This window comes from Coregonus lavaretus (genome assembly GCF_964263955.1).
Source record: "Coregonus lavaretus genome assembly, chromosome: 17".
NCBI classification, from domain to species: domain Eukaryota; kingdom Metazoa; phylum Chordata; class Actinopteri; order Salmoniformes; family Salmonidae; genus Coregonus; species Coregonus lavaretus.
This window is the reverse complement of record NC_140004.1, coordinates 28,598,414-28,721,659: the sequence shown is the minus strand read 5'-3', so window position 1 is coordinate 28,721,659 and position 123,246 is coordinate 28,598,414. Positions and strand designations below refer to the sequence as shown.

General features: G+C 43.2%; 4 protein-coding genes and 1 long non-coding RNA gene across 9 annotated transcripts; all 5 read left to right on the top strand.

Annotated features, from left to right (window-relative positions):
• Nucleotides 1-1,797: 1,797 nt before the first annotated feature.
• Nucleotides 1,798-27,134, top strand: LOC311144363 (calsenilin-like; the record flags this gene model as incomplete). The annotated part of the gene is made up of 7 exons (XM_084180389.1): nt 1,798-1,909; nt 14,058-14,305; nt 14,547-14,616; nt 14,836-15,014; nt 15,124-15,228; nt 15,396-15,458; nt 25,608-27,134. The coding sequence occupies 7 exons, from the start codon at nt 1,798-1,800 to the stop codon at nt 25,653-25,655; spliced, it is 825 nt and encodes a 274-aa protein (XP_084036515.1). The 3' UTR covers nt 25,656-27,134.
• A 4,937-nt stretch (nt 27,135-32,071) lies between these two features.
• LOC311144555 (solute carrier family 23 member 2-like) lies at nt 32,072-87,632 on the top strand. 4 transcript variants are annotated; one of them, XM_084180588.1, is made up of 16 exons: nt 32,072-32,362; nt 51,821-51,963; nt 55,369-55,592; nt 58,173-58,271; nt 62,459-62,575; nt 67,774-67,931; nt 73,652-73,740; nt 75,383-75,453; nt 76,330-76,511; nt 82,417-82,537; nt 83,330-83,486; nt 83,616-83,763; nt 83,949-84,054; nt 84,574-84,841; nt 85,045-85,140; nt 85,374-87,632. In XM_084180588.1, exons 2-16 carry the CDS (start codon nt 51,915-51,917, stop codon nt 85,643-85,645), a joined length of 2,157 nt encoding a protein of 718 aa, XP_084036714.1. In that variant the 5' UTR covers nt 32,072-32,362; nt 51,821-51,914; the 3' UTR covers nt 85,646-87,632. The 4 variants fall into 4 exon arrangements, with proteins under 4 accessions (XP_084036714.1, XP_084036715.1, XP_084036717.1 ...); XM_084180589.1 differs by lacking the exon at nt 51,821-51,963; XM_084180591.1 differs by lacking the exon at nt 51,821-51,963 and having other exon boundaries at nt 32,283-32,362; nt 55,372-55,592.
• Nucleotides 64,458-64,984, top strand: LOC311144556. Its single transcript, XR_014614507.1, has 2 exons — nt 64,458-64,648; nt 64,773-64,984. It is a non-coding gene; the product is annotated as an uncharacterized lncRNA (long non-coding RNA).
• A 13,768-nt stretch (nt 87,633-101,400) lies between the features above and the next one.
• LOC311144607 (ras association domain-containing protein 2-like) lies at nt 101,401-110,883 on the top strand. Of its 2 annotated transcripts, none has more exons than XM_084180645.1 (10): nt 101,401-101,643; nt 103,635-103,708; nt 103,833-103,908; nt 104,232-104,383; nt 105,441-105,535; nt 107,297-107,439; nt 107,601-107,754; nt 107,972-108,093; nt 108,543-108,640; nt 108,820-110,883. In XM_084180645.1, exons 2-10 carry the CDS (start codon nt 103,656-103,658, stop codon nt 108,887-108,889), a joined length of 963 nt encoding a protein of 320 aa, XP_084036771.1. In that variant the 5' UTR covers nt 101,401-101,643; nt 103,635-103,655; the 3' UTR covers nt 108,890-110,883. The 2 variants fall into 2 exon arrangements, with proteins under 2 accessions (XP_084036771.1, XP_084036770.1); XM_084180644.1 differs by having other exon boundaries at nt 101,559-101,643; nt 105,438-105,535; nt 108,820-108,960.
• A 3,507-nt stretch (nt 110,884-114,390) lies between these two features.
• Nucleotides 114,391-114,957, top strand: LOC311144362 (uncharacterized protein; the record flags this gene model as incomplete). The annotated part of the gene is made up of 1 exon (XM_084180388.1): nt 114,391-114,957. The coding sequence occupies one exon, from the start codon at nt 114,391-114,393 to the stop codon at nt 114,955-114,957; it is 567 nt and encodes a 188-aa protein (XP_084036514.1).
• Between the last annotated feature and the right edge of the window lie 8,289 nt (nt 114,958-123,246).

Here is a 123,246-nt window from a genome sequence, read left to right as displayed (position 1 = left end):
ATATGTGGGATGGAGGGTGGCTGGAAAGAGAGAAAGAGAGAGAGAGAGAGGGTTAAGAGGAATTATATGGACAGAGGGAGGAGAGGGGGAGAGGACCGGCAATATGGACAGAAAGAGAGGAGGGGTGGACTGGATGGAGGGATTCACCGGACTGCCCATTGTAACTTCATCATCTGTGGTTTCTTACAGGAAAGTGGGAAAGAGGAGAGAGAGAGACGGAAGGAGAGTAGGGGGAACAAGTTGAAAGCGATAGCAGCCCCCAGTACTGACATTGGAAAGAAAAAGTGTGAGAGAGAGAGAGAGAGAGAGAGAGAGAGAGAGAGAGAGAGAGAGAGAGAGAGAGAGAGAGAGAGAGAGAGAGAGAGAGAGAGAGAGAGAGAGAGAGAGAGAGAGAGAGAAAGAAAGAGCGAGAAAGAGAGAGCAGAAGAGGAGAGAAGGGAAGACGACTGGCGGTAAGGGAAGGGCTGTGCTCATTCTTCAGTCCATCGGATCTCTCTCAGCCCTACACGGACCCAATCCTTTGGACCGCTCTGTGGTCACTACCTGGACTAAACTGGACTGGATTAGATTGAACTGGACTGGACCATCTGTTACTGAGAGAAAGAGGGAGGAATGGTTGGAAAAAATAGAAATAAGTGCGAAGATTGTTCGTAGTGCCTAGAAAGTGGTGTTTGGTGAATTATCAGGGACTTGACTACAGATCTGTCAGTTATAGTATTGATTATATGGTGGATTGATTGATCAATTAATTGATTTGCTGACAGATCTACACATATTTTTATTGTATTTTTTATTTTTCATCCCAGCCCCCGTCCCCGCAGGAGGCCTTTTGCCTTTTGGTAGGCCGTCATTGTAAATAAGAATTTGTTCTTAACTGACTTGCCTAGTTAAACAAAGGTTAAATAAAAATAAAATAAATAAATATACTATGACAAGATCTAAAATAAGGAAGGGCAAGGCCTCTATTTAGGCACGTTGGTATTATGTTTCATTTCACAGAGTGGGAATAGTTTAAGTTCAGAGAATCCGTGTCTTTATGTTGTGGTTGTTCTTATATTTCTGTTGATATCGTGGGAAAGTTGAGATGATCACAGTGAAGTGTAGGATTTCACTCTCACCACTTGCCATCTACACACTTTCCTGAGTCAGCAAGTCAGTAATCGGATTCACTTCAATGATTCAGAGTTTTAAGACACATCATGAACCGGATATCACATGGTATACAGATGATTGATGGGAATTGTCTAATTCCTAAATGTGTTTTTATCCAGAGATCATTCGATCATTCAGCCCCACAAATGACAACTCCTAAGATGATTGATGTTTACTCTTTGGACTGTAAAGGTGTGTAGTGATGCTCTATCAATGGCTATCTATCTGGATCTTTGAGAACGACTCTGGAGGAATTACTTCAACGTTAACTTTATATCCCTCCTCACCACCAAAATAAGTGACCTTTGACTAACCCTCTATTTTCCCACGCAACAGATGTGAAGAGAGCTTTTTTCAGTGTCTACCCACTTTTGGATATTTTCCATTCCATAATCGTTTACATTTAATATCCATTTTGTTGGCCAGTCTCTCATGCTGCTCAGTGCCTTATGTTAGCACAACCTGACAAGCTTAGCCAAGCCTCCAAGTACCTAGCCTAACTGACTGACTGCTGCAGAGCTTAGCATCTGTTGTTCAACAACAGCGACTATTACCATCACAAACCTTGCACCTGCTGGAGTCTCCCACGTCAGGCCTCTGTGTGTGGGCTTTCCCTAAGCAGGCTCCCCCTGCCCTCTCCCAGCCATGGGGATCCAGATCCAGGGTATGGAGCTGTTTGCCATTGGCGTGGTCATGATAATGTTTGTGGCAGTGCTCAAGGGCTTTGGCATCCTGGAGCCTATGTCCTCCTTCGAAGGTAAGAGCCCTGAGGGGATTCCAGCTGAGGCTGGGGCTGAAGCTGGAAATCCAGTGAAAGGCTGGGGGGCAAAATGCTGGTGGTCTGTATCTTTTTATTACATGTTCAAAAAGGTGGACATGGCATTTAGGTCGACGTTTCAGCATGAACTATCTGCTATCTGAGATAGGGTGTTCAGTCTGTATCTGGTATTTGGGAGGCAAAGTGGGTATGTGGTACCTAGGGGGTTATACAGTAGATATTCCGGGATCATATCTGGGTATCTAGTATCTGGGATGGGGTATTTGGTGTGTGATGTCTTGGCATTGGGTATATTCTAAGATAGTATAAAAAAGTCACACACTCTACACTCTTAGAAAAAAAGGGGTTCCAAAAGGGTTCTGTGGCTGTCCCCAGACAGTAGGAGAACCATTTTTGATTCCAGGTAGAACCCTCTTTGTTCCAGGTAGAACTATTTTGGGTTCCATGTAGAATCATCTGTGGAAAGTGTTCTACATGGAACCCAAAAGGGTTCTACCTGGAAGCAAAAGGGGTTCTTCAAAGGGTTCTCCTATGGGGACAGGCGAAGAACCCTTTTTGGTTCTAGATAGCACCTTTTTTTCTAAGATGTATGCACTGTATGCACTCTTGAATGTGTAAACCTAACCAAACCTAAAGATCCCCTCTTCTGAGGCTGGGGTAGGGCAGTGTGCATCTTGTCACTGGGCATTCTGAGATAGGGCATTTTGGTATTTATTAGAAAATCTTTTTCAAGAGAAAACACTATATGTTTTAGTGGGCATTAAAGTAAAGTGTACACTAAAGGTAAAGTGTAGATTCAGGGCTGTAAAGAATCCCATCAGCAATCGGATGATATACTGTTCCCTGAAGGATATATAGTTTTAGGCCAAAGGCCAGTCAAAGTGCCCTGTAGTCACTGTGCCAAAGCACTTACAGTTAAAAGAACTTCAATCTCACAGTGAAGTGCTTTAGTTCTGACTTATCACAGGCATCATAAGCATTAGAGAGCATTATACTGTAATGTTAATAGCTATGTGTGCCTTTTACATTCTTATCTAGGAATCAGGTAAATAATTATGTAGTATTTGACACATTTGGTGCTCCTGTGGATAGTTGATTGTGAAGGAGTGGCTCATCCATGAATCATTGCATTCGCTCATTCAATTTTTCTCTCACTCAATCCCTCCATCTGAACTCAAACTTCTGTCCTCTCTTCTCACTCTCAATTCCTCTACAGTGCATCTCTCTTCTTCTCCCTCCCTCCCCCACTCTCCCCCACTCTCTCTCTCTCTCCCTCTCTCTCTCTCTCTCTCTCTCTCTCTCTCTCTCTCTCCCTCAGTCCTTCCACAGTGCATTTTTATCTCTCCTTCTCCTCTCTATTCCTCCCTCTCTCCCTCTCTCACATCTTCAGATAGGCAGGGCCCACACCCAGGTCTAGCATTACCTAGCATTAATTATACATGCAGTATCGAACAGGCTTTCTCTGAGACCGCCTAAATATGGAGCCTGCAGTCCTTCGCCAGGACCCTGAAGGACACTGGCTGTCCAGCAATGGCCGCCAAAATCCTCCCCCACTGTTCAGTAGTGTCCCATAACAGCTTTTCCTCTCCTATTTTTTTTTGCTCTCTCTCAATCTCTCTCACTTTCTCTCTTTTAAGTGACTCTCTGACATACACTCAGTCCCAGCAGAAATATACATAGAGAAATACATAGTTTCAAAGCCATAATAATAGTTACATAACCATAAGTATAGTTATATAGCCATAATAATACACTGAACAAAATTATAAACGCAACATGTAAAGTGTTGGTCCCATGTTTCATGAAATAAAAGATCCCAGAAATGTTCCATACTTTTCAAGTTTTTTTCTCTCAAATTTTGTGCACAAATGTGTTTACATCCCAGTTAGTGAGCATTTCTCATTTGCCAAGGTAATCCATCCACATGACAGGTGTGGCATATCAAGAAGCTGATTAAACAGCATGATCATTACCAAGGTGCACCTTGTGCTGGGGACAATAAAAGGCCACTCTAAAATGTGCAGTTTTGTCACACGAGCAATTGGCATGCTGACAGGAGAAATGTCCACCAGAACTGTTGCCAGAGATTTTTAATGTTAATTTCTCTACCATAAGCCACCTCCAACGTTGTTTTAGAGAATTTAGCAGTAAGTCCAACTGGACTCACAACCGCAGACCATTTTTTTACCACGCCGCTCAAGACCTCCACATCGGGCTTCTTCACCTGCGGGATCGTCTGAGACCAGCCACCCAGACAGCTGATGAAACTGTGCAGTTTGGCATCGTAACCGACTTCAGTGGGCAAATGCTCACCTTCGATGGCCACTGGCACGCTGGAGAAGTGTGCTCTTCACGGATGAAACCCAGTTTCAATTGTACTGGACACATGGCAGACAGTGTGTATGGGGTCGTGTGGGCCAGTGATTTGCTGATGTCAACGTTGTGAACAGAGTGCCCCATGGTGGCGGTGGGGTTATGGTATGCGCAGGCATAAGCTAACGCAATTGCATTTTATCGATGGCAATTTGAATGCACAGAGATACCGTGACGTGATCCTGAGGCCCATTGTCGTGCCATTCATCCGCTGCCTTCACCTCATGTTTTAGTGTGATAATGCACGGCCCCATGTTGCAAGGATCTGTAAACAATTCCTGGAAGCTGAAAATGTCCCAGTTTGATACCCACTGAGTATGTTTGGGATGCTCTGAATTGATGTGTACGACAGCGTGTTCCAGTTCCCATCAATATCCAGCAACTTCGCACAGCCATTGAAAAGGAGTGGGACAACATTCCACAGGCCACAATCACCAGCCTGATCAACCCTATGCGAATGAGATATGTCGTGCTGCATGAGGCAAATGGTGGCCACATCAGATACTGACTGGTTTTCTGATCCATGCCCCTACCTTTCTTTTAAGGTATCTGTGACCAACAGATGCATATCTCTATTCCCAATCATGTGAAATCCATAGATTAGGGCAGCGGTTCCCAAACTAGCGGTCGCAACTGATATGAAAATTGGGTTGTGGGAGAATTTCCAAAATCCTGAAAAACAAATACATATACCAAAATATATATATTTTAATATCGTCTTTGTATCTCATGTGGTTAACCTTAAAAATCTAAATCAAAGTTATTCAAAGCTAAAAGATACAATTCAACTAGAGAGCGCCCTTAGATCATGGGAAAAGGCCGCACTTGACCGTTGCACTTGAATCATTCCCACGGTGAATGGATAGGCCCGCTACATTTACATTTAAGTCATTTAGCAGACTCTCTTATCCAGAGCGACTTACAAATTGGTGCATTCAACTTAGGATAGCCAGTGGGACAACCACTCCTTTTTTAAAATGTTTTTATGGGGGGGTGGGGGAGGGGGAGGTAGAAGGATTACTGTTATACTATTCCGGGTATTCCTTCAAGTGTGTCCGGAAGGTGGTCAGTGACTCCGCTGTTCTGGCGTCGTGGGGTAGCTTGCTACGATATGAAACCACACACTATTGCAGAGACTTTTATATTACCGGCCGCAATTGATATGGAGAAAACAATGTGTGGGGAGGCAGAGGAAGTGTTGTGTTCAAGACCACCTAAAGCAAGACCGATTCAATACCAAGACCGGAGCAAATCGAGTCCGAGTCAAGACCGAGACTTGGAGGGGGACGAGGGGTCCGAGACCGAGTCAAGACCGAGACCAGAAAAATGCGAGTCCAATTCAAGACCATGATTGTAATTTGGTCAAATTGGCACCATAATAATAGTTCAAAATGTCCAGTATTTCTGTGTTCATATTTCAGAAGAACATATGAATTCTTTAGACATTCAGAATGTTGAAAAAATGTATGCTGAGGACAAATAGAGCTACTCTACAAATGATTACTAACCCAAACACAGTGGGGAACAATGAGGGCCTTTTACGCCTTCAAAGAAGGGCTAAGGATTTATACAATAATTATAATAATAATAATTCTAATTACATTATTATTTTCAATGATGTTCTGATTGAATCTCTTCAGTTTTAGTTAGTAAGGAAAGGGTTAACACTAAAGAAAAAAAATATCTAATCAGGATTTTTCTTTGGTGGTCTCTGGGGAGATTAATCTAGCTAGCCAAGTGAGCCATTGGTTAGGCCATCAGAAACTAGATAGAAGGCATCTACCATTCAACTGTATTACGGCAACATTTTGGAGTGACAGTGGAATCATCCAATCACCTTTTGACTTGTAATGGGTGGGACCGTTTTTACGAAAACGTATGGAAACTTCTGCAATCTCGAAGGCCAACAGGTCACTGTGCAATAGAGCAGTAAATTTTCCCAAGGTCTAGTTAGCTAGCTTTTGTTGTAGGCTAGTTTGCAGCGGCTGCAGAGGTGTTATCGAAGAGGATGTTCCTAATTTGTTAGCTTCTCCCTTTTCAAGAATAACTTCCACCTGAAGTTACATTTCAAATTGTCATCATCTGGTGAGTGGAACTGTGTTTTTTATTGCAGCTCGCTTGCTGTTGTTAGCCATCTCTTTAAAATGACTTATGTGTGTGAAACATTGTTGCATTTAAAGTTTAGATCGCCGGTTACTTTGTGTGCTAAACGTGAAATGTTTTTTGTAATGGGAAGTAATAGTTGTACATTTCGATTAGGAAATGCTTAGCCTATTGGTTGTGTTTTTGTATTCTTATGATTGGGACCTACTGGCTTATTATGTCCGAGTTTATGGACTGCTTATCCTTTAACATCATGCTGTGTGTGACTGCTGTCTTTCCATCAGCCCTATGCAGTGGTGTAGTGGTGCCTGGATAAGTGGGTATACTCCAATTTTGCCCAAATTTTCCAAAACGGCCCACCCAGCGAAGGAAATGCGCCCTGTGTGAAAAGTCCTACGTTTTCCTATGTTTTTTATGAGTTTTCCTATAGATATTTTAGATTTTCTATATAGAAAAACGACAAAAATCTGATGTTCGAAGTACACAACAATGCTTAAACCACATCAGGAGATCATTTTTTAGGTCTGGGAAAAATCTAAAAATATATTTTTGGAGGGTGCAGTTGCCCTTTAATTCAATTGAGCAAAACAAATGCCCTCCCTATGTATACAAATCAGCATGACATCATTATGACAGGTAGGCCTACTTTGCTGTCAACATTTAATTGGGAAGGTTTTTTGGGAACGCCTTTAGAAATGTTCATGTAAACAGCGCATGATGACTGAATTGTGCATTGCAAATAGCCTACTAACCAAGATTTCGGACCGTTTTCAATACCTGTTTTGCATACCCATTGTTTGCCGATTTAGCATTCACTGGTAGATATCATAAATTGAAACATCTTTCCTACCGACCCTAGGGCTCACCGAAGGCTATTCTTCTGTGAGCTGCTCTTGCTGGCTGCAGATTATATTCAGCTGAAACTAGGCTGTGTGCAGCACACATGTGAATATATTTCACTTGCTTTGTGATTGTGTAGGCTACTTTGTGCATGATTTCTCTATTGTACTAAGTAATTGATAAGACGTATACCTCCACTACACTACTTTGATACACATCAGTGGGGATTAAGTAGTGAGTATATGCAATACCCACAGAAAAAAAAGTGGGTACACGGGGTATACCCAGTGGTGTAAAGTACTTAAGTAAACATAATTGAAAGTACTGCTTAAGTAGTTTTTTAGGGTATCTGTACTTTACTATTTATATTTTTGACTACATTTACTTTTACTTCACTACATTCCTAAAGAAAATAATGTACTTTTTACTCCATATATTTTCCCTAACACCCAAAAGTATTTTGAATGCTTAGCAGGACTGGAAAATGGTCCAATTCACGCTCTTATCAAGAGAACATCCCTGGTCATCTCTACTGCCTCTGATCTGGCTGACTCACTAAACTCAATAAACACACATGTTTCGTTTGTAAATGATGTCCAAGTGTTGGAGCCTGCCCCTGGCTATCCGTAAATTAAAAAAAACAAGTAAAATTGTGCCGTGTGGTTTGCTTAATATGAGGAATTTTGTATTATTTATACTTTTACTTTTGATACTTAAGTATATTTGAAACCAAATACTTTTAGACTTTTACTCAAGGAGTATTTTACTGGGTTACATTCACTTTTACTTGAGTCATTTTCTACTAAGGTATCTTTACTTTTACTCAAGTATGATAATTGGGTACTTTTTACACCACTGGGTATACCTGCGTATAGCCTCCACAACACCACTGGCCGTCCGTGTTTTACAAAAAGTGCACTCACGAGAGGCTACTGTTGCTGTCCTTTCAGCATCACGAGCCTGTCACACACTGAAGGCCAAGGTCCAATAGGTTCGCCACTATGCAAACATGTCTATAATAGATATAAAGACTGTTACAATTTCCCCCGGTCTCCCCTTACTAATAAGGAGCACTCAACTTTCCAACCATTTCCGCCACTCTTCCCTACCAGTGAGTCAAGGAAATTCGGACAAAAGTTTGAGGATATTTTTCAACAAAAGGAAAGGACAGTAATGTTACGAGTAAAGTAGAAAGACCACTTTTCAATAGGCGATAACATTAATGTTTCAAGAAAGGAGCGTATGTATTTGGCCTGGCGAAGCGGTTTTATACGCTGACTGAATGGAAGTTGATAATGAGTTTTTTTACTCCGCTGGTCTCGGGAAGAAATTACGAGTTCTCACTGTCCTAGACCAAGTCAAGACCTAGAAAACATTTATCCGACACCGACACCGAGACAAGACCGAGACACTCAATAAGTGGTCTGGACCGGTCTGGAGTAGCCCACTACAGCACTGGGCAGAGGCAAAGAAACTCACATCAATACCTTTGTCATATAACACTTTTAAACGAATAAGTTATGCTATTCCTAGTAATCAAGAGGAAACTCTCGCATTCACGGATCACTACGGAGGAGTTTTGGTTCCTGACTCAAAGGGAATAAATACCCTGCCGTCTCCCTATGAGCATTATGCGGCGTTCAAAACAACTGGGAACTCAGAACTGGGAACTCTGAAATCTCCGACTTCCGACTTCAGTGCCTTCAAAACAACCTGGAACTCGGGGGAAAACAAGCTCATCCAACTCGGAATTCCAAATCGGGAACTCGGGGCTCTTTCTAGAAGATCACTGACGTCATGATTTTACCTAGTATTTTTCCGAGTTCCCAGTTGTTTTGAACGTGGCATCAGTGCTCTCGTCTGCATTAAAACCAAATATCGATCCAGGTTGGATGTGACAGCAGAGATGAGGTGCGAAATGTCTACACCACTCGCCCGGACTTTGAGAACTCTGACGCTCCATGCATCAAACACACCCATCTCATTAGTGGTGGTGAGATAAGAGACATAATGTCAGACTAATTTGCAACTGACTGTCATAGCCTCACATTAAAAGTATGTGATGGTGAGTTGAGAAGACAATCAGAAATAATGTTAGAATGTTTTTCAATTGACTGCCATAGCCCCAAATAAAAAAGTAAACATTTGCTGTTAATTACATAATATTTTTTCACATGGTTGGGTTGCGAGAATTTTCAGATATCAAAATGGGGTTGTGGACCAAACAAGTTTGGGAACCCCTGGATTAGGGCGTAATGAATTTCTTTAAATTGACTGGTTTCCTTATATGAACTGTAACTCAGTAAAATCTTTGAAATTGTTGCATGTTGCATTCATATTTTTGTTCAGTGTAGTTACATAGCCATAATAATAGTTACATAGCAATAATAATAGTTACATAGCCATAATAATAGTTACATAGCCATAATAATAGTTACATAGCAATAATAATAGTTACATAGCCATAATAATAGTTACATAGCCATAATAATAGTTACATAGCCATAATAATAGTTACATAGCCATAATAATAGTTACATAGCCATAATAATAGTTACATAGCCATAATAATAGTTACATAGCCATAATAATAGTTACATAGCCATAATAATAGTTACATAACCATAATAATAGTTACATAGCCATAATAATAGTTACATAGCAATAATAATAGTTACATAGCCATAATAATAGTTACATAGCCATAATAATAGTTACATAGCAATAATAATAGTTACATAGCCATAATAATAGTTACATAGCCATAATAATAGTTACATAGCCATAATAATAGTTACATAGCCATAATAATAGTTACATAGCCATAATAATAGTTACATAGCCATAATAATAGTTACATAGCCATAATAATAGTTACATAACCATAATAATAGTTACATAGCCATAATAATAGTTACATAGCAATAATAATAGTTACATAGCCATAATAATAGTTACATAGCCATAATACATAGTTACATAGCCATAATAATAGTTACATAACCATAATAATAGTTACATAGCCATAATAATAGTTACATAGCCATAATAATAGTTACATAGCCATAATAATAGTTACATAACCATAATAATAGTCCTCTGTAGCTCAGCTGGTAGAGCACGGCGCTTGTAACGCCAAGGTAGTGGGTTCGATCCCCGGGACCACCCATACACAAAAATGTATGCACGCACGACTGTAAGTCGCTTTGGATAAAAGCGTCTGCTAAATGGCATATTATTATATTATTATTACATAACCATAATAATAGTTACATAACCATAAAAATAGTTACATAGCCATAATAATAGTTACATAGCCATAATAATAGTTACATAGCCATAATAATAGTTACATAGCCATAATAATAGTTACATAGCCATAATAATAGTTACATAACCATAATAATAGTCCTCTGTAGCTCAGCTGGTAGAGCACGGCGCTTGTAACGCCAAGGTAGTGGGTTCAATCCCCGGGACCACCCATACACAAAAATGTATGCACGCACGACTGTAAGTCGCTTTGGATAAAAGCGTCTGCTAAATGTCATATTATTATATTATTATTACATAACCATAATAATAGTTACATAACCATAAAAATAGTTACATAGCCATAATTATAGTTACATAGCCATAATAATAGCTACATAGCCATACATCCATAGTATGGCCCTGAGTCCCAGGTCCTTCAAATCAATCAGCAGTCAAACAAGGCCATCTGTTTTACCAGCTACATTATTTATAGCCACCTAGTACTCAGCAACAGGTCCATTAACCACCACTATCCAATACTGTGTATGGGTGTCTGTTTGTGCGTGTTTGTGTATGTTTGTGTGTTTGTGTGTGTTGGTGTATGTGTGTGTCACACAAATCCCTAGTTGTTGCTTTAGATTTGAGACGTTTTATCAGTCCTAATGTGTGTTGTATTTTGGGTCTGTTTGGTGTATTTCTGGTATGTGTGGTGGTGCTGTGTATTTTGGGTTATGTGTGGCTTCAGTGAGATGAGTCTGGCCTTAGATGTTATAATGGCCGTGGACTGATCAATACAGTCTGGACTTCTGCCAACGACTTCCTTACTACTGCCACTAGAGGACAGTAATGATCACTTCATGTCTCTATTTCAAGGGAGTCATGCTGTCTTTCTCTGTGTGTGTGTGTGTGTGTGTGTGTGTGTGTGCATGTGTGTGTGCTTGTGTGTGTTTGGGAGTTGCAGAGCAGTAGTATGAGGGCCTTGAAATAACGAGATGGGTTTTTGGCAAGTGTCACAGGCCTCGAGGGAACTATCGAATTACTGCATCTGCTCTATCTGACTGTGTCTGACTATGGGTACGTCCCAAATGGCACCATATTCCCTATATAGTGCACTACTTTTGACCAGGGCCCACAGGGCTCTTGTCAAAAGTAGTGCCCGATATAGGGTGTGGGCCCTAGTCAAAAGTAGTGCACTATATAGGGAATATGGTGCCATTTGGGACTAGTCCTGTGTGAAGCCTCTGCCTGCTGAGAGCTGTGTTAATGAACTCTGGAGAAACAAGAACAATTAGACTTGAACTGGATCACAGAGCCTGCTGGGGACATGGGATTTAGGACAGATGGGCTGGGTCTCATTACAATAAACTAAAGAGTCTTCTTTTCCATGTCTCCTCTCCATCATCTGCACTAATCTGAAAACATAGGCTTGGTGAAAGCAATATGGCGGATTTCTATTGGGTATCAGCTTCCACCTGTCTTTTTCTATCAGATCAGAGCAGATGAAGGAAAGGAGATGAGGAGAGGAAGCCACTTTAAACTGTTGAGAAGCAGCCATATACACTGACTCCTTAAAGGCAAATGGGTATACTGACAAGCACTCCATCAATGTTGTGGAAATATCTCGTTAAACATCTTCATAATGAAGGCAGACATCTTGTTACAGATTTGTCTTGTAAACAGGGGGTACGGAGGGATTTATTTTGTTGCTGGAACTGTCCCTAAATTTAGTTGATTTTTCACGATTATTTGAAAGAAATGTGTTAGGTTCCTTCTGTATCTGTGGATAGTTTTCACAGGAGTTCACAGGTTAATGGGATGAAGAGAATGAGAGGAGGAGGGGAAGCCAAGGAAAGAAGGAGGGATGGAAGAGTGTAAATGCTCATGGTTAAGTGATGTATGTCTGTTCGCTCATCAGAGTTTTGATTCAGTGGGATGATATCAGTAACATCTAACCTTGCTGTCCCAGGACTTGGGAGTTAAAGGACGGGACAATAAGTAAACAATTGGAATAATTTTTTGGGAATACAAACAGCGTGGGAATTGTCATGGAAAGAAGGATTGTATTTGTTCCCAGTAGTTTCAGTTTTATTTGAGAGGCTGTTTTCTGTCCTTTTGAATATCATTGAGCGTGAGTCTGGTCCAATCGCTTTTCATGGCTTCAACTTAAATCTCTTTGCATCACAGTTGGAACTATTCTCTCTAGAACTGTAGAACTATATGAACCTTATAGCATCCCAAGGATCTAAAGCAAGATCTGTCTTTAGTTTGAGAGACAGCTGGTATTTTATTGAAAGACTGACAGAGAGAAAGAAAGAGAGAACGGAGGGAGAGAGAACTGAGGGAGAGAGGACAGAGAGACATAATTTTCACCCTGGGGGAACAAAAAGACGGAAAGACGGAGGAAGAAGGGGAGATGAGTGTCAGGTGGGAGTCGGAGGGGCTACAGACTGTTGGGATCGTCTGCCTTGTATTAATGTTCCTCAAACTGATGCACCTACTGGGACTCATCGACATCACAGAGACCGGTGAGAGAGAGGGGGATGGAGGGAGAGAGAGAGAAAGGGAGAGAGGGCAAGAGAGAGGGAGATTGAGGGAGAGAGGAGAGGGAGAGGTTGGATGAGGGAGAGGGAGAGAGAGAGGTTGGATGGATGGAGAGGGAGGGAGAGCGGGAGAGAGAGAGGTTGGATGGAGGGAGAGGGAGGGAGAGAGGTTGGAGGGAGGATAGAGGGAGAGAGGGCAACAAACTGCATTTATGAAGATTCTGTCTATTCCTCTCTTGTTCTCCCTAGCCAGTATCTGTGTTCCACAATGTCTGACTTGACTTGACCATGTTCTCTGTTTTTTCCCTCCCTTTTCTCATTGTCTCTCTATACCTCTCTTTACTTCATTTACTGTCTTTACATCTCTCTATATCGTTCTTTCTCACACACACTCTCTCTGTTTTGTGTGTTAAAAGATGGTAAGTATGGAAACAGTAGAAATCTCTTGGTTTTTAGAAACTGCACCTCCTTTTTGATCTATGTCTTGCTTTTCTTTCTCCCAGTCTTAGTGCTTTCTCTTACAGTGTTTGAAGGAGTAGGACTAATACACCTCAAACAGTGTTATAGTCAACAGTCTTAGTCATGGCTATAGTTGGATTGATTTTTTCACTATTACTAATCTGGCACCTGTTCACTCAAATCGAATCAGTGAATACTAACATATAAATGAGTTTCTTTGCAAAGATCACACTATAAAAGAAGGTACCTCCCTCTCTTCATTTTTATCTTGCTCTTTTGCACTTTTTTGCTAACTCTTTCTTGATCTCACCCCTTAAATGTGTTATCCCTCCCTCTCCTCTCTTACCCTGCTTGCCATGCACTCATCCTCTACACATCCCTCTCCCTCTATTTATCTGTCTTCCCATTCCTCTCTCCTACTTTCCCTCCTCTCTCCCTCTTTCCCTCTCCTTCTCTCTATCCCCTTCTCTCTCTCTCTCTCTCTCTCTCTCTCTCTCTCTCTCTCTCTCTCTCTCTCTCTCTCTCTCTCTCTCTCTCTCTCTCTCTCTCTCTCTCTCTCTCTCTCTCTCTCTCTCTCTCTCTCTCTCTCTCTCTCTCTCTCTCTCTCTCTCTCTCTCTCTCTCTCTCTCTCTCTCTCTCTCTTTCTCTCTCTTTCCCTCTCTCCCTCTCTCTCTTGTTTACAGACAGTAGTGAGAGTGATTTGGAGCTATCAACGGTTCGTCACCAGCCAGAAGGCTTGGACCAGCTGCAGGTTCAGACCAAGTTCACCAAGAAGGAGCTCCAGTCTCTATACAGGGGCTACAAGAACGTACGTAGTGGAACAGAGAGAATGGGGTGGGGATGCTGCAGGACTGGGACTGTAGAGGTTGAGCTTGGATCATTATTTGTGGGCAGTTTGGAGTTTTACATGAGAATGTTGAATAAATGTGATGGAGTAGATTTGAGTATATGTACTTTAACAATAATAGACACATGGCTTTACCCTGTACACCCCTCCTTCCCTCCCTCCCTCCCTCCCTCGTTCTCCCCCCTCTCTCTCTCTCTGGTAGGAGTGTCCCAGTGGTTTGGTTGATGAAGAGACGTTCAAGACCATCTATTCTCAGTTCTTTCCCCAAGGAGGTGAGAGGAGAGAGCTACTTTATCTCCATTGACTCTCTGTCTCATTGTGCCTGGAATATGATAATAGTACACCTGACACTGACAGATTTATATTAAGAATACCAGGAAAAGCTTATAGTTGCCGATAATTTTAATGTCTTCCTACCCCCAACACTCTCCCCCTTCCCTCTCCCTCGTCTCCTCACCCCTCTCTCTTCCCTCTCTCCTTCTATCCTACAGACGCCACCACCTATGCACATTTCCTGTTCAATGCATTTGATATGGACAGAAACGGCTCCATTCGTTTTGAGGACTTTGTGATCGGCCTGTCTGTTCTTCTGAGAGGGTCAGTCACAGAGAAACTCAACTGGGCCTTCAACTTGTACGACATCAACAAGGACGGATACATCACTAAAGAGGTAATCTGTGATTGGCTACTATAGAAACATTGCATATCTAAATGATTGGCTAGCTTTAGATACATCACGGAAAACTACGACTCTCACTCTCTCTATCGATCTCTCTCAGGAGATGCTGGCTATTATGAAGTCCATCTATGATATGATGGGCAGGTACACCTACCCCAGTGTACGGGACGAGGCACCCTCTGAACACGTGGATAAGTTCTTCCAGGTGCATGCTGCGCTGTGCGCACAAACACACACACACACTTAAACACTGTTTACACACACACACCAAAAAAAAGCTGTTGTTCCCACTACACTTGCTCTCTTCCTCTTTCCTTACTTCCTTCCTTTCTGCCTCTCCCTTACCCCTACCTCCCTTTCTCCTTTCTTCAGAAAATGGACAGAAACCGAGATGGAGTGGTGACCATTGAGGAGTTCATTGAGACCTGTCAGAAGGTACCAAAGTTACAAAACATACATCAACATTTCAGCACATCTGTATACCAGCTCAATTTTGAAATAAATAATAAAAGACAGATGTTGTTAACAGTACTTGTAGTGGCTATACTTAAGGCCTCCATAACACCTTTATGATACCAGTTACCTTTATGAGGTTTGCAGCATCATCAGTTACAAACCTTTTCACATTTAACAAATTTATTCAACATCATTCATAAGAAGTTTTCAAAATAAAAGTCCCTTGAAATGTATCTTTTTTTAAATCATTGGATTATTTAACAGTGGACATTTTTATTTATAATGCCACAGTACCCAACCCTCTGACACACTGGTCACGTAACAGGCTGGAAGCAGGATTAGCAGTTAGTGACTGTGTGCATTGACTGTTTTGTATCCTCTCTCGTGATCTTTCAATACGACAGGATGCCACCTTGGAATTAACCAATATTATCTTATTAAATTATACATTTTCTGTTAGTGGGGTGACTAAGCATAATAATCGTTGAGTTTGTGATAAAAGCACAAATTTGGCACATATTTATATTAAATTGCCAGAAAATACCGACCCTACTTTTACACTTCTTTACAGAGAGCTGCACTGGGGTCAGAACGCAATCATGGTTACATTAAGACACCATGGAGCTGGCGTGAGATATGGGTCGGAAAACATACCTCAATGCAGGGATGGGATATGCTACTGTACTCCAAATGTTAATTCTATCCACATTGCTCCATCGAGAAGATTGAAATACTGATAGTTTTCCTGGAAAACTGCCCTTTTCATCCTCATGCTAGCTAGCCGTAGCCACCACAGCCATTTTGGAATGGCAGTGTCAGCCATTCAGCTCCTTTGTTGTTCAACGCGACGTGCCATTCCATAATGGCTGCTGTGGCTACTGCTAGCTAGTATGAGGACGAAAAGGACAGTATTTCAATCTTCTCGATGGAGCAGTGTGGATAACTCTTTAGTATTATCCCAGTTTACCTATTTGCTTATGGTCTTGCCTAAGCCTAGCGAACAGTTTTTTAAATTATATGAGAAAAAAATATTCCATTTTATTTTGAACGGCAAGCCAGACAAAATTAAACGGGCCTATTTATATAATGAATATGAATGAGGACAGAAATTATTAAATATTAAAGTATTAGACCTATCACTAAAAGCTTCAGTCATACAAAAGTTATACTTAAATCCGAACTGGTTCTCTAGCAAATTAGTAAGATTGTGTCACCCAATGTTCAAGAATGGCCTTTTTCCCTTTATTCAGATTACAACCTCTCACTTTCAGTTATTTGAAAAGGAAATCATCTCCCAAATACCACTATTTCTAAAACAAGCCATAGAAAGTTGGTTGCAATTTCAATTTAATCCTCCAGAAACGACAGAGCAAATAATGCAACAAATATTGTGGTTAAACTCAAATATTCTAATTGACCAAAAACCTTTTTTTTTGACAAAATGTTTTTAAAAGGTATAATCTTCGTAAATGATATCATCGGTAGAACTGGTGGAGTTATGTCGCACATGCAGCTAACAAAAACATATGGAAATGTCTGCTCTACCCAAAATTACAACCAAATAATTGCAGCCTTACCGCAAAAATGGAAGAGGAAAGTGGAAGGGGGAGAAAGTAAGGAGCTTGTCTGTCGGCCTTGCATTAAAGAACATAATTGGAAGGAAAACTGTGATAAATAAAAAAGTATACCAGTTTCATTTAAGGACCATGTCACGATTCTCTAAAGCAGAACCCAGAAGCAGACCAGGACAAGGTGAGTAGACAGAAGGGGAGTATTTATTTAACGACTCAAATGTGGAAGCAGGATAATTCAGGAGACGGAGCGGGCAGCGGAGGTGAGTTGGTGGAAGTGAATAGGCAGAACCAATGATGTTACAGAACCCACCGACGACCAGGCAAGGGTGGAGTGAATGTTCCGGGAGAATAACTGTAGACAGAGTAAACGGAGGTAAGTACACGGCAAGCAAAAAGTACAAAACTAACTCTAGAAAACTTGAGGCTGATACGCTGACACAACATACTGTTCATGGCTAACGATCCGGCAGGGAATGGATGTCAGGTCAGAGCTTATGAAGTGAAGAGGTGATGATCAGGACCAGGTGTGCAGATAGCTGAAGAGATGCAGGTGCGGGTAATCGAGAGATCTCCCGCCTAGCTTCGTCGCCCGGCAACCAGACAGGGTGCGTTCAGGAACCTTCAGGAAACAGACTCCAAGACAGAAAACAGGCAACTCAGGCAGAAACAGACTCAGGAAGCAGGATTCATGACAGACCAAAGGATTGACAGCCATCCCATATAGATTGCAAAATAGTTGGGAAGAGATTTTTGACGTACCGATCCCATGGCATAGTGTTTATGAACTGATACGCAAAACGACACCGGATTCAAAACTTAGAATCTTTCAATTTAAATTATTATATAAAATTCTTGCTACCAATAGAATGTTATTTATATGGGGGATACAATCTTCCCAGCTCTGCAGATTTTGCTGCGAAGAGACAGAATCATTAGATCATTTGTTTTGGTACTGTCCATTTGTAGCTTGTTTTTGGACACAGGTCCAGGAATGGCTAAAGGATTGCAATATTTACCTGGAGCTAACCTTGCAGATATCATTACTGCGTGATCTGAAAAGTCATAGTAAATCGATCAATAATATAATAATACTTTTAGCAAAAATGTTTATTTTCAATTCACAATCTGTAGAAACAATGAGAAAAGAAAGGTTCAGAATTTTTGTAAAATATCACAGTACAGTTGAAAAATATATGGCAAATAGAAATCCTACAGTATATGGATGGTGTTAAGAGATAGATGGGAGGTGTTGAATGGAGTTGAAGGATGGGACTAATAACAACTAACAACAAATAATAACAAGATAACTAATAATGTAAGCATACTGTGTCCATAATAAATAATAAGTATATAGGTTGTAGGTTGGGAGCTTTTGTGAAATAGCACAGTTAGAAAGATATGCATATGTAGATATTAAGTATAAGCTGGAAGTAGAGGCCTAAGCATTGTTGTTCACTAGTTTACTCCAAGTAGGGAAAGGGTGGTGGGGTTGGAAAGTAATAAAGGGGAATATATATTTTTAAAAGATATGTACAGTGAGGGAAAAATGTATTTGATCCCCTGCTGATTTTGTACGTTTGCCCACTGACAAAGAAATTATCAGTCTATAATTTTAATGGTAGGTTTATTTGAACAGTGAGAGACAGAATAACAACAAAAAAATCCAGAAAAACGCATGTCAAATATGTTATAAATTGATTTGCATTTTAATGAGGGAAATAAGTATTTGACCCCTCTGCAAAACATGACTTAGTACTTGGTGGCAAAACCCTTGTTGGCAATCACAGAGGTCAGACGTTTCTTGTAGTTGGCCACCAGGTTTGCGCACATCTCAGGAGGGATTTTGTCCCACTCCTCTTTGCAGATCTTCTCCAAGTCATTAAGGTTTTGAGGCTGACGTTTGGCAACTCGAACCTTCAGCTCCCTCCACACATTTTCTATGGGATTAAGGTCTGGAGTCTGGCTAGGCCACTCCAGGACCTTAATGTGCTGCTTCTTGATCCACTCCTTTGTTGCCTTGGCCGTGTGTTTTGGGTCATTATCATGCTGGAATACCCATCCACGACCCATTTTCAATGCCCTGGCTGAGGGAAGGAGGTTCTCACCCAAGATTTGACGGTACTTGGCCCCGTCCATCGTCCCTTTGATGCGATGAAGTTGTCCTGTCCCCTTAGCAGAAAAACACCCCCAAAGCATAATGTTTCCACCTCCATGTTTGACGGTGGGGATGGTGTTCTTGGGGTCATAGGCAGCATTCCTCCTCCTCCAAACACGGCGAGTTGAGTTGATGCCAAAGAGCTTGATTTTGGTCTCATCTGACCACAACACTTTCACCCAGTTCTCCTCTGAATCATTCAGATGTTCATTGGCATACTTCAGACGGGCATGTATATGTGCTTTCTTGAGCAGGGGGACCTTGCGGGCGCTGCAGCATTTCAGTCCTTCACGGCGTAGTGTGTTACCAATTGTTTTCTTGGTGACTATGGTCCCAGCTGCCTTGAGATCATTGACAAGATCCTCCCGTGTAGTTCTGGGCTGATTCCTCACCGTTCTCATGATCATTGCAACTCTACGAGGTGAGATCTTGCATGGAGCCCCAGGCCGAGGGAGATTGACAGTTATTTTGTGTTTCTTCCATTTGCGAATAATTGCACCAACTGTTGTCACCTTCTCACCAAGCTGCTTGGCGATGGTCTTGTAGCCCATTCCAGCCTTGTGTAGGTCTACAATCTTGTCCCTGACATCCTTGGAGAGCTCTTTGGTCTTGGCCATGGTGGAGAGTTTGGAATCTGATTGATTGATTGCTTCTGTGGACAGGTGTCTTTTATACAGGTAACAAGCTGAGATTAGGAGCACTCCCTTTAAGAGTGTGCTCCTAATCTCAGCTCGTTACCTGTATAAAAGACACATGGAAGCCAGAAATCTTATTGATTGAGAGGGGCTCAAATACCTATTTCCCTCATTAAAATGCAAATCAATTTATAACATTTATGACATGCGTTTTTTGGATTTTTTTGTTGTTATTCTGTCTCTCACTGTTCAAATAAACCTACCATTAAAAGTATAGACTGATCATTTCTTTGTCAGTGGGCAAACGTACAAAATCAGCAAGGGATCAAATACTTTTTTCCCTCACTGTATGTGTATGTATGTATGTATGTGTGTATATGTGTATGTGTATGTATATATATATATATTTCCTACTTACAAAGCATGTAGAGGTCTGTAATTTTTATCATAGGTACACTTCAACTGTGAGAGACAACAAAAATCCAGAAAATCACATTGTATGATTTTTAAGTAATTAATTTGCATTTTCTTGCATGACATAAGTATTTGATCACCTACCAACCAGTAAGAATTCCGGCTCTCACCGACCTGTTAGTTTTTCTTTAAGAAGCCCTCCTGTTCTCCATTCATTACCTGTATTAACTGCACCTGTTTGAACTCGTTACCTGTATAAAAGACACCTGTCCACACACTCAATCAAACAGACTTGTCACGGATTCAGCCGAGGCTGCTCCTCCTCCTTGCTCGGGCAGGCTTCGGCGTTCGTCGTCCCAGGAGTACTAGCTGCTGCCGATCGATGTTTCGGTGTTTGTCTTGTTTGGTCTTTATTGTTTACACCTGTTTCCCATTATGTTTTATTGTGTTCCCTTTATAACCCTCTGTTTCTCATTGTGTATTGTGCGTTATTGTTTTGGTCTTTGCGGCAGTTGCCATTGTGTGCGGGTCTTGTTATTTCCCTCGCTGTTTGAGGTTGCCAGTGTACTTTGTATTTTTGCACTGAATCCAGTAAAGTTTCTGCCAGTAGCTCGGTGTCCTGCTCTTGACTTCGCCTACCGCATACACGTCGCTGTGACAAGACTCCAACCTCTCCTCAATGGCCAAGACCAGAGAGCTGTGTAAGGACATCAGGGATAAAATTGTAGACTTGCACAAGGCTGGGATGGGCTACAGGACAATAGGCAAGCAGCTTGGTGAGAAGGCAACAACTGTTGGCGCAATTATGAGAAAATGGAAGAAGTTCAAGATGACGGTCAATCACCCTCGGTCTGGGGCTCCATGCAAGATCTCACCTTGTGAGGCATCAATGATCATGAGGAAGGTGAGGGATCAGCCCAGAACTACACGGCAGGACCTGGTCAATGACCTGAAGAGAGCTGTGACCACAGTCTCAAAGAAAACCATTAGTAACACACTATGCCGTCATGGATTAAAATCCTGCAGCGCACGCAAGGTCCCCCTGCTCAAGCCAGCGCATGTCCAGGCCCATCTGAAGTTTGCCAATGACCATCTGGATGATCCAGAGGAGGAATGGGAGAAGGTCATGTGGTCTGATGAGACAAAAATAGAGCTTTTTGGTCTAAACTCCACTCGCCGTGTTTGGAGGAAGAAGAAGGATGAGTACAACCCCAAGAACACTATCCCAACCGTGAAGCATGGAGGTGGAAACATCATTCTTTGGGGATGCTTTTCTGCAAAGGGGACAGGACGACTGCACCGTATTGAGGGGAGGATGGATGGGGCCATGTATCGCGAGATCTTGGCCAACAACCTCCTTCCCTCAGTAAGAGCATTGAAGATGGGTTGTGGCTGGGTCTTCCAGCATGACAACGACCCGAAACACACAGCCAGGGCAACTAAGGAGTGGCTCCGTAAGAAGCATCTCAAGGTCCTGGAGTGGCCTAGCCAGTCTCCAGACCTGAACCCAATAGAAAATCTTTGGAGGGAGCTGAAAGTCCGTATTGCCCAGCGACAGCCCTGAAACCTGAAGGATCTGGAGAAGGTCTGTATGGAGGAGTGGGCCAAAATCCCTGCTGCAGTGTGTGCAAACCTGGTCAAGACCTACAGGAAACGTATGATCTCTGTAATTGCAAACAAAGGTTTCTGTACCAAATATTAAGTTCTGCTTTTCTGATGTATCAAATACTTATGTCATGCAATAAATTGCAAATTAATTACTTAAAAATCATACAATGTGATTTTCTGGATTTTTGTTTTAGATTCCGTCTCCCACAGTTGAAGTGTACCTATGATAAAAATTACAGACCTCTACATGCTTTGTAAGTAGGAAAACCTGCAAAATCGGCAGTGTATCAAATACTTGTTCTCCCCACTGTATATATATATATATTAGGGCTGTCAAAAATAGCGCGTTAACGACGTTAATTAGTTGTTTGCTGTTAATTACGTCAATTTTTTTAACGCATTTCACGCATGCGCAGTGTGACAAATTATTCAGGTCAGGAAAGTGGTTGGGAGCTAGAGGCGAGATGGAGCAAGGTGAGCAAAGTGGGCCTATTGACGGATTCAAATATAAAAAGAATGATGATGGTACAGTTAACAAGTACAAGGTTATTTGCAAGATTTGTAAGAAGGAGTTTCAATTTCACCGGAGCTGTTCAAGCTTGAAGTACCATGTCAACGCCAAACATGCGTTTGCTGGGCCGTCAGATTCAGCAAGTGGTTTGCGCCAGACCACGCTGAATGTTTGCAGGCAATTAACAAAATCAACCTCAGATAATTTGACCAACACAATAGCAAAATGGATTGCAAAGGATTGTAGACCCATTAGCATTGTAGAAGACTCAGGTTTCCTTGATGTTTTGCAAGTGGCGTCTCAAGACTCATTCTATAAGCCACCGTCAAGAGCCACAGTTATGAAGAAAATCCACGAGCTCTATGAAAACGAAAAAGAAAAAAGGAAAGAGGTCTTGGCTCAAGTAAATCATATCTTTATTTATCTTTTGGTATGCATTTCAGAAAAAAAATGGTTAGGATTCAGGTGTAATTGCAAATAGTGATTAATCATTATTAATCCACTGAAAATTCTGATTAATTTGATTAAAAATTTTAATCATTTGACAGCCCTAATATATATATATATATATATATATATATATATATATATATATATATATATATATAAACATGGTGGATTGGAAGTGATGCAGACAATTACATTGATGGAAGTTACAATCTATCTGCAATATTAAGCTGATCTACCCCCTTAAAAAAAAAAAAAAAAAAAAAAATTGTGGAGTACAGTTACATATCCAATCCCTGCATTGAGGTACGTTTTCCAACCCACATCTTGCGCCGGCTCCACGGTGTCTTAATGTAACCATGATTACATTCCAACCCCAGTGCAGCTCAGTGTAAGAACAATGAATCTTAGACCCTTTTATAAGCATCTGAGTTGTTTGGATTCAAAACCTAAGTTAACTGTGAACATTAACTCTGTAACCCATGAAAGTTACAACAGATGTGGTTACTAAAACAGAAGGTATTTCTGTTCCGATTTCAGATTTGAATAGCAGAGAAGCAGAATAATATTTCACATGATCTAAGTTTTTGTCTAACTTGTTGAGAAAGTAGTGAAAGTAGCTGATTTATGTCAAAAGTGGTTTACTGTGAATAGAATGTTGGAAGTCTGTGAGTTTTTAACAATGGGACCTTTAGAATGTTGAAGAAATAGCATTAAAGTGGATGAGATTTTTTGGGGGGAGGACAAAAAACGTAATAGTTTATAAGTATTATTGTTATCAAAAAGTTGACTAGTCTACACATTTTAAAGTTTCAATGGCGTTTCTAGCTTAAACGGTGTACGAAAAATAGCATTTAAAAGAATAATAAAAATACAATATTTTACAATATTTCAAGTATATTTACAATATTTAAAGTGAGACTTTTGCTGTCGCAAGTCACATTATTACAATATTCTACAAACTCCCAGATTAAAAAAAAAAAAGTGTTTTCCAGGGTTGTGATCAATTCCATTTTAATTCCAGGAAGTACCCTGTCATTCCAATTTAAATTCTCTTCAATGCTTTTCAATTAGGAACATTTGGAATTTGGAATTGGAATTTGGTTTACTTTCTAAATTGACTTGAATTTAAATGGAATTGACCCCAACTCTGTTATTTTCTAAATGTCAGATTGTTTTGATAAGATGTCACTAGGGTCAGACTGGGACCCTGGAGAACCATGTTAACAAGAGAAAGCAGTAGGGGTGACACTGTTTTTTCTTGTCATCTCTCTCTGGGAACCCAGAGGGGAATCTAATCAAATCTTAGTGGAATCAGTAGTGGTAAGAAAATATGTGGCTAAACACTGGTCGCCATTCGCTGTGAATAAACTAACGCTCCCTTCCTCTCAATGCATTTTTCCGCAATAGGTGGGTAAATGCTTGCACAAATAAAACAGGTGTGTGAACGGTGTTTATGTGGGTTTACCCTCCACTACACCACTGATCAGAACATCCCCTCCCTTGATTTGGGCCCACATAATTATTTTATTTTTTACCAATCCTGGAAGGTGCAGCTTGGCATGAACCTTGATTCAGGAGTTAACAACACACAACTGACAGGAACGACTCCTGGGTCACAGATTTTAACCCAGGAGTCATACTGGAAGCAATGACTTGACCCAGGAGTTGGACTGGAAGCAATGACTTGACCCAGGAGTCATTATTGTCAGTCATGTGCTGTTTACTCCTGTTGTTGGTAATGCCAAGCTACTCTTTCCTGGATGTGTTTATTTGTTTATTTTATTCACCCTTTAATTTGTAAGATGAGTGCCATGACCCCGAGGGGCAATATCTGTGATGGCCCGATATCTAAATATTTTCAGGACACATAAATATACCTCTCTGCCAAATGTTGTGCTTTTATCACAAAATGAACGATCATTATGGAAATGTCAGCTTAGCCACCCTATTATATGTAATAATAAATAATATATATGTGACGATATCCAAGAGATGCATCCAAGGGGGCTGTAGGAAGCCCAGCAGCTAAGGAGTTGGACCTGTAACCGAAAGGTCACCAGTTTGATTTTTTTATTTTATTATTATTGTCACATACACCGGGAGCTGGAATAAGGGGGGAACTGATCTGGTAACTGTTCAGTTCCTGACAACAATTCCCTTCCGTTGGGCCCTTGAGCAAGGCCCTTAAACCCACAACATACTCTCCATCCAAGGGCGCTGCACTACGTGTGTGTGTGCGGGATGTGTGCTATCTGGGAGAGTTGAGGAATGAGAGCAGAAGACACATTTATGTTGTTCTCTGTAACATGGACAATAAAGGCCTGGAACCAATGTCAAGTTAGGCCTACAGTGTGTTTTCTGTCAAGATACGCCCAAAACATGTATTCTTAGGATAACACTTAGGGGGTTGGGTACTGTGGCTGTGAACATACACATTTGTGTTGTACAATGGATAAATAAATAACTATTTCAGTGTTACTGATAACTTTTAGTTATGTAATGAAAATGAACTTTTATTTTGAAAACTCCTTATGAATGATATTGAATAATGTGTTATGAAGGTTGTTATGAATCATACTGCAATACTCATGAAGGTGTTATTACTGGTTTCATAAAGGTGTTGTGAATGTCTTATGAATAACACCTCCAAGTAAAGTGTTATGTAGATGTAAGTGGGAGATTTGCTGGAGGTTTTAGTTTATAGACTAATAATCCAAGTGAGAAAAAGAAACAGCCTCATGACTTTCGCGCAATGTTCTTTTCTGTATGTTTATTTTCCAGGATGAGAACATAATGAACTCCATGCAGCTTTTTGAGAACGTGCTCTAGAGCCCAGCAGAACGTTCTACGCCATTCCACCAACGTCCGATCCTGTACTTCTGTCTAGACACAACCCCTGTCCAATCCCAAGACACCCACTTACACACACACACACACACCCTAAATCTAGTGCAGTATGTATAGGATTAGCTAATCCACAGATATGTACATGTGTAGAAACTAGTTCCTTTACTGCTGCACTAGTCTCAACCTGCCACTGCTTCTGGACTAAAGAGAACACTAGAGAAAGAGAAGAGAAGAGAAGAGAAGAGAAGAGAAGAGAAGAGACGAGACGAGACGAGACGAGACGAGACGAGAACTACTGGGACCTCTGCTACTTTAAAGCTTCTCAGCCTCCCAAAGAAAAGAGAAAGAAGGACCAAACTGCTCAACACTGCTGATCCTATGAGCTTCTAGTACTCTGCCTCCTCATTGGACCCAAAGGACAAATTACCAATCAAATGATGGAGAGAGAGTGTAAGAGTGGAAATAGAGGAGAGAAACTCATCACAATGTTGCTGACCTCCAGATGAGGATGCCGTAGCTATAGCACACAATGTCTCTGCACTTACACATTCTGTACACACACACACACACTATCTGTCTGCACTCAAACATACTATACACACACACACACCCACAATCTCTCCACACTCACACATGCTGTACAAACACACACACGCACACACACCCTCCCCACCCAGCAGAGGCTCGCCAGGAAAGGATATCTGTGGACACACTGACACACTTCTCTGAAGAGTGTTTGAGACAGTTGATGTAGCGTACAGAAAGCTGGACTGATCCCGAGCAGGGACACTGGCACCAAACACCACAGAGACACTAAAAAGAAAAGAACTGAAGCATGTTTGTCAGATGTGATGTGTGATTTGCTAGCACTAAGAATCGTTCATATTGTACAATATGCACCAGAAGAGAATGCATTGATTGTAAATGTAGAGTGCCACTGTAGACCACTAAAGGAAGACTCAGTGTGTATGTAGATATGTATAGACAGTAATATATAATAATAGCATCCTAAAGCCAGGTGTCAAGCTCTCACCTGTACTCCACTATGGGTAACAGGTGTTAAAGTTAAGGCCAGACAAAATCTGTGTGGTTGTTTTCTTACCACTTACAGAACACTAATTGATAGAATCGTAGCCTTACATGTTTAGTATAAGTATTATTGGATCATTTGATCCTACAGGTATTTTGTTTAATTCCAAGTCAGTTCTAGAGTGTAGAGGTACCCCTACGGTCGGTGGGTTCTACCCCTACTGGTTGCGTCTGGTCATAGTTCTAAGTGACACAGGGAGGGTCACTGGTTCTGCTCTGTCACCAATGGACCAGCGAGTCAGAATAAGCTTTAGATGTACAGTATGTCAGTGCCACCTTATAATATGTGTAATAATAATAAGACAGATATACTAAGATGTATATGTGTTGTAAACTAAAGCCATCCTCAGAGGAATACAGAGTATACTACTATGGCTTGATCCCTCTTCTTAATCCCTCATCAGAGTTTTTGTTTTGTTAATGTCCCAAATGGCACCCTATTCCCTTTCAAAAGTAGTGCACTATAAAGGGAAAAGAGTGCCATGGCCCTGGTCAAATGTAGTGCACTATAAAGGGAATAGGGTGCCATAGCTCTGGTCAAATGTAGTGCACTATAAAGGGAATAGAGTGCCATGGCCCTGGTCAAATGTAGTGCACTATAAAGGGAATAGGGTGCCATTTGGGACATCTATGATGTCATCATCTGAGGTATGAGCACGGGCCACTAGTGATCCTAAACCCTGATAAGGTATGTGTTTGTTGTTGTTGTTGTTGTTGTTGTACTACATATATATACAGTAGTGAATAAGGGAACAGTGTTCCTGTGGCATAAAGTATCATTACATCTTCTCATTGAAACCAGGGACAATTCTGGGACAGCAAAACTATACCATAACTATACCATAATCCTGATATGGTAATACCACCCTTTATACCTGTAACATATTGACAGCTCAGACTGCAGAAAACACAACCCCATACCCAGCCCCACCTCATACACCCATACCCCATCCATCATACCCCCATACCCCTACACTTAAGCACTAACCATAGCCCCTATCCCTAGGCCCTATACTGTCCCCAGTGATCCTGTTCTAGCAAATCACATGTTGTCTCAGAAGTAAAGTGTTGGAACAGAGATTTTCTCTGTCTCTGTCATAACAACATAGCTCATGTGACCTAGCTTGGAGCAGATTAGTTATGTTTGTGTGTGTGTGTGTGTGTGTGTGTGTGTGTGTGTGTGTGTGTGTGTGTGTGTGTGTGTGTGTGTGTGTGTGTGTGTGTGTGTGTGTGTTTGTGTTTGTGTGTGTGTGTGTGTGCGCGTGCGCGTGCGTGTGCGCGTGCGTGTGCGTGTGCGTGTGTGTGTGTGTGCGTATGCGTGCGGTGTGGCATGAATGAATGAAACAGACTAGAGACCAGACCATGGAACTAAAGCATACACAGACAGCATGGCCTGGCCTAGAGCTCTCTCTCTCTCTCTCTCACGCACACACACACACATAAAGTCATGCAGTATAGAAAAATTGAACTATTAGGAAACTGTGGTTATTTCCCCAGTCCACATTGCAACAGTAAGAGGATTGCACAATATTAGACCTAACATAGTAAACATAAATCCGGGACACTCCAATTACTATGATATGTGACGTTTCCTATGGTATGGTATGTATTAATTTGTGGAATTCCATCATCCATTTCATATGATATGTTACGAATTACAATTCGTATTAAATGTAAATCTGAAATGTATAGGCTACAAATTGCAAAACAGATCACTCTGGAGTCAATGTTTTCTATTTTCTGTTGTATTTTTGACTTTATGTTTTGTTTTACCCCATATGTAACTCTGTGTTGTTGTTTTTATCGCACTGCTTTGCTTTATCTTGGCCAGGTCGCAGTTGTAAATGAGAACTTGTTCTCAACTGGCTTACCTGGTTAAATAAAGGTTAAATAAAAAAATAAAAATAAATGTTTTAACATAATGTGTAATTTATCCTATTAAACACAAAAACGATGTTTCAATTGAGAATTGAGAATCACAGTCTTGGGGGATTTCAACCTCCCCACGTCTACATTTGACTCATTTCTCTCTGCCTCCTTCTTTCCACTCCTCTCCTCTTTTGACCTCACCCTCTCACCATCCCCCCCCACTCACAAGGCAGGCAATACGCTTGACTTCATCTTTACTAGATGTTGCTCTTCTACTAATCTCACTGCAACTCCCCTCCATGTCTCCGACCACTACTTTGTATCCTTCTCTCTCTCGCTCTCCTCCAACACTACTCACTCTGCCCCTACACAGATGGTAACGCGCCGCCGCAACCTTCGCTCTCTCTCTCCCACTACTCTCTCCTCTTCCATCCTATCATCTCTTCCCTCTGCTCAATCCTTCTCCCTCCAATCTCCTGATTCTGCCTCCTCAACCCTCCTCTCCTCCCTTTCTGCATCCTTTGACTCTCTGTGTCCCCTATCCTCCCGGCCGGCTCGGTCCTCCCCTCCAGCTCTGTGGCTTGATGACTCATTGCGAGCTCACAGAACAGAGCTCCGGGCAGCTGAGCGGAAATGGAAGAAAACTAAACTCCCTGCCGACCTGGCATCTTTTCACTCCCTCCTCTCTACATTTTCTTCATCTGTTTCTGCTGCTAAGGCCACTTTCTACCACTCTAAATTCCAAGCATCTGCCTCTAACCCTAGGAAGCTCTTTGCCACATTCTCCTCACTGCTGAATCCTCCCCCCCCCCCCCCCCTCCTCCCTCTCTGTGGATGACTTTGTCAACCACTTTGAAAAGAAGGTTGACGACATCCGATCCTCGTTTGTTAAGTCTAATGACACTGCTGGTCCTGCTCACACTGCCCTACCCTATGCTTTGACTTCTTTCTCCCCTCTCTCTCCAGATAAAATCTTGCGACTAGTGACTGCAGGCCGCCCAACAACCTGCCCGCTTGACCCCATCCCCTCCTCTCTTCTCCAGACCATCTCCGGTGACCTTCTCCCCTACCTCACCTCGCTGATCAACTCATCCTTGACCGCTGGCCATGTCCCTTCCGTCTTCAAGAGAGCGAGAGTTGCACCCCTTCTCAAAAAACCAACACTCGATCCCACTGATGTCAACAACTACAGACCAGTATCCCTTCTTTCTTTTCTTTCCAAAACTATTGAGCGTGCCGTCTTTAGCCAACTCTCTTGCTATCTCTCTCAGAATGACCTTCTTGATCCAAACCAGTCAGGTTTCAGGACTGGTCATTCAACTGAGACTGCTCTTCTCTGTGTCACGGAGGCTCTCCGCACTGCTAAAGCTAACTCTCTCTCCTCTGCTCTTGTCCTTCTAGACCTGTCTGCTGCCTTTGATACAGTGAACCATCAGATCCTCCTCTCCACCCTCTCCGAGCTGGGCATCTCCGGCGCGGCTCACTCCTGGATTGCGTCCTACCTGACCGGTCGTTCCTACCAAGTGGCGTGGCGAGAAGCTGTCTCCGCACCACGTGCTCTCACCACTGGTGTCCCCCAGGGCTCAGTTCTAGGCCCTCTCCTTTTCTCCCTATACACCAAGTCACTTGGCTCTGTCATATCCTCACATGGCCTCTCCTATCATTGCTACGCTGACGATACACAACTAATCTTCTCCTTTCCCCCTTCTGATAACCAGGTGGCGAATCGCATCTCTGCATGTCTGGCCGACATATCAGTATGGATGACGGATCACCACCTCAAGCTGAACCCTGGCAAGACGGAGCTGCTCTTCCTCCCGGGGAAGGACTGCCCGTTCCATGATCTCGCCATCACGGTTGACAACTCCGTTGTGTCCTCCTCCCAGAGTGCGAAGAGCCTTGGCGTGACCCTGGACAACACCCTGTCGTTCTCCGCCAACATCAAGGCGGTGACCCGATCCTGCAGGTTCATGCTCTACAACATTCGGAGAGTACGACCCTGCCTTACACAGGAAGCGGCACAGGTCCTAATCCAGGCACTTGTCATCTCCCGTCTGGATTACTGCAACTCGCTGTTGGCTGGGCTCCCTGCCTGTGCCATTAAACCCCTACAACTCATCCAGAATGCCGCAGCCCGTCTGGTGTTCAACCTTCCCAAGTTCTCTCACGTCACCCCCCTCCTCCGCACACTCCACTGGCTTCCAGTTGAAGCTCGCATCCGTTACAAGACCATGGTGCTTGCCTATGGAGCAGTGAGGGGAACGGCACCTCCGTACCTTCAGGCTCTGATCAGTCCCTACACCCAGGCGAGGGCATTGCGTTCATCCACCTCTGGCCTGCTGGCTCCCCTTCCTCTGCGGAAGCATAGTTCCCGCTCAGCCCAGTCAAAGCTGTTCGCTGCTCTGGCACCCCAATGGTGGAACAAGCTCCCTCACGACGCCAGGACAGCGGAGTCACTCACCACCTTCCGGAGACATTTGAAACCCCACCTCTTTAAGGAACACCTGGGATAGGATAAAGTAATCCTTCTACCCCCCCCCCCCCCCCCCCCAAAAAAAAAAAAAAAAGTATAATTGTAAAGTGGTTATCCCACTGGCTATAGGGTGAATGCACCAATTTGTAGTCGCTCTGGATAAGAGCGTCTGCTAAATGACCTAAATGTGCCCTTGAGCAAGGCACTTAACCCTAATTGCTCCTGTAAGTCGCTCTGGATAAGAGCGTCTGCTAAATGACTAAAATGTAAATGTAAAATGTAATTAGGCAGGTCTCATGCCGAAAAAGAAAGGAAATTATTGCCAACTTTACCCATATTTTCTTTTCTTTTTGCAAAAAAAGTAGTGTGTAGTTCCAGTAGTTAGCTACACCACTACATGACAAAAAAGTAATTAACTAGTGAAAACACTACCAAGATTTGAATTTAGTTAAACTACCACCAAGCTACAGCAAAATGTAATTCAAATAGGCCTACTAGTTGAACTACATGTAGTTAACTACTCCCCATCACTGCATTTTTGGGCAGCATGCCTATGTTTGTGGCGCATGCTTCCTGAAGAATGGTCCTTGCTATCAGGGATCCTTGGGACGTCCATAGCAATAGGTAAATTAAGTAATGTTGCTGCGATTCGCCTAGAAGACCACTAGATGGCACTATAGAACGTCACAAATATACACAGACCAAGGAGAAAGTGGAAGACGCCATTTTTTTTCATAACAATGACAGCAGAGATAAACTTAGCGAAACGGAGAGTACTGCGAAAGCGAGATAGAAGGAAGAGGAGAGAACGGGAGGGAAGAAGGAGGAGGATGAGTAGGCTAGGTTTATAAAATCACCGAATGACAGTCCGGATGCATCACAGGTACGGACGCCTCCGATTGGTTGAAGCACGGTTCTGAAGGAGGGGACAGAGGAAAGACATCAAGGGCCTAGCTGAGCATGCGCTATTGTGTCTCCAGTCAAGCCCGTGTGCGTGTCTATCTGTACATATGTAAGACAAAATCCTTCTGTAGCTATAGACATTGCTGTCTGACGTCCACTGGCGTGGTACACTACAAGAGTAGGAATTTTCTACTAAGAACTGGACCTACACACATCTAGCGCTCCTTTCGGTTTCATTTGAAGGTTCTTGTTCGGGTTTAGCTTTGGCTGTAGCCTATCAACCCTAACCTCACCGACACGGGGACTCTAACCCTGAAAAGAAACGGGTCCTGCCGGTTCTCCTTCCACAGGGCAGGTGAGTCTTTACATCAGTATGAAAATGTATGCACTCACTAACTGTAAGTCGCTCTGGATAAGAGCGTCTGCTAAAATAAAATAAATAAAAAGCTAGTGTAGTACAGGGTTTCCGAAACCCCCCCTGGGTGCACGTTTTGTTTTTTGCCCTATCACTACGCAGCTGATTGAAATAACCAACTTATCAAGCTTTGATTATTTGTATCAGCTGTGTAGTGGTAGGACAAAAAACAAAATGTGCACCCAGTTGGGGCCCCAGGACCGAGTTTGGGAAACCCTGGCGTAGTAGACAGGCAAAGGGAGACCATCCGAGGATGGACCAATAGCAAACGCCGAAGGATCATGTCTATAGCGATGCATGCGCCTAATCAGACGGCCTCATCATTTAATGATAAGAGATGCGCAGTGGAATAGTAGGACGCCTTGCTTTCTATTTATTGTCCTAGACTCTTTGACCTAGATAGTTTGTGTGTCTGTATTGATATGTTGGCTACGTGTGCCATTTTTTAAATTGATATAGTTCTGTCCTTGAGCTGTTGTCTATTAATGTTCTGTATTATGTTTTGTGTGGACCCCAGGAAGAGAAGTTGCTGCTTTCGCAACAGCTAATGGGGATCCTAATAAAATACCTATCGCCACTCTGCCTTTCCTTCATTTTATAACAAGTGTGTGTAGCAGTGGAGGCTCAACTGATTAAAACACACTGTTTTACAATGAAGGTCTACAGTAGCCTCAACAGCACCTTCTATGGGGAAAGGGGATACCTAGTCAGTTGCACAACTGAATGCATTCATCTGAAATGTGTCTTCCGCATTTAACCCAAGACTGCTGAATCAGAGAAGTGCAGTTGAGCTGCCTTAATCGACGTCCGGGGAGGAGTTGTTGTTGGGGGTTAACTGCCTCGCACAAGGGCAGAATTTTTCCACCTTGCCAGCTCTGGGATTCGAATCAGCGCTCTTAACCGCTAGGCTACCTGCCGCGATGCTCAGTGGTTCCCAAACTGGGAAGGGGATATTTTTAAGGAACTCAGTCCGGCTTTCAGTTTACTCCTGACAGTTGTAATAGTTGAATGTACAAGGTGCAATTTCGAAAATGGGTAGTGCATCAGCAGTTTTACTCTTGTCATTGCAGATCTTAGAGAGCTATTTATAACTTGTCCAGATCAACTAGCCCATGTCAGCTAACGTTTTGTAGCTAGGTTTTTTTAGCCCATTGATTTTGTTGTAATGTTTGTGTCACTCAAAGATAACATGAACACACACAAGACATGGCAAAATGTGTAGAATAGCAGGAAATTAGCTTTAAAATGACACAAAAAAGTGCAGTGGCGATTTTAGCATGTAAATCTTGCTGGGGCAAACAGATTTTTTTTGGGGGGGATGCATGCAAGCAAAGCCACAACACTAAACAATACATTAATTGCACTATATAACGGTGACAAACGGTGCCCACAAACTGTTAGGGCCTACATAAAGCGTTCCCAACAGCAGAGCTTTCTTTTCAGCACCATGTAGTGAATCCTTACCACTGCTACACCCGGCTATCAGTGGAGCCTTGTCTGGCAGCGAAACAGTTAATTCAGCTTAATTTACTGCAGTTTAAAAAAACATAGCTGATATGGCTGACTTGCTTAAACAAATGTGGTTTCTACTGAAAATTGAGATGTACAAACTATGGCATAAGGGGACGATGAGCGCATAAGAGGCAATACGTAATTTGGATTAAGACAATGAGCGAGCTAGGACGGACGTAGTCAATATAACTATTTGTTCAGCTCTTTTGAAATGTACAGCGACATAATTCAGAACATGGGCCGTTCTTAGTATTCTCCCTGTACACCAAGTCAGAACCGTAGGATAAAGATAGGGGGTATATAAGCAGACAATGAAAGCTCTTACAATATTCAATGATTACATAGGCTACATTTGCACCACCAAGTCAGAACAGTAGGCTAAATTATGAGGGGGAAAGGGACCACATTATAAGGGTGAGGCACATGGGCTACTAACAGCTTACTACACAACATACACTAAGTATTACTTTCTTAGCTACAGGATCTCCCTGGCATATTACATAATTTATGCAGCATCATACAATACATTTTTGGACTCACCTTGTTGTGCTGTGCTCACTTGAACAAGAAGGTGGCGCGGCGGTCCTTCTTGTTAGCTCTAGAAAGAGGCCCGAAATCCCAACGGATGACCGTTCAAAATCATTTTCCATATTTTCCCAGTCAGAGCTAGTTTTATCAGAGTTCCCAGTTGTCTTGAACTTACTGAAGTCTGAGATTTCCCAGTTCTGAGTTTCCAGTTGTTTTGAACGCGGCAGAAGTCATGCTGGATTGACAGCATGGCCAATGTATTCAAACTTTTCTGGCCCATGGTGTTACCCCCTTTTTCGTGATATCCAATTGGTAGTTAAGATCTTGTCTCATCACTGCAACTCCCCTTACGGACTCGGCGAAGGTCGAGAGCCAAGCCACACTGCTTCTTGACACACTGCTCGCTTAACCCGGAAGCCAGCCGCACCAATGTGTTGGAGGAAACACTGTCAAACTGACGACCGAAGTCAGCTTGCGTGTGCCCGGCCTGCAACAAGGAGTCACTAGAGCACGATAAGACAAGGACATCCAGGCCGGCCAAACCCTCCCCTAACCCGGACGACGATGGGCCAATTGTGCGCCACCTCATGGGTCTCCCGGTCACAGCCGGCTGTGTCACAGCCTGGGATTGAACCTGGGGCTGCAGTGGTGCCTTAGCACTCATTGTTGAATTTGCAATTTCCAACTTGTTGTGTAATGTTTATGACCAATGGCACCCATACGTTTTATCTATAATTTCTCTTCATATGACAAGGATTGAAAAGGATTTGCCAGTACATTGCAGAGTTGATACATGATGATGACTGCTTGTCTAGCTTGCTAGCTAAGATTTTGAAAGTATGATGTTGACATGATCAGTCCAATCAAAGCTACGGTAGATATAATTTGACGTCATTTCATCTGTGGCCAATGACCTTGAGCCTTCTTGGATGGGCACTTTTAATGTAAGTCTATGGCAGCACCCAAGGGGCTTGAATTTTCGAGCTCTACCCATAGATTTTGCGGTGACATGTGTCCCCATGAGTGACAGAACACTGAGCCAATTACGGAGCAACTAGAGAACATTACCAACCCCTACGCTCAGTATTTACAGCTGGCTGCCCCACCACCAAAGAAAGCACTGAGCTAGGCTGAAACACCTACAATTTGAACTGCCTTACTCAAGAAAGCAGAAAAGAGACCATGTTTGTATGCAGCTTTATTAACTAGATCTTTTTTTGGACATTGTTTGAAAACTGATATGTGACACACATTAATGCCAGAATAACATGCAAAACAGGTGGGGCTCAAAACAGTTGGGGCTCTGCCCCACATGCCCTGAATGACGCATCGCCACTGATCCCATGGCAAAATGTATAGATTTGCAGGAAATAAGCTTTAAACCTGCAAAATGTTCTCTCTGCCAACAAAAGTGGTATGAACAGTTTGTCATGAACAGTGCTTGTGCCCATAGAAATAGACGTGGCATGCGCAGTTTGTTCCCCAATGCTGGAAGGGGGGCCTGAGTGAAAGTTTGGGAACCCCTACTCTAGGGTAACACCATGGTGTAACCGGAGGACAGCTATTTTCCGTCCTCAAGGTAAATTTACTTCAATACAAAACCTAGGAGGCTCATGGTTCTCTCACCCCCTTCCATAGACTTACACACAGTAATTATGACGACTTCCGAGGACGTCCTCCAACCTATTAGAGCTTGAATCTAGAATCAGTCGGTGGTTGTATTTGATTTAACGCTTTATTAAAAAGTATGGATTTCAGGGCTTGACATTAACGCTTGTCCTCTTGTCCGGGATAAGAAGAATATAGATTTAAGTTGTCCGAATGGACAAATAAAGAAAGTCACACACAAATCACAATATCAAACAATTACTCAGATCATAATTGGATAATATTCAAATCTGTTGTTCATGTACATAAACAAGAAAAGCCTACATGTCAAAGTGTATGTGAAATGCATATTGGCTACAGCTTCATGTCCAAATCGATGCTGAGAGACTTTTAATTACATAACTATAGGCTTAACGGCAGTCATGTTTGACACATGTAATAAAGGATAGTTAACATTAACATCTAAAGGCTTGATTTTGTCAACATAGGCCCACTCGATGCACAGTTCGTTCAGATCAAATGGTCACAAGACCAGAGAGTGAAGGACAGTGCCTGTTGCGCACCGCACCCACCTTGAATCTGAGCGGAGGTGGTGAGCATTTTGAAACTTTTTAACCATAAACTTAATTGTTTAAAACCTAGACATTTTGTCATTTTATGAAGCATGTCTTACCTTGTTTCAAAGTAGCCTAGCCTAGCCGAAATACGATCATAGAAATGTTGAGGGAATTATTTTATAAACACTTAATTGCTGGTTTCAATGGCATATTGTCTCATGTTCTAATTGGTTTTCAAATGAACTTTATTTTATTGTCCAGCAGCCAAAGGCATAATCCTATTCATATTAGTAAAATATCCCATGCTAGTTGATGCATCTTTAGATCTCCCTCTTTCTTAATTTCTAAGAGATATTTTAATCTGTCACATGAAACCGCTCGCGTGTGCGGTGCGCTTTTGAGAACGGTGTTTTCCCGCTAATTGCATTTTGGAACATTTGCGTGTAGCCTACAGCTATATGCGCATTGTTGAGCTTATAATATGAAGTAATGGGCCTCCCGAGTGGCGCAGCGGTCTAAGGCGTCACTCCAGACCTGGGTTCAATCCCAGGCTGTATCACAACCGGCCGTGATCTGGAGTCCCATAGGGCGGTGCACAATTGGCCCGGCGTCATCCGTGTTAGGGGAGGGTTTTTGCTGTATCGACACATAGTTACTCGAAGGAGTCATTTTAAAAAATGCTAGTCTGCGCTCAACTCCATGGAGGAGTTAAGGTACTTGACTATAAGCAGGTAGGACTATTAATCTATCCATCAGTCACCATATAGGGATCGCATCTGATCTTAAGGACAAGCTTTATTACTCCCTGTATGGTTGTCCTGGAAACAGAGCTTGGAGGAACAGGTTTGTATGTGTGCATACGTCTGTGAGCCCACATGAGGAAGGAAGATTTTTTTTGGTCCTCACCAGTTACGTTCGTAGCCTATAATCTCTGGCGCTTTCTACACAATGACAGGCTGCAGCAGAACCTTTGGTTTGTAGGCTAGGCTGCACAAATTGGGCTATATGATTATGTAGCCTTCATTACTTTCATAATTCACACGTGGGTCGTTTTTCTTATCTGGGGCCGATACAGAGAAGCGTGAATGTGAGCGATCATGTACCAAGTCGTGTTTTTATGCGTTATCTACAGTGCATTCGGAAAGTATTCAGACCCCTTGCCTTTTTCCACATTTTGTTAGGTTACAGCCTTATTCTAAAATGGATTAAATACATTTTGTCCTCATCAATCTACACACAATACCCCATAATGACAAAGCGAAAACAGGTTTTTACAAATGTATAGAAAATAAAAACCAGAAAATACCTTAATTACATAAGTACTCAGACCCTTTGCTATGAGACTCGAAATTGAGCTCAGGTGCATCCTGTTTCCATTGATTATCCTGGGGATTTTTCTACAACTTGATTGGAGTCCACCTGTGGTAAATTCAATTGATTGGACATGATTTGGAAAGGCCCACACCTGTCTATAAAAGGTCCCACAGTTGACAGTGCATGTCATAGCAATAAATAAATAAAGTTTTTTTTTTGGGGGGGGGACATAGAAAATTGTATAAAAACTAGCAAATCATGATTTTAATTTTGGAAATCTGTTCCAAAGTATTCTCACGTATAATAGAGATTTGTGATCATATACAAATGTGAGCAAGGGTTGAAAATATTGTTTTAGTCAGATATTATATCTTGCTGTCAATTTGCAGTCCACAAATTATTTGTAATTATGTTCCGGCCCTCTGACCATCCGCTCAAGAAACAATCAGCCCGCGGTTGAATCTAGTTCATGATCCCTGGATTAGGCTATTAAGCCTAGCCTACTGTTATTTAATTAATATTACTATGGTGAGTGTGAAGTGGGTTTCAGACGTGGATTGTGGTGTGTTTGCCCACCGTAGTTAGCATGTGACTGAGATTACCCTGCTGTGCTGGGTCACTGTGCTCGTGTCTCTGTGTACCTCAGAGAGAGTGTGGAGGTATAACCTAATAATAATTTTGAGGGTGCTTATATTTGTCCTGTTACACACAAGTGTGTAATGGAGATATTTCTTGTATATCCCAACTTCCCCTGAGACACCCGCAGGGAGTGGGGTCACCATTGTACAGTGCCCCTGGAGCAATTAGGGTTAAGTGCCTTGCTCAAGGGCACAGTGACAGATTATGATTTTTTTTTTACCTTGTCGGTTACGTTATTTGAACCAGCGACCGTTCAAACCTCGAGGCTACCTCCTGCCGGCCACTTCTGTGGCTCAGAGTGCGATCACAGATAATAAGTCATAATAATCTCACGTGCATGTTCCGTTTATCTCTGACATTCAGCTTTTTATGGTTTGAGTGCGAGATCCCATTGAACTCTACCATTTTTCTGAATGACATTCCGGCGTGGGGTGCAGGTAAGTAAGCAGGCTTCAATGCATTCAAGTCTCCAGCAGCATCCTTTAGAAACAGAATACAATGTTTAGAAATGAATGAACCAGACATTTCAGCTGAATATATTTATCATCTCTAGGCCTATTGCCAAAATTGCTAATGTTAGCAACAACTAATTGGAATTTGTAAGAAAATTGTGTAATGTACATGAATGCGCTATGAAGAAAATTGTGTACTGTACACGATAACATGGACTTTTTCGCGTGCCTGTCACGAATTTTGAATAAGTAATTTATCTATTTCACAATAAGCTGTGATGGTGTGTTGCGTGAACAGCAGGATATCTGACAAATTGGCCCTTTTTTGCCAGAATGACACTGTCAAGGATTTAGCCTGTCTAAATGACAGAAGTAATTGATGGGCTTTAATAATATAATAATAATAATAATAATAATATGCCATTTAGCAGATGCTTTTATCCAAAGCGACTTACAGTCATGTGTGCATACATTTTTACGTATGGATATTTATTGCTCACTGACTGACTGACTTGCTGTGTGTCTGACTTTTCCGTATACACACTCAGGTACACACGCAGACAACCATACTCATATCCACCCCTTCAGTCACTCTCACACAATCACACACACACTGACACTCAGCCTAAGGCATATGACAGTCAAAACAGAGTCACCGTTAGATGACTCAGACTTACAAATGTTCTTATGATGTGTATCTATGGGACTAAATGTATTAATATCCATAGACCAGTCTGGCAGATCTGGCAACCTGTATTCGTTAGGTAGATGTAAGGCGCATATGGACATTTCCATTTAAAAGGACCCATGAGCACCAACAGTTCATAGGAGCATATCAAATTGGGTGTCAAATGAAAGCTACAAGTCTATTTTTGTTGTTGTTGAAATTAAGGCTTTGATTTCTGGTCAAACCGATGGAAAAGGTGTCTTAGAAAACATCTACCTGAAAAAGTCTTAAAAGGTATTAGAAATACATCAAAACATAATGTTGACGTAAAGACCCCTGCTAACTAATATCAACATTTACTGTATATTTCGTTTTGGAGAAATGTTTCTGCCTTCTGTAAGTTTAAGAAACATTGCCTTGTGCCTTGAAATTTCCAAAAACCCACATATCTTTAAGATATTTTCTAATTTCTCTCCCTCATGAGGAGGGAGGATAATGAAACTTAACATAATTCACAAGTAAAGGTAGACCTATCAATTAGTTAGTGTTTTTACTGATATCAATTTTGTTTATGAATTATTAAGTGATTAAAACTAAATTCCGTTACCTATTTGGTAACGGAATTTCTGAAATTGCGTTGGCTACAACGGGAAATCGTAGTAGTCACAAACCGCAGTCGGGTTAACAAGCTTGGACAGCATAGTACAGCACAGTAAAGAAAAGTAGAGTACGCTATAATGTACTTTACTGAACTCTACTCTACCGTGCTGTACTCTACTGAGCTCTACTGTGCTGAAACATAGACGTCTAACTATGATTGGTTCAGATTTGGTCCGGTCTGGACCAACCAAATGTGGACTTGTTTTGGGGCAGTGCTCATTAAAATAATAGCCAGTAACCATGTTTTTATGCAAGTAAAGTCATAACGTATTAAAAAAAAAACACGACAGCTGTGATGGAAACAAAGTTTCGGAACAATTTTATAAATGCCGACAGATCATTTGTTCGTTCGACATGGTGTGATCTTTTTGTCTGTAAATTGTTAAAAGTAGTCCTTGTGCATAGAGTTGTATGGTTTGTTAAACTTTGAAATCAATGGTTTTTGTTTGGCATACATTTTAAGTGAAAAATCTGAGTCTCAGCTCAATTCCATTAGACCAACTCCAGCACAGCGGTAATCTTGATGCTTCCAACAATTTCATGTATCCTATTGACCAAAGTTTCCATCTGATACGACCTTCAGGTAGGTGTAAGCAGTAGGGCTGTGATGATTATGGAGTTTTGGGTAACGATTAATTTTCATGCAAATGACAACAGTTTATTGTCATTTTTGTTGAAAAATGTTTTGCGCTTGTAATGCATCATAATGCTTATTTGAAAATGTGCTACAAAATATCTAATGAATACAACACAGCTTTGGTGACACCTCAGTTTAGAAAATGAATGAATGGTTTTTTACCACTTGGAACTTTTATACGTTTTTGGGACGTTTTTTCTACCAATCACGATGTTCTGCTCGCAAAATAGTTAGCAACTTTGCCTTCTTCATGTAAAAATGAAAAACTGCTATTCAGTAAACTATATCTAGTCCTACTTGAAAATAAAGTTGCCCCCCCCCCCCCCCCCCCCCCCCCCCCCTCCTAAAATTAATGCATTAAACGGATACTTCCTGCTAGCAAATACCCACAGACTTCCAGTCATTGTGTTGACGATGGTTAGCATTCGCTCTCGAAACTTCCTTCATACTGGACACAGAGACATCCACAAGTTCATCTGACTCTGTGGAAGTAGATAAAGGGCCTCATTGCCAAAATCCTAAAGTATCCCATTAAGAAGATTATGATGATTTATTTATTTTACTTCATGTTTATAATCCATAATTGTTTATTACCTGATTATTACACAATTATTAATTGTTGTGCCAGCCCTAGGAAGCAGTCAGCCTATGGGCTTAGGGAAGCTCCATTTCTATGTAGGATGGTTTCATAGTGTTTATAGGATTCTCACTTGAGTAGAGGGTATGGAAACTGTCTGTTGGTGGAAGACTTAAGGAGATAACTATTTGCTATCCTATCTCTTACCCCTCTGCTTCTTCTGTCTTATCTCCCTCTCCCTTTTGTTTTTCTGCCACTCCCCCCCCCCACCCCCCCCCACACACACACACACACACACACACAAACTACTAGACATTTTGATCAGAAATATTCCTTGACTTCCTCTAATACACCTATAACAACATATGTCGAAGGACAGGTGCTCTAAGCTCCATTCCTTTACAGAAGTGCAGTAACTGTAGCCCTTAAATGCAGTTAGCAGCACATATTTTGTTAATGTAGTTTGGTCATTCTATAAAGCAGCAGAGTAGAAGTCAATGCAGTTACACATGACTGTGGTAATAGGAGCCCACACAGAGAGCAGAGGCGTGGGTCTGGCTTTGAAGATTTACTTCAGACTATGATTACTGCTTTCACATAGGAATTACGGTATTTTGCCTGTAAAAAAATGTGGGCCAATCTTTATATGCCCCCCTTACAAGCAGGCCCATTTTCACCACATTCTTGCCTGCATATGCGTTTTTATACCTCCCGTGTGCATGCCAGCATGCTGGGGATGAGTGGTTGTAATGGTGTGCAGATGTGGGTGGGTGTCTACTTTTATAAATCCATTGAGAATATACACCATCCAAAAGAAATCCATTATTAATTTGTTTAGGCAGATCCTGAGAAACATAAGACTAATAAAATATATTTTCAAAAGAATAGCATATTTTGAGTTTAATTAGGCCTATGTTACGTGTCTGTGCAGCCATGGCTGTGCCATCCAAATGAAGTCAATAGTTTGCTATTTTGTTCATTAAACAGACAAGACAAACCTACCCGATCACAGTCAACACGCATATATATATATATTTGATAGTAAGAAGAATATAACAGAATAAAATACAAAATATTTTTCCCACACAACTTGTCATGGGAATGTGTAGAACCGCTGTCATATATAAAAAAAAAAAGTTATATTTTGAAACCCAAGCCCATGCGTTTTTGATCCACGTTTAATCTCTTTCCTACCCAATAATAGCAATCCTATTTTCAAAAGCATGTGAGTCTCGTGTTCATATTTCACAACGTAGGCAGACTTTTGGAGCTGTCTATACGCGATTGAGCAAAATAATGGGCCTGCTCTTGATTTAGGCTACATTATTGCATGCTAAATGTTTTTGATCAGTGATAGATGAGCAAACGAATAGATGAGCTATACCACCTCCACTTATTTTTCCAGCCAGAAACCAACTAACCAAATAGCCTATACAGACAGAGAGTTAGTGAAACAAAATCACATTGATTATAAGACAAGCCAGTGAAGTCAGAGGCTTTTGGTCGGGAGTAGGCTACTAAGTGACTGCGAGTGAAGACCACTAGATGCCTGACCGTTGTGTCACAACATAATTCAGAGAACAAAGCCTAACTACTGTGTTACAAACCTAACCTTTCCTTACTACAGTACAGTAGTTACTTGCTGTAATGGCTTCTAATGAGTTACAATAAGTCCTCTTTGTTGTAATGGTCTGTGTCTGTCTGTTTCTCCTGGTGTTTGATGTATCCCTCTGTAATACCCAGGGCCCTACAGTAGAATAAAATACAGTGAACTACAATTGCAACACAGGGGGTATTCATATTAACTCAAACCCATTCTTTCCTGTAGTTGTTGTTGTGCAGCAAGAATGCATGTTTGGATTCTTTACGTTGATAGAACCATGTTTACCATGTGACTATAGTGTTTCGTCAACTCAACTCTGTTAGTGTTTGGAGTGAGCAGTGCGGGGGGCTTAGTGTGTGTGTGTACTGTACTATATTGGCTTGGATTCCATGGATAGCTGCTCTGTCACAGTACACCACACACACACACACACACACACCCTTTCTGCCCGCTGTCTATCTTTAGTATTTAAGCCCTTTTGTTGCAGGTGTACTGTATAGATGGTTTAAACATAATCATGTTTTATTAGTATTTAAGCTCTTTGTGTTTGGCGGTGGAGCGTTAACATAGTTTAATAGACCTTCCTGGGGTGTCAGCATTCTTTCATCCCCCCCACAGAGTCAACTAATGAAACAACAACAGCAACACCAGCTACTGTAATGGAAAGGACCATAGTGATTTACAGTCAATAGCTCTTATCCCCTGTAAGGATGGTGGCGGCACAATGCCACTCTGCCACGCTGCTATTCTTTACAACCACTTTCATGTAGATTTGTCCGAATTTTCAACAAAGGAGAGTTGGCCGTCTTGCCTCTGTTCTGTATCTCAGGATAAGAGCATTGAGTGTTTTAACAAATCTGTCTCCACCAGCAGTACGTACAAGTGTTGTAGTCTTGACTTTTGTTTAATTCAAACTGTGTGTTTCTGTTGCTAAAACTAGTGAGCATTACAGATTATTCCTAAGAAGGAGGAGAAGAGTGCCCACGCTTTTCTGGAGCAAGTGGCAGTGTCTTCTATTGTCTGACTCTTGTTGCTGGTGAAGCCTGCCACAGCAAAATCCACAATCGCACACACCCAGGTCCAAAGCTGTCATCTCAACACATACATACACACCCCAGCATGGTTCCGTGGCCTCTGACCTCTCTAGGCCAATGCCCTATTGACCCTTGACCCTTATAAATAAAAGGCTCTGCCTTTCGTAGGTGACTTCACATGCCCTGTCTGCAACAGACGATGCGGAGTTCCATAATCTAAGTAAGTGTGTGTGTGGGGCAGTGGTTCCCAAACTGTGGGGCTAGTGCGCAAGGGGGGGTGCCAAAAGTTTGGGAACTCAGTCCAGCTTTAAACTTACTCTTGAAAGTTGTAATAGTAGAATGCACAAGGTGCAATGGGTAGTGCCTCATCAGTTCATCTTGTCATGTAAGTCATATCTTAGAGAGCTATTTATAACTTGTCAGAAATGTCCAGATCAACTAGCCCATGTCAGCTACCGTTTTTTTTATTTAGGTTTTTTAGCCTGTAGATATTGTTGTAATTTTTTTGTCACTCAAATATCACATGGATACACATTAGACGTAGCAAAATGTATGGAATTGCAAGAAAATTTGCTTTAAAACTGCAACATTTTATTTGTGCCCCATGACAAAATGTGTAGAATTGCAGGAAATAAACTTTAAACCTGCAAAATTCTCTCCACCAACAAGAGGTGTGTGAACAGTTTGTCTCATGAACAATGCTTTACCCATAGAAATAGACGTGGTGCACGCAGGGGGGGGGCGCGGGATGTTCCCCAATGCTGGATGGGGGACCTGAGTGAAAAAGTTTGGGAACCCCTGGTGTAGGGGTTAACGGAAGCGTGAAGTCTTGTCTGTCAGTGTAAGCAAGCAAGCAAAAGGGCAGATTGGAGTCGGCATTATGTATTTCTGGCCTAGACAATAACACAGCCAGGACTAGGGCTGTTGCGGTGACCGTATTACCGCCACACCGGCGGTCACGAGTCATGAAGGCAGTCAAATTCCACGTGACCGTTTAGTCACGGTAATTAGGCTTCTCCAAGCTCTGATGCTGCTGATGGTCATTAGTAGCCTACCAAACTTGCTAACTGCCTAATCAAACACTTCATGAGAGCCCATCAGCTCATGTTGCGCAACATTTCAATAGGCTATGCAATTGCGCAAGAAAACAGTGATGGCCTCTACTGAAAAGAGGAGGATCAGCTTTCTATAGGCTAGGCCTACTATATTTATTTTTCAACTTTCCTAATATTAAGCACATTGCTTATATTTACAACAGAAGGATAGCCTACCTGGCTGGCATGAAAATAAACCACGGGGGAAAGCGTCCTCCATTCGCTATTTAAGTGCATAGATGGCATGTCTTTTTTTCCCGCTTCCCCTGTTTCGATACAAGTGCATGATAATGGTCCATTCTAATTCTAAACAAATTTCACATATATATATATAATTTAGTATATGTAAAGACAAGATTAAATCAAGAATAGTCTGATGGGTGACAATATTAGCCTATCACTTGTGAATTATATGTTATCACTTGTGAATGATGCCCAGTATAAGAAACAATGCCTTTTTTTTGCGAGCTTTTTTTAATCATAGTCGCACACCTCGTAGCCTAGCCGATAGGCCTAATATTTTAATAAGGTTTGTATCACAACTAAAGTGGCCAATTAACATTAATATGCGTTACAAGAGGTGTAGAGCCTAACTGGCATACATAAGCAGCGTGTGAGTTTCAAGTTTGGGGAAGATAATTTTCACTATAAAAATTCACCTTTTTTATAATAAAAGCATTACATGCATAATCCCATTTGTGGTCACTTTTGATAGTGGTGTTTTCCCGCTAATGGAACATTTGCGCTTAAAGCCTACTGCCATGTGCGCATTGCTGTGCTTATAATGTGAAGAAATAGCCTAATAGTTTATCAACATTTTAAGTTAAACGTTCTGATCTGTTGCGTTAACCTCATTGCGTAAAAACGTTTTTGGGACGCTAGTGATTGTATTAATTTGGGATCTATCGCATCCCACAACTGTCCCAGACTATGTTTGGAATATTAATTTCTCGCACAGAATAGAATAGATCAACTTTTGTACTATGGAGGATAGTAGATTGACATAGGCTAGTGCTTTTGCTGTTCGTTAGGCCTACTCATCTTGTTGGCTGACGAAAAGTACATCTGGACAGTTCTTCCAATATCTTCAACATGCACCTCGGAATTGGATAAGGACGCGTGCAGTTGCGTCCCCGATGTGTTTGTCTTCACTTGTAGCCTGTGAGAAAGACCCGATCACGTGATGGAGAGGCTTCAGAGCGGGCAGCATTTAGGGAGAAGGGCTGCAAAAGGCATGGATTTTTTTAGGGTGCATTATGGCCACACAAAGGGGAAGCCACCGGGAAATTCAAGGCTTCTCAAATTGTGAATGAGAGACTGACGAAGTGTGTACAGCCTGCGCAAAAAAAAACAAAGCAGAGCTCATGCCTTTTCAAGCGACTTTTTTCCAATCATCATTAGAGTTGCATCATGCAGCCTTACAATGTATTGAAAATCAAAACCTATAGCCCAACATTTGTAGAACAACTAAAGTTACATGAATAACTCTAAATTAAGCTTATAAGAGTACCTATTTATTTGTTAACCGCTCAACACAGAATAGCCGCAGTGCGCACTTATTCAGCTTTGTTCAATTGTATTCTTCATAATATAAAATAATGCCACGGAATTCTAAGCAAATCTTGTCTGCTAAATGAACTAGTGTAGCCCACAGCCATTTGGCATAGCCAGATCAGGATCTAACATAAGGACAACTCAGAGTATGCTATTCTGTTCTTCTGAAATAGACTACATTTTCTTCATATCATGCTTCTTTAGACCTGTCTAAAATAAATAATGGATTTATTGTAAAGGTGTAGGCTATATTACATGGATTTATTAGACTTTTTTAAATGTAGATGTTCCAATGGTCAGCATCAGTGGCTTGTAGGCTATGTGTGGAAGCCAGGAGATGCTAAATGTGTTTATGTTAATTAACGATCAATTACCGTGAGATCGACAGTTATTTGCTTGACAATCACCGGCTGACAAAATGTCATGACTGCCCTAGCCAGGACCTATTTGTGTCTGTATGTGAGGGATGGGTGTGTGTGCGTGCCTGCATGCCTGTGTGAGAGAGACATAAGGAGATTTAAACCTGTTTAAGTGGAGACGCTGGATGAAATTTTAGTCCTCTCCATTCCCTGAGTTCTCATGCCAAAGTTAATAATAATCAAATATATGTTGAGGGACTCAGGAGTGCATGGCTGCTTCCCAGTCTTTCACTGTGTAGATTATCATGACACCAGATTATCACCAGATTATGAGGTCATGACAGATTAAATCCCATAGAGACATCTTTGAGACCTTTCAGCTGATAGGATAGAAATCCCTCCGTCTCTCTTTCCATATAAGAAAGTTTTCCAATCCATCTTAACAAAACCCCAGCCAGTCCTTGCATATTTTTGCTCACCTGATTCAACTAATCACCTAATTACTAAGCCCTTGATTAGTATTTGAAGCTATTCGATACCAAATGTGATCTATCTCTGAATTTGCCATGATAAAACAGAGTATCAGCTGCCTGTACTACAATCTCTCTGGCTAACTTCAGTAATAAAGTATTGATACCAGGCGGTGTGTACAGATGTATCTTTCTTGCGAAGACCTGGCCATGCTTAGCTGTGGACAAACATCTGGTGGACTTGGATACACACACACACACACTAGAGCTGGGACGATAAACCGAAAATTATCGACACCGACCATACCGATCACTTATTGCAGGCATTTTGCTGATATCGTTCATTACAATAAGAAGCCTATACTAAAGAAATGTAAAGTTTGAAATGAATTAAGTTTGCTAATATGGGTGATTGTTAATGGGACAATTGATGGCTACAACAATCAAACTAGTAGTAGTAGTTTAAAGGATAATAAATAAATAAAAACCTGTGGTGCACATTAATGTTATAAACTTATTGTTCTATTTATTGTTATTGCATCAATTCAGGAAATGTATCGCGATAGGAATTTTTCTCCATATCGCCCAGCTCTAACACACGCACACATATCTGGTTGGCAGGGATTGTTTTCCTCCTCCAGTGGAATCTTACATCACAGTGGAACACAGCTCAGGTTACCATGGTGATGGAGCCATCACTGTCAACCCGGGGTATTCTGGGTATGGTTACAGTTAGTGATGCACGTGTCTCTCTTCAAAATCAAATCAAATTTTATTGGTCACATACAGTGGGGGGAAAAAGTATTTAGTCAGCCACCAATTGTGCAAGTTCTCCCACTTAAAAGGATGAGAGAGGCCTGTAATTTTCATCATAGGTACGCGTCAACTATGACAGACAAATTGAGAGAGAAAAAATCCAGAAAATCAAATTGTAGGATTTTTTATGAATTTATTTGCAAATTATGGTGGAAAATAAGTATTTGGTCACCTACAAACAAGCAAGATTTCTGGCTCTCACAGACCTGTAACTTCTTCTTTAAGAGGATCCTCTGTCCTCCACTCGTTACCTGTATTAATGGCACCTGTTTGAACTTGTTATCAGTATAAAAGACACCTGTCCACAACCTCAAACAGTCACACTCCAAACTCCACTATGGCCAAGACCAAAGAGCTGTCAAAGGACACCAGAAACAAAATTGTAGACCTACACCAGGCTGGGAAGACTGAATCTGCAATAGGTAAGCAGCTTGGTTTGAAGAAATCAACTGTGGGAGCAATTATTAGGAAATGGAAGACATACAAGACCACTGATAATCTCCCTCGATCTGGGGCTCCACGCAGGATCTCACCCCGTGGGGTCAAAATGATCACAAGAACGGTGAGCAAAAATCCCAGAACCACACGGGGGGACCTAGTGAATGACCTGCAGAGAGCTGGGACCAAAGTAACAAAGCCTACCATCAGTAACACACTACGCCGCCAGGGACTCAAATCCTGCAGTGCAAGACGTGTCCCCCTGCTTAAGCCAGTACATGTCCAGGCCCGTCTGAAGTTTGCTAGAGTGCATTTGGATGATCCAGAAGAGGATTGGGAGAATGTCATATGGTCAGATGAAACCAAAATAGAACTTTTTGGTAAAAACTCAACTCGTCGTGTTTGGAGGACAAAGAATGCTGAGTTGCATCCAAAGAACGCCATACCTACTGTGAAGCATGGGGGTGGAAACATCATGCTTTGGGGCTGTTTTTCTGCAAAGGGACCAGGACGACTGATCCGTGTAAAGGAAAGAATGAATGGGGCCATGTATCGTGAGATTTTGAGTGAAAACCTCCTTCCATCAGCAAGGGCATTGAAGATGAAACGTGGCTGGGTCTTTCAGCATGACAATGATCCCAAACACACCGCCCAGGCAACGAAGGAGTGGCTTTGTAAGAAGCATTTCAAGGTCCTGGAGTGGCCTAGCCAGTCTCCAGATCTCAATCCCATAGAAAATCTTTGGAGGGAGTTGAAAGTCCGTGTTGCCCAGCGACAGCCCCAAAACATCACTGCTCTAGAGGAGATCTGCATGGAGGAATGGGCCAAAATACCAGCAACAGTGTGTGAAAACCTTGTGAAGACTTACAGAAAACGTTTGACCTGTGTCATTGCCAACAAAGGGTATATAACAAAGTATTGACAAACTTTTGTTACTGACCAAATACTTATTTTCCACCATAATTTGCAAATAAATTCATAAAAAATCCTACAATGTGATTTTCTGGATATTTTTTTTCTCATTTTGTCTGTCATAGTTGACGTGTACCTATGATGAAAATTACAGGCCTCTCATCTTTTTAAGTGGGAGAACTTGCACAATTGGTGGCCGACTAAATACTTTTTTTCCCCACTATACACATATTTACACATATTTAGCAGATGTTATTGCGGGTGTAGCAAAATGCTTATGTTCCTAGCGCCAACAGTGCAGTAGTATCTAACAATTCGCAACAATACACACAAATCTAAAAGTAAAAGAATGGAATTAAGAAATATATAAATATTAGGACGAGCAATGTCGGAGTGGCATTGACTAAAATCTAGTAGAATAGAATACAGTATATACATATAAAATGAGTAAAGCAGTATGTAAACATTATTAAAGTGACTAGTGTTCCATTATTAAAGTGACCAGAGATTTCATGTCTATGTATATAGGGCAGCAGCCTCTAAGGTGCAGGGATGAGTAACCGGGTGGTAGCCGGCTAGTGTATACGTCAATGTTATTCTCAGAGGCTACCTGGAACATATCCCAGTCCGCGTGATCAAAACAATCTTTACGCATGTTTTCCAATTGGTCAGACCAGCGTTGAATAGACCTTAGCACAGGTACTTCCTGTTTGAGTTTCTTACTCCTCCCCCTCTGTTTCTCTCTCTCTCTTTCTGTCTCTTTCTATTTCTGTCTATCCCCCTCTCTCTACACATTCTAATCCTCAGAGTATGTACTTCTGTTTATAAAGAGGTTGTCTTTTGGTTGTTTCAGGGCTGTGGTAATATTTTTCCTTCCTATTAAATGTAGTCATATGACTATCACTCTGGGTGAACAATAAACAGATGTGGTTATTCTAGGAGCTTTTGTAAAGTTTTGATTTCCTATTCTTGTACATTTCACTTCTGTTTCTCTAGAACTGCAATGGCCGAGGAGTCTTATAACTGACTGTAAACACACACACACACACACACACACACATTTGACACAACGTGTAACTATTGACACAACGTGCTTTTGTCACACCTATAAGATGACATGAACAAAGATTATCTATTATATTGACAAGATAACCGAGTGACCGCTCCAATCATTGAGGACATGCATTTCCGTTGTTAAAGGCAGGCGGATCAGGTGAGACCATTCTAGTCAATGAGAGGGCAGATACGCATGTGAACAACAGGCACAACTAAGTTTTTCTCAAAGTTGCCGGAATGCCACGTGCATCCACTTATATCAGTACTTTTGTAACAGTCTAAACATTACGAAACTTCTATTTGATAATATAAGCCTCATGTAATTCTACACTCTCCATAGACCTCCATACAAAAAAGGGCTTATCTCAAGCGGACAGATTTTGGGCAGAGTAAATCCTCTCGCTTCGCCTCTTCCTCTCTGACATGAATGAACACTGAAGTAACTCTCTCCACACAACCCCCCCAACACACACACACACACTGAAACGTGTACCCTTCAGCATTCAGGGTTGGAGTTAGGGAGTGATGTGTTACCACACAGAGGAGCAGGCGGATGGAATGATGTCAACACTGGGGCTCTCCTCAAGCTCGCGCATGCACACACACACACGGGGGAACAGAGCTGTGTTAGCCTCTCACAAATACCACTGTGGCCTATGGGACATACTACACACACACCACTGTAGTTTACTATGGGACAGAGTGCCACTGTAGGACAGCCTGTTAGGGCATATTATTTCCATGTCACAAAAAGGTGTGCGTGTGTGTGATAGGTCTATAGCTGGAGAGGGAGAGACAGAGGATAGAAACCAATCGATTATCAATCTCATTAATTACCTGACTGATGAACGGTTAATGAATGTTGGCTGTCACATTAACCACTATCTCTCCCCCCCCTCCCCCCCCCTCAGCTCTCTCCTCTCTCTCTCCATCTCTTTCTCCCACTCTCTCTCGCTTCTCCCACCTACCCCCTCCTCCTCTCCCTCTTTCACCCCTCCCACACAGATGCACCCCGCTGCCCAGCTCGACAGGAGCGATGGGATGTGTCAACTAGGTACTTCACTTACCAACATTTAACACTGACTAAGGGGGGGAAGGTGTGAGACGGGGAGGGGGTTAGAAGAGGGTAGGGGGAGACGGGGGGATGGGGGAGGGGGTTAGAAAAGGGTAGAAAGGGAAAGGGGTGGGGTGGTTGGGGTTACGAGTGATGGGGGAGACCAGGATGGAGGGTGATGTCAACTAGGTACTTCACACATTGTCCAACACTCCACATGAAGATGGATGAGAAGGAGGGGAGGATGGGAGAAGGGAGTTGGGGCATGTGGGGTATAATAAGGGTGGGAGGTTGGGGCATGTGGGGTATAATAAGGGTGGGAGGTTGGGGCATGTGGGGTATAATAAGGGTGGGGGAGTTGGGGCATGTGGGGTATAATAAGGGTGGGAGGTTGGGGCATGTGGGGTATAATAAGGGTGGGGGAGTTGGGGCATGTGGGGTATAATAAGGGTTGGGGCATGTGGGGTATAATAAGGGTGGGAGGTTGGGGCATGTGGGGTATAATAAGGGTTGGGGCATGTGGGGTATAATAAGGGTGGGAGGTTGGGGCATGTGGGGTATAGTAAGGGTGGGAGGTTGGGGTATAGTAAGGGTGGGAGGTTGGTGCATGTGGGGTATAATAAGGGTGGGAGGTTGGGGCATGTGGGGTATAATAAGGGTTGGGGCATGTGGGGTATAATAAGGGTGGGAGGTTGGGGCATGTGGGGTATAGTAAGGGTGGGAGGTTGGGGTATAGTAAGGGTGGGAGGTTGGTGCATGTGGGGTATAATAAGGGTGGGAGGTTGGGGCATGTGGGGTATAGTAAGGGTGGGAGGTTGGTGCATGTGGGGTATAGTAAGGGTGGGAGATTGGGGCATGTGGGGTATAGTAAGGGTGGGAGGTTGGGGTATAGTAAGGGTGGGAGGTTGGTGCATGTGGGGTATAATAAGGGTGGGAGGTTGGGGCATGTGGGGTATAGTAAGGGTGGGAGGTTGGTGCATGTGGGGTATAGTAAGGGTGGGAGGTTGGGGCATGTGGGGTATAATAAGGGTGGGAGGTTGGGGCATGTGGGGTATAGTAAGGGTGGGAGGTTGGGGTATAGTAAGGGTGGGAGGTTGGTGCATGTGGGGTATAATAAGGGTGGGAGGTTGGGGCATGTGGGGTATAGTAAGGGTGGGAGGTTGGTGCATGTGGGGTATAATAAGGGTGGGGGAGTTGGGGCATGTGGGGTATAGTAAGGGTGGGAGGTTGGGGCATGTGGGGTATAATAAGGGTGGGAGGTTGGGGCATGTGGGGTATAATAAGGGTTGGGGCATGTGGGGTATAATAAGGGTGGGGAAGTTGGGGCATAATAAGGGTGGGAGGTTGGTGCATGTGGGGTATAATAAGGGTGGGAGGTTGGGGCATGTGGGGTATAATAAGGGTGGGGAAGTTGGGGCATAATAAGGGTGGGAGGTTGGTGCATGTGGGGTATAATAAGGGTGGGAGGTTGGGGCATGTGGGGTATAATAAGGGTTGGGGCATGTGGGGTATAATAAGGGTGGGAGGTTGGGGCATGTGGGGTATAATAAGGGTGGGGAAGGGGGGAGTTGGGGCATGTGGGGTATAATAAGGGTGGGAGGTTGGGGCATGTGGGGTATAATAAGGGTGGGAGGTTGGGGCATGTGTGGTATAGTAAGGGTGGGAGGTTGGGGCATGTGGGGTATAATAAGGGTGGGGAAGGGGGGAGTTGGGGCATGTGGGGTATATTAAGGTTGGGGAAAGGAGCAAGCGCAGCGCTGGTTTCTCAGAACTAGATTGAAGACTCACTCCAGCTATAAAAAAAAAAAGCTTTTCCTGTTGAAAAACAATATCCCCAGTATAAATACAGTAATGTACACACACTTAAGGGTAAAACATGTGTTTTGAGCAAAATAGTGTTTTTTTAGACATAAGTACAAACTTCATGGAGTAGGCCATTCAAAGAGTTGGTGTCTGATGGTGCCCTCTGATGTCATCGGCCTCCCGCCTTGGTTGAGGAACAATTGAGAACAAAAGAGGAAAGGCCCATCCCCCCTCCCTCCCCCCCATTTGTGCAATGTCAGAGGACACCTGGGCCACCTATTGAGATGTGCCTTTTGTTAAGTAATTCAAGTGATAAACTGAAAAGGAGACTGGATGGACTTTGCTCCTGGACTAAAATGTTCTCTGGAGAGTAGGCTTAAGCTGTCGTTTTTAAAGCAGGGGGGAGGGTGTTGAGAGGAAGGTTAAGTCTGACAGAAGGCCTTGTACGAGTTTAGAAAGATGACGGGGGTGAGACAGTGGAAGATAATCTACAGATAAACATGCAGGGATAGACACAGCCAAAGGTATTGTGTTAGAGTATAGAGTAGGGGGAGGGGAGGGGTGAGACCGGGACATGGATAGTCACAGGGCTAGACTGAGCCCAAGGACTTGTTTTACGTAAAATGGAGTTGACATGAAACCAGAAATAACACAACACCGCCTGAGACCAACAAACGTATTATTATTATTAACAAACTGACCTCCCTCTCACACCACCTCCTCCTTCCTCTCTCCGCTTTTATCCCTTTCTCGCCCTCTTACCCTCCTCCTCAGTCTATCCCTCACTCTCCTCCCCCTCTATCCTTGCCTCTGACTCTCTGCTCTCCTCTTGTACCTGTTCTCCTTTCCACCCTATCTGCCCCTCCCCAATACACTGTCTTTATCCCTCTCGCGCGCTCCTCCTTCATCCCCTACCCTGTTTCTAATCGATCCCTCACAGTATACTGAATGAGTGTATACATCTGGGTCTGCGTCCCAAATTGCACCCTATTCTCTTTATAGTGCGCTACTTTTGACCGGAGCCCATAGAGCTCTGGTCAAAAGTAGTGCAGTGTATATGGAATAGGATGCCATTTGGGACTCATTCTGGGTCTCCCAGGCCCATCCCAGTATCAGGTCTCTCCACAGTCCTGGATCACATCTGACCTCTGCTCATGATCCAGTCTGGGGTGAAGAGACGGTGACTGTGCAGATACTGATGCCTCAGGTCTGGGGCTCTGGAACCGGGACCAGACAGGTGTCTATCTGTAAACTCAGCTTTAAGCCCAACTCTGTACACTTAGGTTTAAGCCCAACTCTGTAAACTCAGGTTTAAGCCCAACTCTGTAAACTCAGGTTTAAGCCCAACTCTGTAAACTCAGGTTTAGGCCCAACCCTGTAAACGTAGCTTTCGGCCCAACCCTGTAAACTTAGGTTTAGGCCCAACCCTGATCCCCATCCACACACACCCGTGGAGCTTTTGGCCCAGTGGGCAAAAGGCCCAGTTTCTAGCATATTCTACCTAATACAGTACCTACTATAATACTCTAGTCTAGATGACCTCAAGGGCAGACTCAGGAAAGTTGTGTAGTAAATGATCCATCTTTTATCTCTCTCTCTCAGTAGATGACACAGTCCTGGACCATGTAAGGGAGTTGAAGGAGCAATCTGCAGTGTTTCTACCGGAGGGAGAGAGCGGAGAGACTGGGAGAGCGAGGGAAGAGGAAGAGGAGGAGGATACAGGAATGGGCGTGGGGAAGAATACCACCGCTAAGTCGATGGAGGGAGGAGAAGGGGGGAAGTATGAGGAGGAGAACAAACACAGCGCAGACTTCTACCCCATTCCGGTACGCTGTGTGTGTGTGTTCTGTCTGTATGCATGCATCTGTGTGTGTGTGTCTGCTTGCACTGGGGATTTAGTCAGTTAAAGTGTCAATCTGCTGTTACTACATCAATTTTTTGACTTATAAATGAATGATATATATACCCATTGATTCTTGAAGAATATAACTTATAAATACCTCATAAGCCTAGTTCAACTGTCATACCTCATCAGAACCCAAAAATATAAGCTTATTTTACTCCAATGTTTGTAGACATGGCCTTAAAACATGCTTAAAACTATCATTTTAATATCATGGATAGTCAGTCCTGGCATCCATAGCTCTGTCTATGAATTTGAGAGTGGTTACTTTTATCCAGGCCCATCCATCAGCTTTTTACCAAAACAGAGGTGGGGTGCCCACTATGTTATTGTTTCATCCACAGATTGGCCCTTTAAAGGTCATCAAGTTGACACACACTGACAGAGGAGTGATGGTATAGACGGGGTTAGGCCACCATACATAGAGACCTGTCATTAGGATCACTTAACACTCGTCAGGGTCACGCGCTGACGAACATCCACACATGCACTGCCAGTCTCCATGTCATGCCAGTTTTGTTCTGGCCATTTGCTCTTGGCTGGAACACAGTCCCCTCATGTAGGTCACACCACAAATCAACAAAATGGTTTCCCTACACACACAAACACACGCAGACATGATACTGTCCTGAGGAGCCCAAACACAAAGCCTGTCCAGGTTTTGAGTCCATCAGAGATTTACGACTATATATCCTGTTTATTATAAGTATCCCATTCACATCCTCCTGTCTGCTGTTACTGAATGGCTGAATAGGACAGAGGTGGATAAAGGGACACAATGGCTATCCTCAATGACCTGTACAGCCATAGTCTCCCTCCCTTCTGTCTTGTTCGTTCTTTCGTTCTTTCTTTCTTTCTTTCGTTCGTTCTGCATGACTACCCCAAGGGTGCTAATTTTGTCATGTCTAGTTCTGTGATTTCTGGGCAGCAGGTAGCCTAGCGGTTAGAGCGTTGGGCCAGTAACTGAAAGGTTGCTTGTTCGAATACCAGAGCCTACAAGGTGAAAAATCTGTAGATAGAACAACACATTTCACTGCACCTATCCGGTATATGTGACAATAAAACACATTTTATATTAGACAAAGAAAGACTGATCTTCAGTTCATTCTAAGGTCTCTCATCTGATGACTGCTCTGTCAGCAGTGATCTTTCCCAACTAGTGAAAGATGAGCAGTAGGATAGAATATGATGTGTCCCCAGGAACGGTTCTCTCTCTCTCTCTCTCTCTCTCTCTCGCGCTCTCTCTCTCTCTCTCTCTCTCACACACTCTCACAAACACACACACACACACTTGAATGACGATAACATTTGAGTCTGAACAAGAGTAAATTGTTGTTTTCCATGCCTGGCAGACGAGATGCAAAGATGGATGAAAGTATGCAAAGACGCATCCTCAAATCAAATTTAGACAAATGCCACTGTGTGTGTGTGTGTGTGAGACTGAACACTGTCCTTCTATACAGTGATCTTCATCTGTGATTTGCTAACCAAGCCACAGACGGAGAACACACATCCACAAACAGGACACAACACACACGCACAGTGATGTCATGACCTTGGATCCCTACAGTGTATGTGTGCATCAGTGTGATAATTAGACCAATATAAAAATAAATAAATAAAGTCACATACACAGGATAGGTGCAGTGAAATGTGTTTTTTACAGGGTCAGCCATAGTAGTATGGCAGCCCTGGAGGGTTAAGTACCCTGCGACAAACCTTTTTCTCCACCTCGTCGGCTCGGGTATTCAACTAATGAAGGAACTGATGTACTTATGGCCCAGTGTTCCCAGAGATCATTTTCCAGGCAAAGTGCAAAGCAACACCCAGGCTGTCCTTATTATGTCTGTTAGTTGTGTTAACCTTACCCAATCAGCATCAATGTCCTTGCTTTGCTGTGCTTTCCTTGAAATATACTCCCTGTTACAGATACACACTTGTCAGTGTATGTTAGTTGTGCTACTTTGTATAATGCAGTGTGTGAAATGTTTGTAAAATACTAGGGTGATGTTTTTGCGGTGCAAAAAAGTGTCACTGTTGTCAAAACACTCTATCACTGCAAAGGCACAGCGCATCAGCCTAACACTTTGGAAGTTTGGAATTTCTCTACCTCTACCCCTACATTGACTTTATAAAGTTACATTTCTGAAATAAATGCTGTTACAATAATACAGTGATAATGGCATATGGGTCCTTGGTACTCCAATTGTTTCATAGTTAGTTAACCCAGATCAAGGATTGACATGTGTCTGTCTATGTCTGTCTGTGTATGTACTGTAGAGGAGGTGGTTAAAGTATTTTACATTTACATTTTTTAGTCATTTAGCAGACATTCTTATCCAGAGCGACTTACAGTTAATGAGTGCATACATTTTTTATATATTTTTATATATTTAGTATTGACATGCATCTGTCTGTGTAGGTGGATGAAGTATTGACATGCATCTGTCTGTGTATCTAGGATAGGTGGATAAGGTATTGACATGCATGTACTGTACTGTAGGTGGTGGTGAACGGAGTGGAACAGGCCGCTGGAGAGCAGGACACTGAAAACACTGAGCTGATGGCCATCTACACTAAAGAGAACCAGGAAGGAGAGAAGGTACGAGACACACAGACACACACACACACACGCATAGTTTAAACTCCTAACTCTCCCTTCTCCTCTCACACCACCTCACTCCCCCTGTCCCTCCCACTGTCCCACCCCCTGTCTCTCCACCTATCCCACCCCCTGTCCCTCCCCCTATCCCTCCACTACATCCTTTGTTTATCTCTGCTCTTTTGATCGTCCCCTCTTCTCTCTGTCACTGTGACTCTGCACTTTTCCCGTTGTGTGAGAACGAGAGAAAGGGAGAGAAAGAGACAGTCACAGAGGCAAGAGGAATTTCTTGTCGGTGTCTGCTTGAATCTCTCCCTTTTTTCTCTCTCTCCCTTTCTGAATCTCTCCCTTTTTGTTTCTTTATGACTAAACTATTTTGCTGAATCATTCAGCCTTTCCCTCTTCAATTATGAATATTCTACTCTCATTTCCTCCCCCTCTGTCTTTGTCTGGTTATGCTGCTGTGACATCATCAGCCTGTGACTGTTCTCTCTAGTCTGTCTGTTGCACCCTATTTCCTATATCAGGGGTCTCCAACAGTTCGATCGTGAGCTACCAGTAGCTCGCATCCCACCTCTGAGTAGCTCGCCAAACAATTCTGAAAGTACATGCAGTTTACACGTGTTCCACCGCAAACAGTCATAAACAAATCTCACAAGTATCAGACACCAGGAAGCTCCTAGCTACTATCTATTCAACGCAACATTTTCATTATCCCACCCCTGGTTAGCCACTATTGGCTTAAAAAGCCAAACCTAACACAATATCTGCCAATTAACTTCCAGCAATATTGGCCCTGTCTGTCTTTGGGGCATGCGCTCATTTGTTTATCACTCCGTGTGTAGCCAGTTGATGTGATAACCATCTTGTGAGTTGACAGAAATATTTTCCCCAAAACCTTTTCAATTAAATGTTAACTGCAAAGTAGGCTTACCTGGCAGAAGTACACTACCAGTCAAAAGTTTGGACACACTTACTCATTCAAGGGTTTTTCTTTATTTTTACTATTTTTTACATGTAGAATAATAGTGAAGACATCAAAACTATGAAATAACACATATGGAATAATGTAGTAACCAAAAAAGTGTTAAACAAATCAAAATATATGTTATATTTGAGATTCTTCAAATAGCCACCCTTTGCCTTGATGACAGCATTGCACACTCTTGGGATTCTCTTAACCAGTTTCACCTGGAATGCCTTTCCAGCAGTCTTCCCACATATGCTGAGCACTTGTTGGCTTCTTTTCCTTCACTCTGCGGTCTGAATCATCCCAAACCATCTCAATTGTGTTGAGGCCAGGTCATCTGATGCAGCACTCCACTCTCCTTCTTGGTAAAATAGCCCTTATACAGCCTGGAGGTGTGTTGGGTCATTGTCCTGTTGAAAAACAAATGATAGTCCCACTAAGCCGAAACCAGATGGGATGGCGTATCGCTGCAGAATGCTGTGGTAGCCATGCTGGTTAAGTGTGCCTTGAATTCTAAATAAATCACTGACAGTGTCAGCAGCATAGCACCCCCACACCAGAACACCTCCTCCTTCATGCTTTACGGTGGGAACTACACATGCGGAGATCATCTGCTCACCCATACCGCGTCTCACAAAGATACGGCGGTTGGAACCAAAAATCTCAAATTTGGACTCCAGACCAAAGGACACATTTCCACTGGTCTAATGTCCATTGCTCGTGTTTCTTGGCCCAAGCAAGTCTCTTCTTCTTATTGGTGTCCTTTAGTAGTGGTTTCTTTGCAGCAATTCGACCATGGAGGCCTGATTCACACAGTCTCTTCTGAACAGTTGATGTTGAGATGTGTCTGTTACTTGAACTCTGTGAAGCATTTGTTTGGGCTGCAATTTCTGAGGCTGGTAACTCTAATGAACTTATCCTCTGCAGCAGAGGTAACTCTGGGTCTTCCATTCCTGTGGCGGTCCTCATGAGAGCCAGTTTCATCATAGCGCTTGATGGTTTTTGCGACTGCACTTGAAGAAACTTTCAAAGTTCTTGAAATGTGCCGTATTGACTGACCTTCATGTTTTAAAGTAATGATGGACTGTCGTTTCTCTTTGCTTATTTGAGCTGTTCTTACCATAATATGGACTTGGTCTTTTACCAAATAGGGCTATCTTCTGTATACCCCCTACCATGTCACAACACAACTGATTAGCTCAAACGCGTTAAGAAGGAAATACATTCCACAAAATAACTTTTAAGGAGGCACACCTGTTAATTTAAATGCATTCCAGGTAACTATCTCATGAAGCTGGTTGAGAGAATGCCAAGAGTGTGCAAAGCTGTCATCAAGGCAGAGGGTGGCTATTTGAAGAATCTCAAATATAAAATATATTTTGATTTGTTTAACACTTTTTGGGTTACTACATGATTCCATATGTGTTATTTGATAGTTTTGATGTCTTCACTATTATTCTACAATGTAGAAAATAGTTTTAAAAAATAAAGAAAAACCCTTGAATGAGTAGGTGTGTCCAAACTTTTGACTGGTACTGTATATCATTTGTATCTATTATTTGTTGTTTGCTAACTTTGCCATGAAGTGAGCAGCAGCAGTACAGAACCATCACTGGACCGGCACATTAGATGACACATTCCTCACTCGCTAGATGCTCAATTAAAGGGCCAGATGCGCAATTAAAGGGGAATTACATTCCCCAAAAAATATTTCTTCGTTTTCAACCAGACCAATAATGTTTTGTCTTCTGATGTGATTTAAGCATTAACATGGACTCAGAACATCCAATTTCGTTGTTTCTCTATTGATAATTGTAATTTTAAGAGTGAAAAATAAAACAGAATTTGGGGGGGGGGGGGATCACATATTTTATAGGGCCCCCCTTAGTTGTTTATTAACCATTATTTTACCAGGTATATTTACAGAACTTTATCATGTACACTAAGGACCCGGGTAAGAGTTGCAGGGGACAGGAGAAGAGAAGAATGTGCCTAATTTGAAAGCTATAAAAACCTGAAGCCAACCACACCCATAGGGCTCTGGTCAAAAGTAGTGCACTATATCCTCCCGACATGTTACATTTTTTAAAGGTAGCTCTCATGCTAGAAATGGTTGGAGACCCCTGCCGTATATAGTGCACTACTTTTGACCAGAGCCCTATGGGTGTGGTTGGCTTCAGGTTTTGACCTCTCTAAGGCACACACACACTCACATAGATTACTACCTGTAGGCTTAAATACACTTAAGCTGTGTTCGAATACCCATACTAACATACTGTATACTACATACTTAATGAGTATATACTATTAGTTCATTTTAGTATACTGTAAACGAACGGTGTCCTTTCAGTTGAGTGTACTAGCGCTTCGCCTGTCTACCGGAAGTTGATGCTGTTGCTATGCAACTTCTTGTTAGTATAACAAATTACTAGTTAAACATCTTACGACTTCATTAACAATGTCCATTAAGAACGCACAACGACTATACCACTTAGCTAAGCTAAGAATGACATGAATAATCAAGTCAATAGGTTGCATTCGTAAATTCATTCTGGCGATCTACTCTGATTTCAGAGCACTCTCTACTGTGTGCCAGAGCGCAGAATAACTGACAAATTTATGAACGCTCAACACCCGTTGAATATGGCCGGTGTCAGTAAACATCGGCAAAAAAAAGTTATTAAATTGTTGCCAGCAGCACAGTTGCAGTCACCAATGCTCTAGATAACATGAAAACAGCCTAACCAGCTCTGCTAGGGCGAGTAAAATGGTCAGTGAGGTGTTCTCTCATTTGTGTCTGGAAGTAGATAGCCAACGTTAACCAGTTAGCTTGGGTGCTTGACTGCCGTTGTGAGGTCAGAACGCTCAACCCTACTCCTTGGCCAGAGCGTCCAGTCTGCGCTCTGAACGCTACAAGAGTGAAATGCAATTTACGAACACACAGTTGGGTAGTTAGCATATAGTTAATATACTGACCAGTTCAATGTACTAGTAGCCAACTAACAGTAGGTAGCTAGCTAACATACCGGTACATAGTGATGTAATTTACTTCAATTTACTTCACAAATAGTATGGTTAGTGCGGTTAGTATGAGTATTCGAACACAGCTAATGTCTAATACTTAGACTTAGGTCTTAAAACCCTTTGGTCCAGAGATTGTATACCCTGTGGTGTGCGGGTGTACAGTAGGCTTACATCTATAGAACTCTGTGTGTAGAGTTCCATGTCGGAGACGTTGGACAGTGCAGACAGTATGGACGCCAGGAGAATGGACATGATCTACACCATCGAAGACACACCTCCCTGGTACCTGTGTATATTCCTGGGCTTACAGGTGAGACACACACACACACACACACACACACACACACACAGCTCTGGTACCTCTGTTGTTTTGCAAGTACCAGATAAGCATGTGTTATGTGTTTGACTGACTGAAATATGTATAAATGTTATCTGAATAATGTGGCTTCCTCCTTGTCTCCTCTCCTTCATCTGCACTGATATGAAATAATTTATCAGTGCTGATGAACAAGAAGAGATAAGGAGAGGAAGCCACTTACAGTGGCTTGTGAAAGTATTCACCCCCTTGGCATTTTTCCTATTTTGTTGCCTTACAACCTGGAATTAAAATGGATTTTTGGGGGGGTTTGTATAATTTGATTTACACAATATGCCTACCACTTTGAAGATGCAAAATATGTTTTATTGTGAAACAAACAAGAAATAAGACAAAAAAAACAGAACTTGAGCGTGCATAACTATTCACCCCCCCCAAAGTCAGTACTTTGTAGAGCCACCTTTTGCAGCTGCAAATCTCTTGGGGTATGTCTCTATAAGCTTGGCACATCTAGCCACTGGGATTTTTGCTCATTCTTCAAGGCAAAACTGCTCCAGCTCCTTCAAGTTGGATGGCTTCCGCTGGTGTACAGCAATCTTTAAGTCATACCACAGATTCTCAATTGGATTGAGGTCTGGGCTTTGACTAGGCCATTCCAAGACATTTAAATGTTTCCCCTTAAACCACTCAAGTGTTGCTTTAGCAGTATGCTTAGGGTCATTGGGCCTCATTCACCAACCGTTCTTACAAGGTAATGTGTTCTTAAACCCCACTTACGCACTTTTTACGAAGATTCTGACATTCACTAATGTTTTCTCATTTTGGATTTGTTCTTAGCTAAGAACAAAATCCACGCACACTCAAGAGCATTCTTACGCACATTTGAGTGATGACAGTTTGCTCCAAATAATTGGTTACTGCATTTCATTTAATTCTACAGTCATTTACAATGATAGTATTTTACTGTAATGTATTTCTGATCATCTGTCGAAAAAAAAATCATAGTATGTAAAGAAACACTAACACTGCAATTTACATCAGCAATTAAGCTGATTAAATCCTGCATTATGTGGTGATTGATCACGCTATTTATAGGACCAAACTGGGCCTGTTTCTGCACATCAGGCATGCTATCAAAATGGCACATCTATTGCTGCTTGACGACATTGCCGAGCGTGCTCTGAGAAGGGAACGCATCTTTGAGGATCACGTTGATTTATTTGCAGAGACTGACGAGTACTTGATAGGACAGTTTAGGCTTCCAAGACACGTTTTAATGGAGCTGTGTGATACTTTGGAGCAAGCGCTGCGAAGCCATACCCAACGGTCCAATCCCGTACCACCTCATGTGCAGGTACTCTCCACCTTGGGATTTTTAGCCACTGGGACATTTCAGCGGGAGTTAGCAGACCGGGTGGCATCCATCAGCCACGCTCTCCCACGAGTTGTGGATGGAATAAATCAACTGGCCACACAATATATTTTCTTCCCCTACACAGCCCAACAACAGCTGCCGGTCAAGAGAGGGTTCTACTCTATTGCGGGTCTGCACAACGTAATCGGGGCAATAGACTGCACTCACGTGCGCATTAAGGCATCCTCACCAGACCCATTCCCATACCTCAACCGCAAGTAATATCACTCAATCAATGTACAAGTCATCTGCGACTCCGACAACCATCTCTTGAACATGGTCTCCCGCTTCCCAGGAGGTGCACATGACGCTTATATTTTGCAGAACAGTTCTGTGGGAATGCGCCTGGAGCAAGGAGCTGCTGGAGACGCATGGCTCATTGGCAAGCATTGTTCAGTCATTTCAAATTCCAATTGTTGGTTTCAAAAAGTGGGTTTCTTCATTAATGACTTGTTTCATTAGGAGATCGGGGGTATGCCCTTGCGCCCTGGCTAATGACGCCACTAACAAACCCTCAGACGCACCAAGAGGCCTCTTATAACCAGAGGCAGGCACACACCCGCTCCACCATTGAGCGAACCACTGGTATTCTGAAGGGACGCTGGATGTGTTTGGACACAGCAGGTGGTAAGCTGCTTTACAAGCCAGAGAAGGTGAGTAGGACTACTTGTTTTATTCAGGTTTGAAAAATGGAGAACATGTTGTAGAATAATCTAATTCCAACAATTCATTTTATTTAGTTTTTCTAGCTTTTGATCATCTTTACACCGTTTTTAGGTTTGCAGAATAATCATGGCCTGTTGTGTTACACAACATCGCTATGAAGCGTGGTGTTCCACTTCCACTTCAGCCACCACACCAGGATGTGCGTCCTGACCCATTGCTGGGACCAGACAACCGACTTGGCGTGGAAGTCAGACAACAAATCATTTCTCGATTTTGATTTGTTTTGTCCTTTAAATACCACAAATTAAACACATGAAATGACACAGGTTTCAGTGCGCGTTCTTTATATTTTTTAATGTGTGTTTATGTCTTTGAGTGTTTCTGATATTGTGGCCAGAGTAGTAGCGATTTCACAGAAACTTTGCGCAATCCGCTCCTGGTTATCCAAGACCGCATCGGAGATGACACGTGCAGTTGGACGGGACCTGGGGGCACGTACAGAGGCAGGCCTACTGCAGGAAGGCCGAATGGTGTCAGGTTCCTCTTCACAGAGGGGTTGCCTGGATTGGAGATCTGTAAATAACAAAAGCGATACTGAAAGTAAAACAGTCACAGCGCACTGATTTTTTTATTTTTTATTTTTATGTTTCAGTTTGTTCAATATAGGCCTACTGCAAAAGCAATAGGATTTCAAACTGAATAAACTAGGAATTCAGGTGAGGACTCATTCACAGTCACATAGGCCCACATTTGGTTTGACAAACTGGTGTAAAATTCCTTTCCAATGGTTTCACTGTTGCTTTCAGTTAAATGATGGCATGAAATTGTATAAATTCAGAAAGACTTGCTTACCGTCTGATTCACTGGTGGGAGATGGCCTTGGAGGATATGAAGCTGTTGATATAGGGCCCTGGTCAGTGTCCAGTTGCTCCGCTGATGGCACACCTGAGAGTGCCGTCTCACCAATAATGGCCCTGATGCGCTGGTCAATCTCAGATAACTCAGGGCCTGCATGCCCCCCTCCAGTGGTCAGCATATGTTTGGCAATGGATTTTTTAGTCTCTGATTTTAAGTCAAACCATTTCTTTTTTACATCTTCAATTGAGCGACATTGTCCAGAAACAGAGTTCACGGAATCCGTGATCTCCTTCCATTCCTCAGTTTTGTTGGTGGCTTTAAAACCACTGGAAACACTACTAAATATTATGCCTCGTTTGGCATTTACCTGTTGCAGTAGAATTTCTATTTCAGAATTACTGAAGTTCCTTTTTCGTTTGGTGATCGGTGGACCACCACCGTTAGTGCGTTTTTTGGACATTCTCCAACTTTTCTTGCACACGGCCCTGAAGTGTCATGTCCTTATATGGGAATTTGCAGGGCGTTTTCTTATGCTAATTAGGAACAACTGGCACACACTTTCAATTACGAATACGTGGGATTCATCAAACCTAAGAACACAGGTGCGAACAATTCTGTTGTTTAAGAACATGTCATGAATCCGACGTAAACTTTTCTTAGGGAGTTTATTAAGAACAAAGTTTAGAAAATTATTAGGTAGATATTGGTGAATGAGGCCCATTGTCCTACTGGAAGCTGAACCTCCATCCCAGTCTCTAATCTCTGGAAGACTGAAACAGGTTTCCCTCAAGAATTTCCCTGTATTTAACGCCATCCATCATTCCTTCAATTCTGACCAGTTTCCCAGTCCCTGCCTATGAAAAACATCCCCACAGCATGATACTGTGCTGCCACCACCATGCTTTACTGTGGGGATGGTGTTCTCGGGGTGATGAGAGGTGTTGGGTTTGCGCCAGACATGGCGTTTTCCTTGATGGCCAAAAAGCTAAATTTTTGTCTCATCTGACCAGAGTACCTTGTTCCATATGTTTGGGGAGTCTCCCACATGGCTTTTGGCGAACACCAAACGTGTTTGCTTATTTTTTTCTTTAAGCAATGGCTTTTTTCTGGCCACTCTTCCATAAAGCCCAGCTCTGTGGAGTGTACGGCTTAAAGTGGTCCTATGGACACATACTCCAATCTCCGCTGTGGAGCTTTGCAGCTCCTTCAGGGTTATCTTTGGTCTCTTTGTTGCCTCTGATTAATGCCCTCCTTGCCTGGTCCGTGAGTTTTGGTGGGCGGCTCTCTCTTGGCAGGTTTGTTGTGGTGCCATATTCTAATAATAGATTTAATGGTGCTCTGTGGGATGTTCAAAGTTTCTGAATTTTTTATAACCCAACCCTGATCTGTACTTCTCCACAACTTTGTCCCTGACCTGTTTGGAGAGCTCCTTGGTCTTCATGGTGCTGCTTGCTTGGTGGTGCCCCTTGCTTAGTGGTGTTGCAGACTCTGGGACCTTTCAGAACAGGTGTATATATACTGAGATCATGTGACAGATCATGTGACACTTAGATTGCACACAGGTGGACTTTATTTAACTAATTATGTGACTTCTGAAGGTAATTGGTTGCACCATATCTTATTTAGGGGCTTCATAGCAAAGGGGGTGAATACATATATGCACGCACCACTTTTCCGTTATTTATTTTTTAAGAGTTTTTTTAAACAAGTTATTTTTTATTTTTTTTCACCAATTTGGACTATTTTGTGTATGTCCATTACATGAAATCCAAATAAAAATTAATTTAAATTACAGGTTGTAATGCAACAAAATAGGAAAAACGCCAAGGGGGATGAATACTTTTGCAAGGCACTGTAAGTTCAGACTGTAAAAATGTAGCAAAGCCCAGGCCAAAAAAATGCCATCTCACCGCTTATTTTTGTCTCTTCCTGTTCTATAACCCGTATGATGTAACATAGTCTACCCACTCCTGATGTAACTAAGCCCCTCCCCTTTATACTCATGCTTATGAAACATACTGTTATGGAAGTTGATGCTCTGCTTCACTGTCGCATGCAAACACACACGCACACAGACACACATGGACACAATTACCTCAATCAATATTTATAACCTCAATAAATATTTACACAATAGTCCTGTCTATTTACATTAACACATGCACACTGTAAAAGGCCATCACACACATAGTGACACACACACACACACACTTTCTCATTCTAACCCTCTCTCTTCTCTCACCTCTCTCTCCAGCACTATCTGACGTGTTTCAGTGGTACCATCGCAGTGCCGTTCCTGCTAGCTGAAGCCATGTGTGTAGGATTTGACCAGTGGGCCACCAGTCAGCTCATAGGAACGATCTTCTTCTGTGTGGGAATTACCACCCTGCTACAGACTACACTGGGCTGCAGGTACACACACACACACACACACACACACACACACACACACACACGCGCATGCATGCATGCATGCATGCATACATACATACACACATACACATGCATACATACATATACACACATGCATACACATACATACATACATAGATACACATACAGACAGTGGGGGAAAAAAGTATTTAGTCAGCCACCAATTGTGCAAGTTCTCCCACTTAAAAATATAAGAGAGGCCTGTAATTTTCATCATAGGTACATGTCAACTATGACAGACAAAATTAGATTTCTTTTCTCCAGAAAATCACATAGTAGGATTTTTTATGAATTTATTTGCAAATTATGGTGGAAAATAAGTATTTGGTCAATAACAAAAGTTTCTCAATACTTTGTTATATACACTTTGTTGGCAATGACACAGGTCAAACGTTTTCTGTAAGTCTTCACAAGGTTTTCACACACTGTTGCTGGTATTTTGGCCCATTCCTCCATGCAGATCTCCTCTAGAGCAGTGATGTTTTGGGGCTGTCGCTGGGCAACACGGACTTTCAACTCCCTCCAAAGATTTTCTATGGGGTTGAGATCTGGAGACTGGCTAGGCCACTCCAGGACCTTGAAATGCTTCTTACGAAGCCACTCCTTCGTTGCCCAGGCGGTGTGTTTGGGATCATTGTCATGCTGAAAGACTCAGCCACGTTTCATCTTCAATGCCCTTGCTGATGGAAGGAGGTTTTCACTCAAAATCTCACGATACATGGCCCCATTCATTCTTTCCTTTACACGGATCAGTCGTCCTGGTCCCTTTGCAGAAAAACAGCCCCAAAGCATGATGTTTCCACCCCCATGCTTCACGGTAGGTATGGTGTTATGATGAAAATTACAGGCCTCTCTCATCTTTTTAAGTGGGAGAACTTGCACAACTGGTGGCTGACTAAATACTTTTTTTCCCCACTGTACATACATGCATACATACATACACTCATACATACATACACACACACACAGGCACCTGGGGAAACTGAAGGCAAGTGTTTTGGCTATTTTTTCCCCTTGTTTGGTTTCAACAGTAAACCAGACTGTGGGAGAAGACATCCATTGCGTCACATTCTACACAGTGTGGTTAGGGTTAAGGAGAGTGTTATGGAATACATTTACGTCATTTAGCAGACGCTCTTATCCAGAGCGACTTAGAGTTAGTGCATACATTATTCTTTTTTATTTTCATACTGGCCCCCCGTGGGAATCGAACCCACAACCCTGGCGTTGCAAACGCCATGCTCTACCAACTGAGCTACCTCCCTATATAGGGTAGGTATGTTGGTGTTAGGAGCATAATTATACACTATGCTACACTCCTACACTCCATCCCCCGGGTGGCAGGCAGAAGCAACCAGGTCTAGGCGCTGAACCAAGCCTTGATAAAGCCATCAGCAAACAAGCACTCAGTTTTATTTTCCTCTTCTCTCTAATTTTTCTCTCTCTCCTCTACCTCTCACTCTACAGGAAACTCTTTCCCTCTCCTTTTCTCTAATTTTTTTACTTTATTAATAATTTTTTTCTTTATTAATGTATTTCTCTCTCTCATTGTGGTTAGAGGTTAACATTTTACTCAGTGAGTTAGTGTGACCTGAGGTGCCCTTCTGTTCTCTCTCTCTCTCTCTCTCTCTCTCTCTCTCTCTCTCTCTCTCTCTCTCTCTCTCTCTCTCTCTCTCTCTCTCTCTCTCTCTCTCTCTCTCTCTCTCTCTCTCTCTCTCTCTCTCTCTCTCTCTCTAGAAATATGATATCCTTTAGAAATGCCACAGCCAGGTTTCATATTTGTTGCCATGGTTATCGCTACCACATGTGAATGTGTTGCTAGATGCCATGCCACGTCATGGTAGTCTGTTTGTAATTGTGTTTGTGCAGTCTGCCTGTCTCAGTCTCATGGCCCAGATAAAGCAGCATTGACGGGAAATCACTGCACACACACACTGGACACACACACACATGCAGAAAGTACTCTACTAGTCTCATGGCCTTGAATGATTCCTGTCTGAAAGGAGAGAACGAAGCGGTATTTTACATTTTTAGCCGTTAGTGTTTTGTCTAACAGTCAGGTACAGCCTTGAGAAGAACTGCACACACACTCACATTCGCCCACTCGCACTCACCCACACACGCACACGCACATACCAGCGGTATGGCAGACCCGTGTTTGCCTGGCATACACACAACACACACTCCTCTCAGTTCAGGGAGAAACCAGGCATTCTGCCACATAGGACTATTGTGAAAAATGAGTTGATGTAATTTTAGCTGTGGTCAATTCTCCTGTCTTTAGTCCTGCAATTAGGACTGGTCACACAGAGAAGCAAGCACACACAGAGGACTAGACTATACATAGCACTCACACAGATGGTAAGATCATGCACCAGTCACAGTTGATGCTGTTTTTCTGTGTGCCCTGTAGTAAACCTGAGAACTCAAAGAAGCATTTGAGAAGTTGTTAGTGAGATGATCTGTTCTCTGCTCTATCGTGTCTCTCTCACAACACACACACACCGGCTGCTTGCCAACTCATCCAACGTCAATATGACGTCCATCTTTTCACTAATGACCATCATCTCTGTGTCACAAATCACAGCTATCTGTGTCACCCTGGCAACGAATAAGGTGGGAGTGGAGGGAGAGATGGATGAAAGGAGCACTGAGGTAGAGGGCTGGAGATGAGGGAGATATGGATGAGAGGAGCACTGAGGTAGAGGGCTGGAGATGAGGGAGTTATGGATGAGAGGAGCACTGAGGTAGAGGGCTGTAGATTTGGACTGAGGCTTAAGGGGAGGGTGGGGCGTGGGCAGATGGAGAGAGAGAGATGGAAGGAGGAAGGGATGTATAGAGGAAGAACAAAATGAATGGATGGAAAGAGGAATAGGGAAATGGAGAGAGGAGAGGAGTGCTAGTGGCTGTGTTTGATGTGTCATGGTGCCAAGTGAGGTCAGATCAGTAAGGTCAGATCACAAACACTCTGTTCTAGGAAAGGTGATGTGTGTGTTTACGTGTCAGTGTGTGCACAGCTGATGTCACCTGTGGACAACATGTGACCCTCTGAGGTAGATGAGTGCTGCTGGGTAAATTGGCGTCTGTGCGTTTGTCACGATCCCCCCCCCCCCCCCCCCCCCACACACACACACACACACGTCAGCCTTTAAAGGTGCGTAGGGTGTTTGCCTTTCACGCCATCGACCCGGGATCGCTTCCCTGCCGCACCGTTAGCTACATTAGTGTCAGAACTGAGATAGCGGCTGTGAGGCCATCGGAACACATGGCCCGGATGTGTGAGGGGGCAGTGTAGTGATCCTCGCTATATGAGCCACGTTACAATTCACACCAAGTGGGTTAACCCTATTGGCGCGATGCGTAGGGTGTTTGCCTTTTACGCCAGTGACCTGGGTCCGCTTTCCTGCCCCGCCGTTCGCCGCAATACATTGATCTATTTAATCTGGTTGGTCATTCGAGTTAATGATGGTGTGTCACTGCACACTGACCAGCATTCAAATCAATGGCAATTATCAGCCAGCACCTGCTCCATTCGAACAGCGCAGCTCTGTCAGTGTCCATGCTGTTACTGTTACCTAACCAGGGTAGACCCTGCTGCTCAGTGTTCACTAGTGAGACCTAGTGGACAGACAGGAGAACTGTTGCTTTACAGCTATAAAGGCCACATATCACTGGCAAAATCATCACATAACCATCATGCCAGCTGTTGGCACACTATGATTACTGACTTTACCCTTTTACAACTGTTATACAACTGACTGACACTAACAATGTTTCCATCAACTGATTGGATCGATTTAGTGATTGCAGTCCAATGAAACAAATATCTAAATATGTAAATTCGCTGAACTATACTATCCCTTTAAAAATATGGTTACTCTGTGTATTGGAGGTGTGTGTTCTTTCTAATAGTGAGTGGGTGTGTTATTGTTGTTGTGTGTGGCTGTCGCTCAGCTAATAAGAATAATTAAGTGATAATGCCCAAGAAGCCGCTGTTTGGAGGATATATTGGCACGGGTGTTGTTAGGCCCGAGACTAAGTCGAGGGCCTGCAAACCGTGCCAATATATCCTCCAAACACTGGCTTCGAGGGCATTATCACTTAATTATTAACTTATTAGCTGAGCGACAGCCACACACACAACAACATATAGGCCCCGTGTAGCTCAGTTGTTAGAGCATGGCACTTGCAACGCCAGGGTTGTGAGTTCGATTCACACGGGGGCCAGTATGAAAACAAAAAATGTACAAAAAAATGTATGCACTCACTAACTGTTAGTCGCTCTGGATAAGAGCATCTGCTAAATGACTAAAATGTAAATGTGAAATGGGTTACCAACATATTCAAATAATGATTGACATATTTTCATTAAACTTTATTTTGATTAATCTATTCATACTATTTCATCCTTCCACAAGATATATAGTCCTGACATAAATCTAGGGTTGCTACCCAAGCCGGCTGGTCGTTCGTTCTATCGGTTCGGTTGCCAGAGACGCGACCCAGTCGTTAAGTATTTTTGTTCTGTATCTATGGACGTGACCCAGTTGTTTGTTCTAAATGTTCCATTGCCATACTGGCTGGCAACGTTCTTATCCCTTGCTTGCTAGCTAGCCAACTACGGCTAACTTATAGTCACGTCAAACAGTGCAGCCAGAATAACAGCAAAGTAGCTGCATTTGCATTTGTTTAAGATGTTTTCTAGTGACATTTATTTGGATACATTCATAAGAATGAGCTAATGATGCTCGATTTCACCTGGCATAGAAAATGTGCGCTCTTGTCAGGACACTGTTGTTCAGAGGAGCTAGCCAACAAGACAGCTAACACAATCACTTCAAACTGAAGCTGGGAAGATTGCAAACTAGCTGCATTTCGTTTAGTTTTACCTGTTTTCTATTAACATTTATTTGTATATGTCCATAAAAATAATGCTGATTCATGATTTTTGACTGGCTGAGAAAAGCTGCCTGCCTGTCTGTCTCGTCCCGACTCCTGACCCCTACACTTTCATTACTATGGGACAGCTGGAGATAGAATTTCAATATGTCAGAGAGACAGACCGAACGTTTTATACAAATCACTGCTATTGAAAACCAATTGCTAGTCTGAAAGAAATAGGAGATGATGTCTAGATGCTTTTTACAGTGGAGATCAAGTTTATAAATTGTCTGGCTGGGCTGATGAGACAGTGGATTGAGCAGTGAGATGGAACAGAGTAAATAGGCATTTTAACGTCATAGCTTTAGCCGGTGGTAAATTGTGGAATAGACACCGGCTGGAATGAGGTTTTAACCAATCAGCGTCCAGGATTAGACCCACCCATTGTATAATCAGCGAATAACATGCTTAGTGTGTGTAAAATCAAATCAAAGTTTATTAGTCAAATGCACAGGATGCAGTGTAAACGGTGCAATGAAATGCTTACTAGCGAGCCTCCTCAACAGTGCAGTGTAAAAATGCAAAAAAAAGAAAACTAGAGCAATAGTATGTAAAGGCACGAATACAAATCAGTAAAAAGAAACACAATGTGATGTATTGAAGAGAAATACAGAATATACTATGTCAAGTAACAGTATATACAGTGCAAGTGGAGAGTGTAAAGTTACCTACTGAGCAGTGAGGTAGAGTGTATTGGAGCAATGTGTGCGTGTGTATTCTTACTAATAGAGTGATTGTGTGTGTTGTTGTTGTTCCAGGCTTCCTCTGTTCCAGGCGAGTGCATTTGCCTTCCTGGCTCCCGCCAGAGCAATCCTGTCACTAGACAAGTGGAAGTGCAACGCTACAGGTAAACCCACACCCAAACACACACCCCACAAGTATCTTCACTATGACCTGGTCTCACCCTCACTCTCCTGCTCACATGAGCTGGCATCAGTAGAGCTGACTGGAACTTCAGCTAGCATCAGATTAGGTTTTCAGGTTGGCATCAGATTAGGTTTCCAGGTTTAGTGCCAGGGTGTGTTGGTGTCCTGGAAGAACCTTGTATTTCACTTTTCGGTGATTTAGATTTTGTTAAACATATACTGAACAAAAAGTATAAATGCTACTTGCAACAGTTTCAAAGATTTTACTGAGTTACAGTTCATATAAGGAAATCAGTCAATTAAAATAAATAAATGAGGCCCATATCTATGGATTTCACATGACTGGGAATACAGATATGCATCTGTTGGTCACAGATACCTTAAAAAAAAAAAAGTCAGTATCTGGTGTGACCACCATTTCCCTCATGCAGCGCAACACATCTCATTTGCATTGATGCTGATCAGGCTGTTGATTGTGGCATGTGGAATGTTGTCCCACTCCTCTTCAATGGCTGTGCGAAGTTGCTGGATATTGGCGGGAACTGGAACACACTGTTGAACAGTTCGATCCAGAGCATCCCAAACATGGTGAGTATGCAGGCCAAGGGAGAACTAGGACATTTTCAGCTTCCAGGAATTGCATACAGATCTTTGCGACATGGGGACGTGCATTATCATGCTGAAACATGAGGTGATGGCGGCGGATGAATGGCACTACAATGGGCCTCAGGATCTCGTCACGGTATCTCTGTGTATTCAAATTGCTATTGATAAAATTGAATTGTGTTCATTGTCCGTAGCTTATGCTTGCCCATACCATAACCCCATCGCCACCATGGGGCACTCTGTTCACATCAGCAAACAGCTCGCCCACACAATGCCATACACGTGGTCTGCGGTTGTGAGGCCGGTTGGACGTACTGCCAAATTCTCTAACATTACGTTGGAGGCGGCTTATGGTAGGCAGATGAACATTACATTTCCTGGCAACAGCTCCGGTGGACATTCCTGCAGTCAGCATGCCAATTGCACACTCCCTCAACTTGAGACATCTGTGGCATTGTGTTGTGTGACAAAACTGCACATTTTAGAGTGGCCTTTTATTGTCCCCAGCACAAGGTGCACCTGTGTAATGATCATGCTGTTTAATCATCTTCTTGATATGCCACACCTGTCAGGTAGATGGATTATCTTGTCAAATGAGAAATGCTCACAAACAGGGATGTAAACAAGTTTGTGCACAACATTTGAGAGAAATAAGCTTTTTGTGCATATGGATATTTCTGGGATCTTTTCTTTCAGCTCATGAAACATGGGACCAACACTTTACATGTTGCGTTTATATTTTTGTTCAGTGTAATTCGATAGTCGTCATCCCCCTTCATGTTCTAAGAACGTTTAATTACTCTAGATCTAATAGAAATCATGCAAAATGCCTTGTGAACCTCCATGGCAATTGATCAGAAAATAAACCATGACTTTACGAGATACAAGGTTTTTACAGGACGCCGACGGGTAACAGGATGATAAATATGTGTTTAATCATCCTTCTCTCTTTTCTTTCTGATTCTCTGTTTTCTTTTTTCTCCATCTTTCTCCATTATTTCTCTGTCCCTCCATCAGTGGTTCCTCCCATGTTCAATGAAACCGAGCTGTTCAACACTGAACACATCTGGCATCCCCGGATTCGAGAGGTGAGAGAGGGAGGAGGAATGAAATGAGAGATGGGGGGGTGACATAGGAGAGAGCAGGAGACATTGAAGATATTTTAAAAGTACCCAAACCATTACCTTGCATAGTGTACAGAGAAAGGTCTACTCCTGTGTTCTGTGTCAGTGTTGTTCAAAGCCCATGTTAGCCATTCGGCACCTCCTAGTCACAGTGATACCCTCTGGGCCTAGACTAAAACGTAGAGTGGAAAGAGTTCTAATTGATGATGCTTGTTTAGGCCTGTTGCTGGGACTCAGCCTTTAGGCTTGTGCGTTGTGTGTGCGTGGTGCATGCACGCATTGTGTGTGTGTGCGTGTGTGCACGGAGAGTGTGACAGAGGCGGTTAACTCACATTAACCTTTTTATAAGTCTTGTGTAAGCGGTTTGGTAACCCTGTTTTGACGTGTGTGAGGGGGTAACTCAATGACGATGTCACGATGAATAGAATTAGACATTGAGGGAGAGGGGAGGGGGAGTAGTAATTTCATTAAACGGTCATTCATTTTACAGACTTGTTCCAGATGTTGAGATTGCTCTTATAAAGGAAAAATTAAGATAACTTCCCCTCTGATCACTTCTCCAAATGGTGATAATAACTGCGTATACATTTACATTTTAGTCATTTAGCAGACGCTCTTATCCAGAGCGACTTACAGTTAGTGAGTGCATACATTTTTCATACTGGCCCCCGTGGGAATCGAACCCACAACCCTGGCGTTGCAAGCGCCATGCTCTACCAACTGAGCTACAGGGGGGGCTATTACATTTAATTATGGACATTGGCACAGAAATAAAGTACTTTATTATGAAATTACATGTTACTAATTGTACTATTCTCTCTCTCTTTGCCCCCCCCCCAGATCCAGGGGGCTATCATTGTGTCGTCTCTGATAGAGGTGTGTATCGGCTTCCTGGGGCTTCCAGGGCTCCTGTTGAAATACATTGGGCCCCTGACCATCACCCCGACCGTGGCCCTCATCGGCCTGTCTGGCTTCCAGGCTGCAGGGGAGAGAGCAGGGAAACACTGGGGCATCGCCATGCTGTGAGTAGTACACTGTGGTTCTAGGCTGTCCTGACTGACTAGTCCCCTGTACAGTTCCCAGCCCTCTATATGTTGTCTTTGTCTTCTTATGGTGCAAGGCAAATTTCTGTCAAATCAGACAATAAAATGCTATCTTATCTTTTCTATCTTGTGTTACACTATTAGACTGATTCCCGCCCCCAGAGGCATCCTTAACCAATCAATTACCGTAACTGCCCATTAAACAGCCAATCAGAAAGCATTCCCAGTCGACACAGCTGCCCTGCAGAATGGAGGTAGGAACCCTGTGCTGCTCCAGACAGAGAGCTCTGGGTCATGAGGTTCAGCAGGGCTGTGTCTGCTGGTAACTGTTTGTGTCTGCTATGTTCAAATAAAATAAAATACAATTATTTGTCACATACGTGTTTAGCAGATGTTATAGCGGATGTTGCGAAATGCTTGTGCTTCTAGCTCCGACAGTGCAGTAATATCTAACAAGTAATATTTAACAATTTCACAACATTTACCCAATACACACAAAACTAGTGAGGAATGGGATTTAAGAATATATACATACAGTGGGGAGAACAAGTATTTGATACACTGCCGATTTTGCAGGTTTTCCTACTTACAAAGCATGTAGAGGTCTGTAATTTTGATCATAGGTACACTTCAACTGTGAGAGACGGAAACTAAAACAAAAATCCAGAAAATCACATTGTATGATTTTTAAGTAATTCATTTGCATTTTATTGCATGACATAAGTATTTGATACATCAGAAAAGCAGAACTTAATATTTGGTACAGAAACCTTTGTTTGCAATTACAGAGATCATACGTTTCCTGTAGGTCTTGACCAGGTTTGCACACACTGCAGCAGGGATTTTGGCCCACTCCTCCATACAGACCTTCTCCAGATCCTTCAGGTTTCGGGGCTGTCGCTGGGCAATACGGACTTTCAGCTCCCTCCAAAGATTTTCTATTGGGTTCAGGTCTGGAGACTGGCTAGGCCACTCCAGGACCTTGAGATGCTTCTTACTGAGCCACTCCTTAGTTGCCCTGGCTGTGTGTTTCGGGTCGTTGTCATGCTGGAAGACCCAGCCACGACCCATCTTCAATGCTCTTACTGAGGGAAGGAGGTTGTTGGCCAAGATCTGGCGATACATGGCCCCATCCATCCTCCCCTCAATACGGTGCAGTCGTCCTGTCCCCTTTGCAGAAAAGCATCCCCAAAGAATGATGTTTCCACCTCCATGCTTCACGGTTTGGATGGTGTTCTTGGGGTTGTACTCATCCTTCTTCTTCCTCCAAACACGGCGAGTGGAGTTTAGACCAAAAAGCTCTATTTTTGTCTCATCAGACCACATGACCTTCTCCCATTCCTCCTCTGGATCATCCAGATGGTCATTGACAAACTTCAGCTGGGCCTGGACATGCGCTGGCTTGAGCAGGGGGACCTTGCGTGCGCTGCAGGATTTTAATCCATGAAGGCGTAGTGTGTTACTAATGGTTTTCTTTGAGACTGTGGTCCCAGCTCTCTTCAGGTCATTTGACCAGGTCCTGCCGTGTAGTTCTGGGCTGATCCCTCACCTTCCTTATGATCATTGATGCCCCACGAGGTGAGATCTTGCATGGAGCCCCAGACCGAGGGTGATTGACCGTCATCTTGAACTTCTTCCATTTTCTAATAATTGCGCCAACAGTTGTTGCCTTCTCACCAAGCTGCTTGCCTATTGTCCTGTAGCCCATCCCAGCCTTGTGCAGGTCTACAATTTTATCCCTGAGATCCTTACACAGCTTTCTGGTCTTGGCCATTGTGGAGAGGTTGGAGTCTGTTTGATTGAGTGTGTGGACAGGTGTCTTTTATACAGGTAACGAGTTCAAACAGGTGCAGTTAATACAGGTAATGAGTGGAGAACAGGAGGGCTTCTTAAAGAAAAACTAACAGGTCTGTGAGAGCCGGAATTCTTACTCCTCTGTAGCTCAGCTGGTAGAGCACGGCGCTTGTAACGCCAAGGTAGTGGGTTCGAACCCCGGGACCACCCATACACAAAAAAATGTATGCACGCATGACTGTAAGTCGCTTTGGATAAAAGCGTCTGCTAAATGGCATATTATTATTATTATTATTATTATTACTGGTTGGTAGGTGATCAAATACTTATGTCATGCAATAAAATGCAAATTAATTACTTAAAAATCATACAATGTGATTATCTGGATTTTTGTTTTAGATTCCGTCTCTCACAGTTGAAGTGTACCTATGATAAAAATTAGACCTCTACATGCTTTGTAAGTAGGAAAACCTGCAAAATCGGCAGTGTATCAAATACTTGTTCTCCCCACTGTATATGGACAAGCAATGACAGAGTGGCCTGGACTAAGATACAGTAGAATATTATAGAATAGAATGCAGTATACAGTGGGGAAAAAAAGTATTTAGTCAGCCACCAATTGTGCAAGTTCTCCCACTTAAAAAGATGAGAGAGGCCTGTAATTTTCATCATAGGTACACGTCAACTATGACAGACAAAATGAGAAAAAAATATCCAAAAAATCACATTGTAGGATTTTTAATGAATTTATTTGCAAATGATGGTGGAAAATAAGTATTTGGTCAATAACAAAAGTTTCTCAATACTTTGTTATATACCCTTTGTTGGCAATGACACAGGTCAAACGTTTTCTGTAAGTCTTCACAAGGTTTTCACACACTGTTGCTGGTATTTTGGCCCATTCCTCCATGCAGATCTCCTCAAGAGCAGTGACGTTTTGGGGCTGTCGCTGAGCAACACTGACTTTCAACTCCCTCCAAAGATTTTCTATGGGGTTGAGATCTGGAGACTGGCTAGGCCACTCCAGGACCTTGAAATGCTTCTTACGAAGCCACTCCTTCGTTGCCCGGGCGGTGTGTTTGGGATCATTGTCATGCTGAAAGACCCAGCCACGTTTCATCTTCAATGCCCTTGCTGATGGAAGGAGGTTTTCACTCAAAATCTTACAATACATGGCCCCATTCTTTCCTTTACACGGATCAGTCGTCCTGGTCCCTTTGCAGAAAAACAGCCCCAAAGCATGATGTTTCCACCCCCATGCTTCACAGTAGGTATGGTGTTCTTTGGATGCAACTCAGCATTCTTTGTCCTCCAAACACGACGAGTTGAGTTTTTACCAAAAAGTTCTATTTTGGTTTCATCTGACCATATGACATTCTCCCAATCCTCTTCTGGATCATCCAAATGCACTCTAGCAAACTTCAGACGGGCCTGGACATGTACTGGCTAAAGCAGGGGGACACGTCTTGCACTGCAGGATTTGAGTCCCTGGCGGCGTAGTGTGTTACTGATTGTAGACTTTGTTACTTTGGTCCCAGCTCTCTGCAGGTCATTCACTAGGTCCCCCCGTGTGGTTCTGGGATTTTTGCTCACCGTTCTTGTGATCATTTTGACCCCACGGGGTGAGATCTTGCGTGGAGCCCCAGATCGAGGGAGATTATCAGTGGTCTTGTATGTCTTCCATTTCCTAATAATTGCTCCCACAGTTGATTTCTTCAAACCAAGCTGCTTACCTATTGCAGATTCAGTCTTCCCAGCCTGGTGCAGGTCTACAATTTTGTTTCTGGTGTCCTTTGACAGCTCTTTGGTCTTGGCCATAGTGGAGTTTGGAGTGTGACTGTTTGAGGTTGTGGACAGGTGTCTTTTATACTGATAACAAGTTCAAACAGGTGCCATTAATACAGGTAACGAGTGGAGGACAGAGGAGCCTCTTAAAGAAGTTGTTACAGGTCTGTGAGAGCCAGAAATCTTGCTTGTTTGTAGTTGACCAAATACTTATTTTCCACCATAATTTGCAAATTAATTAATTAAAAATCCTACAATGTGATTTTCTGGATTTTTTTTTTCCTTCAATTTGTCTGTCATAGTTGACGTGTACCTATGATGAAAATTACAGACCTCTCTCATCTTTTTAAGTGGGAGAACTTGCACAATTGGTGGCTGACTAAATACTTTTTTTACCCACTGTATACATATGAGATGAGTAGTGCAAGATATGTAAACATTATTAAAGTGACTAGTGTTCCATTTCTTAAAGTGGCCAGTGATTTCAATAGGCAGCAGCAGCAGCCTCTAATGTGCTAGTTATTCATTCATTTATTTTATTGTGTCTCTTTTGGGAAATGTGGCTTGCATCTCATCTCAAACAGCACAGCATCACATACAGTGCATTCGGAAAGTATTCAGACCCCTTCCCTTTTTCCAAATGTTATGTTACAGCCTTATTCTAAAATGGATTACATTCATTTTTTCCCTCATCAATCTACACACAATACCCCATAATGACAAAGCAAAAACTGGTTTTTAGAAATGTTTGTAAATGTATTACAAATAAAAAACAGATACCTTATTTAAATAAGTATTCAGACCCTTTGCTATGAGGCTCGAAATTGAGCTCAGGTGCATCCTGTTTATTGTCCTTGAGATGTTTATACAACTTGATTGGAGTCCACCTGTGGTAAATTCAATTGATTGGACATGATTTGGAAAGGCACACACCTGTCTATATAAGGTCCCACAGTTGACAGTGCATGTCAGAGCAAAACCAAGCCATGAGGTCGAAATAATTGTCCGTAGAGCACCTAGACAGGACTGTGTCGAGGCACAGATCTGGGGAAGGGTACCAAAACATTTATGCAGCTTTGAAGGTTGGAACCACCAAGAATCTTCCTAGAGCTGGCCGCCCGGCCAAACTGAGCAATCGGGGGAGAAGGGCCTTGGTCAGGGAAATGACCAAAAACCTGATCGTCACTCTGACGGAGCTCCAGAGTTCCTCTGTGGAGATGGGAGAACCTTCCAGAAGGACAACCATCTCTGCAGCACTCCACCAATCAGGCCTTTATGGTAGAGTGTCCAGGTGGAAGCCACTCCTCAGTAAAAGCCACATGACAGCCCGCTTGGAGTTTGCCAAAAGGCACCTAAAGGACTCTCAGACCATGAGAAACAAGATTCTCTGGTCTAATGAAACCTAGATTGAACTCTTTGGCCTGAATGGCAAGCGTTACGTCTGGAGGATGTTTTTCGGCGGCAGGGACTAGGAGACTAGACGGGATCGAGGGAAAGATGAACGGAGCAAAGTACAGAGAGATCCTTGATGAGAACCTGCTCCAGAGCGCTCAGGACCTCCGACTGTGGCGAAGGTTCACCTTCCAACAGGAAAACGACCCTAAGCACACAGCCAAGACAACGCAAGTGTGGCTTCGGGACAAGTCTCTGAATGTCCTTGAGTGGCCCAGCCAGAGCCCGGACTTGAACCCGATCAAGCATCTCTAGAGAGACCTGAAAATAGCTGTGCAGTGACGCTCCCGATCCAACATGACAGAGCTTGAGAGGATCTGCAGAGAAGAATGGGAGAAACTCCCCAAATACAGGTGTGCCAAGCTTGTAGCGTCATACCCAAGAAGACTCGAGGCTGTTTTCGCTGCCAAATGTGCAAAGTACTGAGTAAAGGGTCTGAATACTTATGTAAATGTGATTTTTCATTTTTAATAAATTAGCAAATGTCTAATCTTGTTTTTGCTTCGTCATTGTGGGGTATTGTGTGTAGATTGATGAGGAAAAACAATTTAATCAATTTTAGAATGTGGAAAAAGTCAAGGGGTCTGAATACTTTCCTAATGCACTGTATGTTATATGTAACTTCTTTAAGTTATCAATTAATTGATTTTGTGTCCCTTTTGAGAATGACACCTTTGGATCCAGACGTCTTTATGGCAGTCTTTATTGGAGGGTTATTGCGTCTCTTTACAAATGTTTAACTGTTCTACAAAACAAAGCACATACTGGACATTTGCAGGTGTGCTTACTGCTTTTCCTTGACCCTTGGCTGCTGTATTTCTTACTTGTCATATCTTTCTCTGTCTGTCTGTAGGACTATATTCCTGGTGTTGCTGTTCTCTCAGTATGCGAGGAACGTACAGCTTCCTCTGCCCATCTACAAGGCTAAGAAAGGATGGACCTCTTATAGATTACAGCTCTTCAAGATGTTCCCCGTGAGTACCCTCACACGTGCACGCACACACATGCACACACAAACACTGATGCACACAGAATAATTGAGAAATACACTGGCAGGGGCACACGTGAGTGCACAAACACACACACATCACTTTTCCTGGAACGGAGTGTGTCTTTTGATCTGATTTGTCACAGATCCAAGTGAGGTCAGACAAATGGGCACAAACTCCACTATCTCCTACCTCTTTCCATCCTCCCATTACTTGTTGAGTCCTGCTGTTCTAATATTATTCACCTCCCCTGTCTACTCCTTCCCCATTCCTCTTAATAAGATCTGAAGTGATTCAGTCTTCTATGGTGCTTCTCTCTCCCCCCTGCTGGTCATTTGATGTCATGATATATATCTGCTGCTGTAATATAACAGTAGACACTGGAAAGGATTCTTTGCTAGTACTGGTGACTTCACTCTCTCTCTCTCTCCCTGTCTCATTAAAGGTTCCCCTCTTTATTATGTTACTATTTACTTTAAGAATGTGGGAGAATAGAGGGGGGGGAATAGCATTTTCAAATGATAAAATGTTAAAAGCACTCATTGAAGTAGCATTCCACCAAAGGTCTACTATTTATTAAACTGCTCTTTACTGTTTGAACTGGTGACATCACAACTGTCCCATACTTGAATAAAGTAATCACCACCATCATCATCATCATCACTCAGCACCAGTTTATTATGGTGCTCTTCAGTGTAACTCACCAGGACATATTGTATGTGTTTTTCTGTGTGTTTTGACGGTCATGTTTAACCCTTGGTGTTCCCTCCCCCTCAGATCATCATGGCCATCCTGGTGTCATGGCTGATCTGTTTCATCTTCACTGTAACCAACGTTTTCCCGCCGGAGAAAGACAAGTACGGTTACTACGCCCGCACCGACGCACGCCAGGGGATACTGGCAGCTGCCCCTTGGTTCAAGATCCCCTACCCCTGTGAGTTACCCCTCATGTTGTTCAACCTCGCCCCTAGAAAAGTCCAAACTCTTGATAAGACCATTCAACAGGTTCGTAGCTTCCTCAAATCTAGAATGTTGTGTGTTGAGTTTGTGTTTTTACCCATAGTTCAGTGGGGTGTTCCTACGGTAACAGCGGCAGGGGTGATAGGTATGTTCAGTGCCGTGGTCGCCAGCATCATCGAGTCCATCGGGGACTACTACGCCTGTGCACGACTCTCCTGTGCCCCCCCACCCCCTGTTCACGCCATCAATAGGTACCTGACCTTTCTCGCATAGCTCCTTGCCTAATGCACATAATAGAAAAGTTTGCTAGAAAAGTAGAATCAATCTGCTTACATCACGCAGACATAATGGTTTGAATCATGATTTGAGATCCGTGTGTGTACCTGTAACTACCTGAAAAAACAGATTCAAAAACTACATTTTTCTCTCTCTGTAGGGGTATATTTATGGAAGGTCTGTCCTGCGTGTTGGATGGGCTGATGGGGACAGGAAACGGCTCTACTTCCTCCAGTCCTAATATAGGTGTGCTGGGCATCACTAAGGTAACCATCACACATCAACACACAGTCCTACTACGAGTTCTATATGCCCGTGTAGGCATTTAATTTTTGACCAGACGGCGAAGTTGGCTCAAAACAAAAGTGACTTAATTAAGCATCTGTAGTAATTAGTAGGATTCTGTGTTTTCCCATGCAAAAGTGATTATTTCTGATAAAAACGGTTTATCTGCCTTCCGAATGAAAACTAGTTTGAAAATTCTAACATTTATTTTATGGAAAAGAGATGTGTGTTTCTGGACGATGCATCATGCTGCCTTGTTGACAACATGACCGAGCGGCGCAGATTACTGTTCGATTTGAGAAGGGCGCAGCTCCCTTCCCGCTTTCGCCCGATGATGTGACAGGCCATTGCCGGTTCAACCCGGTCCCAGAATAAAAAAAATCCCTCACTGACTAGTATGCTTGGATCTTATTGGCTCTGTAGAGTGGGACAGTTTTATTCTTCCTGATATCCTTTGATTCGCTCTCTCACTCCCAGCTGCTCTCTGATTGGTCCTCCAGGTGGGCAGCCGGCGTGTGATCCAGTACGGTGCTGCTATGATGCTGCTGCTAGGGCTGGTGGGTAAATTCAGCGCGTTGTTCGCCTCCCTGCCTGACCCTGTCCTGGGGGCGCTGTTCTGTACCCTGTTCGGGATGATCACGGCTGTGGGACTGTCCAACCTGCAGTTTGTAGACCTCAACTCCTCCAGGAACCTCTTTGTTCTGGGCTTCTCCATCTTCTTTGGCCTGGTGCTGCCCAGCTATCTCAAACAGAACCCTCTGGTCACTGGTGAGTAGAGGACAAGTTAGAGTGCACTATAGAATTAGCTCAATGGCCTACTCCTTCAGTGTTCACACATATAATAGGACTGGGTAGCTCTCTGAACTCTCTCCCCTCTCTCTCTCTCCCCTCTCCTTTCTCTCTCTCCCCCCTCCCCTCCTCTCTCTCCCCCCTCTCCTCCTCTCTCTCCCCTCTCTCTCTCTGTCTCTCAGGTATAGTGTCAATAGACCAGGTGTTAAACGTGCTCCTGACCACAGCCATGTTCGTAGGGGGGTCAGTGGCATTTGTGCTGGACAACACTATCCCTGGTGAGTAGACTGTACTATCACACTAACTGTTAGTTATAACACTATCCCTGCTGAATAGACTGGACTATCACACTACTACTATTACTCTACTACTGTACTCCTAACCCTTATAGTAATAACACTATCTATCCCTTGTGATTGCATTTAGAGACAGGACAAGGATATCACAAACTGTTGCCTTCTCCAATCGCTCACCCCCTCTTCCTCCTTTCTCTCTCATTTCCTCCTGTCAGGTACCAGGGAGGAGCGAGGGATCGGGAAGTTGAAGCGAGGGTCGGGACCCAGTGCTGCGGAGCTGGAGGGGATGAGAACCTACGACCTGCCATTCGGCATGGACTTCCTGCGTCGCCACACCGTCTTCCAATACTTCCCCATCAGCCCCACCTTCAGCGGCTACCAGTGGAACGCGATCCGCAAGGCCTGCAGACGTAGGGGTGGACGGGGGGAGGCAGGGAAGCCAGCAGAGATGGAGGGAGTCACAGAACCAGGGGAGAGTGGGGTATAGCAGATGGGTAGAACCGGGGTGGAGGGGAGGGGGAAGGGATGGAGCTTGGAACCATGGACGGGAGGAGAGGAAGGGAGGGGTGGAGGTTTTTGGGTTGCGTCAGTGCAGTGTGACATGCTCAACCCTGTCTTGTATGTCTGTGTGTGTCTGTATAACTCCCTGTTTATGCCCTATCCATGCTGTTATATGCATGTTATAACAGGTGTCATTAGCGTGTTATAATAATGTCCTTATAGAGGAGGGTTCAGGTGGAGTTGCAACACTCTCTGGCTCTCGTCTCTGCCTAGTATGTGTGCATAAGAGCAGTGTCTTAGACAGCCCCCTTATTGAGGTCCCTATCTTCCCAATACAGTATTTCTACTGTGTCGTCAAGTTAAAGCACTTATTTTCAAGGTCAACCTGTCTACATCAGTCAACCGGTCTACATTAATTCCAAGAAATAAAAGGTTTCTTCTCAGCTGTTGAACCAACTCTGAATATATTATACTCCCGGTGGCCTCCGCGTGCATGTGTGTGAATGCCCACCCATGACATTGTGATGGGGTTGTGTGTGTCACTTGCGCTGGCGCATTCCCTGTTTAAGGACCGAGACAGACAGATGGATGGACAGTATCTCATTTACAGCAAAAGTTTTAAAGCTGAATGATTGACACATTACAGACCCAATGAGAATCAGACGACGCTAGTCAGTCAGCCCTGTTTAGCAAACCTACACTGCCCACGGTGGTTATGGGAAATGTAGTCCTGTTGAAAGGGGACTGGATGAAAGCTGGAGAGGCTTGATGCAAATTCACATTAGACTAATAATTTGCCTGCACACTACATTTACACACACGCACACACTAGCAAACACAAGCTTAATTGCATGCAGACATGCAGATAGTGTAGCTGCAAGTGGGTTGTCAAGTGGCAGACCTTAGCCATGCAAAGTGATTGTGATCTTCGTTTCGCACTATTAGTCGCAAGAGTTAATGCACAGAACGTTAGCTGAAACCTGCTCCTCTATTTGGCTTTTACCCACATAACACAGCCACACTTCAAACACAACAGATCACCCAACAAACAGACAATGTCATCCACTGGACGAAGGGCCCTCAGTCCCCTAGCCCTAGACACTTCTCCTAGCCCCCTAGTCCTGGACACTTCCCCTATTCCTGGACACTTCCCCTATTCCTGGATACTTCTCCTAGTCCTGGACACCTCTCATAGCCCCCTAGCCCTAGACACTTCTCCTAGTGCCCTAGTCCAGGACACTTTTCCTAGTCCCCTAGTCCTGGACACATCTAAATGACCTCTCATAGATCTGAAGGAGAATGGATGTAAGTATCCTGGTAAAAGCTCCTTCTAGCCCTCTAAAGGGATAGTTGAAGCTAGTACCACTGATTACACCTGTCTGTTTCTTTCAATCCAGGAGGTTCCATGAAGAAGTGTCTAGGCCAGGGGTAAGAGATAGGGCTGGGGTCGAGGGCTTGATTTAGGACTGGGAATGTTGATGTTCACCCAGTCAGCTTGCAAGCCTTACTGTGTCAGTATTATCTTTAGCATTGTTAACAAACACCACCAAAACCAGCTCTCTCCTGAACGCATACTCCCTCAACCAGCTGCGGTTATTGCAACTGGAATTAATACGGCATTTGAAGGTTGACTTATAAACTGCTTATAAGCCATTATTGGATAATTTAACTAGTATTAACAGCTTGCAAGTCATTGCTGTAAGTACATTTATTAAAATGTAACATTTATTAACATGTATTACCTGTAAGGACCTATAATCATATAAATCATCAATAACAGACTATACAATGTAATAGTTAACAAACTGTGTAACAATGTTCATAAGCAGTTCATAAGGACACTTTCAAAAATGTTTTCAAATTCATACTTTATTTAGAGAGGCTACAACGCTTTAGCACAAAGCAAATGCACTTGGTTTGCTAGTTGTGCGATCACAACGTAGTTTTTAAAATGCAGACCTTTTTCTATCTCACTGATGTCCTTCATTTTGTTATTGTGTTCGATTCATACTTAGTCTAGTGTTCTGTTGTGTTTGTCAGCACATTCATGGTGGAATAGGTGGTGTGACCACTGCCCAAGCCATAGCCTGAGTGAAGACCATGCTATGATAAAGGCTTACATGCAGAGTAACACCAGTGCATGGTTTACAAAGGAAAGAAATGGAGAGACGCTCCACAGATTTAGCTAGGCAAATTACCAGAAAGACACTTTGAAATCTTTTGTACCCAGATGCCTGACAAGTGAAAAATAGTGAGAGAAAATAGGTGATTTTTATAGTACCAATCCTATCCCTGATCTCCATAGTCTCCCCTTCCCTCTGCTCTGCCCTACTCTGATACAGGTGTCAGAGGTCTACACTACTGTTCTGTTCAAGTGAACACATTGTTTGATTTACAGACACAATAGCATAGTCTTCAGGTTTAATGGTTGGGGGGTGGGGTAGAGAGTATTTTAAGATGTTTATAGGGGCGGGGGGAGGGGTGTTCTGGGGGTATTTTTTCACAATGGCTCACAGACTGTACAATCTTGTCCTGCACCTATTGATTCTGACTATTGATTACTATTATTGTCATGATTGTTACTGGTGTCATTGTTCATATTGTTGACACTGTTCACTTGTTTGGTTTTATATGCCACCCTTACCCCCGCCCCCAATCCTCTCTCCATCACTCACCTCCCTCACCCTCCCTTCTTCCATCCTCACATCAACTGTAGGAATCTGCACCTCAACTTCAAATATAACTTTATTTACAGTTCCTTTTGATATACAATACAGGTCACACCTCACAAGTTGGAAGTACTCTAATGACTGACTACACATTCAGTGGACCAGTAAATATCAGTGTAAATACTATTGCCAGGTAGTGCTCCCTGACTGTGTGCATGTTTCAGAGCTGGGGTCAAGTTCAAGTCAAGAATTCACAAACTGAGGTTGCGTCAGAAATGGCACCCTATTCCCTATATAGTGCACTGTACTACATAGAGAATAGAGTGCCATTTGGGACACAATGAGTGTGATTGACATGGAGATGACCCTCTGGAACCTCTGTGTGTCTGGACTGGAGCGCTGCGTTTTACTGTGTGAGCTGTCATCTATAGAAAACCCATGGTTGACTGTTGAGGTAGGGTTGAATTGGGACTCCTTCTGGCCAGTGTAGTTGTCTATCATAAGGCTGCATAACATACTTCACTTAAAAAGATGCACAGATATGCAGAATGATTGATCTTTGCAGAACCAGAATGCAACAGAAGCCCCTGTCCTTTCTTCATTCTTTCTCATCAACCATTTCTCTTACTCTTCTCTTTGTTGCACCAAAACAATGAGTGGTGAGTCACCGGTTCAGAAATGCAGAAATATAAACCATTTTAAGTAACATTTCAGATTTACTTGGTTTTAGCTCGTTGATTGTTTTATTTATTTATGATTAGTAAGAAGGTCAGTGTTTAGTGAAATGTATGTGAAGCCTATTTGTGTGCATTTATGCACATTGTCAGAAAGATATTTATCAGTTTCGAGTTTACTTGTTTCGAGTTTACTGGCCCTATGAGAATGTTGTTCAGATTTCCCACTGAGATACTGATAGTGTTACAGTCCCCACAGGCAGCAGGTTGATGTTACCTCTGGATACTGATCACAGATCAGTTTAGCGTTTTCTCCCCTAATGAGTATGGTTAGAATTGGTTATGGCTGGTCCTATATCTGTGCCTAAGGACAACTTATATGTGGAGCTCTATGGAGGGAGAGGCTCCAGCGAGTGCTCTTAGAACCTGGACAGGGAAAAGCAACATTCTTACAAAGATCATATAATCACACAAGGTGCTCTTCTTACAGTAAGTCATTCCATGCATGCTATATTTTTATGAAAGCCCTTTTGAACTGGAAAGTCATTCCATGCATGTTATATTTTTATGAAAACCCTTTTGAACTGGACATGGCTCAGTTAGGGACCCGGGGTGAGAGGGAAAAGGTTGAAGAGAGGGCGGTTGAAGAGAGGGCAGTCTAGAACAGGGGTTCTCAAACGTTTTAGGTCCGGGGACCCCTTTTGTGATGTCAAATTCATCAGGGACTCTCCTCATAATCCGAACACAACTCGAGTGAGATGAAAAATTGCATATAAGGGAGAACCAAATCTCAGACCCTGAAAACAAACATTTTAAAGGCCCATCTCTTGGCATCGAAGAGAAAATGTTGCAGTTTTCAAGCAAATGTTCTGCAATTCTACACATTTTGTCATGGGGCAGAGAGATTTTTTGTTGCAGTTTTAAAGCTTAAATTACGGTGCATTTTATATATATTTTTTATATCATTTTGGGGAATAAAAGGAAATATTGATTTGAAAAGATGTACCGTGGATACCAATATCCCTGTTAGCCTTCCAAGCCCATGTTGCCAAGGGTTAAGAACATACATTCTATATTAATAATATTACATTGTATTGGATTACACCCTCAATTTATTCCATGGATCACTTGGCCAAAATGTGTTTAATCTGTTAGTAATATTCATTAAAAAATATATATTTTTTACATTTAGTTTGATATATGTTTCGATATCTGTCCGCGGACCCCTTGCAGTACCTCCGGACCCCATTTTGAGAACCCCTAGTCTAGAAGACCTGTTCTAATAGCAGGGTTCTGAGAACACCTTGAACATTTTGCTCTAAACAGACTAACTAGTCAGGGTGTGAAGAGAAGACGGTAGTCAATGGTTTTGTAGCAGTGTTTGACACGACTGCAGCGTGCTTGATTCTGCTTAGATGATGGGGTTATGAGACACAGTTTACCCAGTGAGAAAGTGTTCCCCTGTGGCTTCACAGGCCATACTGCCTTGCTCTGCTCTGTAGAGCTAGGAACAGGGGATACGATAGATGGAATAGACCAGACCTTCAACTTGCTGTCTTTTGAAAGGGGGTTGGGGATGGGCAGTGGGACAGGAGGGGTGTATTCTGCCACTTCTTGTGGTGAAATAACTTTGTGTACACACACACACACATTCAATAATGCAATTTCTATGATGTCACCACACGCCAATGCAACTAGCAGAGTTTTTTCCGTTGTTTCCTTCCTCCCCCTTCTCACCCCTTCCTCATCCTCCTCCAACCTCCTCCCCTCCACACCTGCAGTGCAGATATGGTGTAAGTGTCCTCTCCGTTTTAGTGTACCTGTATTCTCTATTGAAATCTTGATATTGATGTTGCTGTATGCAGGAATAGACACTGGTTGGCCAACTTATTAAGAGTCTGTGGATCCGGGGCAAGGCTCATTCAAAGTAGAGGCAGTTTTGCATTCCTCCCGACTAATGGTTAATGTTAGGATTTGGGGAAGGTAAACTGTTCCTAGAGCGGTGTCAAAGCTCTTCTACCCAAAGTGCTGATCAGTACTTAGCTTGGTTTGACTTTAATATAGCTTTAGTTTGTAATGCATGGACCTCCTTGGTGCCGAGAGAGTATCTTCTCACAGCATGGATAGGGTTTTTAAAAACAGAATTATACATAAAACTATGTTAAATAATACTACAATGTAAACCAGGGGTTTACCAGGCTTACTATTTCCCATGTAGTGCACCACTGACTCTGGAAAGTAGTGCACTAGGGGAGTAGGGTGTCATTTGAGCTTTAGCCCATAGACCACCTCATTTGAAGCCAATGCCTCACCTCTGCATGTGCTTTCTCACTCAAGGTCAGGAGGTGTATGACACAAAGAAATCTATCCCTTTCAGTTATTTTGAAGGGGAAGCTACCTGAAGAATATACTTTTGTCTATCTCGAGTGTTTTATCTTTTCCAATGTTTTTGTTTTTTTTTATACATCATTTTTATGTTTTTACAAAGAAATGTTTGTAAGAAAAGAAATCATGCCTTTTTATCTTAAATTGTCATGCTGCAATACGCACCATTTGTTACATTTTTATTTAATAAAAAAAATACATTTGTTTCTATTTCGAATCTGTAGTTTGGTGGAATACTTTTGTTAGCTGGACATTTTTTCATAATGTATTTTTCTAACATTGCTTCCTGTTATCAAGTTAATACAGTATCAATACAAATTGAGAGAGCTGACTTTAAACAGATGTAAAAAATATATAAATGTATATTGAATTGAGTACAATGTGCTAAGAAACTTCTGGACCAGGCATTGTGTATACTAACAGTAGCAACAAAATGTTATATTCTTTGTTCCTAAAGCTATTTAATAAGATGTTACAGAATTAATTATGTCTATTGTCTTTATTGTTAGTAGAACTGAATATATTTTGTTTCGACCTGTATTTTACTCTACCCTAGGGGCTATACATTAAAATTAAAATACACAGGCCTACTGCACAACAACCAAAATATCTAGTCTCAATAGTTAGTTGGTAATTTTTTTGATTGTTCTCTCTGTCTTCCGCTTTCTCTGTTTGACAGTGAGTGTTCATGGTAGCGAGATTAAACATATTGCTGTGTCTCGTAATATCACGCACTCAGCCATTCTCTATTCATTGACGTCAGATATTAAACCCTGGAGCGGAATGGCGCAAGGAGAGCAGATGTTGCCGAAGAGATTACAGTGGGACACAGAGGACAGCACCACTAATGTCTCCTACTTTAAAAATATAATTTTGGCGACTATGTTGGGAAATAAGAGTGATTACCATACAACCCCATATGTCACATATCAATCATAGCACATTCACATTCATTTAGGAATAACTTGAACTTGACCTAGGCCTATTCAGTTAGTGTTCCCTTGTATATGCGCATAGGGTTAGTTATCTATTATGCATGTGTGTTTGGGGGGGGTTGCATTGTTTTCGGGATTCCCCCTCCTATTCTATTCACCTTTTCAGCGAGCAAGTAGTCAGAGCGAACAAAGGGGCGGCAGGTCGCGCGCTGATTGGTTAACGGGTTCGGTGCCAGAGGTCCGCTACGACAGATGGGGTTCTCCTCTCTTAGCGCGCACGCCACGCACGCAAGCCCCAGTGCTTGTATGCACCGATTGTTTTCGATGCGCGGATAGGGCGAACCGAGCAGGGAACGAGCAGACTGGGCGACGCACGGTTAACGACTATATCCCGCCCGAGCCCCCAACGTGGCAGAGAAGAACCAACCCCAGTTGATTGTTCGTAAACAATAACTAAAGCCTGAAGAGGTTCGGGAAATCATCAGACGATCTAGCAGCTCCGTCCGTAAGTAGGCTATGTGTAAAACGATATGTCTGCCATGCCTGTGTAGCGATCAATAAACTCACAAGGCAAGCACTTTGTCATTTGTATTTGCATAGAAATGGGCTACAATGTCGCCAGCTAACGTTATAGTTTTAGAGCACTTGTGACACGATCAAGAATGCGTGCGTGACTAATCAAGATCCACCGAAACAGACCTTTTCGAAGTAATCTGATATAATTGATACTGTCAGAGATTATGGTGAAAACATGTTATCCCATTGATAATGCAATGCTCTTCGCCCTCCACACACAGATAAATAAACGTTTTTCAGGGTTTTATTATGTTAACCGTTAGAAAGCCTTCTCGGCCTCTGCCTATACAGTCTATAAAACATTCTCTGTTAGTCTGGAATCTGGATAGATTACAAAACACGAGTATCAGATACTTAAGATTCCTCTCAACACACACACACTACAGTGGGAGTGCCCAGATTGTGGATGTCCAAGCATGTGGTCATATTTTCCACACTAAATTGTGAGGGAATTCATAGTTAATAGGATATAATGCTTCCTATGGTCATGTAAAATCTAATTTCACCACAATTGTAAGAGACAGATTGAAGGGGCATCAGTCTCTTTATAACCTCACAGATGAGTTAGAGAGGGAAGGGATGCACACACATAATCTTTGGCACTGTGTAATTAGATTTGGTTGTTAGACCTCAGATGTTTTTAGGGTTGCTATGACAATGTGAACAATAGTGTGGAGGCAAAGTTGGGGTTGAGAGGGAGGAGGGAGAAAGGAGGAGGAGGAGGAAGGGGGAAGTGGAGGTTTGGACCTGCATTCATCCCACGAGCTAAAGCAGTTCACCAAGGACAGAGGCACAGGGCAAGAGATCAAAACACGTGTTTGTGTGTGAATGCATGTGTGTGTGAATGAGAGCGAGAGAGAAGTCAGGAAATTATGGTCAGGAGTTTTAATAGAGGTGGATGGGTGCCAGTCCAGGGAGGTGGGAGGGAGAGAGGAAGTGAAAGGGATGGAGAAAACAAGTTAGAAAAATAGGAAAACAAAGCGAAACAACAACATTAATGTGAATATATATTTTACAACAAGAAAGCAATAGACCAGGAGTTAATAAGTCTAGCACTGTAGGGAGAGGGAGAGAGAAACAGAGAGAGGGGGAGGGGGGGGGGGGGTAGAAAATAAGGAGTAGAAAGCCATCTGGTATTAGCGAACTAAAATTGTTCTGCTTTGCCAATATTTGCAACTCCTTCCCATGCCTTAAATTAAGCTTATTGAATAGAGTTGTGTGGAAAGAGGGAGGAAGAGAGAGAGCAATGCTTAGACTAGGTTCTCTCTGGTGGAGGCGTAGGGAAGAGAAGAGTGGCTTGGCTGCTGTGGTTGAGGGGTGGAGGCGTAGGGAAGGAGAGAGACTGTCTTGGCTGCTGGGGTTGAGGGGTGGAGGCGTAGGGAAGGAGAGAGACTGGCTTGGCTGCTGGGGTTGAGGGGTGGAGGTGTATGGAGGGAGAGAGACTGGCTTGGCTGCTGGGGTTGAGGGGTGGAGGCGTAGGGAAGGAGAGAGACTGGCTTGGCTGCTGGGGTTGAGGCGTAGGGAAGGAGAGAGACTGGCTTGGCTGCTGTGGTTGAGGGCTGGAGGCGTATGGAGGGAGCGAGACTGGCTTGGCTGCTGTGGTTGTTGTAAATGAGGCAGTAGAGGAGGATTCAAGGGAATGCAGAGGGAGGGGAAGACTGGAGGCTATTTTTGGACCCCTGTCCAGAACAGAACAGAGCACATTCTCCCAAAATCCATCATCCCAGCTGGAATGCAGAACAGAACACAGTGACAGAACACAGTGCCACAGCCCAAGCCCCCCAAAACAACAGGCAAAATGTGTTTTCTGCAGACAGACTCAATTGAGACAGATCAGATTTAGAGTGTAGCCACATCATTATTAATCTCTTGTGGACAATAACATAAAGTAGCTGATGCAGTTACGCAAGATTTTAGTTCTGGGTTTCTGAAATTACATCATAATTGATGTGGAACTGCCAGGCTAGACCAGGGGTTCCCACATGTTCATGCCCTGACCCACCAAAGACTTTAGAGGTTTCTTGGATCACAGCCCAGTCTTAAACGACATACCAGGAATCTGTCCTATCACTGGGACAATTGGCTTGGCCCAGCACACTTCGGCTGTCAAGGACTGAGACACCCATCCCTGGTCTGTGTATTAAGGCTAATGTCTCCTACTGTGTGTTTCAGTGGTGCGTGTGTGTAGGCCTGACATGGCCTAATATGCACTGTATGTGACCGACCGCCTCGATTCGGTCTTATGTAGCAACATTTCAAATGGTGATTTTTACATTGGATAAAAGTAGAGACTCAGAGCTAGAAAATGGTAAATCATACACTACAGTTGAGGAACAATGGGAAAGTAATTCTGCTTTGAAAGTTGATAAACTTGTAACCCCACTTTTGAGAAAATGGCCTTTGAATGTTTTGGTACACCTACCGGAGAGCTCTTCTTTGTCTACACCCATTCAGCATTGTTCACACCATCTTAAGCCTTAGCCCCACCCATATCTCTTTAAGGATTCACATGAGGCCATGTGCTAAACAGAGTGAGTACGGTAGTGTACTAAACAACCAAAGATTTCAAGACTAAAGGCTGGTTTATGCTACGTCTATTGACATGTCTGTATACAGTTGTCGCAGTGACATCGTGAACATTCTATTGTCGTCCGACATCAAACTTGTCGTTGTCAATATGAAAAAGTATAAACACAAAAACAACAGGCTGCATGACATCAGCAGCCTGGTGGTCCAAAATAGCATAACTGGTGTATTTTAACATCTATAAACCCATCTGTTTAATCTAGCAAACGAGGCACCTAAAAGCAACTTTCTAAACAATGTTTTAGTTTGTTTTTCACTTGTTAGCTAACGTTAAGTTAGCCAGTTCAAATAATGACCATATCATCTAGCTGACGTCTTAACTTTAGCTAATTTGTGTTCGTTATTGCAGGAAAATAAACCCACAACAAGATCATTATTTAGAAGTCAATGGTGAGCTAATTACAGAAAATAGCTTAGGGTTGTGAGTGTGACGAAATAAAGCAGGGAATTCTAACGGAGAATTTTAGAACTTGGACACCGTCTCAGTGACCTAACGTTATATCCTAATTTGACTTTGGTGCAGGTCATTTTGTTCTTCACATTACCGTCTGGTAAACACACACTATATCAAATAAAATCAATGTTTATTTGTCACATGCACAGGATACAGAAGGTGTAAACGGTACAGTGAAATGGTTACTTGCATAGTGGAGTCTTTTGTTTAGACATGGAGCTAGCTAGCTAGCTAGCTAAACAATGAACCATAATCCCAACTCATAACGTTACTACACTGCGTGAATCTACAGGGAGCTAAAGCTAACCAACTAGGTTCAATGTTAGCTAGCTAACTAACATTAGGCTATAACTAGCAATGCAAATGGTTCTGAGATACAAATAATATTACTACACAGATCATACACGTAACGTTAGCTAGCGAGCCAGCCAGCTAACGTTAGCTAGCGAGCCAGCCAGCTAACATTAGCTAGCTAGCTAACAGTATGCTTGAACTTGCAATGAAAATGACTTTCTGACAAAATGTTAAACTTATAATATCTGAAAATGTACCTAGCTAGACTCTCTTACCCGTATACATGGATGAACGCTTCTCCCTCTGTCACGGATGCTATGGTTGCCCTTAGTTTGAAGATGTAATCCGGAGACAGGTGTTTTACATTTGCAATCAAACACTTGAATTTTTTCCATCTCGTTAGCTATCATACCCTGCTTCTACTGGGTATTCCACTGATTTCAAACTCGGTCCTCCAGAAAGTGGAGAACCTTAGCAATACTTTTGCAGTTCTTCATGATATCTCTCAAAAAAGCTGTGTTAGAAAGGATTACCTACACATATTGAGCAGCTCATGTTATAGACAAAAGCGTGTTACATGGCAGACCAATCCTAACATCTCTCGCCATGTCCAGACCATCCATTATCTCAGTCAATCATGGCTAGTTCCAAACTGCATCTGGAAGCAACGTCAGCAAAATAACTGTTTGTCGGGAGCTTCATGAAATGGGTTGCCATGGCCGAGCAGCCACACACAACCCTAAGATCACCATGCTGGTTGGTGTAAAGCTGTCACGGTACTGATGTGGATGCGGTGGTGAAATCAGGCGCAGGACACAGCGGATAAGTCAAAACGACTTTACTGAAGTTATTGAACAACATACAAAATAAATGGCCTCGAAACACCGGAGGCGAACTAATACACGAATTGCGTAAAAACACTCACAAACAAAAGTACCGAACCTCGAAACAAACGACAGGCGGACAATAACACACAACTACAAAACATAACACAGGGAAACTTATAGGTGACATAATCATGACAGATGACGAAACAGGTGCACTAAACTAGACATGACAAAACAAACATCGAAAACATCAAACGGTGGCAGCTAGTACTCCGGGGACGACGAACGCCGAAGCCTGCCCGAACAAGGAGGAGGAGCAGCCTCGGCGGTATTCGTGACAGTACCCCCCCCTTGACGCGTCCACCTCCACTTGGAACGCTAAAGCGGGTTCCGGATGCGCCAGCACCGGAGCCGAGGTGAACAGGTCCTTCAGTTTATCAAACGCCCTGTCCGCCTCAGCCGACCACTGCAAACGCACCGGGCCCCCCTTCAGCAGGGAAGTGATGGGAGCTGCTACCTGTCCAAAACCCCGGATAAACCTCCGGTAGTAATTGGCAAAACCCAAAAACCGTTGCACCTCTTTAACAGTGGTTGGAGTCTGCCAATTACGCACGGCTGACACACGGTCAATCTCCATCTCCACCCCTGACGCGGACAACCGATGACCCAAGAAGGAGATGGACTCCTGGAAAAACAGACATTTCTCTGCCTTGACATACAAGTCATGCTCCAACAGCCTACCCAACACTCGGCGTACCAGGGTTAGATGCTCGGCTCGTGTAGAAGAGTACACTAGAATGCCGTCAATGTACACGACCACACCCTGCCCATGCAAGTCCCGGAAGATCTCGTCCACAAAGGATTGGAAGACTGAAGGAGCATTCATTAACCCGTATGGCATGACGAGATACTCATAATGACCCGAGGTGGTACTAAATGCTGTCTTCCATTCATCTCCCTCCCTAATGCGCACCAAGTTGTAAGCGCTCCTGAGATCCAGTTTTGTGAAGAAACGCGCTCCGCGTAATGATTCCGTCATACTCGCAATCAGAGGAAGAGGATAACTGTATTTAACAGTGATCTGATTGAGATTACGGTAATCAATACACGGGCGCAACCCTCCATCCTTTTTCTTCACAAGAAAGAAACTCGAGGACACAGGGGAAGTGGAGGGCCGTATGTATCCCTGTCTCAGAGACTCGGCTATGTCTCCATAGCCGCCGTCTCCTCTTGAGACAAGGGATACACATGGCTCCGCGGAAGTGCCGCACCCGCCAAGAGGTCTATCGCACAATCTCCCCGTCTATGAGGTGGCAATCGCGTCGCCCTAGTCTTGCTGAACACGAGTGCCAAATCCTCATACTCGGGGGGAATGTGCATTGCGGGCACCTGGTTCGGACTCTCCACCGTGGTCGCCCCTACGGAAACACCTAAACATCGCCCGACACACTGGTCAGACCACTCCTTGAGAGCCCTCTGTTGCCACGAAATGGTGGGGTCATGGGCGATTAACCAAGGAAGCCCCAGTACCACGGGATACGCAGGAGAGTCGATCAGATATAACTGAATAATCTCTTCACGACCCCCCTGCGTCCTCATCTTAAGTGGCGCTGTGACCTCCCTAATCAACCCACATCCCAAAGGACGGCTATCTAGGGCATGGATAGGGAAGGGTGCATCAACGGGCAGGAGGGGAATCCCTAACCTCACACAAAAATCACGATCAATGAAATTCCCAGCTGCGCCTGAATCGACTAGCGCCTTATGCTGGGACTGAGATGCAACCTGAGGAAATACTACAGGTATACAAAAGTGAACAACAGAGAGCTCTGGGTGAGTTGGGCGCCTACTCACCTGGAATGACTCCCCAGTGCGCGACCTGTTGCCTCGAACCCCTGGAGACCCTCCCCAGCACCTAGCCGCAGTGTGTCCTCTACGACCACAGTTGGTGCAGGGGACGGCCTCCCTCGGAATCTCTCTCCTCCTCTCTCTAGCGCCAGCACCCCCGAGCTCCATAGGGCTCGGCTCGGAGGTGCTGGGGGATGGAATGGACGGCCCCAACTCTGGACGTCCGCGGGTGGCCAGCAGGGTATCCAGACGGATTGACATGTCCACCAACTGGTCGAAGGTTAGATTGGTGTCCCTGCAGGCCAACTCTCGTCGAACGTCCTCACGCAGGCTACACCGATAGTGGTCGATGAGGGCCCTCTCATTCCACCCCGCATCCGCCGCTAGAGTCCGGAAGTCCAGGGCGAACTCCTGTGCGCTCCTCTTCCCCTGTCAAAGGTGGAACAGACGCTCCCCTGCCACTTTACCCTCAGGGGGATGATCGAAAACAGCCCTGAAGCGGCGGGAGAACTCCGCGTAGCTGATGGTGGCGGCGTCTATTACCCTCCATTCGGCATTGGCCCACTCCAACGCCTTGCCGGAGAGACAGGAGATGAGGGCGGAAGCGCTCTCGTATCCCGAGGGCGCCGGGTGTATGGTTGCCAGGTAGAGTTCCACTTGAAGGAGGAACCCCTGACACCCGGCTGCGGTGCCATCATATGCCCTCGGGAGCGAGAGCCGAATCCCACTGGACTCCGGAGCTGGTATGGTGGGGCTGACCGATGGTGGTGGTAAGGTAGGAGGAGGTGTGGGCAAGCCTCCTCTCTCCCATCGGCGCAGGGTGTTCATTACTTCTTGCATGGCGGATCCGAGTTGCTGGATCCTGGCGTCCTGGCAGCTGACCCGATCCTCCAGCGACTCGGTTCCCGCCGCTGCTCCTGCTGACTCCATAGTGTTTAGGTGTGTTATTCTGTCACGGTACTGATGTGGATGTGGTGGTGAAGTCAGGCGCAGGACACAGCGGATAAGTCAAAACGACTTTACTGAAGTTATTGAACAACATACAAAATAAATGGCCTCGAAACACCGGAGGCGAACTAATACGCGAATTGCGTAAAAACACTCACAAACAAAAGTACCGAACCTCGAAACAAACGACAGGCGGACAATAACACACAACTACAAAACATAACACAGGGAAACTTATAGGTGACATAATCATGACAGAATACGAAACAGGTGCACTAAACTAGACATGACAAAACAAACATCGAAAACATCAAACGGTGGCAGCTAGTACTCCGGGGACGACGAACGCCGAAGCCTGCCCGAACAAGGAGGAGGAGCAGCCTCGGCGGTATTCGTGACAAAAGCTTGCCGTCATTGGATTCTGGAGCAGTGGAAACGCGTTCTCTGGAGTGTTGAATCACGCTTCACCATCTGGCAGTCCGACGGATGAATCTGTGTTTGGCGGATGCCAGGAGAACGCTACCTGCCCGAATGCATAGTGCCAACTGTAAAGTTTGGTCTGGGGCTGTTTTTCATGGTTCGGGCTAGGCCCCTTAGTTCCAGTGAAGGGAAATCTTAACGCTACAGCATACAATTACATTCTAGACGATTCTGAGCTTCCAACTTTGTGGCAACAGTTTGGGGAAGACCCTTTCCTGTTTCAGCATGACAATGCCCCGTGCACAAAGCAAGGTCCATACAGAAATGGTTTGTCGAGATCGGTGTGGAAGAACTTGACTGGCCTGCACAGAGCCCTGACCTCAACCCCATCGAACACCTTTGGGAAGAATTGGAACGCCGACTGCGAGCCAGGCCTAATCGCCCAACAGCAGTGCCCAACCTCACTAATGCTCTTGTGGCTGAATGGAAGCAAGTCCCCGCAGCAATGTTCCAACATCTAGTGGAAAGCCTTCCCAGAAGAGTGGAGGCTGTTATAGCAGCAAAGGGGGGACCAACTCCATATTAATGGCCATGATTTTGGAATGAGATGTTCGACGAGCAGGTGTCCACATACTTTTGGTCAGGTAGTGTAGGTGCTGAAATATGGATAATGCTGCATGGTGTGATGGTTGATTGGTATTACATTTTTGATATGGTCACGATAATTGAATGTGTTTGCGTGAGGCATTGGCTGGACACGTGAGGTAGACTATGTGTGTGGGTGTTGTCTGTTGCTTCTTACCTTTCAATACTTCTCTCTGTATGTATATGGGGGTACTTGTGAGCCTTTCAGAGAGAAGCTGTGTGTGTGTGTGTGTGTGTGCGTTGGTGCCTTTGTCCATGTGTATGTGGGAGAGAGATATCATATTTCATGTCTGTAGTTTGAATTGAGGAAGTCTCTCTCATGTCAGAGCGGCAGCATCAGTTTCCGCTGTGGCTGAGGCTCTAAAGGAGGAAGAGATTAGCGGAAGGGGAGCACTTCCTTTAAACCAGCCACTTCGACCGCCCCTTTCTCTCCCTGGTGCTCTCTCCGTTGCCTATCCCCTACAAACACACAGAAGCCTTAGACTGAGGCCTTGGGTAACTCCCCTGGATAACCAGCTACTGAAGTCTGAAGAGCCACGCTTAGTGCTGAACACACTCTCTCCTCCACAGAAAGGACAGAGTAGCTTCACCGGCTCAAGCCGAGCCAGCCTCAGGTCAACTGGACCCTGAGGACTAACATATCGTGTGTTTGTGCTACTAGTGCTGGTAGCAGATCTCTCTGTCTCTTTCCTGGCCTGACAGGGTCACACAGCTCTCAGTACGGTAAGCCACACAGCAGCCTTCTACACACACATGCACGCACGCGCACACACACATCCAAATGTTTATGTTGGATGGATCTGTTATTGGCAGATATTTCAGTAATGTTTCACGGGAGGGATGGGGAGGTAGCCAAGTGGAAATATACAATGGGTACTGGATAGGATAACATTGTGTGTTTTAGAGTGTCTGTTATTAACAGCAAGTTTTGATTTAAGAGGTCTTCCAAGGAGAAGGACAAGTCTGAGACACTGTGTGTGTGCGTGCGTGCGTGTCAGAGGGTGTTGAATGTGTGTGTTAATACAACTGAAATTATTTGGTATGGAGGGTGCCCCATGTGCCTCCAGCGTGCCTTGCACCTGTTCTTGTCCTTCCTCTCTCTCTCTCTTTCTCTCTCTCTCTCTCTCAGCTGGGCAGGAAGGAAACCTTGAAGGGTGCTGGCAGCATGCCATGTTAAATTAAAAGTCCAATGTCTGTGTGTGATGGTCACCACAGAACTTTCCATGTGTGTTAGTGATTTTCTGTGAGTGTTGTGTGTTTTAGACGGATGGGGGGAAGAGAGAGGAGGAGAAAAAGAGGAAGAGAGAGAAATTGTGTAGCACAGCTGTCTTGCTCCATCTCACACTGACTGTTCCTGTTCCTGTTTGAGTCAGTCAGAGACAGAGGCTGCAGTCCAAATTCAAAGTAGATAACCCTCGGCCCTAAACCCTCAGCCCTTGAGTGACATTTTACATCGTCACATCCGAGTGTACCTTAAATGTCGCTTGACCAAGCGAGGGAGAGTGATGATCAGAGAGGCAACGTCCTTGGTGGAAATCTTGAAATTTAGCTAAAAAACAACCAACCTAAAGCTATTAATGTGCCTAGCAAGCTAACGTAGCTAGCTAGTACTCCTCAGTTAGCTAGCGAGCTATAGTTACACATATCTGGCTAGGTAGTTTTATAGTTTGGTAATTTATTCCAATACATTTCAGAATATGTTTATGAAGCTAGCTACGTTTTATAGGGTCCTCACTACGAGACTAAGCCAATTTGCCAACGCTAAAATCAATGTCATCTATATATATTTTTTCATACTTTTGTCTGACACGCCGAAAATGCAGCCATGTTGATTAAATTTGACACTTCGCGACCACTGGCGTATGACACGTGACTACAGTTTGCATTGAAGTGATCAAAGTTCTTCACTCGATCCCTCAAGCTAAGTCAAGGCCTACTGTTGCTCTGATTGGCTATGGTGCACCGGTCTGCTTAGACTCTGGTCCTGGAAGAGACAGATGTATTTATTAGGTTTTATTTACTGCAGTGTCCATTAATTGTCCAAACGCACGGCCACTTTCCCACTCTATATTGCTATAGAATCTTCTCAAATGCCTTTGTATACATAATTCCCAAACATTCTAAGAATTTCTGAAAAGATGAAAATGGCCAAGTCTAAGTACTCTCTTGTCAGAAAATATTTTTAAAAGTGTCATATTCTTCCTGGGGGTGTATATGAATGGATTTAACCAGATTTAATGTTGCTAAAATACTGTCAGTTCCACTTTAACAATATTGAGTGAGTTGATGACAGACTAGATGGATGAAATCAGTGATCGTTGTATTTCCCTGCATGCCTGTCTGTCTGAGGTAGATATTTATTCTCTTCCAATCATTTTTGAATGTTTTATTCTTCCTTCAATCATATTCCTACTCTTCTGCCCCACCCACCTCCTGTCTCTGTGGCAATGTGGTGTGTCTCCATGGTGATGCTCGGGTGAATTGCTGCCTCTGGTTGATCATGAGGTGTCATGAGACTCATCATAGTCACTCTCTCTCTATTGCATTCTTGTTCTCCAATATCTATCCACATTTATGTAATTGTATTCCACTCCACCCTATTCTCTCCCTTCCTTTCCCATGTCCTCTCTCTGCTTCGTCCCTAGACTGGTTCCCATCAACCTCCTATAAAAACATCTGACTACGGTTTCTGATCTGTCTCTCTCTCTCTCCAGCTCCTCTCATGCTGACTGAGAATGGATAACATGCAGGACGGGGTTCAGATCGGAGACAAAAAGTTCATCAGCAAGTAAGGCATGCACACACACACATACGCCACAGATGCACACAGACAGTGTGAACAGATGTGTGTAATAATACAATGTTGGTAAATTAATTGATTGTTGTCATTAAAGTTGTCTTTCTGTCTTCAGGGCAACAGTCCTGTCCCACCTCAAAACCTACAACCTCTATTATGATGGACAGAACCTGCAGTTGAGACACAGAGAGGTATCGGTAGTGTGTGTTGGTGTGTATGCGTGTGAGCGAGAGTAAGAGCGAGAGTCTTTCCATTTTTGTCAATCACTGTCATAAATCGTGAAATAGCTGCACCCTCCTATTTCACCTCTCTTTATTGCATGTATGCTTTTTCTTTTCCTCCTCTCTTTGTTTATTTTTCCCTTTCTCACGCACCCTCTCTCTCAAACCTTTGCTGTTCAATTTACCCCTCACTGACTCAATAATTCACCCTGCCCCAAAGGGATAATAACTGTCAGTGTTTTTGTGTGTGTGTGTATGTGTGTGTATTGATCATGGTAACTCTGTCTCTACAGGAGGAAGGGGAGCTGATCGTGGAGGGTTTGCTGAATATCTCCTGGGGCCTGCGTCGACCTATTAGATTGCAGATGCAGGACGATCACGAGAGAATCAGGCCCCCTCCCTCCTCTACCTCCTGGCACTCCGGCTGTGCCCTGGATAATCAGAGGTAGGGAGTGAGCTCTGGTTACCATACCATCAACACATAGAAGGCAACATATAGAAACATGTACTGCGTATAGTATGTATGAAAAGTATACACTGAGTTTACAAAACATTAAGAACACCTGCTCTTTCCATGGCATAGACTGACCAGGTCAATCCAGGTGAAAGCTATGATCCTTTATTGATGTCACTTCAGTGTATATGAAGGGGAGTAGACGGGTTAAAGAAGGATTTTTATGCCTTGAGACAATTAAGACATGGATTGTGTGTGTGCCATTCAGAGGGTGAATGGGCAAGACAAAATATTTAAGTGCCTTTGAACAGGGTATGGTAGTAGGTGCCAGGCGCACCGGTTTGTGTCAAGAACTGCAACGCTGCTGGGTTTTTCATGCTCAACTGTTTCCCATGTGTATCAAGAATGGTCCACCATCCAAAGGACATCCAGACAACTTGACACAACTGTGAGAAGCATTGGAGTCAACATGGGCCAGCATCCCTGTGGAATGCTTTCGACACCTTGTAGAGTCAAAGCCCCGACGAATTGAGGCTGTTCTGAGGGCTCAATATTAGGAAGGTGTTCCTTATGTTTGGTATACACAGTATATGTTTACATTTTTTTGTTATTACCGTTTGTCCTGAAGCCATGCTGTGAGCCAAAAATAATTTCTTAACTGATAATAAAGTATTGCTATAACATAATGATTATCCTAAAATGTCATACTCATCAACGGCCAAGCATATTTATTTCATTTTGTCTCACCAGGATAGTGTCTGTGTCAGTGGGCATGTGGTTGACATTTTACAGAGTTTGGTTTGGTGAATGTTTGTCCTGTGGCCACCATACTGGTATATCTTTATTATGACCTAGATTCAGGGTTTCTAGTTTACTCTGACCACACATTATTGTCTCCGATCAGATTACATAGAAACCATATTTCACTGTTCCTCTGCCAGTGTCAATTACACACTGATGTAGTATAACTTTGAAGAGAAGATAATGTGTCATAAATAAGGTCAGCCTATTAAATATGGGAATATTCATGTTTGCCTTATGTCAGTAGCAATGAAGGTACCCAGCAGATCCCGCCCACCATAGAAGTGACAGAGCACGAGAGCCAATCAGAGGACAGCATTGTGAAGGAGGATGAGGAAGAAGGTGGGTCTTATAGAAGACTAGTCTGAAAACCTTCAGCTTGTTATTATGGAAAACCCAATTATTTATCCAACATCAGATACAGTGGCTTGCGAAAGTATTCACCCCCCTTGGCATTTTTCCTATTTTGTTGCCTTTGGATTTTTTGGGGGGTTTGTATCATTTGTATGCACTGGATAAGAGCGTCTGCTAAATAACTAAAATGTAAATTTGATTTACACAACATGCCTACCACTTTGAAGATGGAAAATATTTTTCTTTGTGAAACAAGAAATAAGACAAAAGAACAGACAACTTGAGCGTGCATAACTATTCCCCCCCCCCCCCCCCCCCAAAGTCAATACTTTGTAGAGCCACCTTTTGCAGCAATTACAGCTGCAAGTCTCTTGGGGTATGTCTCTATAAGCTTGGCACGTCTAGCCACTGGGATTTTTGCCCATTCTTCAAGGCAAAACTGCTCCAGCTCCTTCAAGTCGGATGGGTTCCACTTGTGTAAAGCAATCTGTGTACAGTCATACCACGGATTCTCAATTGGATTGAGGTCTGGCCTTTGACTAGGCCATTCCCCTTAAACCACTCAAGTGTTGCTTTAGCAGTACGCTTAGGGTCATTGTCCTGCTGGAAGGTGAACCTCTGTCCCAGTCTCAAATCTCTGGAAGACTGAAACATCCATCATTCCTTCAATTCTGATCAGTTTCCCAGTCCCTGCCAATGAAAATTGGATGGTGTTCTCGGGGTGATGAGAGGTATTGGGTTTGCGCCAGACATAGCGTTTTCCTTGATGGCCAAAAAGCTCAATTTTAGTCTCATCTGACAAGAGTACCTTGTTCCATATGTTTGGGGAGTCTCCCACATGGCTTTTGGCGAACACCAAACGTGTTTGCTTATTTTTTTCTTTAAGCAATGGCTTTTTTCTGGCCACTCTTCCGTAAAGCCCAGCTCTGTGGAGTGTACGGCTTAAAGTGGTCCTATGGACAGATACTCCAATCTCTGCTGTGGAGCTTTGCAGCTCCTTCAGGGTTATCTTTGGTCTCTTTGTTGCCTCTCTGATTAATGCCCTCCTTGCCTGGTCTGTGAGTTTTGGTGGGCGGCCCTCTCTTGGCAGGTTTGTTGTGGTGCCATATTCTTTTTTAATTATGGATTTAATGGGTGCTCCGTGGGATGTTCAAAATTTCGGATATTGTTTTATAACTCAACCCTGATCTGTACTTCTCCACAACTTTGTCCCTGACCTGTTTGGAGAGCTCCTTGGTCTTCATGGTGCCCCTTGCTTAGTGGTGTTGCAGACTCTGGGGCCATTCAGAACAGGTGTATATATACTGAGATCATGTGACAGATCATGTGACACTTAGATTGCACACAGGTGGACTTTATTTAACTAATTATGTGACTTCTGAAGGTAATTAGTTGCACCAGATCTTATTTAGGGGCTTCATAGCAAAGGGCGTGAATACATATGCACGCACCACTTTTCCGTTATTTATTTTTTAGAATTTCTTGAACCAAGTAATTTTTTTCATTTCACTTCACCAATTTTGACTATTTGGTATATGTCCATTACATGGAATCCAAATAAAAATCAATTTAAATTACAGGTTGTAATGCAACAAAATAGGAAAAACGCCAAAGGGGTTGAATACTTTTGCAAGGCACTGTAGCCATGCCTGTTCAACACAATACATTTTAGAACATTCTGTGACGTTCTTTGGAGCTTGATTGTCTGACTCCTCCCCTTTCTCATATCTCTGTGATCTGATTGGACAGAGGAATATGAGAGCTCCACCCAGCTGCTGAGGACGAAGAGCGATGCTGGGGTTCTGAGGCGGGGCCAGCGCCGGTCGCCTAGCGACCAGAGAAGGATACGTCGACACCGCTTCTCCATCAACGGACACTTCTACAATCACAAGGTACACTCACACGCATGCACACACACACACACACACACCATAATACTGCAGCTAAACACTACTACAATGACAACATACTACCACAAATAAACTAATCTTGTCTCTCTCTCACTCAATCCTCTCACCCTCTCATAATTGTGCGGCCCCCATCGCCCCTTCAGACTGCAGTCTTCACTCCAGCGTATGGTTCAGTGACTAACGTGCGGATCAACAGTTGTATGACCACGCCCCAGGTGCTGCGAGTGCTACTTAACAAGTTTAAGATTGAGAACAGCCCAGATGACTTTGCGCTGTACCTTGTACACACCAGCGGGGGTGAGTGAGTGTGTTTGTTGTTGTGTGGTCTTGCATAGAGTTTAAAGCTGAAGCACTTTCTCTGTTTTGCAGGGTCCATGTTAGCAGTTTGTGTTTGTGTGTGTGTGCGTGTGCGCGAGAGTGCTGCAGCTCTGTGGCAAAACATGGCAATCTACTAACATAACTTAAGCACACCCATTGTAATGCAGTAAAGGTCTGACAATGTTTTTTCTTTCAGAGCGTGTGAAGCTGAAGCGCAGTGACTACCCCCTGGTGCTGCGTGTGCTTCAGGGTCCATGTGAACAGGTCAGCAGAATCTTCCTGATGGAGCAGGACCTGGGAGAGGAAGTCACCTATGATGTAAGACTGCTGATGTGTAACTGCCAAATTATTCCCCACCCACTATACAACTGATAAATCATTCACCACTTCTCAGTACCCCTAAACTAAATCACATCCTCTGAATGGAATGTTCTGTCTGTCCCTTTTACTATTACAAAAGGGCTCAGTTCAATAGAACCTGCAGTGGGCTATTTATGCACTAAACTAGCAAAACCATAATTTACTTAAGTTAAGCTGCTTGGGGGGTTGCCAGCCAAGCCAATTAGCTGTCCTCAACAATGGCTTGACACCAGTTTGACAGTGTAGTCAATGGCCAAAAACGGACATAAGCTGTTATAACTATTTATGACCTCATTTATGTTATTATTATTATTATTACCACTACAGTATTGTGATTTCATAATAGTTGAGGGTCCAGGTCAAGTCTAGCTGTGTTTGTAACTGCATTTCTCTCTCCTCCCCACCAGGTGGCACAGTATATTAAGTTTGAGATGCCGGTGCTGCAGAGCTTCATCACCAAGCTGAAGGAGGAAGAGGACCGGGAGGTGCAGAAACTCAGGAGCAGGTGCAGTACTGGCAAAATCTCTGCAGTGGCAACATCTACCATCTATCTATGGTGTCTCTCCAATGTACTGTGTGTTAATCTATCTCTCTCTCTCTCTCTCTATCTCTATCTCTATCTCTCTCTGTCTGTCTGTCTGTCTGTCTGTCTGTCTGTCTGTCTCTCTGTGTGTATGTGTGTAGGTATACATATCTGCGGTGTATCATAGAGAAGCAGTTGCATTGTCTTCCTGAGGGGACCACCTGTATGTGACCTGGTTTAGCCACATCTTCACAAAACTTTCCCAAGATCTCCCAGACCTCCTCAGCGACCCCTCCCCACCCCTGACTCCATCCCAAGCACAAAACAGGAGTGATCAAGAACCACCCAGAGGCGAGGCACCCATTCCAACCTCACTTTATCTTCCAAGACCTCCGTAGGGACAGTGTACACATTGTGAAGCAAGCCACCCTCTTTCCTGATTCCTGCTGTTTCCGTACATACCATTTACAGACAGTACATACCCACAGGTCATAGAAGTCTGTTCAATCTAGTTTTGATTTACATTTGGTTTAGTTGTCAACTAACGTGAATTGAACTTGAAATCAACAAACATTTTCTTTATAGGTGGTTGAAAAAAAGACTAAATGCCCTTACATTGATGACTTTTTGCAAATCCAATTAGTTTTCCGTGTTGATTCAACGTCATCACGTTGATTTTTGGGGTTGAAATGATGTGGAAACAACATTGATTCAATCCGTTTTTGCCCAGTGGGTATCCTCCTTGCCGTCCCCATCCCTTTCTGACATACCTGCCCCTCGGTAGTGTTATCTGCGTATTAACTGTACCATGTCAGCAATAATAATGGTTTGTGGTGAAGGTAAAGGCTGGCACTTTTCATATGGGGGTCTGTATGGGGCATTGAGCCTTCCCCATGTTCTAACATACCACTCAGATGCACAAGAATTTAAAGCACAAATCCAGCTTTCTCAGTTCTTTTGAGTTAGACAGCACTTGATCTCTCGCTCTCTAATTTTCCTTTTATCGTTCAACAATTTTGCCACCTGCAGATAACTAAACTTGTCTCACCTTTACATCTCTCTCAAAACCAGAACATACCTCAGACTCAGTGACATCACACGCTAGATGAGTTTCTCACCCAGCCAGTCAGTGAGGGAGTTGAATGACTCCTGTCCTGTGACAGTATGTGATGTTGAAACATGCCTGTCACGCCAGTGTGTTACAGGACTCTCTTTATGATCAGCTCTACTGAGGCTGTAACTGTAATGTAACTTCATGATTGTCCACAGTTAATCTGAAACCACCCCCTAACCTGTTCTATTGGATGTCAAAAACATGTAAGGATTTCTGTTACCTGTGTGTTACGCCTCGATCAGACCGACAGCGTCATTGCATCAATGCTGCGTAATAAATTCTGCAGTCAAACTTTTTCCAATATGTAATCCAACATTTGTACTGGATATGTGTGCAACAAAAGTTCAACATTCACCTTTTGCTACTATTTCTGTCAAGTCTATGCATACAATTTGATGCATACGTTGGATTTATCCAACGTATGCACCACACAGAACACAGAACGCACTGCAACTGCCTCTGCAACGCAATGCTGCAAAGCAAACGCAGCGTTCCATTGGAAATGAATGTACTACTGATGTACCAAAACGCAATGACGCTGTCGGTCGGATCGAGGCGTTAACCTCGCCTGCCAGGGTTATAATCACATGGTGTGATATGACCTGTGTGTCTACAAACACCTGGAGACTGAAGCACAAAACAGAGAGAGGACCAGAGTTCCTTAAGATTGTGAATTATGTAGATGATGGATCAACTACAATAGCTCAAACGAGGGAATGTTGTGTGTGTGTGCACGGCATATCTAAAGCAGTACTTAGTTGCCTTGTAGATATTGATCTGTGTGAGTGTGTGTGTATGACTGCATACAGGACTTTGAGATGTGGTACAACAATTCTATTACACCTATATCTACCCTCAGCTTTTAAAAGGTTGCTGTCTATTGTTTGTGAGCGCTTGTGTGTGCGTGCATTGTTTGTCCTTTCAATTTCTATTGCTCTTTCAAGACTGACACGTTTATTTCATGATATTTTAGCTGTTGTAATGTTGCTTTCTGACTTAGTACACTTTTTTTGAGGACACCCTCTTCAAAATCAAAGACATGTCCCTATTTGGAAATGTAGCTTTTTTACAATAATGATTATTATTTAATAAAGAGTTATCTTGAAGCCAATTTGGTCTATCCTTTTCTGGGTCAGTGGGTAGAAACCATGTCATCTTGGTTGTATAATACTTGTTGAATCATGTATAATATGTAAAGATATGATGTGATGCCATTTTATATACTGTGTCTTACATAGAACATAAGTCATTTAAAGCTGTATGATATAACTCTGGAGTATTTCTGTCGGTTGTTTTGGTGGGCTTTGAGGCTTACAGTAACTGCAGGCTGAACACACACACACACAGGTTATCAAAGTGTGCAGGTATTTCTGTCTGTACAGTGTTGGTGGGGCAGGGCTTACCGTAACACTACAGTGTTAGCAGGGATGAGCATCATTGTTTATCCTGCTCAGCCAATGAGGAGGTCAGAGATAGATCCTCTCTACATAGCTGAAATCGTCCGGAGGTTGAAAAGATCCGTCCGACACATTCTCTCTCCCTGACAGTCACAGGAGAGAGCCAAGAGGACAACAGGACTAGCAACGGACATCCTCTGACCGGTCTGTGATTTTCTTCAGCTCTTCGCCAACATCTACAGGTAAGAGTTTCACCTCTCACTACTGCTTTTTGCTCATCATCCTATCATTTCTGAAGATCTTTAAATCTATGTTGTTGATGATGTAGTATACTGTAACTTATCTGGCATTTGAAAATACAAATATCAAGATGCATGTCATTATTTAATGCAGGTCAGTGGGGGAAAAAAAGTATTTAGTCAGCCACCAATTGTGCAAGTTCTCCCACTTAAAAAGATGAGAGAGGCCTGTAATTTTCATCATAGGTACACGTCAACTATGACAGACAAATTGAGAAAAAAAATCCAGAAAATCACATTGTAGGATTTTTAATGAATTTATTTGCAAATTATGGTGGAAAATAAGTATTTGGTCAATAACAAAAGTTTCTCAATACTTTGTTATATACCCTTTGTTGGCAATGACACAGGTCAAACGTTTTCTGTAAGTCTTCACAAGGTTTTCACACACTGTTGCTGGTATTTTGGCCCATTCCTCCATGCAGATCTCCTCTAGAGCAGTGATGTTTTGGGGCTGTCGCTGGGCAACACGGACTTTCAACTCCCTCCAAAGATTTTCTATGGGGTTGAGATCTGGAGACTGGCTAGGCCACTCCAGGACCTTGAAATGCTTCTTACGAAGCCACTCCTTCGTTGCCTGGGCGGTGTGTTTGGGATCATTGTCATGCTGAATGACCCAGCCACGTTTCATCTTCAATGCCCTTGCTGATGGAAGGAGGTTTTCACTCAAAATCTCACGATACATGGCCCCATTCATTCTTTCCTTTACACGGATCAGTCGTCCTGGTCCCTTTGCAGAAAAACAGCCCCAAAGCATGATGTTTCCACCCCCATGCTTCACAGTAGGTATGGTGTTCTTTGGATGCAACTCAGCATTCTTTGTCCTCCAAACACGACGAGTTGAGTTTTTACCAAAAAGTTATATTTTGGTTTCATCTGACCATATGACATTCTCCCAATCCTCTTCTGGATCATCCAAATGCACTCTAGCAAACTTCAGACGGGCCTGGACATGTACTGACTTAAGCAGGGGGCACTGCAGGATTTGAGTCCCTGGCGGCGTAGTGTGTTACTGATGGTAGGCTTTGTTACTTTGGTCCCAGCTCTCTGCAGGTCATTCACTAGGTCCCCCCGTGTGGTTCTGGGATTTTTGCTCACCGTTCTTGTGATCATTTTGACCCCACGGGGTGAGATCTTGCGTGGAGCCCCAGATTGAGGGAGATTATCAGTGGTCTTGTATGTCTTCCATTTCCTAATAATTGCTCCCACAGTTGATTTCTTCAAACCAAGCTGCTTACCTATTGCAGATTCAGTCTTCCCAGCCTGGTGCAGGTCTACAATTTTGTTTCTGGTGTCCTTTGACAGCTCTTTGGTCTTGGCCATAGTGGAGTTTGGAGTGTGACTGTTTGAGGTTGTGGACAGGTGTCTTTTATACTGATAACAAGTTCAAACAGGTGCCATTAATACAGGTAACGAGTGGAGGACAGAGGAGCCTCTTAAAGAAGAAGTTACAGGTCTGTGAGAGCCAGAAATCTTGCTTGTTTGTAGGTGACCAAATACTTATTTCCCACCATAATTTGCAAATAAATTCATAAAAAATCCAGCAATGTGATTTTCTGGATTTTTTTTCTCAATTTGTCTGTCATAGTTGACGTGTACCTATGATGAAAATTACAGGCCTCTCTCATCTTTTTAAGTGGGAGAACTTGCACAATTGGTGGCTGACTAAATACTTTTTTTCCCCACTGTACATCAATTGTGTCCTTAGTGTTATTTGCCATTTGTTTGACCCAGTTGTAGTGTCACTTGTATAACTCATTCTATAGGGGTCAAATGTCCATTGGATAAGTTTTACATAGACATTTACTGCATGCCTAAACAGTTACCAAAAGTTCTGAATGAACCAGGAGGGCAGTTCTAGAACTCTGTGTTCTGAATGAACCAGCATTCTAGAACTCTCTACGTAACACAGTAGGTCATCTTGGAAACTGGAAAGCTACTGTGTGGGATTATTCTAAAGCCAAAAGGCTATTGATAAGTATAGCCTTCGAGCCAAGGACACAGATTACACTGTAATGCTGTGTGATGATGATGGGGAGAGAGGACAGACAGACAATCTTAGGGGGGGACATTGATTACGGTGGTAAAGATGCCTGAGTAAGAGTGACAGAGAGACAGAGACAGAAGAGAAATTAGAGGGAGATAGAGGAAGTAGAGAGACGGATTATGGACGTAAAGAAAAACTTTGTGATTATTGAGATGATGATATGGTAATTATAAAGTTAATCTGTTATGGCATTGGTCTAGTGGTCATCCCCTGATCTAGTACAAAATATATATCCTGGGTTTTGAAAAACAAAAACAAGGGGATTGACAAGGATTATTGTCAACTCGCACTGCAAAAGGTTTCAGAGACAATGTTGACCGGAAAAAGTCTCCCTTCAATCCCCTTGTTGTTTTTCATAGATCTTCCTCTGACAGACTAGAACCAGAGTTGATACCAACCTGAGTTTATATCCTGGCTTCTCAATGCACTGAAGCCAGAAATCCTATGTTGACTCGTTAGATCCTATCTATGCTATAGTGTTGACTTCTCATGGCTCTTGTATAACACTTCTCTGACAAAGCTGGATTAGCAGGGCCAGCTTGCTGTTAATTTGTCTCTAGCGAAAAAATAACCCTTACTAGGCACATTCTCAAAGCATGCAGTGACGAGAACATTAGTGTGTTCTACCATATTAAAAAGTATGTGTGTGTGTGTACATTGTGTTCAACCATACTAATCACTGGACAGACTTTCTAGACTAGCTGATGAATGCAGGCGTTACATCACTGTGGGGGTCTAACGGCTGGAGGCTCACAGATCTGGGATCATGCTCATGTTCATGTCTTGTTCTCATCTTGGTAATGACCAAGCACTAGTGTGGAAATGTGGGATATGCTCATCACAAACTCTTCATGTTCTTGTCTTCACAGGGAACTATGATGATTGGCCAACTGAGACTTCTCCTCACCATGGCAACCTGCCTATTGCTCCTAGCAACCCTATGCCCCACCTCAGAGGCTCGACGTGGTGGGGGCTTTGGACGTAGTGGCGGTGGGGGGTGGGGAGGTAGTAGCCGTGGAGGTAGCGGTTATCCTCGTCAAGGTGGAGGCACGGGATACCGACCAATGCCATCCTCGAGCGGACCAGCATACCGACCAATGCCTGCCCAGAGTGGAGGCTCCAGTGCGGGGAAGATGGCAGGGGCTGCTGCTGCTGGTGCCCTGGGGGGAGCAATGCTGGGCAGTGCCCTGAGTCATCCTGGCTATGGAGGAGGATATGGGGGGTATGGAGGTGGTTATGGGGGTGGTTATGGAGGAGGCTATGGGGGGTACCCCAGAGCTGGAGGGTATGGCCCCAGGCCTGGTGGCTATGAGGGACCAGAGGGCTCTGGGGATATGGAGTACTACTATGGAGCATCCAGCGGGCCCATCTATAACAGCATCATCGTCATCATTGGGTCGCTAATGTCACTGGTGATGGGGCACTGGATGGGAGTGATGTAGAGATGGAGTGAAGAGGAAGAGAGGGATGGAGTCACGACTAAAGGAGACCCAGACCAAGACCATGTGTATACAGTATAAAGACTCTTGAGACCCAGACCAAAACTAGACCCCAGACCTAGACCAAGACCTTGGGCATTGAGTCCCAAACCATGACTGAACACTGAGCTCACAGGTTGTGATTCCATCTGATTTGACTCACAGGCGTAGTGGAGCAAATACACTTCCTGTATAGTTCCCTGATCCAGACAGACTCTGATGCAGATTCTTTGTCAACTAACTATTTGCACAACATTTGTTTTCTGAGACATACTTACACCACATACACATATCTAGTGTGATAGTTTATCTTCCAGTCGAGCACTCACTACCTCAATAAAGCAGTAAGTAGTACATGATTTACTTTATATTTTCTTTACCATGGTTGTTATCAACGTTTTAATATTGCCAAGCCGTGGACATACAGTATGAAGGTAAATCATACTGTTATAACTCAGGTTATAGCTCAGGTTTCACTGATTTCAACCCCTGGTAGAACACTTGCAGCATTTGGATTTGTAAATTCTGTGTATTGTACAATTCTATGAATTGTATTTTGTTTCCATTATTTTTCTTACTTTATTAAATAGGATATTTGTTTGGGTGAGTGGAGTGTATAAATTCTAGTATGAACAAAATAACTTGTTCCATGTTTTGTTTTGGTGTCATTTGATGTATTTTTCCTGTGGGGTTATTCCAATAAAAACATGGGAGACAGAGATGTAAATGTATTCATTTATGTTCTTGACTATAATCAGACTGTGAAGAGGAACTATCATCAGCTCATTAAAATGAGAATGTGTCAGTTCAGATAGTAGTAATATTTAGATGTGGCTTTTGATGACAGACTAAACATTCAAAGTCATGCCAGTACCTGTACAACAATCAACAGTCAATCAAGGATAGTTCTAGAAGGCAGATTGGATTCTAGAATCTGAAATCTGTTCTTGGGAATTTGTGAATGGCTGTATCTAGGCCATTCATTGAAGTCGATCTCCATTAAAAATACGATTAGGAACCCGACTCACACAGTGGAGGTATTCATAGCCATGGTTAATGGTTTTAGACAGAGTATCATTGGGTTGTAATGCTATTGTTATGACACAAATGTTGACGTGCACCGGGTATGTTGGTCAGCAGTCAATAATAGGATGTCCCATGACTAAACACTCACTGTCTGATTCTGGTAACGTGGCAGGTCTCCTGGCTGTCAGGCTGTAATACAGTCACTTCATCACCAGGTGGAGACATGAGAGAACTGGAAGAATACTGGTTACCTGTTAGTTTACCCCATAGGTCAGTTTCATTATGGAAATGATCCTCCTAATAAGTCTATCCCACTCATGCAATTATGGACGGTAGACCTACACGTTGCTACTTGCTACTGCCCTGATTATCTGGAGGAACAGTATGTTGATATTTATTGACTTGTTATTAATAATGTTGATCATGATTAATGTAGAAAATAAGTAGTGAGAACTATAGAGAACTTTTCTCAAATGTATTTTCTCTCAGAACGAGAGAGTACGATAAATGGTTTGTGCTTGACTTGTAGCCAGAATGTTCAGGCATCCTAATACGCAAATAAGGGGGTTAACTTATTCCTCTCCATTTTCCCTCTCTCCCCCTCCCCTTATTTCTGTTCCTTTCACTTTTAATAGCCATGCTTCATTTCAGGACCAAGTTCTAAGCTACCTAGCAACAGCATGCACTATGCAGGCTGTAGTTATGGTTACATCCCCGGGGAATCATATGGTGTCCATTAAAAGAGATGAAGGCCTAGCAACAATAGTCATTCTGTTTCTGTATTATAGCCAAGGCTATTGATTGATCAAACACATAAAACAAAGAGAAAATGATTTGACAAGACATCCTACAGATAAAATAAATAATATTTTTGATTCTCCGAGGTCAGACTTTTAGTACAAATGTAGCCGTCTTCCCACAGCTTATCCAACATGAAAGCCGGTATAAAAGACGGCGAAGAAACAAGTCCCGAAGATTAATTTTGTAAAGTAAAATCTAAGTGTGATGTGACCATCTTTTAAGCCACATGTGAAGCCCTGTATGAACAACGCTTACCTGCTTTTACCGATGTCCCTGTTTGTCTTTATTAAATAATTGTCTCTCTAACCTCAGATATAGTTATTTTCTATTATTTTAATGACATATTAACCCATATATTCCACCTGATGTTGCGCTGATAGCAGAAAACCATTCAGATACCATGGTTGTTCTCTTCATTCCTGCAGAAATTAGAAACTGTAACTTAAAGATGAATTGGATTCTATTAATAAACTGTGGGTTAGAACTATAAATGTTCAGAAATGTAACACTCATTGCACAGCCTCATTCCTCATTTGTCAAATGTTTCTATCCATTTGACAAACATTGCTATCTTGATTTCACTTTTGTATGGAAGTGCTAAAAGTTTGGTCATATGCTCTGATGAGGTCAGAAGACTGAAATGTTACAACAAAAACGGTGGGGAAACCGTTGAAACTAAATAACCACAATGTTAGAGACACATAAGAGATAAAGATGACACCAAGCCCCGATACAGGAGGATTGGTTCAGATAACCTGAGAGCCATCCATTTAATAGGATATCAGTGGGTGAATGACAAGGGATGCAAGCACACATCTGGCAAATGTGTCAGGTCCTAAAGAAAATTCTAAAGAAGCTCCCACTGCTTACTTTCAACTGTTTCCCCACCTTTTTTGTTGTAACTTTTCAGTCTTCTGACCTCATCAGAGCATATGACCAAACTTTTAGCACTTCCATACAAAAGTGAAATCAAGATAGCAATGTTTGTCAAATGGATAGAAACATTTGACAAATGAGGAATGAGGCTGTGCAATGAGTGTTACATTTCTGAACATTTATAGTTCTAACCCACAGTTTATTAATAGAATCCAATTAATCTTTAAGTTACAGTTTCTAATTTCTGCAGGAATGAAGAGAACAACCAGGGTATCTGAATGGTTTTCTGCTATCAGCACAACATCAGTTGGAATATATGGGTTAATATGTCATTAAAATAATAGAAAATAACTATATCTGAGGTTAGAGAGACAATTATTTAATAAAGACAAACAGGGACATCGGTAAAAGTGCAGGTAAGCGTTGTTCATAATGTTGTCATAATTTGCCAGCACTCTGATGCACAACAATGTTGTGTCCACAGAGCAGTCATAACAAGATACTTGAGCCAAACCACACAAACATAAACCTGGGCCACGTTCAGTAGCCAAACGTTGTCGAATGTTGCACATAGAAACCCATGAATAGAGCCAACATTATTCCTTGGTCTACATGTCGGAGAGGCATGTTTGTTCTACATTACATATTACTATCTGAACGTTCCAAAACATTGTGTCCTGTTGAACGCACCCCAGGGCACAGACCGGTAGGCGAAAATAAAAAAACACTAATACATGCTGAAGAAATCCTTGAATAAGGGCTGTCCTACTGAGCCTTAAGGGGAGTGAGGGCCACAGTGAAAAGAGACAGATTTCAGAAGAGGAAAGGAAACACACAGGTGGAAGTATTTACATAAACACAGTATGCACGCCCATACATTCAAGGCCCAAGACAATGTAGAAACAGTTTGTGACGTGATGGTAAACAAGGAACGTTTATATCCAATATAGTCCAAAAGGATTCAAACTTTATGTCCATAAGAAATTCAATGAATACACCCCAACACATACAGTATAACAATTTAGACTTCAATCCAGTCACTTCTCTCCATATATCTGATTAGAACGCCCATCTAACGTTATAATTTACCTTGGTTTTACCAGGTACCAAGTTGACTAAGACCCTGACTTTAAAGTGGACAGTGTTTGTCTGAATCCATATCCTTTGGCTTGTAGGGCTGCTGCTACAGTGGCCTGGTTCAAAGCCTGGTTGGGCCTAGACAATAAGAGCACTTATAGTACAATCTACAGTCACCACCCCAGAGAGGGAAGCAAGTCACTATCAAGTGGAAGGAGGGCCCTCGGAGTCAGAGCAGAGAAAGAAATCAGGTTTTCGCAAGTGTTTTTGAGCACATGCAGCTAACTTGACATACAGTATAATACCAAAACAAAATCAAATAAATAAATCCACTGAATAGTGTGAAAATAAATAACCACAACGTTAGAGACACATAAGAGATAAAGATGACACCAAGCCCCGATACAGGAGGATTGGTTCAGATAACCTGAGAGCCATCCATTTAAAAGGATATCAGTGGGTGAATGACAAGGGATGCAAGCACACATCTGGCAAGAGTCTCTGGCAAATGTGTCAGGTCCTAAAGAAAATTATAAAAGAAGCTCCCACTGCTTACTTTCAACTGTTTCCCCACCTGTTTTGTTGTAACATTTCAGTCTTCTGACCTCATCAGAGCATATGACCAAACTTTTAGCACTTCCATACAAAAGTGAAATCAAGATAGCAATGTTTGTCAAATGGATAGAAACATGTCTCATTCTCTGCCCATAGAGCCAGCTAATGTGATGTAAAAAAAATCCACTCAATTTATCAATAATAAAAGTCCACTTATGATGGAGAGTCCTGAGCTGTTGTTCAAAGGAGGATGAGAGGAGAAGATACACTGTCCCAGCATCCCTCTATCCTTGCATCCCTCCATCAGCCCCAATCCTGACTCTGACTCACAGGGTGTGACAGCAAACAGTGTCCTTTCTCCTTCTCTCCCTCTATCTGTCTCTCCGTCTGCTCTCTCTCTGTTTCTTTCTCTCTCTGTCTCAGTGCAGTAGTAGCAGGTTGCTGTTCAGTAGAGGTAGTGCAGTAGAGGTGAGTACAGTCATCAGTCCCTGGTATCCTCCTCCCAATCTCTCCACTCCTCCTCTGGGTCTTGCCCGGGGCGGGTTCTTCTTGTTCTTCTGCTTCTTTTTCTCCAGGTAGCATTCTGCGTACACCATATAGAGCTCCACACACCTCCGAGCCTTCATCTGCTCTATCAGCTCTGGATAGCCAATCTCAGAGATGCTCACTGTATCTTCATCATCATCATCATCATCATCGTCAGGCACAGCTACGGTCGGGGGGAGGGGCTTGTCTGCAGCAGGGGGGGTTTGAGGGTTAGGGTTCAGGTGTCACAGGATTCTCAGATGCAGCTGTACCGTTACTCTCAGCTGTGACGTTACTCTCACTGGGACTGCCTGTGGCGGAGCTCTTATTGGGGCCACTGCCTGGTGCTGGGGTGGAGCCGGGGTCTGTGGTATTGGTGGAACCTCCAGGGACAGGGGCTGGCTCTGCAATCTTCTCCCCGCCTGCAGTTCCTCCTCCACTGGGTTCAATTCCCTGAGTGCTGGGGCTTTCTGGAGCTCCGTGTGGGGGTGCATTCTCCCCAACTCCTTTCTCTGATCTACCCTTCTCCCCACCTCTCAGCAGGTCAGTCCTCTTCATACAGGTCTCCATGAAGTTATCGTAGGACTGTGGAGGCGGGCTGAAGCAGTAGTCCCTGCTGTAGTCATTATCATCAGTGGATTTGGTGCCGTACCTCCTGTACATGTAGTGGTTATAGTAGTACTCCTCCTGGGGGTTGTGGAAGCCGAAGTGAGGCCGGGGGAACCGGCCCAGTCCATAGCCCAGAGCCATCACAGCCACGACCCCAGTCCCGGCCGCCATCGCTGCGTTACGCCCAAACCCCCTGGACTGCAGCGAGGGGCCCATCCCCATCCCCTGCACCGAGCGGGAGAACGGGGAGCCACCTGCACCACCATACCCCCCGTAGCCGGGGCTAAGGATCCAGTTGTTGGGGTTTTGGTTCATGTAGCCCCCTCCGTAACCGCCACCATAGCCTCCACCATATCCCCCTCCATAGCCTCCACCATACTGGTTTGGATATCCTCCAGCAGGGTACCCACCATGGTTAGGGTATCCTGCCCTGCCTGGCTGTTGAGGGTAGCCCCCTGGTTGCTGGGGGTACCCTCCTTGAGGGTTCTGAGGACTCTGGGGCTGGCGGGGGTTGTTCCCTGGCTGGTTGTTGGTCCCTTGGTTGGGTCTGCGCTGGGTGTTGGTGCCTCTGCGGTTGGAGGTGGAGGAGGATTTCTTACCTATGCTGGATTTACCACCAAAGCTTCCTCCCCCTCGCCTGGCCAGGGAGAAGTGAGCATGGAGCAGCAGGAGAGACAGGCACAGCACGGCCAGAGGAGAGCTGAGCTTCATCATTACTGCACTGCAGAGACAGAGAGAGATAGAAAGGGAGAAAGAGAGCGATAAGGGAAGGAGAAGAAGAGAGTTAGAATGTCTATTAGCTAGAGTCCGTTTCTCCTTCTGACCAGCCCCAACAGTTCGGTCTCCGTGGTGATATTGCTGAACTTGAGAATTACAGTGCATTCGGAAAGTATTCAGACCCCTTGACCACATTTTGTTACATTACAGCCTTATTCTAAAATTGATTAAATTGCTTTTTCCCCTCATCTATCTACACATAATACCCCATAATGACCAAGCAAAAATAGGTTTTTAGAAATTGTTGCTAATTTATTAAAAAATAAAAAACTGAAATATCACATTTACATAAGTATTCAGACAATTTACTCAGTACTTTGTTGAAGCACCTTTGGTAGCGATTATAGCCTTGAGTCTTCTTGGGTACGATGCTACAAGCTTGGCACACCTGTATTTGGGGATATTCTCCCATTCTTCTCTGCAGATCCTCTTAAGCTCTGTCAGGTTGGATGTGGAGCGTCGCTGCCCAGCTATTTTCAGGTCTCTTCAGAGATGTTAGATCGGGTTCAAGTCCGGGCTCTGGCTGGGCTTCTCAAGGACATTCAGGAGACTTGCCACGAAGCCACTCCTGCGGTGTCTTGGCTGTGTGCTTAGTGTCGTTGTCCTGTTAGAAGGTTGAACCTTCACCCCAGTCTGAGGTCCTGAGTGCTCTGGAGCAGGTTCTCATCAAGGATCTCTCTGTACTTTGCTCCGTTCATCATTGCCTCGATCCTGACTAGTCTCCCAGTCCCTGCCGCTGAAAAACATCCCCACAGCACGATGCTGCTAGTCTCCCAGTCCCTGCCGCTGAAAAACATCCCCACAGCACGATGCTGCCACAACGATGCTTCACCGTAGGGATGGTGCCAGGTTTCCTCCAGACGTGACGCTTGGCATTCAGGCCAAAGAGTTCAATCTTGGTTTCATCAGACCAGAGAATCTTGTTTCTCATGGTCTGAGAGTCTTTTGGTGCCTTTTGGCAAACTCCAAGCGGGCTGTCATGTGCCTTTTACTGAGGAGTGGCTTCCGTCTGGCCACTCTACCATAAAGGCCTGATTGGTGGAGTGCTGCAGAGATGGTTGTCCTTCTGGAAGGTTCTCCCATCTCCACAGAGGAACTCTAGAGCTCTGTCAGAGTGACCATCGGGTTCTTGGTCACCTCCCTGACCAAGGCCCTTCTCCCGCGATTGCTCAGTTTGGCCGGGCGGACAGCTCTAGGAAGAGTCTTGGTGGTTCCAAACTTCTTCCATTTAAGAATGATAGAGGCCACTGTGTTCTTGGGGACCTTCAATGCTGCAGACATTTTTTGGTACCCATCCCCAGATCTGTTCCTTTGACCTCATGGCTTGGTTTTTGCTCTGGCAAGCACTGTCAACTGTGGGACCTCATATAGACAGGTGTGTGCCTTTCAAAATCATGTCCAATCAGTTAAATTTACCACAGGTGGACTTCAATGAAGTTGTAGAAACATCTCAAGGATGATCAATGGAAACAGGATGCACCTGAGCTTAATTTCAAGTATAATAGCAAAGGGTCTGAACACTTACGTAAAACACTTTTTTGGTTACTACATGATTCCATATGTGTTATTTCATAGTTTTGATGTCTTCACTATTATTCTACAATGTAGAAAATAGTAAAAATAAAGAAAAACCCTGGAATGAGTAGGTGTGTCCAAACTTTTGACTGGTACTGTACTTAAGTATCAAAAGTAAAAGTACAAGTTTAAATCATTTCAAATTCCTTATAATAAGCAAAGCAGACAGCCACATTTTCTAGTTTTTTTAATTTACAGATAGCCAGGGGTACAATCCAACACTCAGACATAATTTACAAACTAAGCATGTGTTTAGTGAGTCCGCCAGATCAGAGGCAGTAGGGATGACCAGGGAAGTTCTCTTAATAATATGTGAATTAGACCACATTTTCCTGTCCTTCTAAGCATTCAAAATGTAACGAGTACTTTTGGGTGTCAGGGAAAATGTACGGAGTAAAAAGTACATTATTTTCATTAGGAATGTAGTGAAGT

Excerpts from the sequence above, each read along its gene's own strand:
- LOC311144555 (XM_084180588.1), top strand. The coding sequence starts at position 51,915 with ATGCACCCCGCTGCCCAGCTCGACAGGAGCGATGGGATGTGTCAACTA. Across the intron at positions 55,593-58,172 it reads CAGACTTCTACCCCATTCCG|GTGGTGGTGAACGGAGTGGA; the intron begins GTACGCTGTGTG and ends ACTGTACTGTAG. Across the intron at positions 75,454-76,329 it reads GGCATCCCCGGATTCGAGAG|ATCCAGGGGGCTATCATTGT; the intron begins GTGAGAGAGGGA and ends CCCCCCCCCCAG.
- LOC311144607 (XM_084180644.1), top strand. The coding sequence starts at position 103,656 with ATGGATAACATGCAGGACGGGGTTCAGATCGGAGACAAAAAGTTCATC. Across the intron at positions 103,709-103,832 it reads GACAAAAAGTTCATCAGCAA|GGCAACAGTCCTGTCCCACC; the intron begins GTAAGGCATGCA and ends TTCTGTCTTCAG. Across the intron at positions 103,909-104,231 it reads TGCAGTTGAGACACAGAGAG|GAGGAAGGGGAGCTGATCGT; the intron begins GTATCGGTAGTG and ends CTGTCTCTACAG.